Here is a 139,883-nt window from a genome sequence, read left to right as displayed (position 1 = left end):
CATTACTGTGTACTAATTTGGGTTAAAAATCTTTACAGGTAAGACTGGGGATTTGGCTCAAGTGGTACAACACTTGCCTAGCAAGTGCAAGGCCCTGAGTCTAATACCAAGTGCTACAAAAGAAAGAAGAAGAAAAAAGAAAGAAGATGGTGAGGAGGTGGAGGTAGAGTAGTAGGAGGATGATAGGATGGAGGAGGAGGAAGAGGAAGGAGTGATGATGAGTGGTAGGAAGGAAGAGGAAAGGGGAAAGAAAGAAAAAAGTCATCTGAGAAGGTAAACAATAAAGTGTTAGAAGGAAACCAACTGACCAGAGATCCCTAAAACATAACTTTGAGCCCAAGCAAATCATGATCCAGCAAAATGACAATAATTACCCCAATAAGAGCTCAATTTCTTGTGATTCCTCCAAAACTGAATTCTGACCTATGTCCATTTCCTCTCTAACCCTGACTCTGTTGCTAATGGACACATGTAGGTAGATGGATTTGCTGATAAGCAGGAGAGAAAATGCTACAGCTGTAGAGAAAAGAACACTGGCTTAGGATCTAGGAGAGCCAATATCTAGTTTATACCCTTCTGTTTATTTGCTGGGACCTAACATAAATCATTAGCCCTTTCTGGGCCTCAGTTTCCTCTTCTACCAAATGAGCATGTTGGACTTATGGTTTCTGGTTTCCTTTTATTTCTGCCATTCAGTGGCTTAGAAGAAAAAAACATCAGATTTTCTTGGCAAGTCCCTGGTAAACTAATGCAAGTGTGTGTTGTGGTGGTGGTGGTGGTTGTAAGGAGTAAAGCACAGTCTCTGGGGTATAGGAGTGAAAGATACAGAAGTAAAATTAAAGGATGATGTTATGCATGCTGGCTTTTCAGTCAAGCTCCCTTACTCATCCTTTGTTTATCCAGACAGATATAGAGAATAAGTAACAGTACTTTAGCCAAAGTGAAGCAAACATGGAACAGATCCCAGACCAGTCAAATATGGAAGAAGGAAATAACTGTATTTCCCCTCTTCTTTTACCAGAAGGTTCTATTGAAAATGTCTCAAAAACATTGATGAAAAGGGCAAGTGGTAAATCAATAAACACATTAGGAGTTCAGTTTTGTTTATACAAGTAATGGGAAGGAAATGTACCAGAATTAAAATAGTGATTGCATCAAAGTAAAAATTAAATTGATTAATTTTTTGATTGACATTTGTACATATTTATGAAGCACAATGTGATGTTTTGCTACATCTATATTAAGTATTGACCAACTCAGGATAATTATTATATCAATCTTCTTACCTTTTTATCATTTCTTTATTGTGAATGCATTCAACATCCTCTGTTCTATTTTGAGATATGCAATTCATTATCACTACTGTAGTCTCCCTGCTGTGACATAGAATGCCAGAGTTTATTCATCCTTACTGTAACATTATATCTTTTGACAAACCTGTTCCCAATCCCTCTCCCATATGCTGTCCTCAGTCTCTAGTAACCACTATTCTACTCTCAACTTCTATGAAACCATTGTTTTTTAGATTCCAAGTATGAGATTCATGTGTAACTTATTTTAGGGGGTCTGACTTATTTCACTTAACATATATTAATGTTAATATAGTCAGAGTCTCCATGATTTAGCGTCAGAGTAAGTTTAAGAATTTACTTCCTATCACCCTACCTTTCTGGCCTACTCTTTCATCTCTTTGAATCACTGAGGACTACTCCTGTTAGGAAAAATGCTGCTCACAAAGAAAGCTCACGAGAAAAGTCTCACGTCCATAGAGCAAAGTTTAATGGCAGGCCCAAACTGCCAGGCTGGCTGGGGAAAAGATGGCGCAGCCCAGAGTGTGGGCGAGTAGTGGCTTTTATAGAAGGGGGAGGTTAAGGAAGTTAGAGCATCTGCAGTAGTCTCTGGTAAAGGTGGGGCTGTCTTAGAGTGAGGGAATTTGTTTAAGGGCAGGGCTGCCATTTTGGCTGATTCACAAAATGGCGATATTATTGTTCTATCAACTCCCACCTGAAGGCCCTTGTGCTTTTTCTTCCTTTTGCCTGCCATGTTCTTTCTTTATGAAAATTTTCATGTGATTAATTCTCTATCATTATCATTTTCAGTTTCAAAGTAGGTTAAACACACAGGCTGTTCTTGATCCCTTAGTTTACAATAACCCTCACAAAACTCTGTACTCTCCCTACATACCATTTGCATAATTTTAAATTATAATAAATACAAATTTACTCTTTCCTCTATTACCCACTAATCTGTGAACTCAGGGGTAAGAACAATGTCTTTTTTGCTCACTACTATACCTCTAGTGTCTAGTACTATGTATGGAATATAGTAGATACTCAATGTTTGTTGAATAAATAACTGAATAAATGATTTAATTGATCACCATATATTATTTTGTAAAAAAGAAATGAGGTCACTAGTTTGGTGAGGATCCTATTTTACAGTATGCCCAGTGGTCTATGTTCTCAGTATAAATGACAAGAGTATGCAGTAACACCTTTTACTTTCTGATAAAATGAATGTATAAATTCTATGGGAAGGAACAAGGCTAAGGATTCTGTGACCTAGACTTGTTTTTTTTTTTCTGCTATGAAAAATTGCAGAGTTTGCAATGCCAGTGAGTTGGTTTAAGAAGAACCACAGAATCCTGCTATCTCTTTTCATTACTCTCTATACTCAAAAGCACACTTGAAATAAAAATGATTATTTGGATTCGATAAGAAAAATATTTCTCATGAAAACCTCTCTCTGAGGGACAATGTATCTTAATATTTATGCATTCAAAGGGTGGGAAATGTAATTTTAAGGGACTTAGAGTTAACATGGGTAAGATGAAAAAATCAATTGCCGGTGGATAAGATTAAGTTGACCCCTGCAAAGTACCTTTGCTTCTGTTAAAGACATTTTCCTTTCATAGGCTTTCCAAACAAGAAAGGCTTTGACAAACTGGAAAGGGTAGTGATTGTCTCAGCAAAATATCCTAGTAGATAATGTTTTTCTTTGAGAAGCACCCCCTTCTGACCCTGCAATTGAGGGATTTCCATTTCAATACAGATCAACACTCAGAGTTGTAAGGATAGTCATTTGAAGTATGAGTTATAGGAAAGGATAGATTTTTTTTAGGGGTGCAATGAAACTGTCTCATAGTCCTAAGGTCATGTTATTAATTTAATTTTATTGAGTACTTAATATAGAAACAAGTACACTTCTAGATATTTTACAAACTTAATCATGCTTTATCTTTGCAACAGGTTTTTTTTTTTAAGATAAGGAACTGGGGATTAGAAAGAGCAGATGACTTTCCTATTGTCATACAGAAAATAATACATCATGCAGTATGAAATCAAGGTTGGTGACTTAAAAACCTGTGTGTTTGACCATTAAAATTATTTTGCTAAAGGGGCTTCTCAGTGGCCCTTATGGAAGAGGAGAGCCCCATTTGAGTTTTCCTCCAGTGTGTTGCTATCTTCAAATGAAGAATATTCACCTGTTGTAGATAGAAGAAAAAAGGCATGTGAATGGGGCCTCTTCTATCTGTCTTCCACAGGAAAAAAATGAGTGGGAATGTGGACATTTTTATATAAGCGTGCCTGACAAATTGGTTCATTGGAAATACTGATTTTCACATTTCTCTTACATTCTGTGATTATTAATTATATGTGTTGTATCAATTTGACTGGGCCTAGAGAGGCCCAGATTTTAAAAAGTTATTTCTGGTTATGTCTGTAAGGGTGTCTCCAGATGAGAGTAGTACTTAACAAGCGAATTAAATTAGATATAAGTTTTCCAGTTGTGGTGGGCAAACTCTAATTCATTGAAGGTCTTAATAGAATAGAAGATGGAGGTAGGAGGAATTAGCCTCTTTTCCGTTGTACATATCTACTTGAGGTATGCCTCAAGTTTTCTCCTGCCCTTGGAAATTTAAACCATCAACTCTCTTAGTTCTCAGGCTTTCAGATTTGGACTGAACTCTGCCACTGGCTCTCCTGAGTCTCCAGCTTGCAGATGGCAGACTATGGAACATCTCAGTCTCCATATTCATGTGAACCATTTTCTCATAATAAAATTTACTTTCATGTGAATCTCTTTCTATTGGTTCTCTTTTACTAAAGAAATCTGAAAAGCATGTATTCTGTGATGAACTGTCACGTAAAGTATACAAAACAACTCTCCAGTGTTTGTCAGACCAGTTTGTTTGTTTACAAGTACTGAAGGAGTCCTTATACTCATAGTGTTTTAATTACAATATTAATTCAATAATATCAAGGAGCATATGTTTTAAAGTATTACGTGGTGTTTAACTCCCCTTACTGAAATTTTTGTATTGATGTAACACATCTCCATATAGAAAAAAATCCTGTGGTGGAGTTGATAAACAATTAGTTATAGGTCAGTTTTATAATCACCTATGGTTGTCAGCTAAAGATCCTTTTTTCCTCAACTCTGCTAGTCAAAGTGAGTTTTTTATTTTTTGATGGTGCTGGGGTTTGAACTCAGGGCCTCATGCTTGCTAGGCAGGTGCTCTATCACTTGAGCCACTCCACCAGTCCTCAACATGTTTCTTAACTCTGGATGTAGGTTTAGAATTATTTAGTAAAGTTTGTTTTAAAAATTAAGGCCTGAGGTCCCCAGTTCAGGTATTTGACTTATATAGCTTTGGGTGGAGTCCAAGAATAAATTTTTTTTAAATTGATGTAAAAATCTCATAATATACAGCTAACCATTTTAGCATGTATATTTCATTACAATTTAGTAGAGATGCTCTTTGACTTATTATGGGGTTACATCCCAATAAACCCATGGTAAGGTGAAAATATCATAGGTCAAAAATGCATTTATAGTATACCTAACCTACCAGATATCATAGCTTAGCAACACTTTACATTGTACAGTGTAGGTTGTTTACTCTTATGATTATATGATTGACATAATCTGTGTTGTGGTATATAATCCCATTTAATTCCTTTTATTGGTCAAAAATATGCCATTGTTTGACTATACCACAATTCATTTATCCATTCATCAAGTGATAGACAGTTGGGTTGTTTCTAGCTTTTGTCCATTGTAAAAGTTCTGTTATAATATATATGTCTAAGTTTTTTTTTTGTGGTACTGGAGTTTGAACTCAGGGTCTACATTTTGAGCCACTCCACCAGTCCTATTTGAAGGGTTTTTTCGAGATAGGGTCTTGTGAACTACTTGTCTGGGCTGGCTTTGAACCTCAATCCTCCTGATCTCTGCCTCTTGAGAAGTTAGGATTACAGGCATGAGCCCCCAGCGTCAGGCTTAGTTTTGAACACCTCTTTTCTGTTCTTTTGGTTATATATCTAAGAGTATAATTTCTAGGTTATATGAAAGTCTGTGTTAAACCATTTGCAGAACAGCCAATATTACCGTTGTGGAAAATATTCCACAATGGCTACACCATTTGATATTATTATCTGCATTCTATGAGGGCTTCAATTTCTCTACATCTCCAACACTTGTTATTTTCTCTTTAAAATTAGTCATCCTAGTGATTATGAGTTAGTTTCTTATTGTAGTTTTATTCCTGTTGGTGAATAAATTTGAACATTATTTCATGTGTTTGCTGATCATTTGTATATCTCCTTTTCTGAAATGTCTATTTGGATCCTTTAACCATTTTTCAGTTGGGTTAATTGTCTCTTTTTTAATTGAATTATAATTGTATTTTATATATTCTAGAGGGAAGTGCATTATAAAATATAATTTGAAAGTTCTTTATCCATTCTGTAGGTTATTTGTCAGGCTCTTTATATCGCTCTTTGATGCACAAAAGTTTCTTAAGTTTGAAATTCAATTTATCTGTTTTTATTTTATTACATGTATTTTTGGCATCTTATAAAGAAGGAATTGCTAAATCCAAAGTCATGGAAGTTTAATCTTATGTTTTCTTCTAGGAGGATTTAACCCATTTAGGTCTTTGTTCAATTTTGAGTTAATTTTTGTATATAGTTTAAGGTAAGGAACTAACTTCATTATTTCTCACATGAATATCAAGTTACCTAAGTATCACTTGAGGAGACCATGTTTTCTCCATCAAATTGTCATGGCATCATTATCAAAAATTAATTGACAATAGGCAAAAATATTTATTTTGGAACTCTCCATTCCACTCAATTGATCTATGTGTCTGTCCTTATTGCTAATATCATATGTTTTGATTACTATCAGCACAGCTAGATTTGTAGACAGATTTGAAAGCATGAAAACTTCAAATTTGTTCTTTTTAAAGATCATTTCATATATGTTTAGACTTTTCCAACTTCATATGAATTTTTATTTATTTTCTAAGTTGGGTCTTTTTTTATTGTTGTGCTTTGGGTACATTGTGGCATTTACAAAAGTTCTTATATCAAGTATATCATAATTGAATTCCCCCCTCCATCATTCTCCTTTATCCCCACCATTCTCCTTTATCCCCACCTTCATTCTTCAGGAAATAGTTTTAATAGGTCTCATTTTTTTCCATTTACATACATGTATACACAGTATTTGCACTGTATTCACCCTCCACTGGTACCAACCCCTCAGAAAAGATTTGTTCTGCCCCCCTGTTCTCAACTTTATAAAAGAAAAAATGACATTTTGTGTGTTCAAGGTAGTTACACAGGGACCTTCTTTGGGACATTTTCATGTGTATATGTATTATAACACAAGTTGGTTCATCTCCTTATATTTCTCCTTTCTACCTTAGTCCCCTTCTTATGGTGATCTTAGCAGGTTTAAAAATTCTATATTCATTCTTGTATAGGAAGGATATCAACCATATTCATATTCTTAACTTCTTTCTTTCTTCTTCTTTTTCTTTTTGGTGGTACTGGGTTTTGGACCATTGTTAGGCAGACACTCTACCACTTGATCCACTCTACCAGTCCTTTAATTTCCTTCTTTTACCCTCCCTCTCTCATATGTGACCTCCCCTTAGCATGACCTATTTTTCATAATATTTCTTGTATTTGTATTAGGTGTATATTCCACATATGAGAGAAAACATGCAGCTTTTGGCCTTCTGAAACTGGCTAACTTCACTTAGGATGATATTATTCAGTTCCATCCATTTAACTGCAAATGACAAAGTTTCATTCTTCTTTATGGCTGAATAAAATTCCATTGTATATAAATACCACACTTTCTTGATTCCTTCATCAAGAGTGGGGCATCTTGGCTGTCTCCATAGGTTAGAAATTGTGACTGATGCTGCAATAAACATAGGCGTGCAGGTACCTTTATTGTAATCTGACTTACATTCCTCTAGCTATAGCTCTAGGAGTAGTATTACTGGATCATATGGCAGTTCTATTTTTAGTTTTTGAGGAGCCTCCATACTGCTTTCCATAATGGTTATACTAATTTACATTCCCATCAACATTGTATGAGGGTTCATTTTTCCCCACATTCTTGCCAACATCTGTTGTTGTTTGTGTTGTTGATGATAACCATTGTAAAAGGAGTTAAGTGGAATATCAATGTAGCTTTTTTTATTGTTTTATCATTCATATGTGCATACAAGGTTTGGGTCTTTTTGCATTTCCTTTATGGCCAGGGATGTTGAGCATTTCTTCATGTGTTTTTTGGTCATTTGGACTTCTTCCTTTGAAAAGACTCTGTTCAATTCATTTATCCATTTCTTAATTGCATCATTGATATTTTGGGAGTTTAGTTTATTGAATTCCCTGTATATTCTGTTTATTAATCCCTTGTCAGATGTATAGCTGGCAAAGATTTTCTCCTATTTTGTGGGTAGCCTCTTTGATTTGGTGACCATTTCTTTTGTTGTGCAGAAACTTTTTAAGTTCATTCAGTCCCATTTGTCAATCCTTTCTCTTAGTTGTTCAGCCATTTGAGTTCTATTTTGGAAGTCATTGCCTATGCCTATTAATTCCAGTGTATTCCCTGCTCTTTCCTTCAGTAGCTTCAAAGTTTCAGGTCTTATGTTAATGTCTTTAATCCACTTTGAGTTAATACTTGTATAGGGCGAAAGACAGGGATCTAGTTTCAGTTTTCTGCATGCAGATATCCAGTTTTCCTAGCAACATTTGTTGAAGAGGTTGTCTTTTCTCCATTGTATGCTTTTGGTGCCTTTGTCAAAACTCAGGTGGGCATAGCTGTGTGGATTCATATCTGGGTCTTCTAATCTGTTCCACCGATCTTCATGTCTGTTTTTTTTTTTTGCCAGTACCATTCTATTTTTATTGCTATGGCTCTGTTGTATAGTTTGAAGTCAGGTATGTGATACTTCTGGTGTTGCTGTTTTTGTTCAGTGTTGTCTTGCTTATTCGTGGCCTTTTGTGTTTACAAATGAACTTTAGGATTGATTATTCAGTCTCTGTTTTAAATGTCATTGGGATTTTGATGGGAATTGCATTGAACATGTAGATTGCTTTTGATAATAAAGCCATTTTTACAATATTGATTCTTCCAATCCATGAGCATGGGAGATCTTCCATCTTCTATAGTCTTCTTTGATTTCTTTCATCAATGGTTTATAGTTTTCATTGTAGATGTCTTTCACATCCTTTGTTAAGTTTATTAGGTTTTTCTTTTGGCTCTTGTGAATGGAAGTGTTTTCTATATTATTTCTCAGTTTGTTCATTGCTGATGTATAGAAAGGCTACTGAGTTTTGTAAATTGATTTTGTATTCTTCTACGTTGCTGCAGCTGTTTATGATTGTTAGGAGTTTTTTGGTGGAGTTTTTCATGTCTTTTAGGTATAAGATCCTGTCACCTGCAAGTAGGGATATTTTGACTTCCTCCTTTCCTATTTCTATTCTTTTTATTTCTTCTTCCTGTCTTATCGCTCTGGCTAGGAATTCCAGGTCTATGTTGGATTTTCTTTTTTAATGCAGTTTGCCAACCCATGTCTTTTGATGGGGGAGTCAAGTGCATTAAGATTCAGTGTTAATATTGAGAGGAATATAGTGATTCCTGACATTTAGTTGTTTTTGTTGTGTAAGGGTTTGTGTGTGTGCAATTAATTCTATGCTACTCTCTAATTATTTGTCTGCTCTTCCCATGATATTTAACAATTCCCACCCTTTCATGGCTATGTTTTGTTTTCATCTTCTGCATGTAGGGTTCTTTTCAGCATGTTCTGCATGTAGGATTCTTTTCAGAATCTTCTGTTGTGGTGGTTTATTGGTCATGTATTATTTTAGTTTCTATTTATCGTGGAAGGTTTTTATTCCTCCTTCAAGTTTGAATAATAGCTTTGCTGAGTACAGTATCCTAGGATACTCTTGAAATATCTCATTCCATGCCCTTCTTGCTTTTAAGGTTTCTGTTGAGAAACCTGTTGTTATTTTGATGGGTTTACCTTTATATGTTATCTGATTTTTCTCTCTTACAGCCTTCAATATTCTTTCCTTGTTCTCTGTGCTAATTGTTTTAATGATACTATGCCATGGAGAGGTTCTATTTTGGTCCGTTTGGTATCCTGGGGGATTCCTGTACCTGGATGTGCATTTCTTTCTCAAGATTTGGAGCACTTTCTGCTATTATTTTGTTGAATATATTGATTACATCTTTGGCTTGATCTTTTTCTCATTCTTCAATGCCCATGATTCAGCATTGGTCTTTTGATGGAGTTGCAGAGTTCTTTCATACTCTTTTTCAGTTCTTGAGTCTTTTGTCTAAGAATTCTTCTATTTTTTTCTTTAATATTTATTTTTGTGTTAGAGCCCTGAAATTCTGTCTTTCACTTGTTTCAGTCTGCTCGAGTGGCTTTCAAATGTATTTTTTGTTTGGCTTAAGGGTTTCTTCTTTATTCTTTTTTTTTTTTGAGAATTTCCATATCTTTGCTAAGCTCCTCATTTGTATCTTGTACTCTTATTTATTTCATTTATCTCTTTTTTTGTAATCTCTTTAATTTTGTTTCAGAGTTTGTTAAAATCCTCTTTGAGTTCATTTAGTTGTTTCTGTGTCTTCTCAAGTTTTTTGTCAGTGTTTTCTTGGGATTCATTGAGTTGTTTTTGTATGTCCTCTTTAAGCTCTTTTTTAAGCTCATTGTACATTCTTACCATCATTCTTCTGATGTCATCAACTGAAGATTCATCCCCTTCACTTTCCACCAAATTCTCTATTGTGTGATTTTTAGCTTTTTGATGAGTCATATTCCCTTTCCTTTTTTTTCCCCCATGCTTCTGTTTTATGCTTTGCTAATGTGTTGTTGATTGGTTACTTGGGGGTTTTAATCGCTTGTTATCTTTCCCTTGACTTAATTTCTATGCTCCAACTAGTTTAGATGTTAGCTAAGTTGTTGTGATATTTCTGTTCACTGACCCAGAGGTATAACTTAGTGATAAAAAATTCATAGATTCAATGCCAAACGAGTTATTTATGTAATATATAAAACCCTTGGCTATATTATATATAAACAATGAGTATTATGTAAGTAAAAGTTTTTTGCATAGAGATTGATACTTAGGTAATTAAAATGATGATGTCAGAAGAAGGGGCAAAGAGTCAAGGATTGGGTGAAGGGAAGAGGTATGAGGTATGGGTGCTATGGGACAATAAGTACCTAATATTTGTAAAGTTGTAGTTCTGTCATTGTGGGGAATGGTGCTATTATCAGGAATTGCAAAGGAATAGGAAGGATGCAGGTAATGTGTAAAGTTGAAATGTTAGACTATTCAGTGAGTGGTTAGTGTGGAGAAGGTAGGGACAGTGGGGAGAAAGGGAAGGGGAGGAAAGAAGGTATGGAGAAGAAAAGAAGAGAGAAAAGAAGAAAAAATTGGGGGAGAGAAAGGAAAGTGGAACAATAGAAGGCTAAGCAAATTGAAATTTGGACACAATGGAAAAGGAGATAGGTAAAACAAATTTAAGAAAAGGAAAAAAGTAAAAGAAAAAAAATTTAAAAATACATATTTATTGTCCAAATTTTTTCCTTGTTATGGAGAAGAATGGGTTTCCTCTCAGTTCAATGAGTGCTCTGTGCTCTTTGCTTTGATTTCTAATTGAAGTGCTTACCCTTCTGGCAGGGGCTTTCTCTGTGTCCCTGGCCCTTCTAAAGGTTGATATGCTGGACTATGTGACAATGGCTAATACCCCTCTCTACAGGATAGCTTTGGGGGAGAAAATCCCCCAAAGGAAGAGCCCAGGCTTTTCTTGGGGGAATGGGCCTTCTGACTTAGGGCGTTTTTTTTTTTTTTTTTTTTGGAGGCAGGTTCTCTGAAATGGTCCTGTGAAGAGCTATGTAGGCAGTCACTAGCCCCTTCCACCCACAGGGCAAGGTTGTGAGCTAGAATTGTGCCTTTTAGTCTACTGCTTTTCTCTGGGAAGTCAGTTAGCACTTCAGCACCAATTTCTCCAAGGTGGTCAAATGTGCTGCTGTTTTCCCCAGACTGTGGCTGGCCCGCCCTGTCTCCACATAAGCGAGTCAGTTCAGCTCTTCACCCCACCCCCACCAGGTGGAGATGAAATTTTTCCTCCTTTTTTAGACCACCAGTTTTGTCCAGGAAGGGTGCATTCTGCACACAAGCTGCACTGAACTATGTGGTTCACTCCATAACAAATGATGTGGCGTGCTCAACAGGCTGGATTGTAGTTTCACTCAGTGTTATTAGGAGTCAACCAGGGTCAGTGCAGGCAGGCAGCAGGCAGAGTTTCTGTGTCCCTGAATTTTGGTGGGTCCAGGACGTCCCTGATGCTTGCAGAACTTGTTCTGCAGTTAGCTATGTTTTGTTTTTGCTTTTTGAAGAGAGGAGAAAAGAAGGAAAAAAATGGAAAGTTGGCTTTCCAGAGGGTGGGCCTGTGTGGCTACTGGCCTACAGCACCACTTCCAGGGCTGTTATTTTCTACAAAAAGTTAATTATAAGGTGGGTGGTTGTACATTTTTTTCCTCCTATGTATTGGCTTCATTTTATATGGCAAAAAAGCCAGGTTACTAGATCCTTGTTACCATGAATCTTAAGTCTTCTTTCAGACTAGTGAGCACTCAAGATTCCAGAGTAGGTTGGCTGTCTGCCATCCTGATCTCTCCTCATATGAATTTTAAATGAGATTTTCCATACCTCAAAAAAAAAAAGAACATTGGAGGACTGGCAGAGTGACACCTTAACAATCTTAAGTCTTCAAATTCATGAACATGGGATGTCTTTATATATATTTAGATCTTCTTTACTTTCTTCCAGCAATGTTTTCTTGTTTTCAATGTACAAGCCTTCCATATCCCTGCATAAATTTTATTCTTTTGATATTTTAAATTGTTTCCTTAATTTCATTTTCTAATTGTTCTTGCTGTTGTGTAGAAATGAAAGTGATTTTATATTTTTATCTTGCTGCACTCTGTAGTTTTCCTCAACTTTTAAAAATTATTTCTAGTCAGTTTCCCTATAGAATTTAAGATTTTTCTGCATATAAAATCATGTCACTTTGGGTTTGGTCATTATTTCTTCAAATTTTGGTTTTTTTTTTTCTGAGAATAGAGGCAATTTTACTCCTTGATTTTTAGATTGGATTTCCTGTCTTTTTTCTTGTTGATTTCTATGACTAAAACTTCAAATACAATGTTGTGAATAAAGTGGTGAAAGTAGATATCCTTTCCTTATTCTTTGTCTTGGTGTGTGTATGGGAAGGGGAGCTTTCAGACTTTCACCATTCAATATAATGTTAGCTGTGGATTTTTCATGAATGACCTTTCTCATATGGAGGGAATACCCTTCTAGCACTATTTTGTTTCATGTATTTGTCATGACAGTATATTGGATTTTCTCAGTTCCATTTTCTGTGTCATTTACGATCATATGTGCTTTCCTTTATTTATATTAACATGGTATTACATTAATTGGTTTTTACATGTTAAATTGATCATGCATACTTGGGATAAATTTCACTAATTTTGATATTTAATCCTCTTGATATAATGGTAGATTTGTTTGTTGGAATTTTGTTGGAGGTTTCTGCATTCATTGTAAAGAAAACAAGAGAGTATAGCCTATAATTTTCTTTCTCTGTGATTACTATATGAATTTTTTTATTGGCATAATGGTAGCCTCATATAATTGGTTAGGAAGTATTCTTTCCATTTCTGTTTTTTGAAAATGATTAATAAGAATAATATTAATTCTTTATAAAATGCTTGGCAGAATTCACTAGTGAAGCCATCTTTTATTTAATTTAATTTAATAATCTTTTATTTTTATTATTTCTATTTTTGCTATTTGGCTAGGGGGAAAGTTTTGATTAATTATTGTATTTGCTGTAAGTCTGTTCATATTTTGTCTTTTTCTTGACTCCATTTTGATAGTTTGTGTGTTTCTAAGAATTTGTCCATTTCATTTAGGTTGTTGTTGTTGGAGTACATTGCTCATAACATTTTTATAATCATTTTACTTCTGTAAGGTCTGTAGAAATGTCCTTACTTTCATTTATTATTTAGTGACTTGAGTTTTCTATCTTTTACCATTGGTCAATCAAGCTAAAGGTTTATATTTGTTTTTAAAGTAATTATTTTATATATTATCCTTAGGCTAATAATACATTACCATTTATATTTAAAGTAACTGCAGCTACTTATTCCCACTTTGCTATTTTTTAATGTGACATACAACTTTATTTATTTATTCATTTATTCACATGTGCATACATTGTTTGGCCCATTTCTCCCCCCACCCTCTGCCCCATCCGTCTTTCTCCACTCCCCCTCGCTTCCAGGCAGAATCTGTTCTGCCCTTATCTCTTTTTTTTTGTTGAAGAGAATGTATAAGCAATAATAAGAAAGACAAAGTGTTTTTGCTAGTTGAGATAAGGATAGCTATACAGAGAGATTCCATGTTTTATATAATTTTTGTTACACAATTTCTTCATTACTGCCTCCTTTGTGCTTAGTTGTTTTCAGTGTACTAATTGACTTCTGATTTTTTTCCTATTTTTGTTTTGTTCTGTTCTTAGTAACAACCCTGGAGATAACAATCTACATTTTAGCCTCATAAAACTAAAGTTTGAATTGATAACTTAATTTCAACAGTATGCATTATTCTGATACTTTACAGAACCATCTCCTTGTCGTTTGTATTGTTTTGGTACATATTAAATATTTACATACTTCCTTTAGCATAGTTTCATAGTTATTGCTTCATGAATTCAGTTTTTAAATTGCATAGAAAGAAGGAGAAAAGTTTCAAACCAATAATTCAGTAATAGTGGCTTTTCTATTTGCATATGTAAATTTAACTTTAGCATTGTTCTATATTTCTTGGTATGACTTTCTTTTACTCTGTAGCATCCTTTCATTTTAGCCTTAAGGACTCTGTTTAGAATCTATCGTTGGACAGATCTACTAGTGACAAATACCTTCAACTTCTTTTTTCATGGTACTAGGGCTTGATCTCAGGGTCTTGATCTTGCCAGGCATATGAGGCATATGCTCCTACACATAAGCCATGATCCTAGTTATTTTGCTTTTAGTGTTTTTTCAGCTAGGGTTTCACACTTTTTGTCTGGGATGGCCTTGGTCCATGATTCTTCTACCTTCCCTCCCCAAATATCTGGGATTATAGATGTGCACCACCACACCTGGGTGTCTTTGTCTTTTTAAAAATTATTTTATTATTCATTTATTCACATATGCGTACATTTTTTGGGTCATTTCTCCCTCCTGCCCCCCTTCCCCACCCTCTCCGCCTCTTCCTCCTCACTTCCAGGAAGAACCTGTTCTTCCCTTATCTCTGATTTTCTTGAAGAAAAGACATAGCTTAATAAGAAAAACAAAGCTCTTTTGCTAGTTGAGATAAGGATAGCTATACAGAGATATTCCTAGCATTGCTTTCATGTACAGATGTGTTACAACCCATATTGATTCATTTCTAGCTGATCTTTACACTGGTTTCTGATCCCCTTCTCATGTTGACCTCTGTCACTTTAAGGTTTCTGTATTAGCTCCTCTGGAGTGGGGATATCAAACGCTTTCATGTTTTGGGTTTTCTAACTATTCCCATATCTCTTGTATGTGCTCTCCCTTTGTCATGTGATCCAAGTCCAACCACATTGCTGTATTTGCCTAGATCTAAAGTCTGTATATGAGAGAGAACATATGATTTTTGGTCTTCTGAGCCTGGCTAACCTCGCTTAGAATGATGTTCTCTAGTTTCATCCATTTACCTGCAAATGATAAGATTTCATTATTCTTCATGGCTGAGTAAAATACCGTTGTATATAAATACCACATTTTCTTGATCCATTCGTCAGTGGTGGGGCATCTTGGCTGTTTCCATAACTTGGCTATTGTGAATAGCATTGCAATAAACATGGGTGTGCAGTTGCCTCTGGAGTAACCTGTGTTGCATTCCTTTGGGTATATCCCCAGGAGTGGGATTGCTGGATCATATGGCAGGTCTATGTCTTTGTCTTTTGTATATATGGAAATAAATGTCTTATTTTCTTCATTTTTGAACAATAGTTTTGCAGGATATACAATTCTTGATTGACAAACTTTTTTTTCTGTTTTTATGATGTGTCATCCAAGTCTCCCTGTCTTCTGTGCTTTAATTTTTTGAAGTGATATCAGCTGAGGATGTTTTTTAAGTGACACTTCACACTTTGCTTTTGAGATTCTCTTTGCCTGTCAACAATTTGACTACAATGTGTTTCAGTGCAGATCTTTGAGTTTATCAGATCAGAGAGTTTTGAGCTTTTACAATATGTAGATTCATGTATTTAATCAAATTTGGCAATTATCGCCTCAAATACTTGTCTTAACTCTGTTTAGCCATGGTTTTATAGAGAAACAGAAAAAAATAGAATATTTACAGGGATTCATTAGGGAATTGGCTGACGTGGTAACAGAGGTTGAAAAGGTCCCGGATTGAAAGGCAAAGGACATTCTCTGTTTAGCATGTACTTCCATCTATTCTCCTGAGCTTCCTTGCCTTGTTCTGTGTCCCCTGAAGGTTGACTCCTAAAGACTTTATTACTGGAACGTGTTTTTATCTGGCCAGTTAGAGGCACCAATAAGAGATTACATGTTTGATGGAGAGAAAAGAAGGTGTCACTTAAGAGATGGCAGATGAGCTGAGTCTTAAAAAATGATTAAGAATTTACCAAAGAAGACAGAGGAAAAACTAAGTCTCCTGGTCCCTTTAGCTCCAGAGGTAATAGTGATTTTTGGTAGTCTCTGAGAGCCTCGATATCCTTTGTTTTTCTGCTAACTCTATCCAATATTCCTCAAGGACTCACTTTATTAAAATACCTTTATTTGAACCACTTGAGTTAAATTTTGTTTCCTTCTGGGATTCTGATGCATTTAAACAAAATGTAGTAGGTTTTATTATTGCAGAAGTTTACAGAGACTGCAATATGCTAATTGATTTACTAGTATCCCAGTGAAGGCTATCAGATGTCTGCATTTTCAAAAGCATTTGTTGGCAGAGTACTTTTAGAAAAGCAATAATCATTATTTGTTTTTTCATTTACTCATAAGTACTAGCTCTTAGACTAGTCTTCACAGAAACTCACTTTTGGAAATGCTGCTTAATAATTATAACAAAACTGCCATTTATCAAATGTTATATGTAAGATACTACACTAAGTACTTTGTATGGCTTATCTCACATAATCTTCCTCAAAACCTTACAGTGTGAATTACATTATTATATTGATTCTAAAGTCTCTCTTGCAAACCTCTAAGGCCCTATCTCAGGTCATTTGAGACTCCTGAAGTCATGATTAGTTGATCTAGAATGAGTACCTAACACCTAAGAGGGCTTGAAAATAGAGATTTCAAGTTAGCAGATGAGCAGTTCAGTTGATGTGACCTGTTTGGCTTAGTATATTATTATATACTGCTTGGTAAATAATTTCCAGTCAATGTTGATGTCCCAAGTGAAAAATTTTGTAACCCAAGAGAATTATTGTAAAACTCTAGGGCTCAAACTTACTACCTAGGAATTTAGTTTTCATTCCATCTTTTTTCTTTTTCTTTTTCCACAGTACTAGGGCTTGAATTCAGGGCCTTCACCTTGAGCCACTCCACCAGCACAATTTTTTGTGATAGGGTTTTTTGAGATAGGGTCTCGAGAAATATTTACCTGGGCTGACTTCAAACTGTGATCCTCTGGATCTCTGCCTTCTGAGTAGCTAGGATTACAGGTATAAGTCACCAGCACCCAGCTTATTTTAGGTTATTTTTGAGATAGGGTCTCAGTTTTTGCCTTGGCTAGGCTGGGACTGCTATTTTTATACCTATGCCTCCTATGTAGCTGGGATTACAGAATGCATCACAATGCCTGGAGTATTTGTTGGGATGGGTTCTCACTAGCTTTTTTCTTGGACTTGCCTTGAACCACAATCCTCTTGTTCTCTGCTTCTCCCCTAACTTCTCACTCAGAATTTTTAACATCTCATTAAAGTTAAGATCACTTTTCATTAAAAGACCAGTTTGAAAACAGGGTCCACACCTTATTCTTCATTTTGAATTCTCAGTGTTCAGCAATGTAACTGTCATATGCTAAGCATTCAATAAATGCTGTCATTTATAATATTTGTTATACAACACTGTCCCTACAAAGTTCAATCAATATAGCAGATTTCCACAAGCCTCATCTTATCATTATTATATTACCTATCTTTCCCTTCTTTTTGTGCATGTACTGTTTATGAATTTTTAAATTTTTTTACTGACACATAATAATTATACATATCAGTCACAATGTAATTTTTTTTTGCGGTACTGGGTCTTGAACTCAGGGCCTACACCTCGAGCCACTCCACTAGCCCCTTTTTTGTTGATGGGTTTTTTTTTTGAGATAGGGTCATGTGAACTATTTGCCCAGGCTGGCTTCAAACTGCTATCCTCCTGATCTCTGCTATCTGAATAGTTAGGATTATAGGTGTGAGCCACAAGCACCAGGCAAGAATGTAATGTTTTGATTCTTATTACACACTGAGTAACAATCAACTCTGGGTAATTAGCATATCCATTACCTTAAACTTTTATCATTTCTTTATGGTGAGTATATTCAAATTCTTCTCTTCTACCTATGTTGATATATATATATATATATATATATATACATATATATATGTATATATATATATATATATATATATACACAGCATATTATTGGCAATACTGGGGTTTGAACTTAGAGCCTCATGTTTGCTAGGCTCTACCACTTGACCTCTGACCCCAGCCCTTATACAGTGTATTACTATTAATTGTGTTCACCCTGGTGTTACATAGAACACCAGAACTTATTCCTCCTTTTTAATTATTACATTGCATCTCTTTTGTATTTTTAATTTTTTTATTGTTTTGCTTGTTGGGGGTACGTTGTGGTATCCACAAAAGTTCTTATAATATTGCACATCTTTAACAACCCCTCTCATCCCTTCTCCTTCCTACTCTCCCGAGTCTCTGGTAATTACTTTCCTATTCTCAACTTCTATGAGATCAACTATCTTATATTCTACATATAAGTGATGTCTTACCATCTTCTTAATTTTTCCCACATCTGCTTACCAGGAGTTATGACTTGATTTTTTTCCTCTATATTATGCATGCCTTGTTATTTCTTAATAAAATTCATTTAAAATTTTTCTTATGGTACTCTGTAATAGTATAAAATATTACTACCTGCTATGGTTTGGATATGGATTGAGTGTGTACTCACAGGGTTCATGTGCTGGGAACCTAGTCTCCAGTGTGGTAGTGTTGGGATATGGCGGAACCTTTAAGTGATGGGTCTACAGGGAGATAACTACTTCATTGTGGCATCATCCTCATGAATGGAATAATTCTAGCTTGCAGGAGATCATATGAAAATTATGAGAGCAGGTGTTAAAAATATAAGATCACCCTACATGCCTGGGCCCTTCTGTATGCCAACAATTTCCTCTCTGTTTCTTTGCCATGTTGTGAGTTAGCCAAGGATCCTCACCTATATGTTAATGCCATAATGTTTGGACCCTTCGGTCACCAGAATTGTGAGTCAAATGAACCTCCTTATAAAACATTCAGACTCAAATATTTTGTTATGGAAATACAAAATGGACTACTGAAAATGGAAAATACAAAATGGACTACTGAAAATAGAAAATTAGTATAATTTACTACAAACTCAACGTAATATTAAATATAGTGAAAAGAAAATATTGAAATTAAAAATTCTTTCCAGACACTGGATACTCTTTTTATTAAAAAATATTGCTTTTTTTCCCCCAAAATGGCAGCTAGGGTAGGGAATCAGAAATCCTAAGCTCCATGACACCAAAACCCTCCTTGAGACATCAGAGCTGCACTTGGGTAATTCTGCTTGCTCCTAGCCAAAATAATAACTGCCATCACATTAGGTGCAGATGAAATTCAAAGACTGACCCTTAAATAAGCCTTTAATTGCACCTAACAGCCATGAAAATTTTGCATGGCACAGCCAGTAAGGTGTGTCTGGCCCTGGGGGAAAAAAAACCCTGGTTGTTTCTCTTTTCTTTTTTTTTTTTTCTCTCTTTCTTTTTTTCTCCCAACAAGCAGAAGACAGAGGATCAGTCAAAATCAAACTCTGTGACATCATGGACCTCTAGCTCATGGAAAGCCTCCTTATGCTGTGCCACAATAAAAAAGAAGCAGAGCCACTTCTCCCTGCCATCTGGTTCCAAAGCTGCTCGTGTAAAACTACAGAGTGAACAGGTGAGCATAATGCACCATACGTGACTCACCTACCCACCCACCGAGAAAATAATCCAGCAGCCCCTGGGGAGACTGAATCCCTACCTCAGCAAAAGTGAAAAACATAAACAGCGAACTGTAATCTAACAGACAGCAGAGGTGGAGTGGAATGCTGAACCAGCCCAGGAGAATGGAGATAGGGCAAAGAGCTGAACTCTCAGAACCAAACTAGTAGTGAACTAACACAGGTAAAGCAGCAAAGGCTGAGAGTAGGGGCAGAGCAGCAAGTCAACCTCCCAGAGGAGCCACTAGCACCCAGCAGAAGTTGGGAAAAGCACAAAGGTTGGGAATGGGAGTGGGGCAACAGGTCAACCTCCCAAAACAGGGCAGGTGGTGGATCCAGGAGCTGATCTTGGACAGAGGGCAGCATTCAAAACTGAATTACCCCCACCTTGATGGGAGAGGAGGTGACCAAACAGAGCTGCAGCTGAAGGGCAATGCCTGCAAACAACAGGTTTGACCACCCTGCATGAGCTGGCATGGCAGTCTTACCTCACCTCACAATTCCAACTAATCTTGTGGACAGAAGGACCAAATACTACTCACAAGCCAGTCACTTGGTGAGACAACATCAGAGCTTATACTTCTATGCCAATACCAGGATTGGACACCTAAGGAAAAAGTCCAGAACTTTTACCAAAAGATGGAACTTTTTGTGGTTCCTGAATCTGGTTTTTTTATTGTGTTTCTCTTTATTTATTCCTGTATTATTAACTTCACCAACATTATTCTCTTATCCCTATTCTTACACTCTTCACTTTCCTTCCTTCTACTGTGTTACAATCTATTGTTCTCCTTGCAACTACTCTTTCTGCCCCTTCTCATCCACTCTTTCCCCTGTCCTCACCTCCCCCTCCCATCGTCCCTCAACTTGTCACCACACTGTCCCTCTCTCTTACATACTCAACACCCATGGACAAATGGGACTACATGAAATTAATGTTTCTGCATAATGAAAGAAATGGTCTCTAAATTGAAGAGACCACCCACAGAGTGGGAGAAAATATTTGCTAGCTATACATCAGACAAAAGACTGATGACCAGAATATACAGGGAATTCAAAAAACTAAGCTCCCCAAAATTCAATGAACCAATAAAGAAGTGGGCAGCTGAACTAAACAGAACTTTTTCTAAGGAAGAAATCCAAATGGCAAAAAAACACACGAAAAAATGCTCACCATCCCTGGCCATAAAGGAAATGCAAATGAAAACCACACTAAGATTCTACCTCACTCCTGTTAGAATAGCTAGCATCAAAACACCACCAACAATAAATGTTGGCAAGGATGCAGGGGAAAAGGAACACTTATGCACTGCTGGTAAGAATGTAAGCTAGTACAACCACTTTGGATAACAATAGGGATGCTCTTTAAAAACTAAACATAGATCTGCCTTATAATCCAGCAATGCCATTCCTATGGATATACCTGAAGGAATGCGAGTCAGGTTACTACAAAGGCACTTGCACACCTTTATTGCAGCACTATTCACAATAGCCAAGTTATGGAAACAGCCAAGACGCCCCACTACCGAGGAATGGATTAAGAAAATGTGGTATTTTATACACAATGGAATTTTACTCAGCCACAAAGAAGAATGAAATCTTGTCATTCACAGGTAAATGGATGGTACTAGAGCACATCATCTTAAACTAAGTTAGGCAGGCTCAGAAGGCCAAAAATCACATGTTCTTTCTCATATGCAGAGTATAGTGTGTGTGTATCACACACTAAAGGGAGAATGAGCATGGGAAGAATAGGGAAAAGAAAGGAAATCCAACACCTAAATGTGGTTGATGTGCTCACTGTAGAGGGTGAATAAGGTAATCCTAAACTGGCAGAAACCACTATGGGGAGGGGACCAGGAAGTAGCGAAGAGGTCTGGCAGAGATGAGCCAGTGTGGGCTGCAATACAGAAGTGCATGGAAGCAACATTAGGAATCTCTCTGTATACCTATCTTTACCTCAAACTAGCAAAAATGCTATGCCTTTCTTACCATCTGTTGTGTTTCTTCTTCAACAAAATCTCAAAACAAGAGGGCAGAACAGGTTCTGCCCAGAAGCAGGGTTGGGGGGAGGATGGGAGAGGTGGCCCAAACAATGTATACACATGTAAGTAAATGTAAAAACAACAAAGTAAAAGAAAGATAAAAATAAAAATAGTAAAAAGCAAAAAAAGTTGCTTTCCTAGATTTTGGAACCAGATACATATGTCCATCTTTCAACTTCATCATTTTATGCTAAGATTTCCTGGCAAACTAATTTCTCTGAATTTAAATTTCTTTTCTTGTAAAATATTCCTTATTAAAGATTATTATAGGTTTGAAATGAAATTTTGTTCCTATATAATGGTAAGCAGGAATAAGTGTCAGTGGCTTTCCACTTTTCCTCTGATACACCTAGAAGACTCCTTGTGCGGTAAAACTGCTCAAATTCTATTCACCTGATTTTGAAATGTGCCTTGGTCTGAGTTCGATTATCTGGACATTTTGATGCTAGATGCTTAAATCTATAACCATACAAGTGAACACTTATTATGCTGTAGCCGAAATGTTTCTGATTTTGGGCCATGTGTTACCAGCTATGCTGTAAGCTACTAGAAGTGGATGGATAGCATTATGGTTAAAAGGGCAAAGGGCCTATAAAGCGAGATGCTGCTGACTTTGTGTGATCTTAAGCAAATCAGTTAATATGGTTTCAGTATCATTGCAAAAGTAGGAATGAGAACATAATGTCTCTCTCTATAAATGCAAATAAAGCAACAAGCATAGTGATCAAGGCATAACAAGTGTTCAAAAATGAATCCATTATTAGTATTAATGTAAAGTTCAGTTGGTAATAAAGATTTATTAATCAAACAGATATTAACAGCTTTGAAAGTTTTGAAGCAGAGACTTCTTATTTCTCTCTATTCTGGCTCCATTACCAGTGTAATTATTAATAATCACTGCCATTGCACCATTGTTAAGATACTTGTTAGACAATCTGTTCTTGAATAGTGGCAAACAATTTTCTTTTGTATTATTCTAAGTCTGTTGGTTTCAGGATGGTTTAGATTGTCACTCTTCATAATTAAATTAGTGGTACCATATGGAAGAAATTCTGAATCAATTATATTGCTTGTTTCAAGTTACAGACTCATTACTTGGCTGAGCAGTGAACTTTGGTTGCTATTCATAAACCACTGGCAAAATAACAGGATATAACATCATTTCCTTGGGTTTAAAACAAAAATCCCCTGAAAGAGTAACTAGTACAATAAAAGTGTATCTATGCAATCAGATGCATAAAGTCCATTAGCATTTAGCTGTCAATGAAGAAAAGTGTAGATTTAGGAATTTGCCAGACAATAAATTCATCATAAAGCCACAGCATCATTAAGAGATAATCTACATCACTTAACACCATTCTACTAGGCCAAACTAGCCTATTCAAAGTGACATATTCACTCTACTTTTGATTGAGTAGTTAAGTGAATAGGAAGGGCAAAGCACAGTACACACATCAAAGCTTACAACATGCAGGTTAGCCTTCAGATCACTGGGATTAACATATATCATGCCCTTTTAAGGCCTGTCATCCCATTTTTAGGGCCATATATTTTTCCCTTCATTAGTTAATAACCTTGTTCTAAATGACTATATTAAGGACCTTGTGGGTTCTCCACAAGCTTATTTACTAAAAACACAGCTAATAAGGATGAATAGTCCCAAGATTCAGTGGAAATTTGAAAGGGCCTTTGAAAGATAAATGACAATTATGACACGTATTTCCCTATTTCAGACAATTTTGGTGTTATTATTAGTATTATTTGGCCAATGTATTGAGTATACATTAGCTGTTTTATACTACCAAAATTTCTTCTCTTACCCTGTACCCACTCTATGAATCTAAAGAAATAATATTAGTGTATGAAAATTGTTACCTATTCAGTAATAAAATCTATGGACTAAATTCAACTTACATTGAAATATAACACACAAAAAAGTTAACAAAGAAACTGTGGCCACTTTCTTCATAGAATGAATTTAATTTGTGCTTTAATGCTTGATGTGGTATCCTTGAAAATATTCTCTGTAACACTCATCACCACCTGCATTTATATCACTCTTTTTCTCAAGCACAGCCAGGGCACTCCACTAAACAATCTTCAACCTTGGCAGACAGCTTAAATGTAGAAACAATCCTCTCTTTAATTTTAAAATTAGCAATAGATTGAGTACTCAGAGAGACTTGATTGCCATTTGAGAAGCTGTAGTGCTTCAAACTCTCTTTCCCAAAGGTTCAAGCCTGCAATTAGAGAACTCTGTGCAATCAACCAACTGAGGTCTCTAAAAGAGAATATGAGAGATCAGGCCAGAAAAGGAAACCCAATAAATGCCTTAAATATTAGCTTTAAAACCTTAAAATTTTAAGTACAATATCTCAAAGGGAAATTTTATGTCTGGGTAATAATGTAAAACAAAGTAAATTCCATGATAATGGATATTTTGCAAATTCCTGAAAATTAAGTTTTTGAAATCCAAGAAAAATTATCTTAATGGCTGACAGAAATTCAGTTTCCCTAAGTGAATCATCATGGGACTGGAAGGAAATTTTAAGGAAAACAATCAAGGTCTTTTTTGTGAGCTCCACTCTTCCATATATACTCAAAAATACAACCAAGAAAATAAACATTTACATCACTTCTACTTTCACCTGGGTGCACAAAAGCTAACATTTTAGGCATCCTACCTTCTCAGTCACTAGAAGCCTAATTTTAGAAAGCTATATGCATGTCTTTGTTTTGGTCAGTCACAGAGAAGCTCTGCACAAATATGTTTTTCCTCGATTTTTAGCTTTTTGTCCCTTCTCCCCTCCTTCATTGAGCTTATCTCATCTCTTGTCTTTTCCATAAGAATCTGATGACTAAGAACAGGTTGTCTAACAGTATCCTGTCATTTCAACAAACTCAATAAATCTATATTTAACATGTGGATTGGAGGAGTGGCTCAAGTGGTAGAGCACCTACCTAGCAAGTGTGAGGCCCTGAGTTCAAACCCCAGTACCACAAAAAAGAAAAGAAAAGCAGTATATTTAACATGTATTATATGTAAGCTTTCTTGCTTTGTTTGGCTGAAATGCAGATTTTAAAGAAAGGCATAGAAGTATCCATACTGTGTGTTCATGCACATACAAATACATACACACAGAATGTTTTATATGAGAATATTTAAAGGAAGGAAGGCAGTTAAATGAGGTTGACTCTGCTTATAAATTGTGTGGCTACTCCAGGTGAAAGAATTTCTCTCTCCACCACCACAGTTTTTGATGGCCAGAATGAGCTATACTATTTTACATAAGCAATAGGGGTTAAGACTAAGACAGTCCCTTTGCAATATTTTAACAATGACAACAATCCATTTTATCACCATTGACAGACATGTTGAAATCATTTGCAGAATCATATGAAGAATGTAATACTGAATGCTTTTCTAATTATATTTGTATCATGAACTTTGATGTGTATCCACACAAGCATCCGCAACTATTCTATGAAGTGAGTGGATCAGGTCTTGTCATCTATTTGACAAATGAGAAAAAACCCAGATAATGTCATATATTTATTCAACTTCAAATATTAAAAAAGTGGCATGCCTAGGGCCATTACTCATAGCTCAGTGGCTTATTTCTTTGCACACTACCTTAAATGAGGCTTGTATTAGAACTATCTGTATACATATTTTACAGTTTTTATCTTCTATGGTTTATGGTTCAATGGACAAGACTCCCCTAATCATGCTTTACTTTAAAGGAATGCTTCTTGCATAGTTGAAGGAGGAAGGTGCTGATCTAGAGGTGTGTGTGGGGCTTTTGTTTCCCAAAGCATGTAAATTCTTCATTGGAACAGAAGGGTCTATGGATAAAGTGGATCAAAGGAGCGGTTCACAGCTGTGGGAGAAATGTGAGGTTATGCATTAACCTTGGAATTTTGCTGCTCTAGGGCCAAATATGCAGATGCTGTAGCCCAAAGTGGGTGATGGGAGTGGAGCATGGGGAGTGTATGCCTTGGGCTCTATGTGCTGCTGGAAAAAATCTTTCTCGGGTAGGGAGCCCTTCCAAACAAAATTAACCCAGAGGATGCAGCTAGAATGAAACCCACAAATGCTTAGTAGACTTCAGAAATTTGTAGAGTTGGAAGTGACCTCAGAAATAATCTAATCTAACACCTTCTTTTTATAGAGGAAGAAACAGACCTGTGTGACTGGAAGTAGGAGTAAATAGATTACATACTGAATTAGAAGGAGGGCAGGGACAAGAGCCCAGGCCAGAACTCCTTTTTTGCAATTCTTTTCATTTCACCCTTAGTTAAAGACTGCTGTAGATTTGTAGCAAGAAAATAGTAGTCTGAGCATAAGGACTGTTCAGTTAAAGAAAAACTCCATTAGAAAACACCACAGTGATTTCATTTCAAATGCTGTGCCCAGGGAGCCTGAAAAAAAATGATTAAGTGTGCCTGTGTGCAGAGGAGATTTAACCATAGACATTGTGCAAATATCTATGAGGAGGACAAATGGTCTTTCCATAACAAGGAAAGCAGCAGTGCACAGCTGTGGGATTACAGAAGAGTTGGAAAACATGTTTGGAATTTCACAACATTGGGGCCATGTTTGCAAAAACTGTATCCCATCCTGGGAATAGTGATCTGAGTATGAGAAACACGTACCCTTGAGTACCTTCATCTCCAAGGTGGAGAGGTCTAGGGATTTGGGAGGGGAATAATTTCCCAAAGCAAACAAACTTCTGCTTTTGTAGTGTTTGATACTTTAACAGCCAGATGATTAGAAACATGTTTTTTCTTATAAATTACTTCAAGGTAGGGAGCATAATGTTAAAAATATGTAAGTCAATAAGCAAGTGTGAGTAAAACTTCATCAAGGGAAACTGGGTACCAGTACCTTTAAACACCCTCTTAGTACCTCAGTGAATCCTCTCTTTCATCACTACTTTGACAGTTTATGTCTTCATCTTGCTCTTTCACTAGTCCAAGTGCCCTTCACCAGTCCCCTAACTTAAGTCTCTTCCCCTCTTAAAATCTCTAATGTCCATAGATACTTTCCAGATAATAATTACTAGACTGAAAATCAGAATTTTTATTGCCTTGGAGCCGCTAATCAAACTTATAATATACTTTGGATTAGTAGTTGATCCAATCATACTCCCACAGTTCTAGGAGGTGTTTTTACATCTTTGTTGGTGATACTGGGGTTTGAACTCCAGGCCAAGCAAGCACACTACCACTTGAGTCGTGCCCCCAGACCTTTTGCTTTTTAATTTGTTTTTAGATAGGGTCTAACACTAACTTTGCTTTTGCTAGCCTCAGGCCATAATCCTTCTACTTCTGCCTCCTGAGTACCTGAGATGTTAGGTGTGCACTACCACATCTGGCCCTGCATCTTTTTAAAAAAACAGCATTTGTAGAGCACCTGCCTAGCAAGCACGAGGACTTGAATTCAAATCCCAGTACTGTCAAAAATATTATTTATGTTTATTTTTGCTTCATATTTGTTCAAATGATATGAAATAACTCATGAAGAAAGTAGATTAACTAAAGGACATACCTATTTAAGTTAGGAACTGGTGTTTTCTTCTTCTCTCAGAGTATGATAATAAATATTTTTGGTTTTGAAGTCTGTATGGTCTCTACTGCAGCTATTCAACTATGTAATTGAGTACAAAAGAAGCCATAGGTAATATTTTCATGAATTTTTATAGCTTTATTACAATAAAACATTACTTGTAAATCAGGCAAGTAGTTTAACAAATCCTTTCTCCAGAGAAATAAATATTTATTTGGAAAAAATGAAGAAAGTAACCATTGAAAATTTCTGAAAATTGATCTATATAGTACACAGGAAATGGTGCTACATTTATCCAAGAAGTTATACTGAATATTGGCAATACGTTAGAGTCAACGATATTTGAGCTGTGAACTATACCCATTCCTGCCTTCCCCAGCTTTGTATTATGCAGGAACCTTAGTTTGGTTGCTTTATGAGAAGGTGTGATCAAGAAAATGGAACCCTCCTTTCTTTCCAGCTCTCCAGCTACAGTTTCACCTTGGGATGATTAGGCCATATGCTTATGTCATGCAATTGTGGAGGACAATGTTACTCAAGCTCTATACCCAGAAAAGAAATTATTTCTTTCTGCTCAACTCCCACTTATAAGGCTAGAACATAGACTTGGCAGTGACAGAGAATACCAGAGCCTTATAAGTTCCATCTTCATTTTTTCATAGGACAGAGGTCCAATGTTAGGAGAGGCAAGATGAGAAAATCAGGAGCTATTTTCTTCTCCATTTAGAACCCACTGGTACAGTGGGTTGTTATTCCTGAAGAAATATGCTGCTGTCTTTACCCCAGTGCAATGAGATAGAGCATATTCCCATTGAAAGAGTCAGGTCATAAAGACAACTCTTCCTAAGGGGAATGATTTTTTTGGTTACAGACCTTGTTAAAATGTTGAGATATTGGTGAAGACCAATTAAGAGGAAGCTCGTAGTTCTGATATAAGCACAAGACCAGACAATCCAGAAATTTAATAGGGGTAACTAGGGAAAAAAGACAGCCAAGAAAAGCTCTCTTAGACTGTAGTAAATTCTGGGAGTTAAGAAAGATGTGTGTATGTACTACTCATGAGCAATCAGAGCAAGACATTAATGGATTTGAATACCTTTGCCAGGCCACACACAGATCAATCAGTAAAACATGAAAGTTCATGGGACTTAAGCATAGCCTATGACCAAACACTGACCAAGTAATAAATTATTCTGATCTCATGGTGACTAGTAACAAATTAGACATAAAAATAAAATCACACTCAACCTTAGTAATCTGGAAGACTGCACAAGACCAAAGTTGTGGTCACAGAGGGAATTTCTCTTGAGGGTTTCCATTGAGGGACGTTCTGAGCCACTCATCCCAATAAGAAAGTAAAGCTAATCTCCCTGAACTGTGGAAACAATCTCCAAACCACATCCACATAGCCAAAGAAAAAGAGTACAATCTTTGAACATTGAATAGTTTGTGCTGAACTGGGGAAATCAGATTAAATGATGTAAAAGGGTGCAGCAAGAATCTGAGGTGGGACATCAGACACTGCAAAATGCAAGAGAAAGACTATAGAAGTAGTCTACTCAAGTCACTGAAAAAGTGAATGAATTACCAAATAACAAAAGCAACAATTCCCACAAATGGAAGAGGCTTAGAACCAGAGTTGCTATAAAATATTATTCATCCAGTTTTCAACAACAAAATCAAGATATCTAGACATATAAGAAAATGTGACCAATGCACAAGAAATGTGGCCCATTCAAAGGAAATGATGCAAACATTAAAAAGCTATTTGAGAACACCCAGCTTTTGAACTTTGCAGACAAATCCATAAAAGCAGTTATTATAAATATGTACAAAAAACTTAAGTAAACAATGTTTAATGAGTTAAGTGATGGTAGGAAAGTTATATATCATCAAATAAATAATATCAATAAAAATAGGGACAAAATAAAATGGAAATTATGGAGATGACAAGTTAAAGAAACAAAGCAAAACATTCACTAGAGAGGCTCATGAGTATATTTAATTTTCAGATTAAATGATTAGCAAACATAAAGAATGGTCAATACAGGCTATGTCATAAGAATGTAAACAAAAAAGAATGAAAAAATGAGCAGAGCCTCAGAGAAAAATGGGACATGATGACACTATACATAGGTACAGCAGAAACACTAGAAGGAGAGTAAATGGATAATGGGACCAAAATTCTTAAAGAAATGATGCCTCTAAGTTACAACAGTTCAGTGAAAATCATTGATATTCAAACAAAAAAGAATTCAGTGATCACCAACAGGATAAACAGAACGAATTCCATGACTAGTGACATCATAGTAAAAATGTTAAAACTCGAAATACAGAGAAAATAATGAAAGCAAAAATAAGAAAGGAATTAATGATTTAACAATTTGATGAGCAATGGAGTTCACATTAGAACAAAAATCAAGTATCAACCAACAATTCTGTTCCCAATAACAATACCCTTTAACATTAAAGAAGTGCAGATTTTTCCAGGTAAGCTAGAGCATATTTTCTTGCTGAAAGACATGTTTTGCAAGAAATACTAAATGACGTTCTTCAATTTAAATGCACATCAGAAACTCAAGAGCTCAAATAAAGATATTTATGTAGTAAGGACACGCACAGGAAATTAATGTGAGTCAACTCCCTATATAGCTATCCCTATCTCAACTAGGAAGAACCCTTGTTCCTTCCTATTATTGCTTGTACTCTCTCTTCAACAAAATTAGAGATAAGGGCGAAAGAGTTTCTGCTGGGTATTGAGGGGGTTGGGGAAAGAGGGAAGGCGCAGAGTGGTGGCAAGGGAGGGAGTGGGGGCAGGGGGGAGAAAGGACCCAAGCCTTGTATGCACATATGAATAATAAAACAATAAAAAAAGAGAAAAAGACAAGTGAGAGTTAGTGTAAAGTATGAACCAATGAAGATATGATGAGTGATTGTATTGTAAAAAAAAAACCCACATAATTGCATATATATTTCCTTTCATTGTCTGAACTAATTTAAAAATCAAGAGGATAAAACAATATGCATAGATTGGTGTTGTACAGACTATAATATAATTACATAACAGTTTGACAGTATACTAATATTGTTAGAAAATTATGTTAGGTCATAATTTAAGTCTACAATAAGCAATGAAGTGAACAAGAAATTATTTTTAAAAGGTTAATAGTTTATTCAAAAGAACACAAAAGAAAAGATTATACTACCAAACTTCAAAACATACTACAGAGCTGTAGTAACTGAAACAGCATGATATTGGAATTAAAATACAAATATACACCAGTGAAAGAAAATGAAAAGCCTTGACAAAGGTAACACACCTAAAATGAATTGATTTTTGTCAAAAATGATAAAAACATACAGTGGAGACAGAACAGTTTTTCTCAATAAATAAAAAACAGTACAATAAATAGTATAAATAGATAATAAATAGTGCCAATTTGCAGAAGAATGAAACTAGTTCCTTATTTCTCACCAATTACAAGCACCTATTCAAGCTGGATTAAAGACCTAAATTTAAGACTTCAAAATATGAAAACAAAGAATGGCTATTCACAAAAAGACTAAAAATGTGAATTGCTGGAGAGGATATGGAGAAAACAAAACCCTTAAACAGTGTTGGTGGTAATGTAAATTAGTAGAACCTTTATGCAGAATAATAGAAAATTAATCATATATTACAAATAAAGCTACCATGTGATCCAACAATCCCACTCCTAGGTACATCCCAAAAGGAAATGAAATCAGTATGTCAAATAGACTTTGCCATGTTCGTTCACATGCAATATTCACAACAGCCAAGAAATGGGAATAACCTAACTACCAACCAATAAAGGGATAAGGAAAATGTGGAATATATATGCAATTGAAATACTATTTATCTACATAAAACACTATTCATCTACCTAAAAAGAATGAAACCCTGTCATTTGTGACAATATGAATAGAACTGGATATCATTATTTTATGTGAAATAAGCCAGGCATAGAAAGAAAAGTACTGCTTCTTGTTGTTCATATGTGGAGTGGAATAAAAGCTGGTCTAATATAAGTTGAGAGTAGAATGTAGTGAACAGAGGATGAAGAGAGTTGGGGGGAGAGATGGGGAAAAGTTAATGGATATTATGTTACAGTTAGATAGGAGCAAGAAATTTTGGTGTGCTACTGCAGAGTAGGATGACTACAGATAGCAATTACATACGTATTTCAAAAGATATGAGATAGAATTTTGAATGCTTTCACCTTAAGGAAATAATAAATTTTTGAGAAGATAGGTATGTTTAACCTGATTTAGACATTACACAATATAAATAAGCATTGGAACATTATATGGTACTCTACTAATATGTATACATTTTATGATTTCATGAGTCAATTTAAAAATAAATTTAATTTAGGTAAAAGTTGATATTGAATTCTTGAAATTAAAAAATGCAGGGTAAACCAACAGGCTGAATTTTCAGAATTTCTGTAGTGCAACTCTGAATCAGAAATCCTTTTGGTTTGGAATGCCTGCATTTGCTGTAAGATCTGAACTGATTGTGTGATGCCCACTTACACTATGGAGTATAATGCATTTTAATTGTTGATTGTAAATATTGATCATATCTAAACATGCTTTCACAGGAGAAACATTTCAATTAAAAAGCTGGGTGACACCACCAGTAGTCCTGGTGTCTTAGCTATTTTTTGAGAATTATCTTTGCCATGAGAAAATCTGTGACTAGGATTATAGGCATGAATCATCAACAACTGGCTTAAGTTAATTTTTAATCTGAAAAATTTATGATGAATTAAGAAAAGAGGAAAGATCTATAATTTATAATGACTCAAAAATTTGTATAATATATCAAATATATCTGCACCATATCAACCCTGTTATACCTTTTCCCTACCTCCTCCTCCTCTTCCACTGGTACCAGCACCCCAGGCAGGACTTGTTCTGCCCTCCTTTTCTCTGATTTTGTAAATGAAAAAAAAAGAAATTTAATAATAAACATTTGAACCGAAACCAAACTCTATACATATATTTGTGTTTTCCGTTTTTCCTAAATTCTTTAGGATAAATAAAGTTACATATGGCAAAAGTTATAACAAGGTATTTGTTAATTTGGTACATAAGTAGATGATACACATATATACATATATATATATATATATATAGAGAGAGAGAGAGAGAGAGAGAGAGAGCAAATGGAGTTATGTAGGAATAATGTTCTTATCTTTTTTTGTATGTGGGACTGGGGCATGAACTCAAAGCTTTACACCCGAAAGCAAGTGCTCTAATGCTTGAAGTGCACTTCCAGTCCATTTTTCTCTGGTTATTTTGGAGATGGGGGTCACTTGAAATATTTGCCTGGCTGGTCTCCAACCATGATCCTTCTGATCTCATCCTCCCAAGTAGCTAGGATTATAGGTGTGAGCCACTGGTATACAGCACATTCCCATATCTTACTGAAATTAAACTGGCACATATCTGATGCTGTTTCAGATAATTTAAAGTAAATATTGTAACTCCTATTTTTCTTATGAAAGTAGCTAACAGGATATAGTTTAAAATCCTTAAAGGAAGTAGAATGACACAATGAGAAATAGCCACTTGATACAAAAGACACAAGATAACAGAGGATGAAACAAACACCAGAAATAGAAGACAAAGAGAACAGAAGTAAAAGCAGATAAGTATCCAAAAATATCAACAATAACATTAAATCTATGGTTAAGCAAACTAATGTAAGAGAACAACTCACAGATTGAACTGAATAGAAAGACTAACCAACTATATGTTGTCTACAAGAGATACACTTTAGATTCAAAGCTACAAATACTAATAAAGAAAAGGAGAAAAGAGATCCATGCTTAACATCACTGGCTACTAAAGAAATGTAAATCTAGACCTCAATGAAATACTAGTTCTTTCTCCTTAGGATGACTATAATCAAAAGCCCAACAATAATAAGTAATGGGAATGGTATGGAGCAATTGGGGCCCTTACATATTACTGTTGAGATTATGAAATTGTGTTGTTACTTTGGAAAACCCTCTGTTGGCTCCTCAAAAGGTTAAATGCAGAGTTTAGCAAAGAAGCTCCAGCAATTCCACCCAAAGAGAAATGAAAACTCACAACCTTATAAAAAACTTCTATACAGATGGCCATACCAGCATTATTCATAACAGTTCAAAAGTGGAAACAACTCAGATCTGCATAAGCTGATGGATAAATGAAAAATGTGATATTTTCATGTAATGGAATATTATTTGGAAATAAAATTATTGAAGTACTGATACACACTACAATATGGATGAACCTTGGAGCATTATGAAAATGAAAAATCCAGTTTTATGTTTTTTAAGAATCCAGGTTTTAAAAGGCCACATATACTATGATCCCATTAATATGGACTGTTCAGAATACACAAATCTATAAACATGGAAAGTGTATTAGTGGTTGTAGCCAAAGATGCAATCAGAAGGTATGCCAGGTGGGTCTGGCAACAGACTCAATATTGGCTGGAAGATTAGACCACACCTCCCATAAGCCTTAGATCTAGTGTAGGAATTTGGTGAGACAGTGTTTGTTCTGATGTAAGGTTAGCCTCGGTGAGGAAAAATATTCTGTTACTCTCATCTCTGCAGGCTATCCCAAGATGCCATCATAAGAGACAGCCTATTGTTTAAGAGTGATCTACTTTGGGGATTTGAAAGCAGGAATAATCATGGCTCAGGGGGTCCTGCCACATTGTCTGGGTAGGAGATGGCCATAAGAAGTGCTTGTAGAGAGGGAGAGGATCTGACATAGTCCAGTAAAGAAGCAGAAACAGTGGGGAGCTGTCACAGTGAAGGATGTGGTGATCAGAGGCTCCACCCTCCTTGGCAAGTCCCATCACCTGAAGATCGTGCAAACAGTAGACTGAGCCTGTGGCTGGTATTGTATTAAGCTTCCAGGGCCTACATTCTGGCTGCATGGATGGCTGTTAAGTGGGTCAGAGGGCTCTTAGTCCAGACTGTGAATTATGTGATATTCACAGTCTACTCCCTCACACAGGGAGATGAACTTCTGGGCAGAGCCTGAAAACACTGAGACTACCTCCAGGAACTGCATCCAAGTCTAGGTTAGCTGCCAGGCTAGTCTAAGGGCCCTAAGCCCAGGCCCTCCGAATCACATAGCTTTGACAACAGCTGGATGGGGCTTAAAAACACTGAGACTGGACTCTGGGAACTCCATCCTACTGTGTGTTGGATCTCAGAAGAACTAAAGATCTCTGTATCCAGACTCTCTGAAACACAAGACTTCTACAGCCTCCTCCTACCCACAGGGAGGTGAACTGTTGGATGGGGTCTATATGCATGCAGAACAGCAGGCAGAACAGCTAGGCCCCTCAGTTCTTTCAGTCAGTCCAGAGCTCAGTATTATGTTTGCTTCCCCCCCTCTCTGATGCATTGTTGGGGGAGGTCACACTAAGGCTTGGCTGCTTGTTGCCCTGGAGGAAACAAGATAGGAGGCTTGTGCAGCAAGTAGAAGCCTGCTCAGCCCATAGGCCATAAAGCTTCCTGCAGCCAGGAGTGGCTCCCAGTACACAAAGAAGTGAAGTTTATATATGAAAGGAGTCCAGAAGCAGACAACCAACTCTTCTACAAGAGACTCAAGCTAGTTTACCTCAATCTGAGCAGGGATGGGGATCAGGTCTGGTGTCCTGAGCACGTGGGTGAATGCTTGGCTACTGAGCCACATTCCCAGTACCATGGTGAGAAATGTCACCTCAAACTGGGCACTATAGATTTGAACATTTAGAATATTTCAATGCAAAGACTACAGGTGATTAAAATGTTGAACCAATGACTTGGCCTTAGATGCACCAATCCCAATGCAGAAACACAAGAAATTTGAAAAATAAGGCAACATGACTACTCCAAATCGCAACAACTCCACAGTAACAAACACTAATAAAAGTGAACTGGTTGAAATCTTGACAAAAATAAATTTAAAATGGTAAGAATGATTAATGAAATTAAAGAGGACTCAAATAAATGCCTAAATGAATTCCAAAATGCTCAAAAAGCTGAACAAAATGAAGAGGATGATGCAGGGCATGAAAGAAGTCAATAAGATATTGATAGAGGAAAAATTAAATAGAAATTCTGGACACAAAAATTAAAACATGAAATAAAATCTCAGTTGAAAATCTCTCCAGGAAACTATGTCAACTTGAAGATAGACTACTAGGGCCTGAAGATAAGATAGATGTGTAAGAACATGCAGATGAAGACAGAAAAAAAGTGAATAAGTATGAATGCAAGATACAAGACCTCTGTGACACCAATAAAAGACCATACATCAAAACATGGACATAAAAGGAAAATAGGCACAAATTAAAGACAAAATAAATTCAATAAAATAATAGCAGAAAACTTTCCAAATCTTGAGAAAGAGATCAGGTACAACAGGATTTTAAGACTCCAAAGAAAGAAGATAAGAGCCTCCCCATATCATGTTATAGATTAAACATTAAGCATATCCCATATTATGTTATAGATTAAACATTAAGCATATCCATCTAGGAAAGAATATTGAAAACTGCAAGAGAGAAGAGCCAAGTCACCTATAAAGACAAACCCATCAGAATAACAAGAGTGTATGGAATGATATATTTTAAGCCCTGAAAAAAAAGCTACCAACCTAGATTAAGCTATCCTTCATAACTGAAGGAGAAATAAAAATATTCCATGATAAGCAAAATCTAAAGCAGTTCAGTACCACTACAATAAAGCTGCAGGAGGTACTTAAAGGAATCTTCCACATAGAAGATGAAGATAAACACATCATGAAAACAGAGAAATGAATAAATCTCACTAGATGAGTAAATAAGGAAATGAGGAGTAATGAAGAAGCAAACACTAAAAAACAAATAAAATGGCAAGAATTACTACATAGGAATGCTGAATATTAATGGCCTCAACTCTCCAATCAAAAGACACAGACTGGAGGATATTACTAAAAAACAAGGCCTGACCATTTGTTGCCTTCAACAAACACAATTCACTAGCAAAAACAAACATAGGCTTAAAGTAAAAGGATGGGAAACTATTTTACAAGCATATGGAGCCCAAAAGCAAGCATGAGAAGTTGTAACTGACAAAACAGATTTCCAACTAAAACTATCAAAGAGAAAAAGATTACTTCCTATTGATAAAGGGAAAAATCCAGCAGCAAGAGATAACAAATGTACACATATATGGACTGAATGTCAGCAGGCTCAATTTCATAACTTCAGAATGCAAACACTACCAGACATTAAAACATAGACTCCACCACAATAATAGTGGGTGACTTAATTTTATTTTTTTCCATTTTTATTATCATATATTCATTGTACAGAAGGGGATTTGTTGTGACAATTCTAAATAGCCTTACATTGTACATTGGCTGTATTGTTCCTTCCATTTCCACCCCTATCCCACTTAAAGCAATTACAAGAGGTTTCATCATTCTATTTCCTTTATATATATATAAAGCCCATTAACCCTATTCCTTCATCTTTATCTCCTTTATTCACCCCACCTTCTGACAAGTAAATGCCTACACTGTACCTGTTTTACAGTCTTGTCTTTCATTACTAATTTCAAAGTCAATATTCAAAGGGGTTTCTCAGTGTATCCCAGCTGTGAATATGGTTTACTTTGATCAGTTCAATTCACTCTGTTACTCTCCCTTGCCCTTCTTTCCTACCCCCTATTATTATAGATGTGAAGTATTTTGATATTGTTGACTATCATTCTCTTTTCTTTTCTAACAGGTGACTTTAATGCCTCAGTCTCACCAATAGACAGGTCACACAGACAAAAGCATCAACAAAGAGACTTTAGAATTAAATGTCACTGTAGATCTGATGGATGTAATAGACATCTACAGAATATTTTACTCAGTAAATAAAGAATATGCACTCTCAGCAGCTCATAGAACTTTCTCCAAAATATATCATGTCATAGGACATAAAGCAAGTCTTACAAACACAGAAAACTGAAATAATATCTGTTACTTTATCAGACCACAATGGATTTAAACTAGAAACCAATAATAAGAAAAACTATAGAAAATACCCACACACATAGAGACTGAGTATGTGAATATTCTATTGAAAATTGTTTCTTTGATTCATGTGCCCATTTCTTCATTGGATGGTTTTGATTCTTTGGGAGTTTAGGGTTTTGAGTTCCCTATAAATTCTAGTTATTAGTCCCTTATCGGATGAATAGCCAGCAAAGATTTTCTCCCATTCTCTAGGCTATGTCTTAAATCTAGTGACTTTCCTTTGCTATGCCAAAACCTTTAAATTTGATCCAGTCCCATTTGTCAATGCTTTCTCTTAATTTCTGAGGTCTTTGGGTTCTATTCAGGAAGTCACTGTCTATGCCTATATGTTCCAGAGTTCCCCTATTCATTCCTGTAGTAGTTTCAAAGTTTCAGATCATATATTAAGGTCTTTGATCCACTTTGAATTGTTATTAATACAAGGTAGAAGGCAGGAAAAATCAATCTTAAAGTTCATATGGAGTTACTAATCAAAAAAATTCCTTCCCAGGCTTGAGTCCTGTCCTTGTGAGAAGAAAGATGATAAGATTGCTATTTATGGTAGGAGAGATTATGCCAGTGTGGGACACCTGAAGAATGAGAAATTTGTAGCCATGCTCTGAGAGTGAATTGGAATCTCTAGCAAGGTATTATGGAAGATTTTTGTTAAATAATGTTAATAATATCTAATATATATTGAAAGTTTTTTAAGTGCTTTTTATACCTCATAACACACTTTTGTAATAGGTTCTATTATTATTCACATTTTACAAGTAAGGAAATTGAAGTAGTGAGGTGCTAAATTTCCTGTGCAAGTTTAAAGTCTTGGTGAATAGCTGAGCCAAGTTTAGAATCAAGGTATAAATCTGAAAATCTTATTTTAGCCATTGTGCTATGTAGATGCATTTTCACAAGTTTGGAAAGAATCAGAAGATTAATGAGTTCAATAATTTTCCTCAAATATTCACAAAGCATTCAAATATTTTATTCAAACTATATTTTACATGGAGATTGTCTACATACAACATTTTAAACACAGAACTCTTTAAATTGTCAACCTATAGTCTTGCCTTTGCAGATTCCCTAGGACTTTTTTCAAATTAAAAATCTTCGATGTAGGATAATTTTATTCCTTTTCTTAAATCTCTTCTACAATGTCTTCATCTTATTGTTTTTGAGCTGCTATAGCCAAACACCATAGATTTGATGGCTAGAACAATAGACATTTATTTTCTCATAGTTCTAGAAGATGGAAAAATTAGGAACCCAACTTTATGACCTCATTTCATATTTTATTACCTTCTCTTAGGCCCCACCCCCAAATCCAGTCACATTGGGAGTTAGAGTATCAATTGTGTGAATTTAATGAGTGCAGGACATGGTCAGTCAATAGCAATTCCAATCATGAATTCTGTAGTTTCTATTTTCATAGACAGTGAACTCATTTGCTTGCTTAGGCTGCCTTTTTAAATTTTGACAATTGTTGGAATGGTCTTTCTTACACTTGACAAGCGTATTTCTCTTGGGAGTTTGTATCCACTGCTTCTAGCTCTTCACTTTAGAATTTGTTGATCAACCTGTTTATATGAAGGACTTAACTTTGTAGCTGGTAACTACAAAGTAGAATATAACTATGATCTTTATTCATCTATACAGTTTATTTCCATTAATGCTATCTGAGACAGCATCTACTTAAAATATTTGCCCTCGGAGGTGGCAATTTACTGTTTTTCACTGAGCCTAAGCTAATAGTTAGATTAAATTTCTCAATACTTTCTCTGTGTGTTGCTCTTATCTTCATATATTCTGTTCTCTAAGAGATTAATTTTATTTTTGGATATAAGAGTAAAGCAAGGCATGTTTTCCTATTTAAAATCCATTTTACTAGACCTAGTCCTTGTTAAGATACTATTGATCTACAGCGCTAAGCCTTCCCAAAATTTCAACCATCCCAGTTTCAAATTTATTAGTAGGTAACTTATGCAGCAAAGAGAAATCCTGAGGCAAAAAGTGAGAGGCACATTGTGTAACTGAGGCATAGTGCTATCATGTTATACCTTCTCATAGCTGGTTCTTCCAGAAATATTTGAACACAATAGAGTTCTGAAAGAATATGAGATGCCTGATAAAGTCACTTACCTAATCACTTATATTATCTTGAGCAATTCTTTCAAGTATTTGAAAGGATGCCCTGTGATTCATTTTCCTTATGTATAAGGAGAGTATATTAATCTGCTTTACTTGTCCTGCAAGACTATTGAGAGTATAGTTTATCACTATTTGTTTTGGAAAGTCTACCTAAAATTGAAGCCAAGTCAGGAGAAATAAGAGAAAAGATACAAGAAACATTTCTGCTTCCATTTTTGAGTACCTAGATCCAAAGATGCTTGAAGTCTTAAATTTTCAATAACATGAACCAATACTTTTTTCCTGAAACCAATTTGAATTGGGCTTTAGACACCTACATATGAAAATCCTGTCAAAAACATCTTGGTTGGAGTATCAGATGAATGGGTTAATATGATGATAATCCCTGAGAATTAGACTGTCTAGCCTTCCTTCCCTCACCCAACCCAATCAAGAAAGGAACAATAATGAGACATAAGAGGAACATATACAAAGTGGAAATCTGCTTGAAACTCCTACTGGGTAATTGATTGCTTATTTGAGAAGGAAATGACCTTTTAGGATTGGAGACCAGAGACTTGACTACTCTGTACATTGGGGAAAAGGGAAAATTGGTCACTACTATGTCAGTTACACCTTGCTGGGTTACTTGAGAAGAACTGAGTTGGTATTGTACCTATTAATAATTCAGTTAAAGCTTATGATAAGCTGGAGACATGACTTCTTTCATAGGTAATGGCAAGCAAAAGTAAAGAGGTAATTGCTGATAAATGCTTTTGAACAGCTTTGACCTCATACAATTTTAAGAAGTAACTCAACATCACACATAACATTTACTACTGCAAATAATTTCCAAAGCAAAGCAACTGGAAAAATGGGCTCAAAACATGTAGGCGTATTCCAGGTTTCAAAGACAAACATAGGCATTATTACACATGAAACCTGCACACCCTGATTAAAATAAAATACAAAAAGCTAATTTAGGTTTAAGTACTCTGCTCTGATTATTTCAAATTAATTTACTGTTCCCCAACCAAAAGAGCTTCAGCAAACCCTTAAGATTAGAAGGCAACAATGGTACCAATTTAGCCCAGTTTTCTAAGCCAAGGAAAAATTGTTCTCTATTGATCTTGAGTTTCTATTCATATGAGTAACAGAAGTTATACCTATATATAAATTTCTTCCTTTCCATGTCTCAGGAAAGGAAACTTCCTCATAATTTATTGACCTCTGCCTTTTTAGGTCAAAGCTGAGGTACAGGGCAGAAAAATCAACATATGGTAGCCTATAGCCATCCCTACTTTCTCAGGCCCCCAAGAATATGTTTCCTTTCAGAGTTCTGCATAGATACAGAGAATGTTACCTATGAAAATGAGAGCATTTTCACTCTGTCTGAGATCTTTGCTCTATATCCACTGTTAAATCATCTTTTCTTCTTCCTTTTTCCTCTGCTAACAACCTGTTTATATTCCCTTTACATGAAGCACTCAACTATCTATCCTCATTTCATTTTCCCTACTAAGTACTTTGTGGTCTCACCTGCTCTTAAACCACTACCAGGCATTCATGAGCTGGTAGGGTCCCATCTTTTAGTTCTTGATATACTCAATTCTCTATGGGTCATACAGAAGCAGAGACCATTCTTAAAACAGCAGGCATTCCAATTTGAGGACTATAGACATGGTTTTATGGTATTTTAACTTTTTGAATATTGATCTTCTTAGTTTTGTTTGATGTAAGTTAAAATTACAAAATTTTGTATCAGACCAATTTGCTATGAAGGTAGCTGTGTTAGGAGTGTCCTAAGGGATTTCAATGTGTTAAATTTCATTTTAAGTTGTTCCTTGAATGATTATCTTGCTCTCTTACCAATCCCAGCCCCCTTCACATGTTAAAGTGTAAAAGAGTTGGGAAATCTTAGATCCCGTGGAAAATATTCTATATTGGTTTCCATAACACCTACTTGAACCCCTTTGTAATTTGGCTGCTGGTACTGTTAAGTCAGAGAATCTAAAATCCACATTACATACATATACATAGAGTTATGCATATGTATTTTTATTCATTTGTTACTTATTGAAGTAATGTATGAGTATGTAACCTAGGTTTGGTCAAGTAGGTAAATTTTTAATTAATTAATTAACTAATTAATTTTATTATCATATTATGTACTAGGAGTACATTGTGATGTTTACAAAAGAGCTTACAATATACCTAGGTTAAATTCACCACCTCCATCATTATTTTTTCTTCCCCTCCCCCATTCTTAGAATAGTTTCAGCACGTCTTATTTTTCCATTTTCATACATGACTACATAACATTTCCACCATGTTCACCTCCTACACCGTTTCCATCATGATACTGGAAGTGAAAGAAAGCAATATGAAGTTGGAGCCACATAGAAGGGTTGGATCTTCTGGAAATGGTTATGCCCAAGGCATCTAATTCTTTTACAGAATCTTTACAAAGTGTCACATACAGTCTCCAATAAGTATTGAGTGGGTGATGGTAGCCATACTAGTGTTTCTGCTAGTGTGCTCTCATTATACAATTGCACTTTGCGATTGTCTCTGTATAGCATCTAAGCCTGGTTCTTTGTCTGTCCTGGAGACTTATCTAACAATCTTTAATTAATCTCTATCTGTTTAAGGTAAGTATTGTCACTTTTAGAGTATCTCTAAAAGTTTGATTTATAACTTAAACCCTTTACCTTGGTCACAGTGGCTAGGGTAATATGAAAACATATTAGCTGAATGATTTAGAGTTCAGAAGACTCACAATAATATACAAATCCCTTTCTGTACTTATTCTACAGTGTCTCTTGTCTTGGTTACATTTGATCAGAACTTTTCCACAAGTATTAAATAGGGAAAATATAAAAACACACTTATTTAGAGAAAAAAGTTTGTTGAGGAAAAGACTGCTTAGGGCAATACAAGTAATACTGAATTAAAACTGAGAGGTTTGGTTCTAGTTTTGACTTTTCCATTTCCTAGCTAAGAGAACATGAGCTACTCCCTTTTCCAGTCTGAGCTTTAGTTTCATTAACTGAAAAATGAAGTCAGTGATTTCTAGTCCTTTTTTTGGCTCATGGAACTTTTTCCAGTAAAATACACACAAAGAATCACAGACATGAGCACAAAAAATTTGGACAATTTTGGAAATTTTTAAGCTAAAGAACATTTGCTTTAAAATAACATCAAATATCATTGCTGCAGTCCAGTGGTCAATATGTTCTTTCCATTTTTATGACTCCTTCATTCCCAGATAGGAAAAAACACCATAAGCCAGTTTCCAGCATATTGAACACCTTCTTTACAAGACAGTGAATGAAACATCCAGGAAAATAAATAGGATAAGAGAGATTGTCTTTCAAAATAATTTATACTGAGGTCACCATGATTAACTATGCCACATTGGGCAAGACTTTTAGCTCTTCAGACTTATATTTCATCACCCGTAAATGAGGAAATCAGACAGACCAGCCATTTGTAACTATTTAGTGGATTACTATCTGAAAACCTTCTCTGCTGGGCCATTCCTGCCAGGTTGTACTTCCTGATAGCAGACAGTCTAAGGTAGCAATGCTTATTAGTCTAGTACTTCTTAATATTTTTGACCTAAACCCCATTACAAATCCAATTGAAACTATGAAACTTCTCCCAAGAAAAAGGCACAAATGAATGTGCACAGAAAATTCCATAAATTCTTTCAGGGATTCAAGGACTTTCTGATGTCCATTCATGGTCCAGTTGTAAAAACTCACACCCAGGAAGATGGCTAAGAATCCTTTACTTCCAGCATGCCAGAGTTTTAAATGTGGTCAATGAAAATGGCCTAAAGCAAAATTTTAGGGTGAATTTTGGGAATTTTAGGGAATGGAACAAGTGAATACTTTCCTACAACTTGTCCCATTCCTCTCCAGCATTCCTTCCCTAGTAATTGTCCTGAAACTTACATTATCTCTATTGGGAGTAGATTTACCTGATAAACTTTCACTAAGTAAGAAATCCGAAGTTATGCATCTACTCTTCAGAGTTTACTTGTATAAAAAGGACACACAGAAAAGTCAAATAGATGACACCTGAAATATTGGCTTTTCACACTGGTGGCAGGTATGTGTATTAACTGTGGGTGGGGGGATTCACAACACTTGTGTTTAGTATTGTACTGTGTAGGATAAATTACCTTATAATGTGTCTATGGATAAGAGTGTTTCTCTGTAGGGCCTTGTCCATATGTGCATATATGATTATAGGCTGTATGAAGTGACTTTTGTTAAGTTTTAGTTGAATCTTCTATTACCAAGAGTCTAATATAGTAATTTTCGTACTTACTGCTTATTGCTAATTGTAAGTGCTTAAAATTAATTACAACATGACCAATCATGACTTTGCTTCTGATCTGAGCATGTAGATCCAAACAGTACCACCTTTCTATATTTCTTTGAGTACTATTTTTTAATCTTTTTTAAAATTTTATTTTTTAATTATTAATTTATTCACATGTGCATACATTGTTTGGATCATTTCTACCCTCTGCCCTCCTCCCCCACCTTCTCCCCTCCTCCCCCTCAGTTCCAGGTAGGCCCTGTTCTGCACTTATCACTAATTTTGTTGAAGAAAAGACACAAGTATAAGGAAGACAAACCGTTTTTGCTAGTTGAGTTAGGGATAGCTGTACAGAAATATTCCTAGCATTGCTTTCATGTACACGTGTTATGACCCATGTTGATTCATCTCTAACTGATCATGACAACTAACTGATCATGACAACCTCTGTCACTTTAAGGTTTCTGTATTAGTTCCTATGGAGTGGGGACATCAAATGCTGTCATGTTTTGGGTTTTCTACCTATTCCTATATCGCCCATATGTGCTCTCCCCATGTCATGTGATCCAAATGAGTACTATTTTTGATTGGACAACCTAATTCTCATTTGTACTTGAATTGTGATTTTTTTAGCATAATCCTCTCTGGACACTTTTCTAGTAATGAATTATTTCCTTTCAGGCCCCAAACTTACCCTAACACATGATGGCTTATTATTTCTCATTTTGGATCCTGTTTTGAACTATTTATCTTTTCCTTTGTTTTCTGAATAAAGAATGAAAATTCAATTAAATGTTACTACATTGGATTTACAAATGAATCCGGTCTTGAATAAACTACATTTTGCATTTGGCCACTAGTCCATTTGTCTGAGATAGAAACAATTGTACATTTTCTTTCTGGATTTAGCAAAGTTCTGTTTTCTAACCATCTTCTATAATCAACTCAGGGATACTCTACCAAGACAAATGAAGCATACAGGTATGAGAGAGAACTGCAAATTTTGTCAAGGAAGGAAAGAGTTGAACAGGTGATCTATTCTGTAACTGCTTGAAACTGTGAAATGAGAGATATTTTGCAGTCTACTTAGGACTATGTGGGAGTTCCCTAATGCCACCATAACTTCATCATCCCAATAACTAGAGATTTCTCGCTCAGCCATATGAACCTCCTGAATTTATATTTATAGGGTCTTCTTTTATTGTCTGGCCTATTTATAATAATTAGTAGAATTCAGGTGTAATATTACAGTTTACTAATAGGGACCATTAAACTTTAGGATCAGAAGTGATATTCTGTGGTTTGAAATCTCCTTAATTTCAAAATTCCAAATCAATACTCAGTGTTTTGTGACTATGAAAGCTGTGTGATTTGGAGAATATTACTTAATGTTTGTGAACCCTTTTCTTCTTTATCCTTTTGTTTTATTGTTTTTGCATTTACTAACATGTGTACACACTGTTTGTGCCACCTCCCCCTCACACCCCTACCTCCTCCAATCCCCTGCTTCCAGGCAGAACTTGTTCCACCTTCTTCTCCAATTTTGTTGAAGAGAAAACATAAGAGATAGTAAGAAAGACATATAGTTTTTGCTACTTTGTGATAAAGATAGCTATACATAGAGATTCCTAGCCTTGCTTCCATGCACTTGTGTATTGCAACCCACATTGGTTCATTTCTACCAGACCTCTTCGCTACTTCTTGGTCCCCTTCCCATGGTGGCCTCTGCTAATTTGATTACTTTATTTGCTCCTCAAATAAAGGGAGCATATCAACCACATTCAAGTTTTAGGTTTCCTTTCCTTTCCCTATTTCTCCTGTGCATGTTCTTCCCTTAGTGTGTGATCCATGTCCAATAATATTACTGCATTTGATTTGGGTCTATAATCCACATATGAGGGAGAACATGTGATTTTCGGCCTTCTGAGCATGGCTAACTTCGTTTAAGATGATGTGCTCCAGTTCCATCCATTTACTTGCGAATGACAAAATTTCATTTTTCTTTGTGGCTGAGTAAAATTCCATTGTGTATAAATACCACATTTTCTTAATCCATTCATTGGTAGTGGGGCATGTTGGCTGTTTCCATAGATTAGCTATTGTAAATAGTGCTGCAATAAACATGGGTGTGCAGGTGCTTTTGTTGTAACTTCAGTAACATTCCTTCGGGTATATCCACTAGGAGTAGTATTACTGGGTCATATGGCAGATCTATGTTTAGTTTTTTAAGAAGCCTCTATATTGTTTTCCAGAGTGGTTGTACTAGCTTTTATTCCCACCAGCAGTGTATGTGGGTTCCTTTTTCCCCTGCATCCTTGCCAACATTTGTTGTTGTTGGTGTTTTTGATGATAGCCATTCTAACTGGGGTGAGGTGGAATCTTAGTGTGGTTTTGATTTGCATTCTGAACCCTCTTTTAAGCTATAAAGTAGAGCCCCAAAAGTACCTAAAACACAGATTGTTTTAGTGAATAAATAAGACAATGATTGTAAAGCATCTACCACAGTGCCTGGCATTCTCTGGGTACAAAAATATTTTATTTAAACAGAGAATAAGGATGACTAGTTGTTAACTGGTAACTCCCCCTAAAATAATTTGAAAAACTGATTTCAAATGTATTTCAGTCTGCTAATTACAGTGCTCTGATATTTAACTGATGATGTACTAATTCTGTGCACTTGCACAGCAAGATATAAAACACTTTGCCAATTACAGAGTGTTAAACAAATGCTAGTCATGATTAAGTCATAAGCAAAAACATTTAAAATATTGAAAATTCTTGTAATGGGAGAATTCTTGTGTCCTTTAAAATTATAGGTTTCAATCAATATGTTTAGAAAACTAAATTAATCATAATCTACACTGTACCATGTAATGTTCTGGGTGGTACATGACAAAGAAGCTAAATTGAAATAGTAGTTTTAGAATCAAGAGGTAAACATTAGGTGATAATGAAACATTTATTAAAAAGAACATTCTCTCTTCAAACCAAAAATGAAAGCTCAAACATGTCCTTTATTTCCACTTTATTTTTTATTTCAGAATTATGCTATAGAGAAATGATAGAAGAGAATGATCTGTACCTGTGCACTTTTTCTTTTGAAAGTAGACCTAAGTGAGTTAAAATGTTTTCACCTTTTATATATAAAGGCAGAGTTACAGAGCTCAAGTTTGAATCTATTTTATATTTTACCTTTTCTCTGCAACCAAACAAAACAACAGCTTGCCATAGATAATATAACTATAATTAAATTGCCTGCTTCATAGATGGCATGAAACATTGGCCAGATAGAATTGACTTCAGTGAAGATATTCCCATAAGAGTCAAGAAACCCAAGTTCTTGTCTCAGCTTTACTACTAGTTCACTGTGAGACTTGAACTGTGCTCCTTTTCACTTTCTTCATATGTAAAATGAAAACTTAGAGTACATCATAACGTTACTCTTATATGCTTCTATTTGACCAATTTGGAGTGAAATTTAAGAGGTTCCTGTAGGGCCATTCCTTGGTTCAACTGAGGCTAAAGTTCCCTAACCTAAATAGAGAAGATAAGTGTAATCTTGTTCAGGAAATTTCACCACTGGGTGTTTTATTTCAAAATACTTGAATATTGGCTTCTGTGAGTTGTCGCTGAGGCAACAGGAGAAAATTCAGAACACATAGTCTATATAAGGAGACTGATATGCCTGCATTCAAAGATTATTTGGTTATAGCAGACAAGAGGAAAACGAGGATATGACAAGATAAACCAATTCAAAGTAATAAGATTTATGAATTTTAAGAAATCCAAATAGAATCTTCATATTCTTACTAAAATGCTGCCATTCTTAATAGGCTAACCCAAGCACTCTTCCTACTGGAAGACTTGCCTGACTTCCATACTGAAATTCCATCTCTTACTCTAGCCCTCTGGGATCCTTGACTTCCTCTTTGAAATCTTACAGCACTAGATATGACATTCTTAGGTCCTTATCACTTATATGTTACTTTATATTTGAGAAAATTACATAATATCTTATCTGCTTAAATGTATTCTAAAAAGCTGCTGGGAGTTGGCACCCTTTTCTTTACCATCAGTGCCCTCCTATTTGTTGATGTTTACTCTCCCCTCTCAAGCTTTATTTGATCCACTGCTCTGCATTTATTAGGTATTCAATAGATGTTTCCTGAATGGAGGTCAGACTGTATGAGGGGAGAGAGTATCACACTGACTACAAACACACCAAAAGGAAAGTGGAAAATTACTTTAAACAAACAAGCAAAGTGCTATCCCTATGGTCTGTCAGGCTTCAGAGTCTAGTATAAAAAGAAGAAGTAAGAGTAATATATTTCTGTTGTCAGCATACCTGACTTATTATAAATTTAGTTTAATTTACAATGTTTCATTTTATACTTTTCATCACTTATGAAGATCATTCTCACTATGACTACTTTGGAACAAAAATCATTAAATATTGCTTTTGGCAGTTTAGGTTTTCCATTCTGGGAACTGTCCAGTTTTCCTTTATATCCCATTCCCACTATCTACTCTTACCTTTCTAGTTCTGATAAATATTCACACCAAGATTTTTGAGTAGGGGTACAAGGATATTAAAGTCAAGATTTAAGAAATGCTTAACTTCTAGGGAAATGGTCTTCAGACATAGTGGAGGATGTATTTTGAGGCAGAGGGCCCACCCAGGTACTCTTCATAATATACCATACAGCTAGGTTGTAATATTAGGCTGGACCTGCACTAGCATATTTCCTTTTCCCATGGCCTATGTGAAAAGTACCCTTCTCCTGGTCTGAAGGTATACTCAAGTCTTGCACAATTCCTCCTGTTTATTCCCTTAAGTGTAGTAAGGGTGGAGAGTATTAGGTGCCTAATACACTGTTGTACTGGGCACTTGAACTCCTGGCCTCAAGGATTCCTTGAAATACCATGTTCAAGAGCTTGAAGATATGGGTTTGGGCTACAGGAAACCAGTCTCTTTTCACTCAAAGTTCCCCTAAGCCTTGGGAGGAAATGGGGGCTTATTTGCACTTCCTGATCACAGGGACATTAAGGGTAACAGAGAGTGGGTGGAAAAGAAGTGGAAGGTAGGTTATAGTTGCAAATTCTTCTTAAGGAGTGGAATGTTCATTTCAATGTCAAAATTTCAGGTTTGTGTATTCAAGAATGCTCCAGGCAGAGGTCATCCCCTTGCTGATTTCTACTGTGACCCAATTAGGTAACATCCTTAGAGAAATGATCCCTTTAGTACTAGAACACAACTGAGGAGCTGTGAGAAAGGATCATATTGAAGACTTTAGTGGTCCACTAAATATGGAAGGGGCCAGAGGACACCTAGTTTCTGCAGAGGGCTCCATAAACAGTCTCTGTGTTATTACAAATTCAAAACTGAGTACAACCACAGAATTGGAAGACAATGAGCTATAAATAGAAAGGAGGGTTTCTTCTGCTAATTGTGAAGCTTTTGCACGCTTTATGTACAGCCCGTAGCATAGCCCTGCATCATTAATCAAAGAGAGAGAGAGAGAGAGACAGAGAGAGAGAGCAAACACGCTGCCCCCTGGAAAACGGAAATGTTCAGTTTGTACAGAGTAGCTTGCATATTTCACTCTGACATCTCACTACCATGTTTTTCAACATGGTAGTGGTTAGGTAATGCTGAGAATTTAATTTTTTCTTTTATCTTCATTGTTTCTCTTTTAGTTTTATTTTAAACTATTTTTCCTACCTTCCTCCCTTTCTTCCTCCCTTCTTTTCTCCCTTCCTCCCTCCCTTTCTTTTTTTCTTTCTTTCCTTTCTTTTTTCCTTTTCTTCCTTTTATTGGTAGTAAAGAATTGGATAGGTTATTCTCAGAACACGGAGCCAGAATTGATGCACAGATCAGTACTGTCCTTTTTGGAGTGGCTGTCACATGAATTCTTTGGAGACCACTGAAGAAAACAGAAAGAAACTGAAATGGTAGGCTCCAATTTTTTAAATGCATTATTAGCTTATCTGTGTCATTCACCCTTGATGTCTAGAATTGAACTCTTCATACCAAATTCTGAATAACCTGTCGGATCTAAGGGTACTTACGGATATAATGAACCTGGGCAACCCTCAGATCTCATTTCTTTGGTATTGGCATGAACAAAAATAATCATCAACTTTGAATTGGGGAAAATGTAAATTTTATGTGGAGACGTTTTTCATTATGTGTATTGATATTGGAAAAAAATAGCTCTGTGAGCATTTGTAATCTAACCTATTTTGTATTAAGTTACTTGTATGAATGTGCAGGGTGATTTTTATCTACTCTTTTTTACAACTCTTTGAGGATAATATTTTTATCTGATGAATGATTAAAATAGTTAACTTTTAGTCCTTTTCAAAATGAGCTATGATTTTAAAAATGAGAGCTGTAATATTTCAAGACCATTACCAATATGAACACATTCTTCTCTCAGTTTTTATGTTACATATTTTCAGTATAAAAATGAATTATTGAAATTAATAGTAAATGTAGAGATTCTGCTTTTAAGAGAGCAATATGGAAGAAAAACATGTTTGTAATGACAGAGAGGGGAAATAAGAAATACAACAGTCACAGTTGCTCTGTTTTTCGTAGATAAGCTGTATTTATCAGAGTAAGTAATCAGTACATTAAAAAATAAACAGTGGATAAAATGACTTTGGATAAATTTATATTTCAAATACTGATAATTGACAACTTATTTTTTGAAAAAATGTAATTGGAATTGTTTTCTGGTTTGTATGCTTTTTCTTTTGGGACCAAATAAGGAAATATTTAGAAAATTTCTTTTAACTTTAAAACAGATATGGGGCTATCGATGGCATGTAACTGCTAGGAGCTATAGTCAAAGATAAAAAGAACAGAAAAAATGGATTTCCATTTGAGATAAGGGCAGGAATGAAGAGGGATGTGGTACAACATGGCCAAGGATTAAATCTCAAATAACTTTTTTTGCTCCTTTGCTGTCAATATTGATGCGAATGGATTTCATTTTATACTGGCCTAATCTTTCCAGGGAAGAAAAGTTCTGATTTTATTGAATAAGAACAAGTAACTATTTTAGATCATTTGAGTCATTCAGTAAAGAATGTTGCTTTCCATTAGCTGTTTTAAATCACAAGTATGGAGGCAATGATATCAATCTTTTAGGTGGGTTTTGAGTTCTTTAGCTCAGGCAAAGATTCTGCCAGCCACACTGGCAAATATTTGGATCATATAAAAGCTATTTCCCAGAAAGTCTGTGTCCAAGAGGAGATATATTTTAATTGCAGAAAACTGTTTTGCACTTGTGAACACATGCATTGATCTGCCCTGTTAGATGTTATAGTAATATTTCTGTGAAAAATACATCTAATGTATCTATTCTGTTGAGATAAGTGTAATATGGTGCCAGAGATCATAGATCAATCATGGGACACTGATTGTTCCAAAAAGTTCATTGAGCTTCACCTGTAGACCCTTAGAAATGAATGAACTTGAGTATTGCCCTTTGTACTAGGTAGCTGGAAAAGGAGAGGAGAAAGAAGCATTCAATCTGTCATCCTCTCATGGACACTTTTAGCACCAATTAGATACCCAGATCCAGAAAGGGAATTTAACTCCTTTTTCTGACCCCTATCTAATCATGAGAGGAGGGGCCCCATTCCCTTGTTCCCCCCAAAAATGGTTTTTCTAAATCCTTCCTCCTAAGGCTGCTCTCTCAGGAATCAGTTTCTAGGTCCCTAGAAACCTACCAAGAACTTTCTTTTACTGGAGAAATGGCCAACATCTGAGACTCTTTTATGATTTGGGAAGTGAAATAGGTTGAAAGTACATTTTATGATTAGAAAAACTGAGGCTCAGGGGGTTGAAGTGACTGGGTCAAATACTTCTGTGAGTCTTTGACAGAAAAAATAGTTTAGGATTTAGGTTTCTTGATGCCTTGTCAGTTGCTTGGTTCTGTTGCCTAATGAGGCTTGTAGATTAAGAGTCATGCATTATTCATTGGAAAATGTTAAAAAGATGTCATTTTGAAATCAAGAATCTCTCAATGCCAGGACATACTTCAGGCTTCTCTGAAGGGCTCCAATATTGCAGCAGACCTTGATTTGCTGGCCTTTACCACTGTTTCCTTGTAAGAAGATGGAAGAACTTTTCTCATTGTGGCTTACATAAAATAGCTTCAAAATAGAAATTAATACTAAGTACTCTAATATAGCATTAGCACAGACCTGGCCATGTGCTGTATGCTTATGTGCTATATCTAGTGCCATGGAAACAATTTATTCAACATAAGAAGGCAAGGAAGAATGTTCAGGAAGTCCTGAGGTATAGGAGATTTGAGATTTGAGAAGGGAGTCAAGATTTCAGGGTATCTGTCTGGCAAGAGTGTGAAGGAACAAACAATTACAGTAATTGGTGGAGTGTGAATCCCAAAAAGGATGTGCTAGTTAGTGGCTTGACTATTACTAACATTTATTGTGTATTCAGGTGCTGTCTGGGATTAAAGTTGGTTTTCTTGGTAGGCTTCAAAAGTGGGAGGGGAGAGCATGTTTCAAAGACAATAATGGCAATAACTGCATTTCCATCAGCCAGGAATAAAGTTGCTGATTTCCTGAAAAACAGAAGTGCAAAATATTTATCAAAATCAAATATGTACAAACTCTGGAAACTTGATTATGAATTAAGAACTTCACTAATTTTAATTATATAGTGAGGAAACCAAAGCTTAATTTATTGCAATGATCAGTTATATGGATTATGTAGAAGCATGACTTATGATCAGAGAAGGGATCTGGGCTGCTAGTTCAGGCTTAGATGCATCTTGGACAGTATAATCATTATTTTACTGTGGAAATAAAACATGTGCAAATGTCTGCGTCAAGTCAAAAGCACCTCAACTCCTTTTTTACTTCTTGACAATATATTTATTTCTTCCAAAAATTTTTGCTCAATGTCACACTACTATGGCAAATAATAACAAGACTTTCATTACTTAGTTAAAATTCTTTTAAGCTTTATTTGACAATCAGATTCAAGTATTTCTTACAAGCTTACCACGTGTTACCAGAGATTTCTTATCAGGAAATTACTTATTTTTATGCAACAAAATAATTCCTGCAGCTTAAGTATATAATAACAGTAATGATAATGATTTACTATTCAGTCTCTTTGATATTTTGGTAATATTATATAACTTACAAGTTTATGGTTTAAAATGAAATGTGTATTATCTTGAATGTCTAGTCTATTTGAAGGGTTAGACCATGTAGTGTGCTGAAAAATGGACATATTTAGGATAGACTGATTTATTATTTATCATATGTGGTTTTTCAATTAAATATTGTCATCAAATTTGATTGTTAGAATAAAAAGCTTACAGAAGGAAAAAGCATAAAAAACCTATACTACATTTTAATCTATGTTTTTCTGGTCCCTATTAATTCTTATATAAAAGCTCTTATTCATTTAATTTTCTAAAGATACATTTTTCTAAATACATATTTGTTTGACTTTTCTCTACACATTCCCATGATAATAGCATCCTGATTCTATATTTTGGGGACTAGTTTTGATTAGAATCTGTTTTTAACATTTTTCCTCTTAATCCTAACATATTCTTATTCTTAAGGTACTATAGATTTTTCTTTCTTCTAAGGAACCTAGAGTTAAAACTAGGTGGTACTGATTTCTTTAAACTTTATGAAACTAATTAAGTCTAAGGAAGGAAATTTCAGTCACTTGACCTATCATTAATGTGTCTTTGATGAACTACTACAGAAATGTCTGGTTTTGTTATCAAAAGCAGTCACAATCCATATCAAGACATCTAACGCAGTGATGCTTTTCCCTGTGAACATCTATGACCTCATTATGACAGACTAGTTTGTAAAGCAGCTAGTCTAGATAACCAATCTTTGTTAATTGGGGAAAGTAGATTTGAAGATCAAATTATCCTGAGTGACTGATCATACATTGGATTTGGGGTACTCTGCTTTGCTCTGGTCACCTTGCTGAAAGGCCCTTTTGGTCACGGAGGATAGAGTTTACATCCCTCAGTTTTAGACCATGAAATTTGATTAAGCAAAACACAATGAAGACACTCTGGAATCTGCAGAGAGAACAAGTCTGTTTCTCAGAATACTGAGTTTGACCTGGATCATATTAGATGTAAAATTATTTCTTAATAACCATCTTGGTTCTAAGTTACAGTTGTAAGAGTTTCACACTGAGAAATATCATCTGTGAATATGGGCATGACGATTAATCTTGCTGACTCCTCTCCAAATGCTATGTTACCTCCATTATATGCGTTCCTTAGGTACACTGGATAGAAATTTAATCTTTTGTCACCCTTTTCATTTAGTGATAGACACACCTGGAAACCTGGAAGTATTTTGGAAACATATAAAATGAAATTAGATGGTCAATCATCCTAGTACACTCTCCTCTAAAAACTGTATGATGTTGCTTTGAAAAACTTAAGTCTGATCTAGTACTATTAGTATATATTACTCACTTGCTATTTTGAGCCGTAGAATATGAAACACTTCAAAGAAGTGGCACTAAAATCAGTACCTTTTTTGGAAAAAAATAATACTTTAATTTGAAAAAGAGAATTAATTTTTTTAAAAATCTAAAAATTTGCTTTCAAAGTAAAATTGTAATTTCACATAGACCTCTTTTGCATAGTTATAGTAATGTCTTATAAACTGGAAATTTACAATCAGCATATTTTTGTATACTTATCTCCTACACACACAAGAGGTATTATGTCAGAGGATGGATGTATAATTTACATGATGGTAATAATTACTTCAATATATATATGTATTTCAAAACTGTATTTTATAGCCTGAATATACACAGAAAAAAGTTACAAAACAAAACAAATCTAAGCAATAAAACATTATAATATTCACCATAGAATCATCACAATTTAAATTTGTAATGAATGTCTTTTGGAAATGCTAACACATTTAATTTTGTACACTTGACTGTAAAGTTTCTTAAAGCTAAAGTTACTCTTTGAAAATTATAATCAAATTTTAGCAGAATTCTCCTGTAAAATTAAACGTATTCAACTTTAAATGATATGCAAAAGTATATGTTTAAGGCAAAAACACAAACAAAATATATAAATATGTTAAAACCAAAATGAAATATTTATAATGTCCATGGTTCAAATGCACAAGTAGAAAAATTTTTATGTGTATGATGATTTATATCAAATAGCCCTCTTGTGGGTGTGGAATTATGTTTAGTTTTAAATTTTCATTTCAGAATATAAATTAGGTTTGAATTTTTCAGTCTCATTCCTAAGCATGCTGATTTCAGTTTCTTTGTGGCAAATTCTGAGTCTTTGGATTTATTCTATTCTTACCTCTCTAGAGTTCAGTCTGGTTTCTTAAACAAAGGGAAAATGATCAGAGTTTTCCAGTGTGATTTAGGCTTGTGGGAGTACATTTATGAATTTCCAGAGCTCCTCACAGTTCTAGATGTGAGCTTCAAAGTAGGATCAAAGTCTCACTATCAATTATAGGTCAACATTGGATTCAGGTTTTTGGAGCCTATCTACTACTGGCACTAACTTTGATCTTAGGTGCTCAATCATAAAAAATATTTACAATTATTCATTTTATACTTGTGATATAGTAAGCATTGCTCACGATGTCTTACATTTCGGCAGTGCTATTATTTCCCCATTTTACAGATGGAGAAACTGATGTTAAATAAAATAAATGACTTGCTCATAGTTATGATACTGCCTTGGTTCTGTCTCCTTTTCTTTAAAACTACTTTATTTAAATATGATTTACATACAAAATGCTGTATATAGTTCATTGAGTTTCAAACCAAGTTCTGTTAGTTGTCAAGACTTTTTGCATTATGCTATGCTGCCTCTGTATGAAAAAGCCACAACTCACTATCTTGTTTGACCTTTTCTACTTGAGGGTCAAAAGAATTTGTAGCAGAGAGAGCCAAAATATACTGATTCCAAAATGACTACTCTTTTATTAGATTTAGACTAGGTAAATTTGGAAGGGGTGGATAAAATATATAAAATAGGGAATAAAATGAATAAAATGGGTATTATAAAAAACATAGCCAAAACATTTCAATTCTCTTCAACCAATCTTTATGATATATTTTCACAGTATAATATGGGTAGCAATAGGAGGCATGTAAGATATAAAGCTTTCCCTAGTGGAGGTTAAATACTTGGGGAAGATAAGCTACCCCACATTCAAAATAGGATTTAGGTAGGAGGAATGTACCTTTATGACTTTCTTAAAAAAAATCTTAAACAGAGAGTCACTGCCCTACAGATACTTAAGCTGATGTGATGTGAAAAGGAGATCATATTAGAGTTTTTCAAAAATGTTTCCTTTCTTATCCCTAATCTTATCTATAAGATGGTAGGGTTTAAGAGCAAAGGGCCTGAATTGCAGATATAAGTCTCTGCTAGAGATTAGAACAAAATATGTGGTTTTAGATGCAAGTTAAAATTAACACAAGCAAAGGGTTCAGAAAAATTGTACATGAAGTCTCTACTAAAACAGGTCTGAAGGAATAGAGTTATGTGTGTATTTATTTGTTCGTCCCATAGTGCATGCTATGTGAGCTATGGGTCATTTGAATTGGAGGAGAAAACATGGGACTCTCCATATACACAGGCAGTGCTACACAGCAACCATCAGAAGAGAAAATAGAAAAGTTTTTATAAGCTTTTTTATTAGCATCGATGATCTGGAGTTAAAGCATGTCTGTCCCAGGTTCATAGCACAATTGATGACTACATTTCAGCAAGAATTAACTGGAATCCTACTCACATATTTAAATTTAGGAGCTTAGTGCTATAACCATCTCATCTAGTCAGATCAGAAAAAACTATGAGTTAAACAGAAAAAAAACCAAAGCCCAGTAACAAGGTTTTAGGGCAGTCTGACTCTTGATAAGGTAGGTTATTCCTAATTTCATGCTATTCTTTTGCAAATATTTAACTCCACGGTTATGCTTCCTACCCAAGAGGAAATAGAGGAAGAGCTTTGAGATGTTCATTTCTGAACATGGTTAAAATTTTTCTTTTAACAAACATCAATCATAAGCATGAGTTTTAAGTCACTTGCCTTTGTGCCTGACTAGATGTATAAACCTGAACAAAAAAACTAAACTTCCTCATTTTTCAGTTTCTCAATCTGTGAAAATAATGTGATGGAGGACAATTCTTTTTCAAGAGTAGGGATTGCCATGTTGATATTGAGCAAGTACTTTGTACAACATTGGTCAGAGCTCCTCTTTACAATTTGCAAAAAGCTTTTGCTTCAGTGTGTTGAAATTACATTGAGAAAACTGAGTTTTACCTACCTTTCACTTGACAGATTTCCTTTAGCACATGGAAGTATTATGCTTATTCAAGCTTGTAAATTGAAATGCTTATGAGAAGCAAAATAATTATAAGTTTTGAGCCTGAACAAATGAGAAAGAGAAGCATGAGTTTTATGGATCATTGAAATCATTTGGAAATGTCATATACAATAGTGCAATAACCTTAAGGTCTATAGCAGATTTATACTCTAAATACATGAAAACTTTCTATAGGACTTGGAACTAAAACTGCTCAATAGATTTTAAATGTTTGTTTTTTAAATTTTTCTCTTGTTTTGTCTGTTGGATCACTGCTGACAGTCTACAAGTTTCAGGGGGGAAAAAGTCTATGTCTTTTTTTATCTCATGACAATCTAGCATGGGGATTTGACTTATAGAAAGGTATTACTCCTATCATCACTCCATTCTTTCATCCTAGTTTGATAGTTTAGCAAACTGTAATAGCAGCAAAGGAATCAAAGAAGATAAAGTATATCTGTCCCATTTTAGTTATTTTCTTCCTTACAATCTTGAATGCCAGTGGAAACAGATGAACTCAATGCAAAGTGTGTTTCTGCATCAGGTGAGGTGGAGTTAAGGAGATAAACAGGAGAAAAAAATAGATTGTGGTTTCTTCTGTATATAGTAATGAATATTAATGTCCATGACATTGCAGAAAGAAAACAAGAAGGATCTTGGTTTCTGGTGGTTTATACACTGCTGTCTAATTTAAAAAATTGACAGCTCTTAACAGCAGAAAGCTTACATTCAAATAGTTTGACTATATGAGGGAAAGGGAAATATCCACATATATATTAGAGAATGTATAGTGGGGAGGAGATGTGATGTGGATAAAGGAACATAAGACTTTTGAATTAAAACTGAGGTTCTCATCCTGGCTCTGCCCTTAACTTGTTATGTAACTCAGGATCAGTCCTTTATCTGTGCTTCAGTTATCTTGTCTGTAAAAGTGAAAGTATCTACAGACATTTATATATCATCAGCAAAGATTTGTGTTCCTTATGTAAAATACTCCATTAACTGTGATAGCAAATGAGAAATTATAAACCTCCCTGAATCATTATCCACATCGCCATCAGGCTTATCAATGACAACAACATGTTATCCGAAGTGCTAAGTACATATAAGCTAACTGAACTTGAATTATTCCATGTATAGACAGCTGAGGAGGCTTCAGTTTATGATATGAGAGTTTCTAGTTGCCTGTGATCTCTACTCTATTCACCTTTCATGGTAATGTGCTCTTTTGTGCCTGGACCTGCACTGGTTCTCCTGAGTTGTTTAAAGAATGTTGATGGGAAAATGCTTGAATGCTTGAATGTGAAGATCCTGGGTACTATCTTGTAATTCTGTCATTAATGCATTAGTTTAAATGCTCTTATCAAATTGCAATAGTTTTGAGGTTAAAAGTAAATACATTGGGCTTGAGGGTTGTTTTGATGGAGAGCGGTGCATGACAGGCGTAAGTCTGTGCCAATTAGGAAAGGCTGTCTAAAACTATGAGTCTTGGATTGGATATGTGGTCCAGGCAGTAAAGGTTATGGTATGAGTGGTCTCAGTCAGGCCTGTGGTGGTGAAGCACTGAGAATGAAGGACAGTTTTTTTTCCTACCTCTTCCTAATTTTATCTAGAATTAGGTCCATGTGTCAAAGCAAACTATCACTCTCCCTACTCAGCTTAGACTCTCAGAGTTCAAAGTAACTTTAGGAATAATCTCGTCAAACTCCCTTGTGTTACACATAAAAAGCTGAAAGTCATACCACTGAATGGTGATAAAGCCAACACTACAAGCCGGGCATCCTATAATTCTGACTGGTGCTCTTTCTCCTAAACCCTTTTCTCTCAGCCTCATTCATCTGTCTCAGAACATGGAGAAGATAGCAAATAGCCTTAGGTTATATGACTGCTGTAGAAAAAGTTGAAATGATCTGCCAAACCAGAATCACTTTTTATATCTGCCTGAATTCATGTTCAATAAATATAAAAATAAAATGAAATGATTAAAAACAAAAGTACTAAGAATACTTACCATTTCTATAGAATTCGCTTCTTGCCAAGCAGATCTGTCAAGTGTTCATGACTAATCTATGACAGTGCTCAATCACTGAACTCTGTGCCTATGGACTATTCTAATTTGTCTTCACAAATCTGCTCCACTGACATAGTACTTGGGCAGTTCTGGTTCTGCCTTCACAGGGAACAAACTATCATCAGGAATCAGAACTTTCGTTACTTTGTAATTTATTGCCTGGGCTTGCTTTCCTAACCCTTATGGCAGACCACTGGATTCAGAGGTCTCTGGGAATGCCTTTTGGTTACTCATTCTCTTCTTGGGTCTATTTTTTCAGATTTTTTTACCATGTTCCAAACATTTTTTGTTTTGTTTTTGGTCTCACTGTATAGCCCAAACTATCCTTAAACTCATGATATTCTTGCCTCCACCTCCCAAGTACTGGGATTATACATATATGCCAACACACATAGTCCAACAAGATACTTTGAAAAGAACTGTTTTATTCTCACCACGTTTTATTTTGCTTCCTCAGGTCTTTCAGTAGTATTTATTTATTTATAAAGTGCCATAAGCAAGAAAGATAAATAATATATATTGAGCACCTATTTATGTGCTAAACTGTGAGTTGCTGAATTTTACTTGAGCTATCTCATATATTCTTAATCTTGCACCCCAAGAGGCATCATTTCTTTATTGATGTTGTAAGAAGAGGAGTGATGTCAGATGGGGCAGTGGAGAAGAGAAAGAGAGAGTGAGAATGAGACAGAGAGAGAGAGAGAGAGAAAACAACTGGTCCTAGATTTATTCCCCCAGATGAAGCTGACATTCTAACTCAAGACTCTTTGAAAGAAAGAACTTGGATCTAAATGAGAAGTATCTTGTGAAATGTACTAATTTGAATTCCTCTGTGTAGGTAGAAGCATTATACTGTTTGCCTTACTTCTCATTTTCATTCCCCTCCTCTTGTATGACCCCTTTTTTTATACTTATGATGTAATCTGATAGCTTCTCAGGTAATCCAACTATATGCCCCACCTAAAACTGTTGTCTGTTCCTTTACTTCCTTCTTTCTACTAAGTAAAATGTATCTCTGTTTATATTTTATCCCCTTGATTTTCTAAAGTGAAATCTGCCTCATGTAATTAATTGAAGTTAATAAGATAATGTCTAGCCATTCCTTGTAGCATTTTAATTTTATTAAGAGATTCCTAGAGCACAGTATCTTTAGGACTGAATTTGTAAAGGGATATTTCAGACCCAGGGGTAAACCTCAGAAGGAGATTATTATATATAGTGGAGAAGAAAAGAGTTAAGTGTAGTTTTTGGTGCCTATAAATCATTGCACATAGGAAGCCACTTACAAGCATCACAAGGGAACATGCAAGGGATCTTTGTGTATAAGTTAATTTGTCTTCTAGCAATGGATATGACAGTTTTCATGAGAACTCCTCAGAAAAGATTGCTGACTAAGAAAATAAAGCTTTTACCCCCCAACTGTGTTGTAAGTTTTAATGCAGGCTGTGGGATTTTTTAAGGGTAGCTCATCTTAGTTAAGAGCTCCTTGTGAGTAGGTAGTGACTTTTGAAAACTGCCACTAACATTCCTACCTTCTCTCACCCTTCCCCAAAGCTGTCAGATCAAAAAGAGATGTCAAATGGTAAAAGAATTGTCACTCACTCTACTTTGATAGCACTAAGGGCTAAGTATAACTCTCTCCATATTCTCCTTTGCCCATGGTAACACATTCTGGGGTCTCAGTATAATCCTGGTAAGATTTCCTAGCTCTCTGACAGCAGCTTCTCCATGTTGCACTTGATCACTATTTTTCTATGTTTTTTCAGGCACAAATGAATTAATCCCGGCAGATTCTCATCACCTCCTCAGGAGACCCTTGATCTGATTAAGGAGTTCCATCAGCACTGGAGTAAACAGTAGGTACTCAAATATCATCTTTTACTTCTGTTTTGGCATCCTTCCTGAAAGAAAAGTCGTTCACTCTCTGATCCCTAGATAGATACTGAAAGTCCCCATTAGCCACTTATTGCATATTTAATTGTCTACCTGTTAGATTACCAGGTAATGGCCAAGTTCTAGTAGTCAAGATATGTGACTGCTAGATATGAAAGGCTATGATTTCTGGAGTATTTGGTAAAATGTGGCATTTTAATGGTGTCATACTATTGGCGCCTGAGGAAAAAAGAAAAACCAGTTGTACCCATCTCCTATTTATTTACTATTTTGATATTGAGTTCATCAAGGATATTTACATTTATTTGGCTTTTGTAAAAATATTGTATTTTAATATTATTTATCTTTATTTCTGATCATTTTGGCAGCACCTTAAATTTTGTGTCTAAGGACATTGCCTCACTCATCTCATGCTAGTCCTGACCTTATTTTTATGAAGCCTTTTTATTTCTTAGGCTTCAAAATTGAACTAGAAAATCAGGGTACTCAGCTTTATTCCCATTTTGAAAGTAAGTGTATGTACAAATTACATAAATGTTTTCAGTGTTAAATACACAGGATATATATATCTCACTCAGCACATAATGGCCAGTCTGTATATATGCTATAGAGTAATATATACATGTTGAGGAAGGGTATGCCATTTGCTGAGAAGGAAAATTATAGTAAATGTAAGCAAATCACAAGAATGTTAGGGAAGTATTTGTTGATTGATTAGTAAGTCTCATATTAGAAGATGCAGATTTCGGCTTGGGAAGTGTTTGTAATATTTGTTTTAACTTCTTGTTCTGGATGCCTGTTCTTTCAAGGGTGTTATCCAAGCATCAGCCTAGATATGTAATCTGCTAAGGGACATATATAGTACTTAAGCCTAGTTTTAAAAATCATAAGCAAAATGACTGCACAGACCACTTAAATAACGCGAAGTGGGGAGGGATGACCTTAACATGGTATTATTAGGTTAGGGAAGTTAGGGTTTTAAAAACCAATGCAATTCCTGAAATTCACATATCCTCTGCATGTGAATGTGTGCATGTTCAACCTAAGTATTTAATATAGGAGCTTATGGGCATCTGGAAGCCAGTCAGTCCTTTCTTTGTAGTTGCTTTTTCTAATAAAAGAGGAAAGACCACTTGAGACTTATCCCCTGATGTAATCAAGATGAGAAGATTTGAGAATTCAATGAGACAGGGAGAAAAAAATTAAGCTCCTGTCTGCAACATATTAAGTTAACACTCATATATTGGGGATTCATGCTAGGTTGAGTAGTCTACATAGCCAGCAGCATACTTCAATTTTCAACAGTAATTACAATGCTGGGTGGTATTTGCATTCCTGTTGTGATATGAAATTCAAATTAACTGAAGGTGATTCAAATGTATTTTCATGTTTTAATAGCCATTAAGGACCCTAATTAAAGTACAGTCTCTGGCTTGAGAGACAGGGAATACTCAGTTATTGCTACTAGCACACAAACAACAAACAAAGCAAAACAGAAAACCTATTTTAATAGATTTGTAAAGTTATTGCTGATAATTTGTAAATTTTCTCCTGAAGACATTAGACAACATTCAGTCTTTGCCCCCAGCATTCATTTTTGTATACAGTTATTTTATAGTGCTTAAAATGCTAAGAATTTGTTCATTTTATTTAATATATTTCATGACACTTACTATACAGCCTTATAAATATTAGATCATTAAATATTCATAGAGTTAGTGACTAGATCATGTCACTTACGACATGAGATGGATTCACGTGGAGCCTTGAATCCAAGAAGATTCAGAGTCTATGCTCATACCTACTATAAATGGAGTCTTATTATTTGCTATATTTGTAATAATTACAATTAAATACATATGAATGCATATGTTTCCCATGAAATAGCAAGGCTATTTAAAACTCAGAAGTAAAATGGCAAAAGTGCCCTTAAAAAGTTATCTGATTTAGTTTGTTCATTTCAAAGAAGACATGGAGGCCAGAAAAATTAAGTGACTTCTTTAGAGTCACAGGAACATTCAATATCAGAGGTGGAACAAGAACTCAAAACTTCTCACTGTCAATCTAGGGATCTTCACTGTGCAAAGCTGCCTTTGTTGTGACTAACTTAAATAAAATATATAACAAATAGTTAATTTGTAAAGCTATATGCTCACCATAATGATGCTGTGTTTCAGCAAATATTTTCATAATCTTTCTTTTAAATTGTGTTTGCAACTGGTTTGAGCCAATCAAGAAAAATGAGTCTTACAACAGTGTGATCATAACTTGCTTTGGACCAAAGTGACATTTTTTTTTGCTTGATCTCTAACTTCATTTTTCAGACTTGGCTCTGAATTGTTTTTGATTGTTTCCAAAAATTCAATTACTCTTAAAAGAACTTTGTCACTCCAAGGATTATTATAAAGAATGTGATGCAAGCTTTGGATGTTATTCTAAAGGAGAATTCCCAAAATTTCCTAAGCAGTAGACATATGACTAGAATAAGCATGTAGCCTTTCAAAGCAACAATTTAGGAGAGACAGAGTAATATAAATTCTTTTTTTGATTATTTAAAGAAAATATCAATGTAAAGAATTCCATGTTTTTTATAAGTTCCAAATTATTGATGCAATACGCATGGTTTTGCGCGTGTGTGTGTGTGTTTACGTGCACGTGCACATGAGTGCATTCATATGAGTGTGTTTTGTTTCTTGGGTGACTTTTCCAGACATAGAAGTTCTTTTTATTTATTTATTTATTTATTTATTTATTATTCATTTATTCACATGTGTGTACACTGTTTGGGTTATTTCTCCCCCTTGCCCCCCTCCCCTCCCCTTTCTCCCCTGACATAGAAGTTCTGTATAGAAAAAACTACTTATCCTTCCAGGTAAATGATATTTCTTGGAGATGGATATCTTGTTGTGGTATGTAGCATATATTAATGGCATAGTTTGGAGATGTTGTGAGAGTTTACAAAGTCAAGTATGTAGAGCTGAGGATAAGGCAAAATAAGGTAGATCAGAAAAAGTTTGAGGATGGTCAGATGTACCCAGTAATAGTGGAGAAAAATTAAATATTTTAAAGTTGAAACACTGATCTCTTAATGCTATCACAGATTCTTCTACTGATAAGAATAATGAGGAAAGCCAGGCACCAGTGGCTCATGTCTGTAATCCTACTACTCAGGAGGCAGAGGTCAAGGGTATCACGGTTCAAAGCCAGCTCAGCAAATAGTTCACGAGACATCATCTCGAAAAAACCCAGCTGTTTTTTTTTCCCAGTAAGGCAACAACAACAACAACAAAATAATAATAATAACAAGGAAGAGAAGGTTCTCAGTTTTAAATAAATTTACTCTTAGGAAATTGCTAGCTATTTGCTTTAACCGTCCTCTGATCCCATCTGTGAATGTTTGTCTAAACGACCAATCTCCAGATAGGTGCATATGTAGGTAAATACATTAGGGACCAATCACAGAACAAATGATAAAAGTGCATATCCATTTGTTGGTCATCTTAAAATAAAAATAAGCACACTTCTCACATTTGTAATTCCACTGCCACTTATATAACCAACGAAACAAATAATTGGCACTTCAAACTGTCAGATTTATGTTTCCAATCTTCTTTTATCTGATATATATTTAAGCCGGTAAGTATAATGGTAGATCTGAATTCAAGCTGTTTGCCATGGCATAGAAGTAAATGTCCTTACTTTAACACTTGTTAAACTTTACAAAGAAAACAGGTGGAAAATTAAGTGAACTTCATCTAAATAAATCTTAAGACGTGGCTAGTCACTCAGTTTCCATTTCAATGAACTGGTGATCAAAAACTAACCAAATATTGCAAATAATGCCATTTACTTTTATTGTCATTAGTTTTGGTTTAGAAACACCTTCTTTCTTTTGCTGTTTATAATGTGCATTTAAGGGAAGAGAATTAGAAATAAATAAACCGAAAGGCAATGCCTACATTACTTATAAACTCACCCTAATCCAGAATAATTCCATAGGTTCACTGGTATTCTGGAGGTCCAGACTTACATTCTGAGTGGATAATGATGTAGAGGTAAGTAATTAACCTATAGCAGAAATAAAAGTAAGAAAACTAGCGGTAAGTTTAATAGTAAAATACATTATCTTTTCTCAATTGCATGGCTTGGGAACCATTGCCTGTTTAACATATTTTGGATATGTGGTGAGTCCTCTGGCTATGATTGGGGTGGGACTTGTCATTTGCTGTCATATGAAGGCAGCAGTCTATGATAGAGAAGTAAAAATACAACTACATTGCCTCAAAGAAGCAATATGCTCTATTCCATTTTGGTGGATAGGAGGTAAAGCTTTTTAAATCTGATTTGCTTTCATTTTTGCTTTCTTTGATCATATTACAAAGTGGCTAATTAAATGTATATTCTAAAAAGTTGAGTTATTTTTTTAAAAAAGAAAGTATGCTTTGAGTTGCCTATTCTGAATCAGATCATGGCTTGCATAAAACACAATAGATCTCTAAACAGATGATTTTTTAAAGGATACATGAATATGGACCTTCAGGGGCCACTGTCTGAAGGAGGTGTTTTCTTTTTGTTTGTTACTGAAGCTTTTTTTGGTATACTTCCCAAACATTTAAGTGAACACATTGTGATTATTTTTAGGAAACCATGTCGGAAATCCTAGTCAGCTCAGTAAGATAGTGCCCAGAGCATTTAATTTTGTCTACTGGCAGGTGAACAATAAGGAAGAGCATACTTTCCTGTTGGGGGCAAGTGGGAGGGATACAAGTCTGTAAAGAAAAGAATTCAACTATGATATACTGTAAGAGCTTTTGTAAATGTCACAATGTACCCCCAGTACAACAATAACATGATAATTAAAGAAAAACCAAGTTCCTCCTTAGATCTTATTTTTACTTTAAATCTGCTAGAAGAAACAGCAAATCAAAATTTGTTTCACGCAGGAGTTAATACCACTGGCTCAGCAAATATAAGTTAGTTTGCTTTAGGCAGAAGACTTTTTGTAATGGAAGAAATGCATTACACAGTAAGCTAGAATTTTCCTTAGTGCAGGAGGCCCTTTATTATTTCTGCAGAAAACAAAAGCCTGGCTGAGTTGATGTTTTCCATTCCTGTTTATCAAAATCTATATGACATGATGCTTGTTGCTGGGATTTTGTACCCTTAAACATTGTCAAGCTGTGAAAGAAAATGACTGGAGGTATGCTTTGTGTGAAAGGTAAGCAATAAACTATCTATGTTTGAAAAAAGAAGCACACATAAAAATGAATAAAAAAAAGAAAATATCTAAAGACATTTCTCAGTAAATAAAAGAGGAAATTTCTCAAGAAGGTGGCTTTCTTGACCCCCAAAAGCTTTCTAGTGGTCAATACCAATAATTAAAGTGAAAGATTTTACCCCAGCTTTTTTTGGGGGGAAGGGACTGGGGTTTGAACTCAGGGCTTCATGCTTGCAAAGCAGGTGCTCTACCACTTGAACCACACTTTCAGTCTAAGTGATAGGCTTTAGAGGACATGTTGTAGAGATTATTCAGAACTGGATAATTTAAAGGAATGATTCCAAGAATATGTAGCAATTTTTACATTGTCCACTTAACAGACATTTCCTAAAGTTCTACTAATGAACGTTCCTAAAAGTCTATTTTACGTGTTGTGGGAGATAACACAGGTGAATTAGAGTCTTAACTCTCAAAGATCTTACAATCTAGTGGCTGCATAGACAGCTATGCCATCAAATAGGATGAAACATATTAGGCTGTAACAGGAGTACAGGCAAGGTTCTGCAGGAATTCAGGAAAGAAGGGCTAATCCATTTTAGATACTAAGGTAATTCTGGAGGAGGAAATGAGATTGTCAAAATACTCCTTTCTAGAATTTTCTCACCACTCAAGCTGAGAAAGTGGAGGTGGGAAAGCCTAAGTCATTTGAAAGCACTAGAAAGAGAGAATAGGACTTAGAATGTTAGGCTTTTAAGCCTTTGTAGTGTGGACACTTGAAGGGTTTTGCACAACTATGTGAGATGCTTTAACTTGAATCTGATAAAGACAACTGCAGAAAAATGTGAGTCTAAAATAAGAAAGTCATGCTATTTAACATAATAAAAGGGAAGTAAGGTTATTGCTCATGTCAAATGTTGTAAACAGATATAAAACAGAGATGAAATATTGCTGGGTGTTGCTGATATTATGCTGAAAAGTATAAAATGTTTACATTTGCAAATTTAAGGATTCCATATTTTCTTACCTCTTAGTTTTAGGTAGATGATACCACTCAGATATTTGAATTAACCCAGAAAAAAATCTCATGGTCTTTGTCTAAAAACATCTGCAAAACATTAAGAAGAAAGAAGTTTCTAGGTTTTTTAGATACTTTTTAATTCAAATTGCAGACTTCAAGAAGAAAATGGATGACAGATTTGCTTTTAAACCCAAACGATAGTAGCATACAACATTGGCCTGGTACTCCTGCTTCATTAGATCCCAATCTCAAGTTGTATTGCTTTTCACTCTAATGTCACTAAAAGGAAAAATTATTTAGTAATAGAATAATATTCAGAGAACACAAATATGCAAAATTTTAGTCACATATTGCCTATGCAATAAGCTTTAGGGCCTGGCCAGATCCCAAATTAGATATGGGATAAGGTCTGTGATCCTTTATGAAACTTTCTCACTGTCCTGGAGAAGAGGAAAAAAAACCCCTCATATCTTTATGAATTTAGTAGCTAAAAGATTGTTGTGGGACAAGGAGAGAAGCCATATGAAAAGGACCCATCTGACTCAAATTTCTTTACCTCATTTCAATCAATCATTTGATGCCATCTTAAACAAATATGGTAACAGTTCTGATGAGGACCTATAGTATTATTTAATGTTTGATGTTTCATATCCGGAGCATACTTATTCCAGATTTAGGGCAGAATGATGTCTAAGTGAGTAATCCTGTGTTCTAGGATCATGGGGTACAATAGATTTGCCATGAGTCTTTGTTTTGAAGTTATCCAAGGATTCCCCCCACCTCAATCCTGTACACTCTTTTGGAGGTGAATTTAGGGTAATGGACACCTTCCCCTCTAGCACTTTATAGCTCTATTCTTAAATGTAGTGGCTTAGAAAGAAGGAACAGGTTGAGCAGAAGATATGTTTGCAATAGTGTGCCCTCTCTGTTTCTTCCTAAACCTGGGGGCCACATCCCAAATATAGAATTGCTATTACTAGTGGAAGATCAATGAAGGAGTCCAGTTATCTTCATTTTTAGTGACATACCAGTGTCAGGGATCAGAAACATGTCTGAGGGGATCAGAAAGATGTGTGAGAGAATCAAAAGCTGCTGAAACACTTGGTTTGCCTTTAATAATCAGAAAAGAAGGAAAAATGCAGGATAACATTACACTGGTTTCTGGCATATCTTTACTGCTTAAGGATTTTAGAAGCTGTTCTGAAATGAGGTACATAGCAAATTTTCCAGAGTCTTGTTGAATTGATGGGATCCACTCTCAAATAATAGAAAACATGATAGAAAATATAGAAATAACTAACTAGAATCTTGGTCAGTTGGAGTATCAGAGGTGTCATGTCACCAAGATCCAGAAAATTAAAACAGATGTAGGAAAAAACCAACCAAACAAACAAAGCTGTGCCACCAGAGCAGGCTTATATTCAATCATCTGTGATGACAGCATACAGTGTCTTTTACTTCCTTCCCTTACTTCCCTCACAGTCAGTCTAATCTGGTGACAAAAGTATTATCTGTCATTTAAAATACAAGAATGACATCTGCATATTTTAGATTAATTGCCTTGCTCTTGGGATATAAAGTTTTCCACAGTTATTTTTAAGGGTAAATACAGAGGACTTCATGTATACTTTTAGAGAAACTACTAAGAAATAATTCATTGTTGTCATTTGTATCGCAGTATTTAAAATCTTAAATTTTAAATTATTATCCATAAAGTTTCTGAAAACCTCAGTGCTTGCTTAGGGGTTCTATATTACCCATTTGCTCTTTATAAGGAAATTGTAGAGAATGTGGTCCCAAAATATAAATAAAACACAAGTAACTGTGGAGGGAAAAAGCTATAATGCATGAAAACCAGTAAAAGCTGATACAGTAAAAGAGTTTAAAAACAGAAAAGGACACAGAAACTCTGAGATCTATTACACATGTTCCAGAAATTCTAAGTTTGTGTGGGGTACTGACATTCTCTGGGAAAGGTTGCCAGGTTTGAGTTCCTGGTCCTGATCTTTAAAGTTGAGAGTCTGACATTCTCAGTCTAAACACTCTCTATAGGGCCAAAATTTTATCCTTAAGAAAAAGAATGGGCCCCAGCAAACAAGTAGGAAAGAAATTCTTTCATTTTTGCTTAAAGGAAGGCTTTTTGGTCCCTGAAAAAACATACCACATCAGGTAGCCACCTACACTAAAATCGTGGCCAGCCCTGGGGTAAGGCTCTGGAGACTGGTTTTATTTTCCACTCCATCCTTGCTCTTTCTACTAGATCCATAAGGTTAGTTTTCTCCCCCACTTTCACAGGCTATTAATCCTATGAAACAGTGGATAGGGCACACTATCAAAGAGAAATTACAAGGACTGCAAATAAGTGAAAAGGGCCAGAGCGATCTGATTATCTTGGACCTTAGTTTTAAGCTTGGAAGTGCATAAATTTCCTTTTAAAAAATCCCCTTCTTGTCCAAATGCTCATGTCTGGTCTGAGACACAAGGTGAATATTCAGAAATGCTGAGGAAAATCCCCACAACCCTGTCAGCACTGAGAACAGGAAATACATACAGTTTTCCCACTGTAATATAACTTGTGATCCTCTCATCACTTTTACAAAGTGAAAATACCTGAAATTTAATGTGTAAAATAGAACTTTGTGAAACAGTGACTTGTTTTCTAAAAAGAGAGTTGGGACACACACACCCAGAGTGGTTAAGTTAGGATACACTAATAAGCAGATTCTTGCTGCATGCAATTCTAAACTGTCTGCTCAGTGTTTTATAGTACATATCTGAAGTAATTTAATACTTTCACCAGTGTTTTAACCATGTACAAATAATGAAGATTTGAGATCCACTATGATTCACAAGTTAAGCAATAGTCAAAAAAATGAATGTTTATTTAAATTGTTTGCAAAAGAACATAGCACGTTGGAGACATAAAGAGGTCTTCCCATTTTATTAAGCTGAGTCCTAGAGCCTAAATAAATTTAATTAAATCTAATTCAGTTCCTGATACACAAAAAGTAGCTGAGCATTTTAGAGGTGAAGGAGTATAAAGGTCACTAAAATAATGTCTTTGCTGGTAAGGAGTTCACAATTTTGTGGAATGGATTAGGAAGGAACATATTTCTGACATAAATAAAATGCTATGGTAGTTCACAAGTGAGTGTGATTATAACCAGGAAGCAAATAATGAAAGCTTTCATGGAGGAGGTAACATTTTTTTACAGTGGTCTTGAAGTATAGGCAGGATTTTAATAGATGTAGATAGTATAAAACAATTTAAGCTGAGGAATAAAACATAACATTGGCAATGGAGATAGGAAAACAGTGAGTGCCCACAAGGATTTTAATTTGGCTTTTGAGCCAATGGTTTTGTGCTTTTTCACACAAGGAAGATTCTCAAATTTTAAAGCTCATTAATTTGATTCTTCATGAAGCTTTTAAAAATGTAAATCCTTTGGTTCCAACTAACTCTTGGCAATTATAACATAGTCCATCCAAAAATATGTATTTTTAACAAGTACTGCAGTTAGCCTAGGGACCAGATTTTGAGAGACTTGGCTTAAGAAAACAGGAAATAGTAAAAATAGGCAACTATAAATCATATAGCTGAGAGCAAGACCCTGGAAAGTGGAAGCTGACTGAGAACAAACAATCTAATGTTTTCTTCTGGATGGTATGGACAGGGAAGTGGGTAGTGGCTGCAGTAGTATAAGTGTTCAGTACAGGTTTGAAAAATCTTTGGGGTCATTCATCCCCAATGCCAATTGGTATACACGGTTGTCCAGAATATAAAGTAATTGCAAACTGGGATATGTAAGGAAAGGCAATGTAACTGGGGTCTATTCACTAGTGATATGAGGCTGAGTGATGGGTTCTTGCTGTCTCCAAGTAATTAAAAGATTAGTTGTAGAGCAAAGGAACAAGATGCACTGTCTGCTGAAGAGGAAATGGGTTTCAAATCTCAGCAGAGACATTTAGACTCAGCTAAGTGAAAGAATTTCATGGCAAAATGGCAAGGTTCACAGTAGTTGCATTCTCTGCCTGTATATATGTGTTTTCATCTCTATGAGGTTAAACTATAGGGGACTCATGGAAGGTATTGAAGCTAAAATGAGTTGGGAGCCTGTTTGGAGAAGATATCCAAGAACACCTCTCTTTAATAAAAATAACCTGGTGGAAGATCCAGTAAGCAGAACTGGTGAATTCCATAGGAAAATTAACCCGGCAAACACTTTTAAAAGTATGTTCTTATTTCCATGTAGTTAGCTCTGACTATATGCACTTGCTAGACATGTTTCCCAGAAAGATTGTAAGCTATACGCTTTCGAAGATTTTCAAAAATGAAAAGGAAGGCTTGAGAGTTGCCATGTGTACTGACTAGAATCAGAAAAGAAATTGTTCTGCTTTCTTCTGACATTTGAGAATACTTACTTGTCATAATGTTACAATTGCCTCCTCCATACATACACACCTGTTCAGTTCCACATCATTTGCTGTCACTTGTGGTCTACTTTTTCTTGGTTTACTAAAGTGTGCACCTAACCAGAACTCTAAAGCAAAGTTGGTTTTTAAACAAGTGGTTGCCTATAACCTGGAATTAGATGGTTTCTGGGAAGGACTCCACTCCCCAAAATATCATCTCTATTTGCCACTAGTATGTCTCAAAGACCATAATTAGGAATTAGGAAATTTGACGATCAAGTATTTTCATCTTCCACTTTACTTTATTAAAACATAGATATACATTTTAATGGAGGCAAGTCTGATGGTATTATCAGCTAAAATCTTAATAAGTAATTTCAGCTTGCTCAGAGTCTCACCAAAATGATACAAGCTCTCCCTGATATTCAGTACTACCAGATTTCACCAGGATAAGCAATGTAATCTGATATAGCTGGAACATACTATTCAAACATAAGTTAAATTTAGTGGAGCTTCAGGTTTGTATGAACAGATGTATCTTCACAAATGAATATAATAACTTCCTACAAGAACTCCATATGAAATAGTTTCTGACCTATAGATCATTGGAAACTTAACATGTTGTATTCAGGCTCTGGTTATTTTTATCTTTTCTTTATTCCTCTTCCTAAGTAACTACAAATTGAGGAAGGACAGTTTCCTGAAGTAGGAAAAAATGCTTAAAAAGTCTGGTAAGCTACTTCAAATCTTTTACTTAAAATTGGAGTATGATCTAGTGCCTGTTACAATATAGATTTCTCTTATAAAAGGATAATTTCAAAGAACATGGTATGCTTTGCAAAAATGGCCCCTTCTTTTTTTGACCCATGACTCTTAGATAAATGAATATCTATACTGATTATAGCACAGTTGACCTTGAGTTTTCCCATGGTTGAAAGTCTCCTTGGTCAAATTTTCTACTAGAAAATAATGTTACTTAAATTAAGGCAAGACATCATTAGCTATCTCAGGAGGAATCCAGAGTTTTAGTGGAGATGCTCTATTCCAGAACATTTTAAGGCTACAGGCTAAAAATATAAAGACAAAAATTCATTAGATCAAAGAACCTTATATAAATGTATGAAAATGTTACAATAAAGCTATTTTGTATAATTAACATACACTAATAAACATTAAAAATTATGGCCACTGACAGAATGACCAACAGGAGTAGCACAGGCTTTATAATCCTTTATATAGGTTAGTCTTGAGTTTCAGTTCAGTTCACTTCAGCAAATGTGTTCTAAATAGTTTACATGGCTCTTCTCTTATGGGCTTATAGAATACACTGTACTTAGGATAATGTTTGTTCACACTGTATGGCAATTCTCTTTCACTAAATCATAAAGTCAAAGACAGAGGTCATGTGCCTTTTTCTTTTGTCTGTAGTTCCACTATCAAGTATGGTACCTGGAAAATTGCACGGTCTGAATATATACCTGCTGAGTAAAGATTTGATGAAACTGCCATGTTCCAAGACATGTTCTAGGTACCCCAGGAGATACGGAGGTATACAAATTGATACATTGTAAAAACCTTTGTAAGTGCCACAGTGTACCCCCAGCCAACAACAATAAAGTAAAAACAAAACAAAACCCACCCCATAACTTAAGGAGTTTCTGGACTTGCAGGGGGAGGGTGTAGTGGGCAGGAGGACAATGGCATAATTAAGACAAAAGACACAAATTACCATAGCAAAAGAAGAGGAAGTTAGGTACTATAACAGAGTGACAAATGGGCTTCAAAGAAAGGGGCTAGCATAAGAGTGTTTAGTTAACCACAAAAGTTTCATGAAGAGTAGGAAACTTGAGAAAGGGCTTTACAAACAGGTGGGATTGATAGGCTAAAAAAATGTTCCAGGTTAAGGTAACAGAATGATAAAATGCTGTTTATGAAAAAGAAAAAAGACAGTTTGAAGAGTAGGTGTATAATTGTGCTGGATTGCTGGGTATGTTGGTGGGGTAGTAGAAGATAAGGTTCTAAAGTCACGTAGCAATGTATTAAGGAAACCATTTACTGTCAAACTATGTACATGGTGATTTGTGGGAAGCAGGGGGGCAGGAATGCTTTTTCAACTGTTTGTCTTAGAAACAAATTCATGACAGTCTTATGAAGAATGGAGGGAGAAAATGAGGGATACAGAAATTAAGTAATAAATAAAGACTTGAAATAGAGTAGAAATGCCATTTTAAAAACGAATGGATTAAGAAAATGTGGTATCTATACACAATGGAATTTTATGCAGCCATGAAGAAGAACGAAATGTTATCATTCGCTGGTAAATGGATGGAATTGGAGAACATCATTCTGAGTGAGGTTAGCCTAGCTCAAAAGACCAAAAATCGTATGTTCTCCCTCATATGTGGACATTAGATCAAGGGCAAACACAACAAGGGGATTGGACTATGAGCACATGATAAAAGCGAGAGCACACAAGGGAGGGGTGAGGATAGGTAAGACACCTAAAAAACTAGCTAGCATTTGTTGCCCTTAACGCAGAGAAACTAAAGCAGATACCTTAAAGCAACTGAGGCCAATAGGAAAAGGGGACCAGGAACTAGAGAAAAGGTTAGATCAAAAAGAATTAACCTAGAAGGTAACACCCACACACAGGAAATCAATGTGAGTCAATGCCCTGTATAGCTATCCTTATCTCAACCAGCAAAACCCCTTGTTCCTTCCTATTATTGCTTATACTCTCTCTACAACAAAATTAGAGATAAGGGCAAAATAGTTTCTGCTGGGTATTGAGGGGGGGAGCGGGAGGGGGTGGAGTGGGTGGTAAAGGAGGGGGTGGGGGCAGGGGGGAGAAATGAACCAAGCCTTGTATGCACATATGAATAATAAAAGAAAAATGAAAAAAAAAAAATAAAGGAAAAGTATTTCCAAAAAAAAAAAAAAAATGAGATGATTATACAATATTCTACTTGCAGAACATAATAATTATAGTCATCATAATTAATGTTTATTGGATACTTAATGTGTACCTGTCAATATGCTAAATGTATTACATACATTCTCTCAGTTATTTCTCATACTGACTCTGCAGGTTTGATACTATGATTATTCTAATTTTACTGAGAAGAAAATTAAAAACCACAGAGTTTAGTAAGGTACTGAAGGACTCACAGTTATTAACTTAAGGAGCAAGAATTTAAATCCAGATCTAACTCTTAAACAGATATTTTTTCTCTCATGGCATGGTCTCCTTAGGAACATATTTAAAAGTAGGGAACAAGTGAGAAAGAGTCAATGTCTCCAAAACTTTGAGACAGGCTACATGGGGAAATACTGGTAAAGTTTGTAACAGTCATGAAATCTGGAGTAGAATCTTGTTTGAGTTGGTTAGATGCTGGGTTTTTTTGTTTGAGATATGTTTATTTTTATGATCAATTAATATATATTTACTAAAATTATTTAATTTAATAAATATTGAGCACTTAATTTGTGTTTTATGCAGTTCTTGACTCTTATATACAACAAGTAAATGAAACACACAAGAATCATTTCCTTATGAATTTTATGTTCTAGTAAGGAAAGATATATAAAACAAAGTAAATAAATAAAAAGAATATAGCATGTTGTTCATGGTGAATATACAATAAATAAAGAAGAGAGTTGGGTAGGTAGTACTGGCAAAGTTCAATTTTAAATAGGAAGAACAAGGAAAATCACATGAAAAGGTAACATTGGATCATGTGTGTGTAAAGAGTGAGTGTGGATGTGTAGGGAGAGGTGCATGGTGAGGTCAATTAAATTTTGCTCTCATCAAATTTTAAGTAAACAATGTAATATTAACTATTGTCATCAAGCTGTGTATTAAATACTCAGAACTTGCTTATTTTACAAATGAAAATTTATATACTTTGGTCAACATATTATATCCCTATTTTCCACTCTATCCCTAGCTCCTGGCAACCACCTTTCTACTTCCTGCTTCTATGAGTTTGACTTTTATAAATTCTAAATATATGATCGATTGTATTATGTGGTATTTGTCTTTCTGAGCCTGACTAATAAGTGAAATATCACCTAACATGATGTCCTCCATGTTTGTCTATGTTGTTCTGAATGACAGAATTTCCTTCTTTTTAAAGGCCGAATAGTATTCCTTTGGGTATATATACCAAGTTTTTCTTTATGTGTTCATCTGATTGTTGCTTAGCTTGATTCCATATCTTGTGTTTTGGGAATAATGCTGAAACGAATACAAAAGGCAGATGTCTTTTCAACAGACTGATTTCATTTCCTTTATGTACATAAACAGTGGGATTGCCAGGTCATAGAGTACTTGCATTTTTATTTTTTTTTTTTTTGAGGAACTAAGATGCTATTTGGTACAGTGGCTATACCAATTTACATTTCTACAAAAATGTAAAAGTATTCCCTTTTAGACACAGCCTCAGCAGCATTTGCAATCTTTCTTTATTATCAAAAGAAAGATTTTTTTTTCTTTTTAAAAATTTTATTAGCATATAATAGTTGTATAGGAGGATACATTGTGATATTTACATATGTGCTTGCAATATATATTAGATTTACCCCCTCTATAATTCTCCCTCCTCATCCCCTCCTTAGAATAATTTCAACAGGTTTCATTCTTTTATTTTCATATATGAATACAAAATAATATCTACCATATTCACCCACATTCACCTTTTCCTTATGCCCAAAAAACTAAAAATAGAACTACCATATGATCCAGTGATACCACTCCTGGGTATATATCCAAAGGAATGTGCTCCAGGATATGATAGAGCTTCTTGCACACCGATGTTTATTGAATCACTATTTATGATAATAGATATTCTTAATGGAGAGAGATGGTATTTAATAGTGGTTTTGATTTGCATTTCTCTTACTGATTAGTGATGTTGAACATCTTTTCATACACCTGTTGTTTGTCATCTAATTTTCTCTGTCACCTCAATGAAATTACTACCTTGGATAATATTTCAAAGATAAGAGGGGAATAATCTTTGACTGCAACAGCTCTTTCAATTATCAATGTTATCCTTGTGAGTTGTGCTTGTTTTATAACACCATATTTCTACATCTTCTTTATCTAAGAAATCTCAAGCGTTAAACCTTTTCATCCTGAATGCATAGTTTATGTTATCTATCAAGATTTTTAAAGAAAGTGAATACCATATACTTAAATAAAATATGCTATTTTACTTACCGAGCAATTTACTTATTATAACAATAACAATTCCTTTAGGAGCTGAATCATGTATACTTCAAACTACATGGATTTGATAATCCAAAGCAGGATGTTTCATAATTTCTGTTTCATTTTTGTTCTTCCCACATATCTTTAAAGTCTGTTAAGTCCTCCCACCTTTCAGCAGCCTTAAGGCAACTATCCAAGCCCCTAAACAAAAATTTGTTTACCTCAGGACAAGGGTCATTGACCCAGATGAGTCAACTTTCTGGGCATTTTGTTTCTCTTTTCTGGTGCTATGGTCTGCTGTCTTGGATAATTAAGAGGTGACTAAATGATCCATGTAAATGGAAGTATTTAAAGAGAGACTAGCTGCCCACTTATTTTTAAACATCTGGGAAGGATTTGGATAGATAAAATCAATGGCCCCCAAATCATGGTTCAAGGACAAATGCTGGGCTGACTATATCAAAATCATATGGGAAGGTTTAAAAAATTTAAATTCTGGGCCCTACCCCAAACATACTGAATCAGAATCTCTTCAGAAAACTAGTGCTTAAAAGACTTTCCGAGATGAGTCTGAAGATCTGTGAAGTTTGTGAACCACTGGTCTAGATAAGTTTCACAAATGTTAATATATAGAATGATCACCAGAAAGGAATTATTAAAATGCATATTCTGATTCTACAAGTCTAGTGCTGGTCTGAGAATCTTTTGAATTTCTCAAAAGTTTCCATATGATATTGGTTCATAGATTTGGAGAAACAAAGAGATAGATTTTATTTCTCAAGTTCCTTCTATCTATACTTTCTTGATTATAAAGTGCCTTGTAGAACCTGTAGTATATTATCCTTACTCACATCAAGACTTTCTATTCAAACTCATGTATTCTCTTATACATAGGACTTATCTTATTTTCAAAAATGTGCAAGATATCAGCTTGTTTTCTTTCACTTACAGTTTGTCTTTCTTTCTTACTTTTTAGCTTTCAACACTTATCTGAAAAGGTCTCAGAAAACTGATCCATCCAAGATAATTATCCCAGAAGAGTGGCAGACTCACTGTCTACTAAAGCAAACCTTTCTTTTATGTGAGGAAGAAGAAGAGGAAGAAAAAGAAAGGAGAAGAAGAAGAAGAAGAAGAAGAAGAAGAAGAAGAAGAAGAAGAAGAAGAAGAAGAAGAAGAAGAAAAAGAAGAAGCTACCAAACATTTCTAAAGAGATGTCTATCATCACATGGAGTTTGAGGAGCTGCTGTATGGCACATTTGTGATCCAAATGGGGGAGAACCAAATGTTGTGATGTCCTGGAAGGCCTTACAATATAATAAAGGAGAGGAGAAAATTACATCAACTTCTCATTTTCACATTTACTTGTATGTAGTTACTGTAGACAAATTCAAAAAAATGTACAGTTAACCCTTTGAAAAGTCCCCAAATCATTCTAGAGACTAATTGATGTGGCAAAAAGAAGATTGTTCTATACTCAGTCTCTCTAAACCATTGACCATACATCTTGTAGAATGAGAGGCTGTTAAATGTGAATTTAGGTTTTTGAATTACCATTAGGCAAAAACAATTTCTCTAGAAAGAGTCATGCTTGCTAATGATACATGTAACAGAACAGATGGAGACAATACAGATTTTCGGTACTTTATTTATGCAGTGACATACACTGTCATTCTCATGCCTGGTCTCATAGGGAACATATTAGCCTTGTGGGTATTTTATGGCTATATGAAAGAAACCAAACGAGCTGTGATATTTATGATAAACTTAGCTATTGCAGACCTATTACAAGTTCTGTCCCTGCCACTGAGGATCTTTTATTACTTGAACCACGACTGGCCATTTGGACCCGGTCTCTGCATGTTCTGTTTCTACCTGAAGTATGTTAACATGTACGCAAGCATCTACTTCTTAGTCTGCATCAGTGTGCGAAGATTTTGGTTTCTCATGTATCCTTTTCGCTTCAATGACTGCAAACAAAAATATGACTTGTACATTAGCATTGCTGGATGGATGATTATCTGCCTTGCCTGTCTTCTCTTCCCTCTTCTCAGAACTAATGGTGACACACCAGGCAACAGAACCAAATGCTTTGTGGATCTACCTACCAGAAACGTTAGTCTGGCTCAGTCTGTTGCCATGATGACTGTTGGTGAGTCAATTGGATTTGTGACTCCTCTTCTGATTGTCCTGTACTGTACCTGGAAGACAGTTTTATCACTCAAAGATAAATATCCTGTTGCTCAAGACCTTGGAGAGAAAAAGAAAGCCTTGAAGATGATCTTAACCTGTACAGGGGTATTCCTAATTTGCTTTGCACCTTACCACTTCAGTTTTCCTTTAGATTTTCTAGTCAAGTCCAATGAAATTAAAAGCTGCCTAGCCAGAAGAGTGATTCTAATATTTCATTCTGTGGCCCTATGTCTTGCTAGTCTGAATTCCTGCCTTGACCCAGTCATATACTATTTCACCACTAATGAGTTCAGAAGACGTCTTTCAAGACAAGACCTGCATGATAGCATCCAACTCCATACAAGATCATTTGTGAATAGCCATACCCCTTCTGACATGGCAACTGAATTATGTTAAATAAAGCCAAACTGAATGTGGCCTGAAACACAAGTATAGCAGAACACATTCACAATACTCCAAGCAACAGGGAAGGAAATACTCACAGAAAGCCTTCACAACTTTTCAGTTAAGTTCTATCTTGCCTGTATGGGGGATGTACATCTTTATAAAAGGACCTGTTTGGAGCATTATGTTCCACCATCATTGATGTTGATATGTCCTGTAGTAATTTGTCATCTAGTCTTCAAGACTTAAACTATAAAATTTCAATGACTTTCTATACAAGCATTTTTGCTCAACTGGAGTCCACAGTTTTGTGAACCTAAGTCACAAAGAGGTGATTAGCTTGGGGCCACAGTAAGCACTTAATTTTGTTTCTACAGATAGAGTCTTGATTTTCAGAAGTATAATTGTCTATTTATTGTAGCAATGACAGTTTACATTCCAACTTCATATTTTGGTTGTATTTTAAGTAGTATAGACAATATATTGCTCTGTGTAAACAAAATGTTATAATCACAAGATCATTTTTATTTCTATTGTGTGATTTATACTCTGGGGTTTGAAGACTCGAAAAGCTGTTTTCTTCATTCAATGTCAACATGAAGCATGATCTATCACACCTAGTTATTGAATGAAATTTTGAACTCAGGTCTCTGGTATGTTTAAACTAAAAACAATTCACAGATTCATGTACTATAATCCTCTGTGAATGTATAAAATGTCACATTGAATCCGTCTAGGGCAGGTAGTTTTCATGAGCTTACCCGAGATGACGCTAAGACCTCTAGACTCAGGGGAAAGCAGATAGGTGACAATCACAGTTGTGGCTCTCTTCAACTATTTCCAAAGAACAGCTCTGGAGATATATGAACCTGCCTAGTAGAGGAATTTTTCATCATGTTTCCAGAGTGACATTAAAGTCACTCTGACAGGTTACTGTACTTACTGAGCCTCTGGAAGAAATAGTGCACTAATTAATCACTAAGCTTAAGACAGAATAAAAAGATAAGGCAAAGTCAAACTCATCTCTTAAAATCGTCACCACACTGTATTTCTTGAATTATGCTGGGTGATGGTTTTCAAACCATCTCCACAAACCAGAGAAGGGTTTGGAGGCATTCAGTCATGTGGTCCTTTTAGCCTGCATTGAATTCTTTTTCCAGTCCAGCTTTGCCCAAGCCATACCATTCTGAAGCCTGCACAGCCTACCTCCCAAAAACTGGAGAGGGCAATTCTTTCACATTTTGAGAAAAGTACAGAAGAACATTTTGGCAGTCTTGGGTACCCCTTAAAATGCCTTGCCTGCTACCTGTTTGATACTTTTATGCAAGAGAAACCTGGGGTATGAGTAATAATTCAACCTCAGGTTGTATATATTAGAATATGCTGAGCCATGGTTCAGCAAAAATCTCCAACTTTTAAAAAATGCTTTACTTAAAATCTGTGGGATATGTAATAAAGACACATTTTACTTTTCATCCATAATGAATGCAGAAACAAGCAAGGTTTTTATATATTTAGAGGAAGGGGAGGTTTTAGGCACACAGTTATGATACTAATATGTTTGGGGGAGGAGAAATTGGTGAAATCAAAATGAACTCTAATACATCAGATTAATGGAAAGTTTTCTCTGGATAAGTGTTGATTTTGCTTCTACCTTGGTATTAAAATAATACCGTATTAAAAAAAAACTTTGTGCTGCTAGCAATAATGTATCTATGTATCTTCTAATTATTCATTTTAAGGTACATGTTTTGATGTATTAAATTAGTTTTAAGTGAGTGTTAATTTTTGTTTTAAAAAAAGTTAAGTATAACTGTGCCTGGTCTGTTTGCTTTACAGTGATTTGTGTTTGACTATAATTTAGTGTTGTAATAGGGTTGCAAGTAATCATTTTGTGAAATTGTGAAACAACTGTGGGTAATTATAATGGGAGACTCATGTCTATACTCTTCATGCTTGCTAGGTTCTACATTAAGTAAGAAACTACATTAGCACGAAGTACACTTCTTAAAGTCCCTTTGGTAGACCACTGATTTAATTTTGTTAACATTTATTTCACTTTTAGCATCTCTTTTTTTTTAAAGTGGAGAGGAAATATTTCTACATATAATTTATCCTTGTAGAAGAGTGGTTGAGGTTACAGCCCATTTGTTAGGCAGGCCATTGACACCATTCATGGAGAAGATATGTATCCAATGTTTTTATGCTACTCCTTATACTCAGGCCTGCCCATCCAGGTTTAGGTTTTTAACTCCACACTGCATCAGTATGTTTGGTTTTCTCCTCTATCCCCTTGTTCTTCTAAGCAGTAATTTGGTACATTAAGGTGCTAATGACATAGCTTAATATTAATTAACCCAGACAGATCTGAATCTCAAACTTTAGGATTAGGCATTAACACAAAGTGGTGACTTTCAGTGGAGGGATGACAGACACTGAAGAAGATATACTGGAAGTGAAAATATCTTTTTTTTTTGGTGGCATTGGGGTTTGATCTTAGGGCCTCATGCTTGAGAGGCAGGCACCCTGGCGAATTGAGCCACTCAACCAGACCTTTTTGTGATGGTTTTTTTTTTCGATAGGGTTTCCCAAACTGTTTGCTTGGGGTTGGCTTCGAACCGCCATCCTCCTGACCTCTATCTTCTGAATAGCTAGGATTACAGGCATGAGACATCGGTGCCTGGCTGGTAGGGAAAATATTTTGAACAAAGTGGGTCTTACAACAGTGTCTTTCAGGTTAGGTATACTAAGTACCAACTATTTTGCTTACTATTATGGAGACACTAAATTCTAAGAAATATAGCCCAAAGCATGGCTATCCACTTCCAAGATCTTTGTTTTTTTTTAAATTTCTTTTGATCTCTCTCCCTTCTAACTCTGGCCTTAATTTCCAGGAAAAAATCTAAACTAAGAATTAGTGTTGCAGCTACTATCCAGAGAGCTGCCTCCTTTTTGAGATTCCCGCTTCCTTGGTAAATCTTCTCTTTAGAGCTCTCATCTATCGCTCTTGGAGTTCTATGAAATTAAGGTACAAAGAGAAAATACCTTCAATTATGGTAATATATAATTAAAGATAAAAACTTCATAATTCCTTTATAAAGTTGTTTAAATTTTGATTTCAAAATGCAAACGTAATTATCCCAATAAGAGAAAAATTAAATATGGAGTGGTGTTCATGTTATTATTATTGTCTTTACTGTAATTATTATTGTTATTAATTTCAAATGGTTTATGTTTTCATCGTCACCCAATTAGTCAGCAAATTGTGTTAATTGGTAATTCCATGAAGAGGAACCATTTGCCCCAGGAACAAAAGACCAAGCTGCATTGATCTGCAAGAGTACATCAGTGGAACTCTTGTGCAACTTAATTTTTATGTCACCTTTTTTGTTTTAACTTCCAAGATACTGTGAAATGTTGCACTTGGAATTTATTTACAACTATAATTTATAGTATGCATTTTAATAATAAAGATTGCCTGTAATTACATAGAAATTCTCTGCCTCCCAAAGTCAATGCACATTTAATTACTTGTTAGGGCAAACTGATAGATTTGAGGATTTTGTTAGTGTTCTTATACACATGGACAAAAGTCCCTGAGGCTCTACTCTCCCTTCCTATTCACTGGAGAAGTGCATTCAACTCAGAGAATCACTTCACCCCACCCTACTCTTGTCCCCCTTTCCTATCATAGACAGACATTTTATTATTCATACCTTCCCGAAAACTATTCCCTCACTCTCAGTATGGACAAAGTCCTATATTTGTGATGAGGGGGCAGAGGGAATGTTTTCTTCTTAGTCTTAAGGATTGTTAAAATATGCCAGTGTGATTTTTTTTGGTGAAATGGGCAAGGGAGAAAATTATCTCCCACTGCCTGCCCTGTCCCCCACTGTTCTCAAAACAGAATTACTTAAATAGCAAAAGAATATTAAGTCAAGAAGATTGTCTTTGGTCCTCCTCTCAGCCTAATTTTCTTTTTCCTGCTTTAGTGATTTCTAACCCAACTCATCCATATCCCCAGGGCTTACAGGAAGTCCTGTTGTCTTCTATAATAACAAAGTTGTTAGGAATTATACATTTTGGCTGCCACCGAAAGACTTTACTAAAAAGTGGTAAAGGGTTTCCAAAAGAGGAATTTTTGGTGCTTGGTAGACTTGAAGAAAATAATGAGATTATAAATACATGAGCTGCCCCATGCTTCAGATACTCTCAAGTCATATAGAGACCTCTCTATGTTCCCTCTGAAACCAGCCCAGAAGTAACTTCATTGACTTTATTACCATATTTTGTTGCAGTGTGGAAGTGGGGGGGGGAGTAAGAGAGGAAAGTCTAAAGTAAATGTAACTGTTTTAACTTAACTTATTCTTCAGTTTTTAAAGGATGTGGTCTGTGTTTGGAGGGTGGGGAGGAGAACAAGTTGTAACTTTCTTGAACTTTATAGTGCATTTCCTCAGCAGAACTTCTTCAGCCTTAACCACTACTCGATTTTGCCAAGACCACATTTCTTCTTTTATTGTTGACTAAATTCTCTTCGTTTTGCTCCTTACTGCACATCTTCTGACTCATCTGTAGGCCTAACACTTATATTTGCCTTCTTGTAACTTTTCAAAGAATAATGGAGCAACTGCTACATGGGGATTACTGTCATTAGGGTTGGCTCTTTGATCCTAGAGTTTTCCTTTTTCTTTCAGGAGCTCTTCAAGTTTGATACTGGCCCATAATGATGCAAGTTTTCAGACTTTTCTAAACAATATTGAATATTCAAAACTTGCAAGAAGACTGGTAGAATTCATACATTTTAAATGTTAATCAAGGGGCTGGGATGTAGCTCGATGGTACAGTGCTTGCCTAGCATGCGTGAGGCCCTGGGTTTGATCTCAGCACCAAAAAAAAAAAAAAAGAAAAGACATAAATGTTAATCAAATAGGAGGACAAAAGTAAAAACTGAAGAAGAGATGGTTCAAATTATGGACTCAGTGGTGAGAAGTATAAAAGTAGTCATACTATAAACTCTCCATACCATCTTTGCATGTAGTAAAACATCTACTATTGTGTTAGAATGGTCTTAAATTGCATTAGTCTTCTATATCATTCACCAAGTTTAACTTTTACTATGATGCATAAAGTGTATAAGAAGAGTAATTGGTATAATGAATCCTTATTTTTCAGCTCAACCAATATGAACACATGACCAATCTTCTTTCATGCCTGTATTGATATCCCTACCTCAGATATATTAAAATACACGTCAAACATTAAGTAATTTAATCTGTAAATGTTTAAGTCATAATACTATGCAAATTAACTGTTCAATATATGGTCATAAGGTAATGAGGAATAAAAACTGATTTTAGATATTTTTAGTAATGGTGTTAAAAGAAAATTCCAACAAGTAAAATTCTTTTTTTTTCTTTTGGTTAATCTGAAAAAGTTCTAGCTCGGATAAAAATATTTATTATACTGATTCTGTTTCATTTAGATGAATCTTCTGCTGCAGAAGTATGATGGACATTAAGGTTTAACTCAATTCAGTGAGTCCTTAGTCTAATCTTACAGCTTTCATAGGAAAGAGTTCAATACTTTTAATTCCCCCAAATATAAAAATGTCATTGCCAACAGACTACATTTCTACGTTTTGGTCAAAATTACCCATCAAACAATATTTGTATAATAATATTAAAATGCATCTATGTAAATTATAGCCTGTAATTTTTCTGAAACCTATTCCAAAGTTATGTGAGCTCTATGAATACTGCTCATAGTTAGGTGGCTAGACTTCTCTAAAGCTTCCCTCAGGCATTCCACATTTTCTATTTTTGAATCTATCCTGATAAGTCTATGGTTCATTTGTTGTTGATGGAGTTGTGACCTAAAATACATAGGAACATATATCTTTTTCAAGTAAAAAATATCCACTGTGGCTGGAGCCTATTTTTCTTTTCTTTCTTTTTTTGCAAGATATTTGGGGATTCAGACCTTTATCTTAGAACATCAACATTTTTTGAGTGCTTCCTTAACCTGAGTAATACAAAACATTGCTTTTAAAAGTTTAATTCTCAGGCTGTTAAGCTGAGATGTCCTGTGCAAGCAAATTGAAGCCCAATGTAAATAGCAAAGTGAAGCTTAAACTTAACCAATCATAAAATGCCAAATAACTTCCAACAAGGGACTTCTACCCAAATAGGTAAATGCCTTAGCTATAGCCAATCAAGTATTTTTTTTACTTTGTTTCTGCATTAAACTTATAAAACTCTGCTGCTCACACTGCTTAGCAGTGTTCTCTGAACCTCTTCTGTTTCTGAGTGTTGCCCATTTCATGATTCATTGCTCAAATAAACCCTTAAATTTAATTTTTCTAAAGTTTTTCTTTTAATAGTATCTTATTGCAGTCACACTATAGGTAGTAGGATAGGGATCCTCTTGCCCTGTGGATGACTGGAAATTCTGAATATCTTCCCACTTGCAACTCACTGGCTTGAAACCAGTGACATGGTCCTGCCAAACTTCAGGGGAAGCTACAAATTATACTCATTATTATGAGTGAACGTGTAGTAAATTAAACATTATTTTATTATGGAAGAATTGGAAGCATAAAGGAGGGAATAATGTGTATTCTGTCATTGTAGGGATATTAAAACTACTAGAGATATTATCTGCTCTGAAGATATCTGGTCTAAAGCACAAACCCCAACTGTCCCTTGTCCTCATTCCATTTTCTAAAACTACCATTTATCTCTAATGGAGCAGCACCATCTTTTTCTCCTTAGGATTATTCAAATCATCCAATGGCACCATTACTTACAACAAAAGGAACAGCATCCTCTAGAAATTTAAAATTTTGTTGGCAGTTCCAAACAGAGTAGACAAGATCTAATGTCAGCAACATGAGAATTTAAAAGGTGGGCATCGGGAGTGACTGCACTGATCAGGGTTCCACCTATATTTTCTTTACCCTGTTTTTAAAAAAGAAGTAACACTCCCTTTTCTGGCTTCCAATCAGTGAGTTAGTTCAAGTGCAGAGCTTAGCATTGCTCTCAAACTAAACAGTTGAAAGAATTAAAATCATTCCAAAAGTTCTTTACAGTATTTGTTCCTTCTGCCTAGAATGTTCTTCACAACAAACTGTCTTGCTTTTTCTGTCAGTTTTCAAAGTCTTGGGGTTCTCAAAGTTGACCATGCTAATTGAAGTATTCTCCACCTCCTATAAGTAAATTTCTAATATATCATCTTAAATTTTTCCCTTATGGCTTCTTATAATTTGCAATCATTTTGTATACTATATTTTACCTTCAATTAAACACCTTCTTTTTTCACGTTTGTGCCTAGCCACAGCCTGAAACATAGTAAGTACTCAAAAAATGTATGTAGAGTGGATGAATATGCAATAGGTATAAATAAGTTGAATTCTGTTATCCAGCATTTTCTGAATGGAATGCTATATCAGTTGATGACTTGTGGTTTATAGTGAACAACAAATGTTCATATTGGTGGTGTTAACCTAGGCCTTACTGTTGCAGGAATCTTAAGCTGAGATATTGGACACTGAGGCAGTTTAGCAGGAAGCAACCTTTTTATTGCGCCAGTACAGACTCAGCAGACTTGTGTCCAAAAACTGAGCCCTGAGAACAAAGAGATCTCCCCTTATATACCCTTGCAAGCAGGTTACAGAAGCAAAAAGCAAAACTCAATCCATATATGGCTGCATGTGACTTCATTGGTTATTTCATTCTCCAAGTGCTATGTGACCTTCTTCATGTTTCAGTTCTTTAAGTTTTATCTCTCTGCTTTGTCATCCCTTCCCCCTGTCTCATTATCAGAACACAGCCTGTCTGTTTTCTGGTCCTCTCTCTGCTACATCATTCCCCTCTTTGATGCTCAGACCCACCTAAAGTCAAAGAGTATCATCTTGATCTAGGGGTTTGTATTTCCATAACATCATTACATGTGTGGCCATTTTTGTTTTCATACTGGCCTCCATAATGGTCCTGATAGATCACAATACCAGGGGGACCAGGCAGGGTAATATTAAGCATGCTTCTAGGATTAGACCCATCACCTCACTTTTTATGACAAATGTAGTCTAAAAAAAATGTTTTCTTTACTCTGGGACTTTTAGTATCACTTACCAGAAGCCTTGTAACCTGGGAGTATATGAGCTGATTTAATATCTGACCTGTTGGTGGGTAAATAATACAAAGTATGGCTGTGCAGAGGTCCCCAAAATACCTCTCTTATAACAATTAGTATATGGGGAAAACCTTGTAAGGGCCAACCCAAAAGGTAAGAGTCCAAGAGTGTAGAAGAGAGCAGGAGTGCATGCCATGTTTGAGCTTCCTCTGTGTGTAGACTAGTCAGCTTTTGGAGTGACTAGAGCAGGGTTGTCGTCCCATTGTTTGTGGTCCCCTGTTGTCTCTTGGGAAGCGGAGTTCTGCTGAGGAAGGGAGCAGATGTTCTGGAGGGTGATCTTGGATGGTGAAGCTGAGTTAGGGATACATTCCCACTTGAGAGAGGCTGGCTTTATTCTGGTGTGGCGCATCCAGGGAGCAATTTTTGTTACTTTAACTGTAGTGGAGATAGACAAGACAACAACAAAAGGGCCCTTCTAATAGGGTTTTAGTGGTTGGACATTTTATTTTTTTATCCAGACAGTATTTTTTTTTTACTGAGTAGAACTACTATGGCAACAACATATTATCAGTATATATGTCTACGAAAACTTGTTGTTTAAAAAAGTTAAAACTACCATCTTTAAGTATCAAAGGACATGTTTAGAAAAATGTTTAGAGCCAGTAAAAATAGTCACTTTGTCTTTATTTAAGTAGAAGACCCTGTCTAAAAATATGAGTTTGTGTCTGGAAGGGCTTTAATGCCAGATGGCTACACGTGTATAAGAACCAGTTTTTTAATCCTCCTGGCCTTGGTTATTTTTGAGAGGTCTGGCATAAGTGACTCCACTTGAGCTTTGATTGCATTCCCCTTGTCTCCAAACTGTTTGTCTCTGAGCAGTCTCATTTAAAGATCTGTCTGCCATCCAACTACTAATCAGGCCTGACCCTGCTTAGCTCCTGAGACCAGAGAAGATTGGGCATGTTTAGGGTGGTATGGTATAAACTGAAAATCTTTCTTGATTGGTCATTTTCTTTCTTCATTGTGAGGATTTGCACTTTCCTGGATTTTGTTTGTTTGTTTGGTTTTGGTCCCACATTGGGGAGGGGGGGGAATAATGAGCAGATCAGGTGGGAGTCAGTGGCAACTAGACCCTTTTGGCCAAATTTAAGAGACAAAGAGGCTTACAAGGAGTGGCTATTAGGCAGCAGGCTTCTAGACAAGGACAATACTAAACAAAATCCAACAAAAGCAGATGTCTAAAAACCTAATCTTGTTGACACATAAGCACTTATTAGAGTTAATTTTATGGACTTGATTGTAAATGCCCCAGAAGGATCAGAACTGTAATGACAAAAACTTAAAAGAGCCATGGGTAAAATTTTGATGGACAATTTAGCAACTAACAGAATAGTATATCAGTACCACTAACTTTTTGTTACCATGTTTATCTAAATTTTGTATTTTAGAAGGCTTGATATACTTGAAAAACATAAATATTTAGTATAAGGAACCAGCAACAACATCACAGCTCTATGAGGTTATATATACATATTAATTTAGTTGTTCTTGAAGTAAAACCTTAGATTTTTTTATCAGTTGTAGGGAGAAAGAACAGTTTTAGTAAACCCAAATAGCCCAGTCACAGACACATATAGTGTACCGACTGTGTTAGAATCACCCAAGACAACAGTTGTTTAACTATGAGGTCATCTAGAAAATTTTACATAAACTGTTAGAAAATAAGAGGCATGGAAGAGGCAGAGAGACACCTCAAACACTAGCACAGGGTTTATTGTTCAGACAGGAGCCCTGTGGAGGGGGATCCCAGTAAGAGAGCTAGAGCCAACTGCCATATACAGGCTTGGGCTAGATAAAGGAGGCTAGTGGAGAAGTACCAGGAAGGTCACTAAGGGATACTGCTGCTGGGCAACCAAGAAAGATAAGTTGTAGTTAGGTCATTGTCTGCTCAACTGTCCTTGGCATCCATCCAGGGAGATAAAGGTTAACAATTGTCCCTCTGTCAGTCTTTGGGGTTGGGTGGGGAGTTTCTAGAAAGCCATCTGCAAAGGGAAAATGAGTTCTAGTTCTAACATGGCTGTCCTCACTGTTAACCCTAACATAAACCAGCCCTAACATAAACCAACTGATAAATGAACATGACTCTGTTACCTTAGTAGTTAAAACCCTGACAAAAAGCACCAGAGAACACAGGTAAATATTTATGGGGACTAAGTGTGGAGTTAGGAAACACAGTGGCCAAGAATCATGGCTCAGATGTTGATAAGGGGTCACATTCCAGACTGTTGACATTAACACATTGTTCATGATATGCAGCAGGATCCCACCAACCTGTAGTCAATGGAGTCCCCCTAAAATAACAGGCCCAATCTGGCCATCCCTGGGCAAAAATTCCCTCCACTTGCCATATGGAAGGAGTAGGACTAATATCTCCACTCTGTTGAGTCCAATAAAAACTGGAGTTTTATTTCTTTATCCTATCTGGAGGGTGTACTTTGGCTTTGTTTTTTTTACTTTGCTTTACATAAGTAAATTTGTCTCAACCCTCATATCAGTGCAGCCGTACTCCCTATGCTCAGCTGTCTTCTGCCTCTCTGTGTTTTAATAAACTCTTGTTTTGATAAATTCGTGGATTAACCTGTAGCACCAAAAATTTCTAACAGTTATGTTGACAAAACAAAATCCATTTTAAGACAGTTTTTGTAAATGTTATAAAGAACAATATTTTTCAGATAGTCTTATTGTTATGAGCTTAGAGAATTAAGTTTTAGTTTAACATCAGTACATTAAATTTTGATCTTACAAAATCTTTAACGTGACTGGATTTTAGTCAACTCAATCACTTATATAAACATCTGTAAGCTCCATAGTTTTATGACAACTTACTCTGTACCTTTATGACAACTTATTTTGTATCCCTTGGAGGAGCTTGTCTCTATCCTTTTTTTATTTAAAAGTATTTTTTAACCTTTTATTTAAAAAAAACCATTATCATTTATACCATATATATGTGTGTGTGTGTATATATATATATGTGTGTGTATATATATATATATGTGTGTGTATATATATATGTGTGTATATATGTATATATATATGTGTGTATATATGTATATATATACACACATATATATATAGTCATTTGTTGAAAATACCTCACAAAGCCTTTTAACTTAGAACCTTATATTTGTATGGAAAAAGCCAGGAAGAAAGCAATCTTAAAATGTTTTTGTATAAAAACAATTTATAGAGAGCCCATTTGTTAGTAGACCCATGTATTATAAGAGAGAATTAAATCCCAGATTTTATTTATGACAGAATGAAACAGGCTAAAGTCATTTTTAACTACTCAAATTTTAAGATTCCTGTTGCAGGCTGTAGCCCTCTTTTTTTTCTTTTTTTCCCCCTCCTCTTGTCTAAGCCAGAAGTTAACCACCGAATGCCTGCATCCTAATGAGACCTGATTGAAATAAATTTGAAAACCTGTTTTCTTAAAAGTAGCAGTAGAACAGAGTAATAATTTTTTACATTTACTTTATAATAAGAGCAGTCCTCAAGATGTTTACATATTAGTATGTAAAAAGTTTAAGCAGTTTGTAAAAGAGATAGTTAAAACAAACACCCTGGGTTTTTTTGTTACCTTGAATATCACATTAACCTTCTAACAGCAGTTTAAGAACCATATTGAAGATGCTTACACATACACACATATACACAAACACATAAAAGTCTTATAAATTAAGTATGCCAGGAAAAAATGTTAACTTAAGTGTGCATAAAATGAGCTGGCATTCTAGGAGCAAATTACATACATGCACACACACACACACACACACACACACAATTAGAGTGCACTCTCAAAAAAAGAAAAAAAAATTTAATTATACCCAGAGGGCTATCCAGTGGAATGGTGAATGATGCATCTGTTCTCTTGGGGGTCTCCCTCTTTGGAACTGAATTTTTTGTTATCACTCCCTTAACCTCAGTTGTAGCTATTTCCCAGGAAAAGCTCAACCTCCCTAACTCTTGGGGGTGTCTGACACACTTTCACATAGCACAGCACTTCCGCCCCACTCCCTGAACCCTAGAGACACAGCTTCACCCCAAAAGGCAGTTACAAGCTGTCTCTGGGAGTTGATCAAGGGAGGTGACAAATCACCATCTCCACAATCCCGGCAACGAGCCCCAAGAAATGTTGCAGGAATCTAAAGCTAAGATACAGGACACTGAAGCAGTTTAGCAGGAAGCAATGTTTTATTGTGCTGGCACAGACTCAGCAGATTCGTTTTCAAAGCTGAGCCCCGAGAACAAAGAGGTCTCCCCTTATATACCCATACCCTTGCAAGCAGGTTACAGAAGCAAAAAGCAAAGCTCAACCCACATATGGCAGCACTGTGACTTCATTGGCTATTTCATTCCCCCAGTGCTATTTGACATTCTTCGTGTTTCAGTTTTTTAAGTTTTATCTCTCTGCTTTGTCATCCCTTCCCCCTGTCTTATTATCAGAACACAGCCTGTCTGTTTCTCTTCTGGTTCTCCTCCCTGCTAGATTACCAGATTATCAAGGGCCATCAAAACCATCTAAGAGGAAACATATTCAGTTATCTCTTTGTGTTGTATTAGTGTGACACAAAATAAACCATATATCTGGCCCTTTCTCTTTGGTTCCTTGCAAAGAACTGAAAAAATGCTTCAGTGACAGAAATACATATTTAAAAGGTTATTCGAAGTATGGGAGGATAAATAGCTTCAAGACAGAAGATGGTCACTAGATAGACCAACCAACAGATTATGTGATTGAGCATCAGTTGGACCTCCTGAGAGGACAAAGAGGATGGAGATGGAGTTCAATCACATGACCAAAGATATAATCAGTCATGGTTATATAATGAGGTATGGATAAAAACCTTGAACATTGAGGCTCGAGAAACTTTCTGCATGGTGAACATATCCTTACACTGGGAAGTTGGCACATCTTAACTCCACTGGAGTAGAAGTTCCTGAATTCAGGACTCTGCCAGACCTTGCTGTATATATATCTTCATATGGATGTTCATTTGTATCATTTATAAGAAAATAGTAACAATAAACAGCACTTTTGTGAGTTCTGTGAGTCATTCTAGTGAATTATTTAACCTGAGGAGATTGTGAGAAGACAGTTAGGCAGAAGTGCAAGTGGCTTATGCATGTCTGAAAGTTACAGCTAGTATCTGAAGTGGTGGCACTCTTGTAAAGGACTTTCCCTTATGGGGTCTATATTAATTCTTGGAAGTTAGTGTCAGAATTCAATTGAATTATAGTTACACTCAGTTGATGTCAGATATTTGATGTCAGAGCAGTATTGGAAATCTCAATATTAATGTATTTTTATTTTCAGTCAAATAGGACTTTAGAATTACAGGAACATCCCCATTAACTTGTGCTTGAAAACTACCAGAGAGCTTGTTGTAGACTGACTACTATATTCTTTCATAGATAAATAGTTCTTCTAATGACGGAGCAAAAATTGAAAGGCTTAATTGATTTGGTCATTGTCATTTCCAATAGATTAATAAAGTCAATGAATGCAATAAATAACATATAATAAAGTCAGGATTTTAAACAGTAGCCACTAATTTAACTAAAAATCTACCAGTTGATCCAGTGGTATCTAAGACTCCAAATTTTGTTTCTTGCAATAGGCATAGCTCTGGGTAAGAATATTATTCTTTCAAAAGAAGGTTATACATGACTTTTGTGTACTTTAAATACTTAATATCCCCTCAGTGAAAAAGAGTCCTTTACTTGGTTTTAAGCTGTCATATTTGGCTATACTTCAAACCTATGTGGGCATGGTTTCATTAAAGTCCACACCTAATCCAAAATGTGCTCTGGAGAATCAGGCCAGGAAGAGCATCATGATTATATCTACCAATATTAAAAAGAAACCCAAGCAGTAAGAAAAAATTGGGCTTTCTTAAATATATTTCCCAGGACAGAAATTCACTAGTTTCTTGTCAATTCATTACTCCCATGAAACCTAGTCAGAGGCCTCTAAAAACCACTAAAATTCAGTTAACTCTTAACTTAATGTGGGAATCAAGGAACACTTTAGGTTTTTCTTTACCAAGCATAATTTCAAACCATTATATTTCAATGGGTGCAAAATACTCCACAGCGTTTCACTTTCTTTCTACTATCATAAGCATGTTTCGTTCTGGGTTTGAAGCTGGAGCCTGACTCTGCCATGGTAGAGGGATGGAAATTCTCATTACTACTTCTTCCATTGCTCAATTTAGGCTGAGTTGGATGAGTCAATCATTTACCAATGCATAATTTGATGACATAGCTTAGCCCAAATCAATACCCTATATACAATAGTCCTGGAAATAAAATGTGGATTTTCCTCGCAAATATGATGAGAGTTGAAACCGAAAGACAGGTTTTGAAAGTTAATATAGTTAGAGTAGGATGAGCCTGAGGCTTAAACCTTTTTTAATTTTCTTGTACGCTGGTTAACCTTGTAATGACCCAGGTGACTGGCTGTATTTTAGATTTTCATTTGAAAGGACCTTTGGGTCCTTTAGATTTAGATTCCTTTAAAATGGCTGTCATAAAGAGATAAGAAAAGAAATGCATTTTTCAGAAGCTGGCATGGAGGTGAGGCTTAGTAGAAGTGCTAGAGAAGAATAAACATTTTAAAAATAGTTATTTTTAAATTTAGAAAAGAATTTAGAAAATATTGGGGCGGCATGTATTTTTAGAAAATAATATGCTTACTTTAAATCATTTGTAAAGCTGTTTTTTCTACTGATTGTGAAAGTAAAACAAATCATGGACTTCATATTTAAGGTGATCTACATTGTGCTCTATCTTTAAGATTTGCAAGGAAAGAAAAATTTGTAGAAATTTACTAATCTTAACAGTTACATTAATTAATTAGTTAAATATTGAATGAATACCGTGCAATGTGCTTTGTGTTAGGCTCTAGGAGTAGAAGGATACTAACTATAGAGTTAGCTTTATCAGGCTATCTACACTTTTTTTTACCTCCCATTTACTTCTCAATTCAGCTTACTCTAGTTTTGCTGTTACTATTTCATTTATTATTTACTCATTCATGAATATGTGCTTTTGAGGACAAATGAGTATAGGGTTTTAGCAAAGCACTAGGAATTTGCCACCTAGATAACATAGTCAAAATGAACTGTATTTGTATTTACATGTGAATTTTATTTTCAATTTAATTAAAAACATTTTATTAGTATATGATAGGTATAGTTATAGAAGGGGTGTCACTGTAACATTTCCACATATGCATAAATTTCACCCTTGTTTGGTTCAACTCTTCCATTACTCTCCCTCCTCTCCCACTACCCTTCTGGAAATGATTTTGACAGGTTTCAGTGTTCCATATTCATACATGGTAGTTTTCTATAAAACTACCTCAACCATACTCACTCTCCTTTACCGTCTTCATTTTCGCTCCCCCTCCTGCTATTACCCTCTCCTTAACATGACATATTTTACATTCCTGTCCTTTACTGTGTGTCTGTTAACTGTTCAGTGGGGGTTTTACCTGTAAATATATTGTACTTTAATCAGTCAACCCCCCTCTAATTGCTCTTCCTTATACTTTTCCCCCTATCCTTATAGTTCAACAGTTTTTAGTGTGTTTCATTGTGTCTTATTCCTACACAGATGTGGTATATCTCAATATTTTCAGTCCCTATCATTCTTTTCTTCTTTTCCTTCTTCCTTAGTCTCTTCTAATAGTCCCATTTTGGGATCTTGAGAGAGAGAGAGAGAGAGAAACAGTCACTAGACTGAAAAGGCAGCCTACTTTTGTATTTGTATTTGTATTTTGGTATATCTTCCACATATGAGAGAAAACATGCAACCTTTATCCTTCTGAATCTGACTTCACTTAATATTATGTTCTCCAATTTCATCCATTTACCTAACAATGACAAATTTTTCTTTATAGCTGAATAATACTACATTGTGTGTGTGTGTGTGTCTGTGTGTGTGCGCATGTGTGTGTATGTGTATCATGTCTTCTTAAGCCATTCATCAATTGCAGGGCATGTGGGCTGTTTCCATAGCTTGGCTATGGTGAATAATGCTGCAGTAAACATGGGTATGTAGGTGTCTTTATTATAACCTGACTTACATTCCTTTGGATATATGCCTAGGAGTGCTATTGCTGGATCATATGGTAGTTCTATTTTTAGTTTTTTGAGGAGTCTCCATACTACTTTCTATGGTGGTTGTACTAACTTACAATCCTACCAACAACATATAAGGGTTCCTTTTTCTTCTGCATCCTTGCCAACATTTGTTGTTGGAGGTGTTCTTGATGATAGCCATTCTAATAGGAGTGCGATTGAATCTTAATGTTGTTTTGATTTGCATTTCCTTTATGGTCAGGGATGTTGAGCACTTCTTCATGTGTTTTTTGGCCATTTGCATTTCTTCTTTGGAAAAATTTCTGTTCAGCTCATTTTTCCATTTCTTCATTGGGTCACTGATTCTTTGGGTGTTTAGTTTTTTGAGCTCCCTGTAAATTCTGGTTATTAACCCCTTGCCAGATATATAGCTGGCAAAGGTTTACTCCCATTCTGTAGGCTGCCTTTTCAGTTTCCTTTTCTGTGCAGAAGCTTTTTAGCTTTATTTCATCCCATTGTAAATCCTTTCTCTTAATTGCTTAGCCATTGAAGTTCTGTTTAGGAAGATATTGCCTATGCCTATATGGTCGAGTATATTCCTACTCTTTCCTGCAGTAGTTTCAAAGTTTCAGGCCTTATATTCAGGCTTTTAATCTATTTTAAATTTATACTTGTACGGGCTGATACACATGGATTTAATTACAATCTTCTACATGCAGAAACCACTTTTACTAGCAAACTTTTGTTGAAGAGACTGTTTTTTTTCTATCATATGTTTTGGGCACTTTTGTCAAAATTCAGGAGACTGTGGCTGTGTGGATTTATGTCTGGGTCTTTTGTTCTGTTCCACTGGTCTGTTTGTACTAGCACTATGCTGTTTTTACTGCTATAGCTCTGTAGTATAGTTTGAAGTCAGTTATTGTGATACCTCCAGCATTGCTCTTTTTTCTCAGTATTGCCTTGTCTAGTTACAGTCTTTTGTGCTTCTGTGTGAACTTTAGGGTTGATTTTTCAATCTCTGTGATAAATGTCATTGGAATATTAATGGATATTACATTGATCATATAGATTGCTTTTGGTAGTATAGTCATTTTCATGGTATTAATTCTGCTGATCCACGAGCATGGGAGATCTTTCCATCTTCTGATGTCTTCTTCAATTTCTTTCTTTAGAGATTTATAGTTTTTGTTGTAGAGGCCTTTCAAGTTAACATATTTTTTTCTTAACTTTCTATTCTTTGACTCAATTCTCTTTATATTTTATCAGTTTTTAAAGCTTAAATAACATTAAAGAAGGGTATGAGATTGCTTTTTTTGCTTACTAAAGGGGGCATACAATCAAATGAAGTCAAGAAAGATATCACTAAAGTAGGTTAGTGACTCTTTCATCCTGAAGTATAAGTTTTCTTAGAAGCCAAAACACATTTTATCTATTCTTGTAGGCCTGTTTCTAGGACGGAATGGAGATTTGCATTAGTTTTCTGAATAATTATGCTATCAAACTATCTTATCTGAACAAATTAGGTAAAAGTACTTCTTTTTAAAAATGTCTTTCACAGGGAAGCAATCTGAAATTTAACAAATTTTTTATATATTTTGTAAAAATATGAAATATGAATATGAAACTGTCTTATCAGAACAAATTAGGTAAAAGTACTTCTTTTAAAAATATCTTTCACAGGGAAGCAATCTGAAATTTAACAAATTGTTTATATATTTTGCAAAAATATTGCATATTTTACATAGTTTGTACATATTTGTTATAATATTTTTGTCTCAAGATAAATAAATTAACCTTTCTAAATTGATATTATCACAAATACCATCTTTATTAGTTCACCCAGAAAATCCAAATGTCTGCCTTTTGGGACTTCCACTTATTCCTGAGTAAATTCAGTTTACAAGATTATTATTTCTGAGGACCATTTCAATATTAAAGGTTTGTTGTTTCATAAAATTTTCTGCATCACCTTTATGATAAAAAATGTTACTGAAGGTCTTTTCTACACTGTAATGTTTGAGAGTAAAAATATTACTAACCACTGAATTATTCTAGATAGTAAAACACCAGTGCAGAGTTGGGCATTGTCATCAAAACTCACAAGGCAAGCATTTCAGAGGTTAGTGTATTGCATCACGATTGGTACCTTAATGTGCAATGTGTAACCATCTCTAACAGTTTAGGGAGAGGAAATACATGTTTGCCTCCGATTTCCTTCTCAGTTAAGAGTTCTTGTGTCCCTAGAATATATTTGCAAATTAGAATAGATCATCAGAGCAAGAGCACCTCAAACTTGAATTTCACATTCTAGAAATCATTCTATAAAGAAGTAGTAGCTGACGTAAGGTTGTATTTTGCAAAGTACATTTAAACAAATCACCAAATAATTACATCAACACTCACCATTATTTTATTTTTTAAGGACATTTTCATGTTCCAACATCCCCTAAAAAAAACTGTGAACATTTTTAATGAAAAGTTGTTTAAATGGAATACATTCAGCCTTCTAGAAGAATTCTATGTATTTTTATATTCTTTTCATTTTTGTTAATTTTGTTGTGGATTGGTAGTTAGGAATCTTTGTTCCACAGATTTTAAAGAACTTTTCTAGTTTCAATCAGAATAGGTATTTGTATTCATGGCTGACAATTATGAGGCCCCAACCCTAGGCTCAGTGCCCCAAAGAAAAATTTACCCCAGGGAGATTTGAACACAGATTGAAAATAACATATTGTATGTAAAAGAGCAATAATTTTGGAGTAAGACTGGACTAGGTTTGAATCTTATCTCTGGCACTTATTAGCAGTCTTCAAGGTCAGTGTTACATTTACCACCAGTATTCACAAAGGCTCAGTGAGCTTAATGCTACCCAACCTTAAATTTACACCCACCTTCTTTCATCTCTGTGTTACTTCTAGATGCAATCTCGCTCATGTCTCCCATCAATTTCCAAATTCTAACAAAAGCTTTCCTCTCAAACCTCTTCTTCTTGGGTATCCATCCTTGCCTTCCTTCCTTCCACCTTTTTCTTTCCTTTTGTCTCCTCTCCACACACACCCAAACCATTATCTGATGCAAAAAGTATTTTAAATTAGGTGAGTTTCTTTGACAAAGAATAAACTGACTCAACATCTATACAAAGAATAATTTAAGAATATTCAAAACTATTAACAACATTTACTCTGTTTTCCATTAAGATATTAGTGGATATTTGTCTAAATAAGAACTAGACTTTCTTGGCCTAGTTAACTCATTGAAGGTACTTTTCCTCTCTGATATGGACAAATGATCTGAATAGATACACCTCAAAAGAAGAAATGCAACTGTTCAACAAATATATGAAAAAGGGCTCAATATCATTATCCATCAGGGAAATGCAAATCAAAACCATAATGAGGTACCATCTCACCAAGGTAGAATGGCTGTTATAAAAAATAACAAATGACAGTGAAGATATGGAGAAAAAGGATCCCTTGCACACTGTCAGTGGAAATGCAAATTAGTACAGCCATTATGGAGAACTGTGTAGAGGCTCCTCAAACAACTAAGAATAGATATACTATATAACTCAACTATATCACTTCTGAATATACAAAGGAGATGAAGACAACACACCCATGCTTATTGCAACTTTGTTTGCAATAACTAAGATACCAAATCAGCCTACGTGCCCATCAACAGATGAATGGATAAAGAAAATGCAGATGTCTTAAACAAACAAAATAACTTTTTTCAAAAACAGAGACCATGAAGGTAAAACAGGTCGTTTCTGGGGCATGGGACCAGTGGGGAGGATGGATATAAGGAAAGGGTGTAGGAAGCTGAATGTGGTGGAAATATTATGTACTTGTGTATGAAAATGGAAAAATGAGACATGTTGAAACTATTCTAGGAATGGGGGTGGGGGGATAAAGAAGAATGACGGAGAGGGTGAATTCAACTATGATATATTATAGAACTTTTGTAAATGACACAGTGTACCCCAAATACAACAATAATATAATAAAAAAGAAAATGTGGCATAAATACACATTGGAATATTATTCAATCATAAAGAAAAAATGAAACCTTGTCATTTGCAATAAAATATATGGAACTGGAGGACATTGTATTAAGTGAAATAAGCCAGACATGGAAAGACATATACCACCTTACCTAGCCTGATTTTACTCATATGCAGAAGTTTAAAAAGTTTACCTAATGTAGATTAGTGACTGTTAGAGATGGGAAAAGGGCAGAGAGTAGAAAAAGGGATACTAGATTTAATCAGTGCATTTTCTTTGGGTGTATCACAATATCACATGGAACTCCATTAATACAAAAATTAATAGAAATTAAAATAATTTTTAAAATCTTTTAAAAATCTTTCAATAAGTCTTATTGCTCTTCGAACTAGATTAAGAATATCTTCTTACAAAATATCTTAAATTTTGGTTCCCTAAAATCTCTGTCCTTAATTCATACTCTGTCTTTATTGTCTGTGTCACATGCATACACTTTTTAGGTTTTTTTTGGAGGAGAATATCAAATGAGCTAGTTTAGAAACAACTTTTCATAATTGTCTAATTCAAGGAGGGGTTGATGGAGAAAAGTCTTAATAAATGAATTTTATTACAAATCATTCCTTCCCATTTTTACTTATCTTTCATTTTTTTAGATGTTCCTTCCTTTTTATAACCCTGCTCTTGCCATCTGTATGGTTGAGCTTCTTCATTATCCCTTGCAGATCTTTCAGGTTTATTTAATCTGATGGAATAATCCATGCTGATGGCTATTAATAGGTCAATGGTAGCACTGGAGTGTAAAATGAAGACAGTGCTCCATAGAAATGTTTGAAATCCTGAGATTTTTTTGGTAGAGTATGTCTCGAAGTGTGTGCAAAAGCCTATTACCACCACAATCACCTGAGAATACTTATTTCAAATTCATTTTATTCTAGGGATATAGGTCAGTGGTAAAGCTGTTGTCCTGGGTTTCATTCACAGTCTTTCAGTCTATTTTTCTATCTATCATCTTTCTATTATTACTATATATAATTACATATAGATCTTTACATGTGAATACATAATTTCACTACATAATTATATATATATAATCTATTTCAGTTTCCCTTACCCATAATCTCCTGAGTTGGGCCAAGAAATCCATGCATTGTATTAAGTACCCCAAATGATTCTGATGTAAATTAGTGTCATTTACTCAAACTCCACTATTTTTCAGTTAAAATCTTAAGGTCTATAGAGAGAAATTACTTGCCAAAACTGAGAGTTAGTGGTAGAATCTGAGTTGGAATCCAAATTGCATACTTATACCACTTACCATTCATACTCAATGAAATGTATACAGATATCAGTTTAAGTTTCTTCTTTTATTACTTTTGAGTACATACCCAGATACATACTTGCTGGATTATATATTAATTCTATTTTTAATTGTTGCGGGACCACCATACAGTGACTCCACCACTTACATTTTCATTAGCAGAGTTCAACTGTTCCAAATTCTCCACAACCTCACCAACACTTGTTACTTTCCTGATTTTTTGGATAGTCTCCATCCTAATGGTATGAAGTGATGTATCATTATGGTTTTAATCTACATTTCCCTAAATATTAATGATTCAGGACATCTTTTATGTGTTTATAGACCATTTCTATATTTTCTTCAGAAAAAAATCTGTTCAAGTCTTTCCTTCTCTTTTAGTTGTTTGTTTTGCTCTACAGTTGTAGGAGTTCTTTATATAACCTTAACAGATATTTAGTATGTAAATATATTTATTTCCCTCTGTAAACTGTCTTTTCATTTTGTTGAAAGTGTCCTTAGGTGCATAAAAGTTTAAAATTGCCTAAGTTTTTAGTGTCATTTCAAAGGAACTACTGCCAAACTCAATATTAGGAACTTTTATCCCTATGTTTCGTTAAGGCTTTTGATCCATTTTAAGCTAATTTTTGGATATGGTTTAAGGTAAAATTCCAAATTTGTTCCTCTATATGTGGGTATCCAGTGTTCTCAGCAACATTTGTTGAAAAACCTCCTCTTACCCCACTGAGTGGTCATGGTACCTTTGTTAAAGATTATTTGACTATATATTAGAGGATTCATTTCTAGGCTCTGTATTTTATTTCATTGATCAAATGTCTATTTTTATCCTCAATGCTACACTCTTTTGATTACTGTAGCCTCTGAGAGGAAAACCTTTCAGCCTTTCACTACAAATTGTTTGCTGTGGGTTTTTCATATATGGCCTTTATTATGTTGAGGGTGTATTTTCAGTACAGAAGAATGTTCAATATTGCCAAATACTATTTTTCTGCATCAGTTATGGTTATCATGTTATGTTTTTTTGATTAGATTGATGTGGTATATGACAATAATTGATTTTTAAAATTGTGATTGAAACCACATAATATAATCAGACCCCAAGCTCTAAAGTTGATACAGGAAAGAGTAGGAAATACTTTGGAAGTAATAGGTATAGGCAAGGACTTCTTCAGTGAAACCTCAGCAGCTCAGTAACTAAGAGAAAGCATAGACAAATGGGACCTTATAAAACTAAAAAGCTTCTGTTCATCAAAAGAAATGGTCTCTAAACTGAAGAGAACACCCACAGAGTGGGAGAAAACATTTGCCAGCTACACATCAGACAAAGGACTGATAACCAGAATATACAGGGAACTCAAAAAACCAAACTCTCCCAAAATTAATGAACCAATAAAAAAATGGGCAAGGGAACTAAACAGAACTTTCTCAAATGAAGAAATTCAAATGGCCAAAAACACATGAAAAAATGCTCACCATCTCTGGCATAAAGGAAATGCAAATCAAAACTACACTAAGATTCCACTTCACCCCTGTTAGAATACCCATCATTAGAAACACCAACAACAACAGGTGTTGGTGAGAATGTGGAGAAAAAGGAACCCTTATACACTGCTGATGGGAATGCAAACTAGTACAACCACTCTGGAAAAGAATTTGGAGGCTTCTTAAAAATCTAAACATAGACCTGCCATATGATCAAACAATCCCACTCTTGGGGATATACCCAAAGGAATGGGACACAGGTTACCCCAGAAGTCCATGTATACCCATGTTTATTGTAGCACTATTCACAATAGCCAAGTTATGGAAACAGCCAAGATGCCCCACTACTGACTAATGGATTAAGAAAATGTGGTATTTATACACAATGGAATTTTACTCAGTCATGAAGAAGAATGAAATCTTATCATTCCCAAGTAAATGGATGGAACTGAAGAACATCATCCTGAGTGAGGTTAGCCAGGCCCAGAAGACCAAAAATCATATGTTCTTCCTCATATGCGGACTTTAGATCAAGGGCAAACACAACAAGGGGATTGGACTTCTATTGCATATGGCGAGTGCACACAAGGGAGGTATGAGGATAGGTAGGTAACCCCACCCCCCAAAAAAGATAGCATTTGATGTGTTCAATGCAATGGAAATAATGCAGAAACTTTAAAGCAACAGAGGCCAATAGGAGAAGGGGACTAGGAACTGGAGAAAAGGTTAGTTCGAGAAGAATCAATTTAGAAAGTAACACATATGTACATGGAAGCAATAGTAGGAATCTCCCTATATAGCTATCCTTACCTCAATTAGCAAAAACTCCTTGTCCTCCTTATCAATGTTTATACTCTCTCTTCAACAAAATTAGAGATAAGGGCAAAATAGTTTCTGGCTGGAAGCAAAGGAGTGAGGGGGAAAAGGGAGGGGGTGGGGGAGAAAGGGAGAAGGTGGGGGGGGAAGGGTGGAGCAATGACCTAATCATTGTATGCACATATGAATAAAGGAAATAAAAAACACATAATATGGAATTTACCATTTTTATTATTTTTGACTGTACAGATCACTAGTGGTAAGTACATTCACATTGATAGATAAAATTTTCCATTTCAAAAACCAAAACTGTATCCACTGAAAATAACTCCCAATTTTTCCCTTTCCACATTCTTTGGTAGCCACAAATCTACTTTCCATTTCTTTGAATTTGATTAATTTAGATGACTCACTTAAATAAAATCATGTAGTATTTGTCATGTTGAATAATGACAAATTGTATTGTATATAATAAATATTGTATTATTTCACTTAGCATAACATCCTCAGTGTTCACCCACATTTTACCATTGGAATAGATTTTCTTACATTTGAAAGCTGACATAATTTTGATATCACATTTTATTTATCCATTTACCATCAATGTGCATTTGGGTTGCTTCTACTTCTTGGCTATTGTGAATAAAGCTGTTTTGAATATGGATGTGAAAATTTCTCCGGGAGACCCTTCTTTCAATTCTTTTGATAAATACCTCAAGGTGGAATTGCTAGTTATTATGACAACTTATGAAATTGTGTGGGAGCTCTCAAGGTGCTTTCTATACTGGTTGCACTATTTTACAAGACAATCAACAGTGCACAAAGGTTACAATTTCTCCACATCATCATCACTGCTTGCTATTTTCTGCTTTGTTGACAGTGATGATTCTAGTGGGTGAGAGATGGCATCTCATTGTGGTTTAATTTGTGTTTATGAGCATTCTGTTATCTTCATTTGTGTACATTTTTCTTTTTTCACAGTGTCACAAATACTGTATCTTTGTAATATGTTTTGAAATCAGGAAGTATGAGACTTCCAATTTTGTTCTTTTAAAAAGATTTCTGAGGCTATTTGTAGTTCCTTCTGATATATAAATTTTAGGATATATTTATATTATTTATGCAAAAATATTATTGAAATTTTGATAAAGATTACATTGACCTTGTACCTCACTTTGGATTGAATGGTTGAATTTTGTTGGCTGTACTGTCCTTTATAAATACTAGGAATAAATTCCACTTAGTCACGGTGCATAATCTTTTTAATATGCTATAGAATGTATTTTGGCAGCATTTTGTTGAGAAGTAGTTAGTAGTATTACTAACTTTCAGTTTTTAATTTTCAATGGCTTAATTTTGAGGCGTTGCTTGATTACTATTTCAGCATCCTTAATAGTTATAGTTCTATTCATATTATCGATTTCTTCATGGTTCATGCTTGGTATACTGTATATTTATAGGAATTTATACATTTTACCAAGGTTATTCATTTTGTTGGCTTTCATAGTGTTTTCTTACAATTTATTTTATTTCACTATATTGGTAACAGTGTTGTTACCATTTTCATTTCTTTTCTTTCTTTCTTTTTTTTTTTCATGTACCAGGGTTTGAACTCAGGGTCTATACCTTGAGCCAATCCAACAGCCTTTTTTCTCAATGGGTTTTGTCCAGATAGGGTCTCCCAGACTATTTGTTGGGGCTGGCTGTGAACCATGATCCTTCTGATCTTTGCCTCCTGAGTAGCGTGAGCCACTGGGGCCGGCTACCATTTCCATTTCTGATTTTATTTCTGTAATTGCTCTTTTTAAAATTAGTTGGTACATCTATAGGCTGGTTCAATTTGATCTTTTTGAATGAACAAGTTTTGTTGTCATAAATTTTCTTTGTTGATTTTCTATTTCGAATTTTATTTATCTTAGCTTTTTATCGTTTCCTTCTTTAGCATTAGGTTTGATTTACTCGCTCAGTTCTACTTCCTTAATATGTAAAGTAAGATTACTGTTTAATAATTTCCTTCTTTTAAATTATACATTTATAGTAATAAATTCCCTCTTAGCATTGTTTTCTCTGCATCTCACTTATTTTGAGTTTTCCAATTTCCTACATGGTTCTTCTTTGCCTCATTAATTTAGAGTATGTTCTTTAATCTTCATGATTTTGAATTGCTTTCTTCCTTCTGCTATTGATTAGTGGATTTATTCTATTTTAATCAGAGAAAATACTTTGTGTGCTTTAATTTAATTTGCTAAAACTTATCTTGTGTCCTAACATATAATCAGGCCTGTTCTGGAAAACATTCCATGTGCACTGTTATGAGATGAAGTGTCCTGAAAATATCTGTTAGGTTTAGTTGATTTAGCTTATTTATACTACTATTCAAGTTCTCTACTTACTGGTCTGGTTATTCTATCCATCACTGAAAGTGTGACATTCAAGTCTCAAGGCATTATTGCATAGATTATAATTATCCCTTCAGTTGTACCAGTTTGATTCATATATATTTAACTCTAGGGTTTAGACATGTACTTATAATTGAAACTTCTTTGTAAACTAACCTGACCCTTTTATCAATGTATAATGTCCTCCTTGTATCTTTTATTTTTGATTTAATGTCTACTTTGTCTGACATTAATACAGCAATGTAGGCTCACTTTTGCCTTACTCTTTGAATGGAATATCTTTTTCCATCATTTTCCTATGAACTTACTGTGTCCACATCTAAAGTGACTCTCTTATATGTAGTATGTAATTTAATAATGTTTATATTTGCTTTTAATACAATCTATGCCTTTTGGTTGGAGAATTAAGTCTATTTGCATTTCGATAATTTACCCACAAGGAAGGAGTTATGGTTTCCATTTTGTTCTTTTTCTTTCCTGTGTTCGTCATTGTTTCAGCTCCTGATTTCCTTCTTATTTACTTTCATTTTTTGCAGTAACATATTTTGATTCTTTATTTCCATTTGTGTGTATTTTATAAATATTTTCTTAGTGATTATTATGGAGGTTATTCTTAACCTCTTACAATCATAACAATTGTTTAAATTGGTAGAAATTTAATTTTAACTGTACAATAAAACACTACTCTTTACACCCCTGCCCCTACACTTTATATTATTGATGTTAAAGATGTACTTTTTTGTACTATGTATCCAGTAGCACAGATTTAAAACTAATTAAGAATTTGTCTTATAAATTATGTATAAAAAAGTGGGGTTGCTAAGCAAGTTTACATTAATACTAGTTTTTATCTTTTCCCATTGATTGATCTTTACTGAAGATCTTCATATTTTTGTATGGCTTCAGGTCATTTTCTACCATTCTTTTATTTTTGAATGTTGATAGGTTGAAAGACTCTCTTTAGCCTTTTGCATAGGATAAGTCAAACAATAATGAACTCCCTCCTCCTACCCTTTGTTTTTTAATGTTGGAGTATCTTAATTTCTTCCTCAGTTTTGATGGACATTTTTATCTGATATAGAATTATAGGTTTAATATTTAGCTTTCCTCTTCAGCATTTTAATTATATTATCTAACTGCCTGTTGGTCTCCAGTGTTTCTGTTTAGAAACATTTGTTAATCTTGTTAAGGAATCTTTGCACATATCAACTTGCTTTTCTGCTGTCAATTTCAAGATTATTTGGGTTGGTCGTGGAAGTTTTCTCTTCTTTTCTTTTTTTTGCACTCCTAGGATTTGAACTCAGGAATTCACACTTGCTAGGCAGGTGATCTACTGCTTGAGCCATGCTTACAGGCCTTTTTGTTATTATTTGGTGATAGGGTTTCACTTTTTGCCCAGGCCAATCTTGACCACAATCCTATTTTACCTTTCCCACTCTCTCTGGGTGGCACACAACCACAACCAGATTTTTTTTCAGTTGAAATGGGATCTTGCAAACTATTTGCTTCAGTTGACATCAACTCATGATCCTCCCTGTCTCAGCCTCCCATTTAGCTAGGAATGCAAGTGTGAGCCACCAGCTCTCAGCAGTTTTTGGCACTTTGACTTTGATATGTCTATTGTGGGTCTCTGGGTTTTCCTAATTTTGATATCATTGTTTTTCTTAGATTTGTGACTTTCCTCAAATTTGTGAAATTTTCAGTCATTATGTCTTAAAATTCTCTCTCTTTACCTTTCTCCCTCCCTCCCTCCCTTCTCTCTCTCTCTCTGTCTCTCTCTCTCTCTCTTTCTCTCTGTCTCCCTTCCTCTTTTGTTTCTGAAAGTCTCATAATGCATACATTGGTCTGATGGATGATGCCTGATAAGTGATTTTGGCTCTGTTTGCCATCCTTTATTCTTTGCTCTTTCTGGTCTTCTGACACGATAATTTTGAAGTGTCCTATGTTAAACTTTTTGAAAAAACTTTCTTTTCCTGCTTACATCTGCTGTGAACACCTGTACTAAAATTTTCTGTTCAGCTTTAGTACTTTTAAGCTTCAGAATTCCTGTTTATAGTTTCTCTTTGTTAGTATTTGCTCAGACATTCTTTTCTTAATTTCTTTAGTTCTTTGTGTTTTGCTTTGGTTCTTTTAAGGATATTTAAAGCAGTTGTTTCCATATGCTTTTATAGTCGGTACAATCCCTGTGCTCTTTCAGGATGGATGCTATCATTTTATTTTCTTCCTTTGAGGGGCTCATGTCTTCCTGTTCCTTTGCATGCTTTGTGGTATTTTTGTTAGTATGTTAAACATTTGAAAAAGTTTTCAGTCTTTTAAAGAATATTTGTGTACTTAGAAATCTTTGATTATTTAGTTGACTATGTTGTAAGCCTTGGTATCACCCAAAGGGAAAAACATAAGTCTTCTCAAGTATTTTCTGAACATTTGCTTTATAGTTTTCCTGAACCTCTATGTAGTATTTCTTTTTCTGCATACACAGCTTCTGGCAAATTTTCTAGCTTCCACAAATAGTGTCAACTCAAACTGTCCTCCATGCCTTAGATGGTATGTTGTATGTCTCCACCTTTAATGTCTCACTATAGACATATGTAGGTTTGTAGGTTCCCTAAGCTTTTCTGAGAAGCCATCTTTCTCCACACCTGAAATTGAAGTAAATCAAAACAAAGATCAGGGTTTAGACAGCTCCCAGACAAGTGAGAATTTTCAAATAAGGTCTTCTTTGTCCTTTTTGTTCAAAGGAAAGAATTATGAATTGGACTGGCACCTTCTTGCAAGAACGCATTTACTGTACTGGAATGGGGAGTGGGGGCTAAGGTAAGGGTGAGCAAAAATGCCAAAACATTTCCTACACTTTTGAAGATGAGTCATTGTTAACTATGCATTCTCTTAATTTCTGTAGACTTTTGATTTACTTTCAGAGTTCTTATAAGGTTTCTTTAGTCAGTTCTTTCTTTCACATTTTTTTTGCTGTTTTTTAGACTTTATTTTTATTTTTGTTGTACTGGGGCTACATTTACAAAATTTCTTACAATATATCATACTTGAATTCGTCCCCTTCATCATTCTCCTTTTTCCTCCCTCTCCTCATTCCTGGAATAGTTTCAACAGGTCTCATTTTCCATTTACATATATGTGTACATAATATTTCCACCATATTCACCCTCTTATACCCATCCCTTATATCCTCTCCCTCTCACTGGTATCCAACTCCCAGACAGGACCTGTTTTGCCTTACTGCTCTGTTTTCATAAGAAATGGCATTTTTATTCATTTAAGATAGCTATACAGGGTGTTTCATTGTAACAATTCTATATGTATGTACATATACATATATATACATACATATTATAACTGGATTTGGTTCATTCCCTCTATTTTTCTCCTTTCTATCTTAGTCCCCTTCTTATTTTGTTTTTGGTGTGTCCCTGAGGAAATAAGAGCTTGGAGATTCTTATTCTTCCATTGTGATGACATTACTGCATGTATACTGATTGTTAGCAGGAGGCAATGCCTCCAAAAGTGAAAGATCAAAAGTTTCATCTCTCATGTTATTGTAACAACCCATGTATGATCATGATCATGATTATCATAATCATCGTCATAGTAATAATAGTGGAATATAGTAATTATTATACATTTGGCACTCATACTTCCAAGTTAATAGCATGTGATAACTTATTTCTCATGAACACTTATTGTATGTAAAAGAGACACTTAAGCAGAGTGTGATAATAGAAGGAACTGGCCATGTAAGGGTCTATAGGATGAGCATTCTGACAGAGAAACATAAACATAATTCTTAAATATATTTTTCCATAAGTTTTTAAAATTTTTTGACTAACTCATCCTATCTTATAGGAAATTGGGAAGGCATAAACATTAGGAATCCCCAAGTTAATTTTTCCACCCTCTCCTTCACCTCAGCTTTATCCATTTACAAATTTTGCTTAGAGATCCTGAACTTTGTTCTATTAAAATTGAAATCAGAAAACCCATTATTTTCTGTACCTCAAATATTTAAGAGTCTCAATCTTCTCATTAAACCTTGCAGAATCTCAGTATCCTCACCCCCAAAATTAAAAGAATCCTATTTTTTTCTGTGTTTCTCTTCCAGTATTGTTACACTTATTAAATGTAAGAATATTGGTCAATGCATTTAATAAACTGTAAAGTGATATACTACACAAGAGGGGATGTTTTATTATGGCTAGTTATTTTCACTAGACATTCTTGGTGGCTCAGTACTATGAGAATTTATCAGGACGTCAGGTGAAAGTCGTCAAATTCAAATTCATCATTCTTTTGCAAGTAAAAATTGGATTCTCTATTCATGACTTTTAATTTTGGGAACCATCAAGCATACAAGAGTCAATATATTATATATTTAAGTTAAGTTTAAGATTTCATTTTTACTAGAAAGCCATCAGACAGAGGGCTATCATAGGCAAATACTCTGGCAATTTCACTATCAAGAGGGTTTTGGAAGGTTTTTTTATCATTTGTTTTGGCAATCATGAAGACAACTATTAGAAAACTCAGCTTCCTTTTACTGTGCCAAAGCAACTCAAATCTGTCATATAATGATGCCCAAGAGCTCAATATGAGTCTTATAGAGAAGAATTGACCATGTCTCATAACTAGACTCTCCCAAGGCTTAGGTGATGAAAGAGAAAACACTTATCCTTCACTGATCTTTGTTGAAATCTTCCCAGTTTAGTCTGAATAGACCACTTAAGCCTGCCTCAATGGGAAGAATGCAGCATGTTTTCTTTTTTTATTAGTGTATTTCAATTGTAAAAAGTAATAAGTTTCTTTATGACATTTTCATACATGCATATATTGTGCTTTGATCATATTCACCCCACATTACCTTCTCTTCTCCTCTTTCTTCCCTTCTGTTGGTCCAAAATCAATTCAAACTGGGTCAAAAACCTTAATGTAAGACCTGAATCGTTTTTAACAACTAAAGGGAAATACAGAGAAAACACTTCAAGATGTAAGCATAGCCAATAACTTCATGAATAGGACTCTAGTACTCAGGAAGTATTAGCAAAAACTGACAAATGGGACTGCCTCAAATTATGTTAATGTATCATTTTATTTATTAATCCTACATTGATGAGAATTTGTATACTTTCCTATTTGTAACTATTATGAACAACAGTGTCTTGACCATTACTTTACATATTTTTGATAATGTATTTCCACCTGTTAGTGGAAATATTTGTTTACAAATGCATTTAACATTAATAGATTCTGCAGGCCTTCCAGAGGAAAGCAAGCTGTATATGAGGTTTCCTATTCCACTTCCTCATCAACAATTGATCTTGTCAGTCTTTTCATCTTAGTTACTCTAATGAGATTTTTCCGTTATAACTGTTTGCCTATATTAATGAGAATGACTATATAAAATAGCAGGAATAGTTCATGTTTTATGTCTATGAAAATTCTATTTATTCTTCAAAACTTGGTTCAAAGGATAACTGATATATGAAATTTTTTTCAAGTCTTCAGTCAGATTTACACCTCTTCACACTCATACACTGTCTGCATTTGTTATGACACTTATCAACAATCATATATGTACATAATATTAGTCTCTATCCATCACTCCTCTTTCATGCTCATACTTCGTGAAGTCAGAATGACTGTATTTCCCCATAGTGCTGAGAGAATTCACATGGTGAGCCAGAGTTGGGATATACACAGCATACTTATTAATCACAACTTTCTTCAAAATCTGGAAACAGCCAAAGAACAGGTCCATCATATGCTGTTCTATATGTAACCATAATTGTAAAAGACAACATTTTAATTATTTATCAAAACAAGTACCATCTTGGAATATAAGATGTTTGAATCTTATATTCTTTTAATTTACATGACAATTATATGAGGTAGATATCATTATTGTGCTCAGTTTGTAAGCACAATGTGGAAACATTTTGTCACATTATATTAAGATGTGAAGACAGGATTTGAACATGTATTTGTCTGAATCCAAGAAACCACACTATTTACCACTCTTCTGTTTAATCCTTCCAAAATTGAGTGCAATATATTTGTAATATATCCTTGTTGAATGGAGAGAGAGAAGAGGGAAGAAGTTGTGGAAGGAAAGAGGAAGGAAGGAAAGAAAGTAAGAAGTAAAACAACCATCGATTGTATGTTTTATACTAGCGCACACAATGTCTTTTTACATTCTCGGGTAGTCATAATACATAAATGTGTATAAATTGCAGAGATTCATAATTAGAGTATTCTGAGATTAGAGTACTTTGAGATACAATTGCATTTACCAAAGTCTTAGAATTCCGAAAATGTTCTAAGAATCTACTGCATGCTAATCACTGCTGAAAACTGTGGACAAGTCAGCTCTGCATTGTGGTGCCCACATGCAAACCCAGATCTATGGAGGCTGAAGCAAGAGAATCACAGTTCCATGTCAGCCTAGGCTGCACAGAGAGTTTCAGATAAGACTGATAACAACTAAATAGATGGAACTGGAGAACATCATTCTGAGTGAGGTTAGCTAGGCTCAGAAGACCAAAAATCATATGTTCTCCCTCATCTGCGGACTTTAGATCTAGAGCAAATACAGCAATGTGGTTGGACTTGGGGCACATGATAAAGGGAGAGCACACATGGGAGGTATGGGAGTAGGTAAGAAACAAAACATGATAGTATTTGATGCCCCCACTGCAGAGGAACTAATACAGAAACTTTATAGCGACAGGAGTCAATATGAGAAGGGGATCAGGAACTAGAAAAAAAGGACTGTTAGAGATGAATCTACTTCGAATGTAACACATTTGTACGTGGAAGCAATGCTCGAACCTCGCTGTATAGCTACCCTTACCTCAACTAGCAAAAACGCTTTGTCTTCCTTATTATTGTTTATACTCTCTCTTCAACAAAATTAGAGATAAGGGCAGAATAGAGTCTGCCTGGAAATGAGGGCAGTGGGGGAGAGATGGAGGGAGTGGGGGTTGGGGGGAGAAATGGCTCAAACAATGTATGCACACATGAATAAACAAATAAAAACAAAAGACTAGGTTACAAAGGGAGACCCTGTCTGAAAAAAAGCAAGTTACAGCCTTTTCTTTTCCTTCTTTCCTTCCTCTCTCTCTCCCTCCTTGCTTGTTTCTCCTCCTCCTCCTTCTTTTTCTTCTTCTTCTTCTTCTTCTTCTTCTTCTTCTTCTTCTTCTTCTTCTTCTTCTTCTTCTTCTTCTTCTTCTCTCTCTCTCTCTCTCTCTCTCTCTCTCTCTCTCTCTCTCTCTCTCTCTCTCTCTCTCTCTCTCTCTCTCTCTCCCCCTCTCTCTCTCTCTGCCAGTATCTCTCTCTTTCTGCCAGTGTCACTCTATGTAGCCCAGATAGGCCTTGAGCTTGCAATCCTCCTGCTTCCACCTTCTGCTTGTTGGGATTACAGGTGTTTCCACCATGTCCAGACAGACTATTTTCTCTTAAAAAACATTATTAGTTAATTGGTAGGTGAATACTTCCTAAAAAACATCCATATCTTCATTTCTAGCACTTGTGAATGTGTTTCTGTACATAGTAAAGGAACTTTGCAGATGTGATGAGGGGTTGTGACATATGAGATATTTTTAGGCCCAAAGAAATAAACACAGGAGTCTTTATAAGATTCAGGCAAGAGAATTAAAGTCAGAGGGGTAAGATTAAAGAGACCATGTATATATGGAAACAGGTCAAAGAGGAGAGAAGATGCTGTACTGTTGGCTTTGAAGCTGGGGAGGAAAAGACTGTAAGCATAGGAAAACAGGTGGCCTCTAGAAACTGGAAAAGTACAAGGAAATAGATTCTTCTCTAGAGCCTCTGGATAGAATGCAGTCCTTCTGATGCCTTATTTTTAGCTCAGTGGTATTCCTGGCCCTGGAATTAGTAGAATAAGAACTTTTTGTTACTTTTAGCCACTAAGTTTGTTGTGACTTTTTAGTAATTGGACATACATATAGGTGACTGAAGTTTTCTTAGACAGTAACAAATATTTAATAGTAATTCATATAAATATTTCTTTGGAAGTTTTTTGTTTTGTATCTTTGTTTTCTGAAACAGTTTCACTATATAGGCCTTGTTGGTCTCAAATTTGGGATCTTCTTGCTTCAGGCTCCTTACAGCTGGGATTTACAGGTGTGTGTTGTTGGCATATATTTCTTGCTTAGTTTTGTTAATCTACTAGGTAAGGTTCTATGAGTAATGCATAAGGAAGGACCTGAATTGCCTTTTTTATGGAGGAAAAGAAGCATGAACTGAACTGCTTTGTGTTAAAGCTAAGAAAAAAGGTATTAACACTCTTAAGGATATTTGCATTTTAAGAGAATTTCAGAGAGGGTTAATGCTTAAAACATAATTAAAAGTAACTAATGGCAACATTTCAGGTAGCAATAAGAGAAACTGCTAATTAGCAGAGGTTGGGAGAATCACAGTACTCTTCAAATCTCACAAGTGTAGACAAAGCAGCCCTTGCTTAGTGTCACTCAAATTGCATTGTACAGGCCTGGGGGCATGGCTCAAGTAGTAAAGCACTTGTCTAGCAATTGCAAGGCCCCGAGTTCAAACCACAGTATCAACACAAAAGAAAAAATGAAAAACACACTATGATAAAGGTAACCTGTGCTACCCATGTGCAGTTCTAATCAGTATGCTTTATCTTAGATATTTATTAAGAAAGAAACATAAGTACTTTTATGCTAAAGAATACATTATTCCTACATATTGAGGCAACACTCAAAATTAAGGATCTGGAAGAGCTAAAGGACTGTCTTAATTCATTTGGTAGTTTAAATTTTCAGCTCTGAAATTCAGCATGATGTCCTACTCCCACTGATTTGTAACTATCCTTTTCCTTAGTTAGGTAAATGTGCCAGCAACATGTAACAATATTATTAGTTATTTATTTATAATCTGTTTAGTTTCTAAAGGGATGAAAGAAATTTAAAAGAAAATGGACAACATAAAACAGGCTGCTACAAAAATCACTAGTCAAAAGACAACAGTTCACTGTGTATGTGTTTGACAGGAGTGAGTGAGTGACTTATGTAGGAGCATAAAAGAAAGATAAAAACCAGAAAACTTAGGTTACTGATGGTTAAATAGCACAGAAGTTTGTACTCAGCTTCCTGGAAGGCAAGGAAAAAGGCAAAATGAAGTTCGTGCTATTAATTCTTTCTGATAAAAAGAAGCAAATCAGATGTCATCAGCATTTATTAAATCCCCACCATCACTGCTTTCTTTATGTAAGAGTACTCTGGGTTTTTTTTGAGAAGCATCCCTCCCACTCTTATTTTTTTTGTGTTTTGAGTGAGACTGCCAGCCTTTCTTCTGTCTTCAGATGTGGGCCCAAATCCAATTTTGATCAGTCAGTTTTTCTATCCCTAGGCTACATTGTTTAGTTCAGGGATAGTTACATTAACAAGCAATATTGAAACTGCTGTGGAAACTTTCTTCTGAATTTACAGCTAGACAAATAGGAATCTGGAACTCATGAGGGTAACAATAGCAACTACAGTTGTGTAATGGCAAAATTATGGGAATAGAACTGAGAAATTCAAGTCAGACTGCAGGTTTCATAATTCTTATTTTATCTAGACATAACAATTTGAGATATGTAAAGGAATGAATTTTTAGTGTGGTCTTTAAATCAGAGATCTGCCATAATCCTGCTGGCATTTATTAAAGAAAAACAGCTAAATCTCAAAACAACGAGCTTTGTGGTCTTGTGTGTATCCATTCTAACCCTGTGTTACTTATGAAGGCCAACAGCCTGCAGTCCCAGGGAAAATCAGTATCCTGATAAGTCCAATAACTCTGAAGGTGTGAAAAAATATGTTTCTTCTCCAGTTGACAAATATTGCAAAGAGACTTCTGGGCATGTACAAGAGGTAACGCAAAAGAAATGGCTCCCTAAAGTGCATTTCAGGCATTAATGAGTGAGATGTTTAGAAGTTGCCAAGTGATTTTTGAGGAGCTAAAAGGTCTTTTCTTTTGTTCTTCTTTGTTTAATAAAAGAAAAAAATTTGTCACTTTCATTATTATTTTATATTTTCATGACAAATTTCTGATTCTTAAATACTTAGAAATGCATGGAACAATTAAACTTTTAGTTTCTTCTATTGTGAAGTATTAATAACCTACAAAAAGAATTTTTGAGACTGACCATATCAATTGAGAAAATATAAATATCCTAGACTGACACATGGAAGTAACACTGCTGGGATTTAATTTATTGATCACTTTCAAAAGATGTCTTCACAGATATGCCCTTCATATCTTTAGAGCACTTTAACAAAGGAGAGAAGAGTCATAGTGTGGTGTGAAGTAAGTTTAGAAAGTCACTTTCTAGGATAGTCCAAATCAAGAGTCTCTAAAAATTTTTGGTCACATATCTGAAATTATTGATAACACATAATATTGTCCATTACTATGTTAAATATAAGTAAAAGTTATGTTCTTTCTTATTTATAGATAAAGATATTTTCTTTCTACATAAAAATAATCATACCATGTTTTCCCTTTTGGTGCAAATGAGTTTTGTATGTCACATTTTAGGATAGACTTAGATAAATTCAAGCATTCAGGCAAAAGTGATGACCATAGTAAAAGTCTAAAAATGTATGGCTAATAAAGAATATATGATGAAAGTAAAGACAAATATCCTGGGGTAATGAAAACTTTGATCCTGAAAAAGGTAAGAGAAGAGTATGCTTACTATACTCACATATAAAAATGACTCTCATGTGTAACCATAGAATCTATTGCTTTTTGAATAAAGACGTATGATCAATAAATGCAAATTAGGTGGAGATACACTTCAATTTATAATATGGAACTTATAGTTATTAACAATCAAAAAGACTGGTTATTGAAAGTAGAAATTCCTCATCACTGAAAAGGATTTGCTTCATGAAATATAAGATACTGTGAAGAAGGTTTCCTGCTATGCAAAACAATTACACGTATAAGAGGTGTTAAGTCTGGGAGGAATTTAGGTAAATAGGATAGCCTATGACCAAGTTGAAATATGTGTCTAAGTACTAGAAAGACAACTCTGAGACCATAACTATTGGCTTTCTAACCCTTCAAAGAATACACCATTTTTTCTTTTCTGTATTTTTTTTGTATTAACTTTCTCTCCTCCTTCCCTCTATCTGTCTGTCCCCCCTCTTTATTTTTCTCTAGTCCATGGATTAAGTCATCAGGGACTTGCATTTCCATATGAAACCATTGCTAAAGAAAGCACTGGGACTTGAAATTGAGAATATTATCATCCTAACTGACCTATTTCCTTTTCATTAACTACTGGTTGTATGACCTTAAGCAATTTTCTAGACTAGTTTGTGTTACAGTTTCTTCTCCCTTTGTAAAATAATCTGTGTTTTACTCTTTTTCCTTTTTGTTGAGAGTTGTGTGTGCATGTGTGTTTATGAAAGGCATCAAAATCAGCATGTGAGGATATATTAACCAGTTTGGCCTACTATAACAAAATGCCATATACTTGATGGCCTAAACAAGAAACATTTATTTCTTACAGTTCTGGAGGTAAGGAATTCAAGATCAAGGTGTAGCAGATTTGATGTCTAGTGTGGCCCTTCTTGGTTTTTACATGACTGTCTTGCAGTAACCTCACATAGTAGAGAAAGAACAAGCCCTGGTTGTTTTCTTTACATATAAAAGCATAAGGCAGAGAGATTCCTGGTTTGTTTTGCCTTTATAAGGGTACTAATCTATTCACTGGGGGCACAATTTTTTTATTTCATTTAAGCCAAATTACTTCTCAAAAACCCCCATGTCTATCACACTGGATGTTAGAGCTTTCATAAATTTATGAATTTTGCTAGAACACAAACATACAGTGCATAGCAAATAATGAGTTTATTCCCTGATATGAATATAAGTTTTGGCAGTTGAAAAGCAAGCAGATAAGAAATCCTCCTAAGTTGTATGTATGTGCATGTAGGGAGTAAGAAATTGAATTTATACCATTCATTATTCTCCCCAACATTTTAGAAATATCTCCATTACAAATGTAATTTTGTTTTTCCTAGAACCAGAAATACTCTCAAAAGGCAAAGTAAGTATCATGTTGGGGGACTGGAGAATAATCCTACCCTCAAAAAAGATTGCCAAAATGTCTTATTAGCAGCTCTGGAATATGTGGATAGGCTTTCTGTCAAGTAACTCCTGTAAATGGGAATACTTGCAGTGACCTCCAAGAGAATATTACATGGACATGATACAGTGACAAATTCATTAAATGGAAACAAACAAACTATCAACAATAACAAACTTCATCATGTACCTTGAGTTGTTTGAAAGACTATAGAATATAGCAATTGGCCCCCTCTTCTGGCAAGCTGCAAAGGGTTGGATAAGAAGAAATTATACCCACCCATAGAGTTTTTGACAGTAAATAATCATGTAATGTTCTGTGAGCAATCAAGAGAATGATAGGTGGCACTTTTCAGAAGTTTTAAGCAACTGAAAAATCCCCTTAAGTTAGACACTGTAACAACCCTACACACAGCTAGCTCACTCTAGATAAGAAAAATGTGTATTGCAAACAAACAAAGGAAGAAGCAAAATATGAAAGTCTTCAAACCTGACTTCATAACATGTAGAAAGTTATATGATATTAGAGATAAATTTCAGATCCATTGAAGTTGTCACCGGTGAAGAAATGCCTACAGAGAAAAACTAAAATTGTATTAACAGGATAAACAAGAAGAAATCACAAATTTTCTAACACCTTAGAGAATTCACAGAAAATTTGAAGCCTTAACTAATCAAAGAATGTGAAGAACAATCCATCATAGAATCCATCACAGAATTTATCATGCCCAACCAAAAATCTCTGTTGAGTGAGTCCTGCATGCTCAGGAAAATTCTGATACTTGGAGGGTATCACTATTTCTGAAATCTAGTGAGTAGGTTCACAAGTACTGGGATGAATTTCCTCAGAAACAGTTGGGAAGTAAGTGCTTGTATTTTTGCTTTTAGATTTGAATTTACTGTAGGAAAGGGAAATGTATTCACTTGCTAGCTTCTGTAATTTGGTAATTGTAAATAAGCAATTATTATCACCCATTAATTCATATGGAACTTTGGAAACTACCAAGTTTGTTTGGAATTAGTAATTTTTTTTGGTTTTTCTCAATATAAGATTATCAATTTATAGATAAGTCTAAAAAGGAGAAGCAAGATTATTTGTTTTTTTCCTGGAAAGTAATCTGGATAAGATGATGATGGTGATGGTGGTGGTGGTGGTGATGATGATGATGGTTATAGCAGTGGGAATGTATAAGATTTATTAACATCATAGTATCTTACCTTGAACCAGGTATATATGTTATTTCATTAAATTCTCACCTGACCCTGTAAAGTAGAGGAGCTGTTATTATAACCATTTTAAAGATGAAAATATTGAGATACTATGGATGTGAAGTAACTTGTTTAACATGTTATTTATTTTTCTACATAACTACTAGTTTTCAGAACTGAGATTAAGATCCCAGGCAGTCTCCTCTCAGTCTGAGATAGCTTGTTAGTTACTATTACTGACTGGTTGAGCCAGGACCTGATAACAAGTTCTTAACTGCATTCTTTCCGCTCTATTTTATTTATTTATTTGTCTTTTTTTCTTTTTTTGGTGCTGGGATTGAACCCAGGGCCTCGCGCATGCTAGGCAAGCGCTGTACCACCGAGCTACATCCCAGCCCCTACACTCTATTTTATGACCACTACAGAAGTCTCCTTACACCATCAAACTTTAGAAGCTATGCTTATAAAGGGTAATTAAAGAGATTGTGTTTTTGTGAGATAGATTGCTGGAGTCTGCAGAAAAAAATCTTCTTATAGCCCTGAATACTCAGAGCCAGAATAATCAAGAGAAAGACAGTAGCCCAACAGGTGAATTTGTTGAAGGAAAATGTGAAGGTGTCCCTTCTGTTCCAAATTGTCATTTAATAGGCTCAAAGAGTTATCACTTTTCACTGTTGGAGGAGGCTGGAGTTAGAACGCCTCCTTTACAAGTTGGTTTCTCTATGTCTCATCTCATAATCACTCGAGCGGCTGTTTCCATAGACACCCACACTTCAGTTTCCCAGCTTAACCACATTTGAACAAGAATGCAGGTCTTACTTGTAGCAGCTGTGAACTGTTTTACCATGTGTTTGAAAGGCATGGCTTATCTGCCTTCCTCTATGTATGAGACAGGATGGGGGAGTTAAAAAAACCAGAATGGGACATTATCTGGCAGACCCTTAGTTTCAAAGCTAAAGAAACACAACATGAGCCAAGTGAACCAAGGCAAAACCAGAAAAGAAAGAAGAAAGAGCAACTTTTTTCTGTCCTTGGTTGCCAGGGGTGGGGGTGGAGCAATAGTGACTAGTGCTCGACTCTTTCACAAGTGCAAAATGAAAGTATAAGCCTTTCTTCTCTGTCTGAAACAGAGCTGCGGATCCCCGGGGACCCACACAGGAAGGTAATGGTGTGTTGGAGTCTGTGTAGGCACTGAAGGAAGTTTTAAAAATAAGTTAATGACATTCACAGCCACTAGACTGTGTTTAATTTTGAACATGTAACTAACAATAAAGAAAATAATTGAATTAAATTAGGTCTAAACTCACTTAACTGCTGAGAGTCTGTGAAAAGGTTAATGTAGTGGAAGTCTGAACAGAGAGTAAAACTGACAACAATCATCTAAAAATTTAGTTTTTGTGAAACCATACATCACAAGCACACAACTAGTCATAAGAAGCTTCTGAATACACCCAGAACAGAAAATATGCTTATTTGTATATATCCCTTTGAACACAACAGATATGCAAATGTGATTCACATAAAGGATTGGCTGGAAGTTCAATGTAACCCAAAAAACAAATATTGTAAGCCTAGATGAAATCTGGTCACAAAGAGTACATGATGAGGGATTCTGTGCCTTAAAATGATAAACACTTATTTCGACTCCTACAATCATTGCAATTACCTTATGAACTTACCAGTTCTATTATTGCATTTTGAAGATAAGGAAACTGAGGTATGGAGATTTTGATTGACTTGACAAAAATCACACTGATAATAAGAGATTGATATAGATTTTAACACCAGACAGCTTGGTACCAAAGTCAGTACTTTTAACTATTATAATTAGCAAATGGAAAGAATGGTTCAAGTCCAGTAGGAAAAAGTGGGTGCTGACCCACCTTAACTATTTCCCTGTCCTAAGTGTCTAGATGTTTTGTGAGTTGCTGTTTCTTATCAGTGGGTAGGTGGATAGGATGTATGGTTTGAAAAGTAATCACTATTTAATGACAGAATGAAGTCTTCCTAATGAACTCAGCAGACTCTTCCTCTTGCTTCAGCCCTTAAGTCTTAAAACAGTGTATGATTTAGATCTTACCTTAGATTGTATTTCCTTAAGCAGATAAAAGAGATGTTCCGGGTGCTTTTTGGATAACACTATTCCAACCAAATCTAATTCCAACCAGGAATTAGTTCTCCTGGCCATTATTTCCTTGTCTATGGGAAGAAATTGGTCATACAGTATTTTCTGTTTTAATTTTCTAGGATTAAGTTTTAACTATATATTTGTATTCACAGGTGGGCTAGTTAGTGATTACCATTTTATGTAGTCAAAATAATGCCTTCTGAATATAATCCAATTTTTTATTATTCTGTTATTGTCAATGAAACTTTCCCTAGCTAGTTGAATCTCTACAAGTGCACCTATTTTTGTTTCTTTTTTTGTTGTTGTTGGGACTAGGGCTTGAACTGAGAGCTTCATGTTTTCAAAGCAGGCACTCTGCTGCTGGGGCCACTCTGCTACTCTCAGTGGACAAATCTTTCTGTTTGAAAGTACAACATTTTACAAAGAAGACTTTGTCACTTTTTATCAGATTCCTCTTTCAGAGAGGTTTAATATTGTCACTCTTACTGAGTAGACCTTGAACATTGGGAATATGTGAACTAAGCACAATGACGTTTTCTTTTGAATACTCATCTATAAAAACACAGTACAATAAAGAGATTAAATGAACTAGTACACTCTAAAGATAGGCAATTCTGCTAACCACCCTCATCTCAATTACAGTTGCAAGACACAAAGTAGTTAGGTAAGTTGGCCTTATTTAACGGCAACTTCATTATTATTATTTATCATTCCTTGTTTATGCTGTCTTATTTGATTGCAAGGTAAAAGATAACTGAGAAATAACTAATCATTAATAGATCATTTCTTATGATCTATTAATGACATTAGGATGGAAAACTAAGAGAGGTGTAAGCAGGGGCATTTTGAAGGTGGTATGATCTAAATCTTGGTTATACCTAAAAGACTGATAATAGGCACACTCAAGTCAATGGAGTAAGGTCATAGTTGTAGTATAGGGGCCAAAGGAACATCTCTGATCCCAAAGCCAAGGAGTCCTCCATTATTTCTTCTGGGTGTAGTCCTGGGCCTACTTATAGACAATGAGAACCTAGTAAGTGAGTTATGTTTCTGGTTAAGCAAATTTAAAAACGTGATGGTCATCAAGAGTTTTTGCTTCCAAAATAAGTAAAATGTGAAAGTGAATATAAAGGTGCTTATTCAGCAATTTTTAATTTGCATATAAAGGGTAATATATTTAAAATATTTCCTACACTAGAGTGTGACCACATCTCCTGATGTGGCACCATGAGATCTTTGAATGCCAGAGTGACATAATAATATGGGGGATATGTCAATATGAAATTTATCTTAATCCCAATATCACCATTTAAAATATATCACCAAATATCTAGATACGTTACAGAATTATTGAAAATATTAAAATTTAGGATCAGTGGGCTGTTTGAAAGTTTGAGAATTATGTAAAAATATTGAGCTGTTTGAATAGCAAATGATTTTCAACAAATAGGTGCCAATAAATTGCATCTGGGGATTATTAGTTATGTGAAATACATATACAGTTTTAATGAAGAAAAGCTACGAAATCTATTGAGGATCCACTTACAAAACTCAAAGCTAAAATGAAGTCATGCTCCTCATGAATGCCTCACATTCTCGGACACTATACACTGTAGCCAATGAAATATGACCTGATCAACTGCCCCGACCATGAAGATGTTTCAGTCCAGGTTGAGGGATTCTATGTATTCATATTTCAATCACACTTTGGAGAGGAATAGAAACTGGCAGACATTGAAAGACTATGATTCAGCTTAGGGATTAAGCCTAAAAAAGAGCTCAGGGGACTACAAGGAGGAGAAAGAGGAAGGTGTGAGGTGGGAGGGAAACTTAAGAACTTGCCAACAGTGTTAATCAGACTTTCCCTAGGTCCTCATATAACCATTCATGGTTACATATCCTATGACAGTAGAGAATCTCTACCTTAGCTTGTAAAACAAACATGTAGCCCAAAAGTCTAGGCCACCATTTGAGGCTTACCTTTACCATCAACTGAAAATGGCATTTTAGATTAACATTGATGGTGAAATGAGTACCTTGGTTTGTCTCTCTTTCTATTCTGACACCTTTTGAAAAACTGCATGTTTGTAGATGTGTTGCTGTAATTTCCGAAAGAGTAGTGTAACCATGTGGTAAGGCAGCCTCCCGTCTGGGAGGCAAGTTGCTCTTGCTAAAGATGACTGAAGCAGAACCGGTGCTTTTGGAACAAATAAGCACCCAGTAGACTAAAATACGTGGCACTCAGTGAAGGGAGGAGAATAGAGTTGGAGAGAAAATGACTTCATGATTCAGTTCTTTTTAGTGACTATTGATAAAAATCACAAAATCTAAGCCTTGATGGAAATCTTGAGGTTATCTGGTTTTGTGTTTTCCAAATTCCAATCTTTCTTCTACCTCTTGCATGTTTTTTTCATATCTGTTTATCACTATTTAATACGTGTTCATACTTTTCTTTAGTCTACTCAAATTTTATTTAAGGTTATTTAACTTCTTTTAAAAGGAAACATTATATTACCATGTGTTTGGATTACTAGTAACATCTGATGTAAAGAATTAGACCTTGTAAAAGTTTAACATAATTATATTATAAATAATAATAAGGTAATTATCAAAATAAAATATTTGTGTAAATATGTCCTAGAATAATCTCATATGCCAATTGTGGTAAATGGATAGAGGTCTAAATCTTCTTTGTGTCCCTGGAGTACATAAGAAAGAATTTCTCTTCTCTAGGAAGGTAGGCTCCTATTTGAGGTCACATAGCAAAGTTGCAATAAAAATGAGATTGATTTGGTCATAGGAGTATTTTACTCTCTGGGAATCATGACTTCTTTTCCTTATACCTCATAGAAACAAGTTCCACATTAAGAGACCCTATTAAAGAAGAGCTATTGCTTGAGGCTTAGTAGATTGGTACATACTTTTTCTTCCTAAATTTGCTGACATATTTCTGCGAGGTGTTGGTATAACAAAGAGTTAAAGACGGAACTGAAATATGGGACAAGACTTCAATAGAGCTTGACCAGGAAAACATTGATACAGACAGGCAAAATCTCAATCCCTACAGACAAAAGGGAAATCTAGACCCTGATCATATCTGTAACAGCTGATTAAATCTCAGGGGCCCATGAAAGAGGCTACAAAGCAGCCAACTAAGACAGGAACACAAGGTTTAACTGTAAACCTTAATGACCTAGGAGGAGTTTGGAGCATAAAAGAAAAAGGAGCTAATTCCAGACATTTGTCTAAATCAGCCACTTCCAGGATATGTTTTCCTGGATTTAGTAAACAGTCATCCTAATCCCCAATACTTTCTCCTTGTTTAGCTTCCACTGGACCTAGCTCAGCATCATGCTTCCAAACCAAGCATAATTCATTTAGCAATTTAGCATCAAGATAATTAGAAATGATAGAATACTTTAACTAAATTAGTATTAATTTATTATCCTGATTAGTCTTATTATTTGCTATTAGCTATAAATGAATGTTAGTCAAAACCTAGAAAATTCTGAGTAAATCACTCCACATGACTTTAAACTAGAGTTGCAGTATTATAAAGTACCTTAAAAGCCATTTAGTGTAGTCACCTTAAATGATCAGATGAAGAAACTAAGACCCAGTGTAACACAGCAAATTAACATCAGAACTATGGTTAGAACCCAGGTCTCCCAACTGCCAATCTAATCCTATTTCTAAATACCATATTCTGGTATCTTTTTTTCTCATCTTTCTCTCATTTTGCACACCCATCCTTTGCTTTAGAACACTTGTACTTTTGATCCTACATGGTATTAAGTCAATGTCTGTCCTTTTAAAACTAAAAAAAATGTTGTTCCACTTAAGAAGTTAAGGCAAATTTTTATTCAAAATAAATCTCAGTTGCCAAATTCATCAATCTTATTTTGACTTCTGTCCAGTCAAGACTTCATATTTTGCCCCATTCCCTTATACCAACTCCATTCTAAAACTGGCTCTCATATGGGCAACTCAGTTCTAACTCAGATCTGATATCAGTGTCTCTTTTCATGCACCTGGCTTCATTTATCTTTGTACTTTTCAACATGCTTACACTTCTCACACAGCTAGGTTTTCTAAAATCACCCTATTCCTTATGACCCTTACTTATGTATATTTGGATTTTTTTTCTTAAAATGTTTTCAAAGCATCAGTTGTTGAACCAGAAACTTCCTTCAATGAGAGATTACAAGCCTTTTATAGGAAGAACTATTGTTTGTCAATGCTCAGTATACAACTGAGCTAGTGCCTTTTTTGTCAAATTTCCCCTTATGTCTTGAGAAACACAAAAATAAATTCATAAAATAAGAAAATTGAAAAACATTCAGGGTAAAGTAATAGAAACCCAATTTCCTCTGGAGGAAAAAAAAAACAGTGCCAGTGTGTTTGACTGTCAGTATAATCAGGCCAAATTACTTATTTATCTTAGATTTGAAATGAAAATTGTATTGCACTTATGAGGTTGAAGCAAGGTTTTGGTCACTTTCTTATCTGGTTTCTTGGAGCACAAAAATCACAGAAATACAGTTCAAAAAAAGATTCAAACATATTATTCAAATAATATTTTATGACTTCTAGATTTTAGTTTTAAGAGATTATTTTACTTAATTCTTTTTTTTGAGAGAGAGTTTTCTGTATGTTAAGTTATATGCTTGCTATGTATCTTGCTAGTGGTCATTTCTATTATGTAACAAGAGTTAGAGTCAATTTTGCTTCCTTGGACCCATTTCGCTGGTACTCCCCTGGTTATGACTGATGATCCATTAGCATTCTGGGTCTGGGTAGGTAGACATTACGAGTGCTGATAAATATATTGCTTTTTTTATTCATTAGTTCTCCATGAAAAGAAAAAGTTTGATTCACACATGACCAAATTGTTTTAGAAATACACTTCCAGTTAGGGTTTGGGGACATATGCCTGTAATGTTAGCTATGAGGTAGGAGGATCACAATCTGAAGCTGGCCCTGGGCAAAAAGTGTGAGACTATATCTGAAAAATAAACTAAAAGTAAAAGGTCCTGGGGGTGTGGTTCAAGTGGCAGCATGTTTGCCTAGCAAGTAAGAGCCCCTGAATTAAAAAACCAGTACCTAAAAAATAACAAAAAAGGAAATACACTTTCAAAATAATTGGACAATCAAATTTTATTGAGAAGTATCTCACCTGATCATGATAGCCATAAACATACATACCCCATGCTAGATTTATTAGTTGTGGTAGATAAAATTGAAGGAATCAACTGATGCAATATTATGAGAACTTAATCATGTTTCTCTTACAAGCAAAAGACTTTGTGTTAGTACATGAAAGTGTGCAGTATTGTAGATAGGAACAATCTTTTTAGCAGGTGTCTATTTGTATAACTTTTATTGGTATTACGAGACATTTTATGAAAATTCTTGATTGTGGTCACAATCATGTATCTTTAAAATCTGTAAATTATACATAATTTCTAAATAATGGCTCAATTTCTGATTACTTAGCCTTCTCCCAACACACATTACTTCAAAAATATTCTTTATTAAAGAAATATTTGAACATAAGCAAAAATGGAATGTTGCAATGAATCCTAATGTATCCAGAACCTGGTTTTAGTAATTAACAACATGTTGTAAATCTTAACATCTTCCTGCCCTTCCTTTCAACTTTTACTGAATTATTTTAAAACAATTCCCAGATAAAAATTTTATCCATAAGTACTTTAGTAAGAATATCTGACGAGAACAACTCCTTATTACATTACTCCTATTCCTATAAATTGTTTCTGGACCTGGGATTTGTTATATTATAGAGTGTAGCACAAACAATTAGGAATCTTAGAATCTCACCCAATTTTACCAACATCTGATCATCTGACTCCTCAGAGTCCCAGCTTTCTCTTTTTGTCAAATGAGTGCATTAAATATAATCTCTAAAGCACAATTAGTCTCTGAGATTTTGAATTTAAATATCAAAAAAGGTTAAGTTTGTGAATCTATCTTTTGTTATTCCTCTATTAACTAGGTACAAGTAAAATATTAAAGCCTGGCATATTTAAATACTAAGTGCACTGAGAATTTGAGTTAAAAGTGAAACTTAAAAGTTAATGAAATAAATTTTGAGCATGATTATTTCTATCTTCTGAGGAAATGTTTCCTGTAACTGCCTACACAGGAACACCCAATAATTATTTTAAAACAATAATAATGTGGTTTCATCATTCTGACTACCTTCCTACTTAAAGGGCTAGCACCAGCTTAACAGAAATGCTCCTAAAGCCTGTGGCGCCCTCTTCTGAACTCTTTCTCAACACAGTAAGTCATGTTTTTATTTTCTGAACTGCCCTTGGGCTTTAGGCTTTCTCTTTGCCTCATCTGTTATAACTTAGTCTTGAAATATCATGCAAAAATTCATATGAGCCCGTGGAAGACAAAGATATTATGAAAAAATATGGTTGCAGATCCATGGAGAATATATTTTCTTCTGTTTCCATTTTGAAATTTGAGAATTGTTCTGCAGAAGAAGTAACTTTGAAAATTGAAAGGTCATAATAAAAGTCTCACTCAAGCAAGAAGCAAGTCTGTATAGGAAAATCTTATGAAAATAGAAAATGATAATTTTCTGCTAAATTAGATAGGAAGGAATAGTACAAATTCATGTATTAACTGTATGCCCTATAGCTGGGAAACAAGATAGGCTGTCCTACCCAACATATACTCTGCACTTTAAAATCACTCTAAAATTCTGTTTCATTACTCTATCGCCCACTCTGGCTAGTTTCCTTCCTGCCCTTCACAAATATTTTTCAAAGGGGCATGAAACCTCTTCCTTTCACCTTGCAATTCATATATGATACTGTCACTTCCATTATTTTCAAGCCTATCACAATTTTTATTTGGTCAAAGAATCCTTTCTTGAATATTTCATGTCCTCTCAGTCTCTACATCTGCAATCACACTACTAAGAACTTCATTATACTGCAGTGTAATGAGAATGATTCTACTAACTATGGTCCCCAAATTTTGAAACTCATTTTAATATTCACTCTACTCTTGCTGTTCTCTGATTATTACCATGTTTGAATTCTTTTTAAATTTTTTATTAGGATACATTCATTGTACAGGGGGGATTCATTGTGATAGTTCCAAATAGGCTTACATTGTACATTGGTTAGATCACCCCCACTGTCTCTCCCCATCAACCTCCTCCCTGACCCACTTCAAGCAATTGTAAGAGGTTTCATTGTTCTATTTCACATAGGTATATGAAGTGCATCAACCGTATTCCCTCACATTAATCTCCTTCATTCACCTTCCCCCTCCCACAAGTACCCCCACACCCTATACCAATTTTATGGTCTTGTTTTGCCTTATTAATTTCTAAGCCAATGTTCAAAGGGGTTTCTCACTGTATTCCCACTGAGATTCTTATTTCTTTTTCATTGGGACTTTAAGCTTCAGAATACAGAAGCATATCTGACCTGTTTCAAAGTTTTCTGTGAGAAATTTTCTCAAATGATATAGATTTCACTCCTAGAAGAACTAACACCAACAGAACTTTGGACTCAGGGATAATAGTGTATGAACCTTGTCCAGTGAGAAACACAGAACACTCATATTAACCAAAGTAAGTAGTTCCTGGCCATCTTTATTAGATTGTTCTCATTTCCATGCCCAGTATTCTTTGCTGGTTGGTTTTAAATTCACAATAGAATAACTGGAACTTTTTACTACATATTTACTTTATATAAAAACTTTCCATAAAAGCAAGCATTAATGTTACCATAGAAGGGTAGTGTTCATTTCTTGAAAGCTGTTTGTATTTGCTGAAAGAGCCACATTCTGGCTATATTTTCACTGGAGCCAATAGAATCACTCATTAAAGGTTTGGCAAGATTAACCAGGACTTCTAGGGGAGCTTCAAACAGAGAGTACAAAGCAAAAAATTAAAAATTGATGCTATAATATTTATTTACAATGGCATCTAATGTATGATGAAACTGAGTAGTGCCCTGCTATCCCTCTGCCCTACTTGTTGCAAATTGACCCTTCTCATCCTGGCTATGATTCTGCCCGTTGCTCTTAAAATGGTATAAAAAGTGTTCAGAGACTGAATAGTTTTATGTATGTTGGGGACTACAACACAAGTAGAAAATTTTCTCAATTGAGAAGGGATAAATATGTACATAACTTACTTTAAATTGATCACTGAAAACTATTAAGAATGAAAAGTTTGGAATGTTGACATTTTTATGTTAGATTATGAGGCTTAGGTAACCTATTTGGCAGGCATCCCTTCCCTTTCTTATAATGACTCTTCCATTTAGTTTACTCCTGGGGCAATACTGCCTCAGTGCCATGCACTTACCTTTTTTTCTGTTCTGTAACATGGCTTTTGAGAAATCATGCCTTCCAGTCATCTAACTTGATGACTGTTCCTTTTTCTTGGATGATCTGTTTAATTTCAACTTGATATTTTCTTTAGTACCTCTATTCATCACTTCAAGAACAAATGGACTTCTTAAAGTTCAGTGATCAGAACTTACCTGTAGCCTGCTCTTCCACTTTCTTTCCAGGACTTCTCTAATGTAACAGAAAAAAATAAAACCCTGATAAACAAACAAATTGTTACTAAGAAGTAATAATTTACTAATATATTTGGAGTGTGATGTTTCCTTAGCACAAGATTGCCTAAGATACATGGAACATATGTAGTAGATTAAGTTGACATCTATAAAAATCATTAGTCAAGAGGCTAGGGCTGTTTTTATTTTTAAAAATAATTCTATTATTTATTATTGAGACATATTTTTTAAGCATCTACTATGAGCTAAATTGTGTCCTGAGAAATGATGATACAGTAGTGACCAAGTTATTAGCATAGTTCTCATGGACCTATAATCTGTTGGCAAAATACAGCAATTAAAAGAAACTAAAAATGAGTAATTAAGTTAGAAATTGTGGTAAGTAGCTAAAAAACATGTCTTTCTAAGCAATAACTGATGAGACAGGTGCTCATGGACTGGGTCCTCTCTGAACAAATGAAATTTAAAATCTGAAAAATGATAAAAATCTAGGTACATTATGGAAGTAGAGTTGAAAAATACAAATATCACAAAATAGAATAAAGGATTCAAAGGCACTAAGATTGTAAGAAATTTGGCCACAGTGAAAGCAAGAGGGGCATGATTCAAAGTCATGATGGTATGAAATATATTGCCTATTCATTCATTTATACAAAATTATTGAGAACCTACTAAATACTAGGATCTAGAGACACAATCACATATATTACATAATTTCAGTGTCTTTTTCTTTTTTTTGTAATACTGGATTTGAACACAGGGCCTTGCACTTGCTAAGCATATGCTCTATGAATTGAACCACACTCCAGCTTCCCATCCCTCATTTTTTGCTTTAGTTATTTTTCAGATAGAGCCTTGTGTTATTGCCTGTGGTAGTCTGTAAATGTTATCTTCATGCTTAATACCTCCCACATAGTGGGGATTATAGTCATGTGTTACCACACAGTTTATTTGTTAAGATGGTATCTCCCTAACTTTTTACCCAGGCTGTCCTTGAACCACAACTCTCCTAGTCTCTGCCTCTTGAATATCAGGCATTACAGGGATGAACCACTGTGCATGTGCTCTCAGTCCCTTCAAACAGTTGTGAGTCTAGTGAGAAGATAAAAGTAAAACCAGGTAACTTGAATGTAATATGAAATAAATAAAAATACAACAATCTACAAGATAACATTTGATAAAGTATGTTTTTGCAAACATTCCACTGTGAAAGTGTGAAGAATTATTTGGAAGAAGGAAAGATTAGAGGCAGAAAGACCAATTAGAAAGTCATTGAAATAGTTTAGCTAAGAAATGAGATATTCCAGAATTCAGATAATTTTGTGGAGCCAGATTAAGGGTTATTTTTGATGTAGAATTCACAATATTTTTTATAGATTGAATTTTGGTGGTGAATAAGTTCATGAATAGAAAAGGAGTAAGACTGTGGATCTGTGGTGAGAATGACAAATGTCTCAAGACCTCAATTTCTAACATGTAGAACAGACAAACCTGATATCTTATAGATTAATGTAAATGTGTGTGTGTGTGTGAAGATGAAGTCAAAACTGGAGAACAAACTGGAGAGTCATGGTTGAAAATATTAGTGAATAAGGCTACTTTTCCATTAACAAAATAGAGGTCAAGTTTAGAAAAAAAATGACAGCTTTTGGTAATTTGGATCTAAGGAAACTATCACTTTGGCCATTGCTAATTATCCTTCTAATTATTAGCCAGCATTGACACTAACTAGCATTTCTACAAGAGAGCAACCATGTATAAGAAGAAAAAGGTACCTCTATAGGACACCAAAGTTCTATTTAATGAATAAAAAAGTTAATTGTCTGAATTTTTCTAAACACATAGAAGTCAAGTAAGCAAAACATACGGGTGATAGAGTAGTAGAAGAAATTATAGGTTAATATTTATCTGGCCTTGACATTGAGAAGTACTTTCTTATATAAAATCAGTGTGTTGTTGGGAGTAGTAGGGAGAAGTGGTAGAGACAAAGAGCTAAAACAGGTTTAATAACAATATAATTTAAATGACCATATGTCAAAATGCAGTGTAAAATTTCAAAGCAAACAACCTGCTGGTAATGTATGTGCAATGCATCCTGCACACAAATGGTTAATATATTAATGCATAAACAGCTCTTACAAATGTCCATGGAGCAAATAATATTAAGGACAGCAACTGAAAGCAGGAATTTTCATCTTGAAAACTTGCAATTATTCACGTGAGAACTAGTAAGTCCCTGAATCTAGATAGCAACAGAAATGGAAAGTTAACATGATTTGTCATTTAAGAGGTAGAGAAATATTGAATTATAGGTGTTCACTATTTATCTTTAAACTTACCGAAATCTAAGGATAGTATTTTCAAATGTACTGTTAAGGTTCTTAAGAAATAGAAATGCAAGAGCAGAAAGAATTGTGTGAAGCACACCTAAATCACTGTTGAAAGATAAATAACTTCTTCACAAGCGACTTCTTTAGTATGCATACCTAGCTAGTTTAGACATAGACTTCTTAGTCAACACGTATGACCTTTTCTTTAGGTCCATTTCTGATCTTTCCTCTGAACCAATTGGCACCAGTTCAGGTTTTCCACCTTGCATTTTCAGACATTATTATCTTGTCTCCTACAGCTCCACCAAATTGGAAATCAGCAAGTTTTTTTTCCCCAGCATAACTGGTACCATACGGCCTACTTCAATGTATATATTTCAGTACCATGCACATAGTATGGAAAAATCTTATGTGCATTTTTTACCTTCTCACCACTATTTCACTATTTTGATTGTGTTTCTATTGAAAACTGTCTTGCTCACTTTATGTAACCAGTTTTTGCCAGTAGATAACAGTTTTGTAATGAAAAGCAGTTAAATTTATGCAAAATGCCCATTCAAGATTTAATTACTATTAGGAATGCTATATCCCCATTTGATTGTTAATATTAATTGGCTCAATATCTTTATTGACTTAGAGGTTGGGTCATAAGATATTACTGAGTAATGAAATAATATTAGAAAATTATGGGACATATTAATGAATTTCTGTTTCTGCACACAAACATTCCAAAGTCTAGAAAATAAAATGGCAAAAAGTAAGATCAGCTTATAGAAGATACTATGGATTCTTCTTTCTGCTCTTCCTCCTCTTCTTCCTTCTTCCTCTTCTTTCCTATTCCTTTCTTCTTATAATCATTTATAAGACTTCTACAACCTCTTGGAAAAATTATTTTTTATACTATTTTACCAGTATTATACTAGTACATGAACCTCACCACACACTTGTTAATAATAGTCATTTGATTGTAATGTTTTTCAGATTTTTTATCCATGACTATCAAGTACTTTTAAAACTTTTTTATTAGTCATTAGTTTTGTAATTCACATTTTCCCAGGAATTATCGATTTCATTAATATTTTAAGTTTCATTGACATAGTTCTGTACATATGATTTCTTAATAATTTGTCCAGTCTCCCCATTTTTTTGATTATGTCCATTTCTCATTATTTTTTTGTGAATTTGTTCTCTTTCCATCACTCTTATTTCCTACCTTTTGCTTGTATTGTGATTTGATTCACCAAATCTGTTTATTGGGGTTTTCAGAGAATCACATTTTGAAATTACTTATGTAAATTCTTTTATTTTATGTCTTCTTAATCTTTTATTTCTGATCTATCTTTATTATTTTCATCTTCCTACATTCCTTAGGATCACTTTTTGTTTTGTTTATAACTCTTCAAGTTTTCATTTTTATGTCATGCTAATAATAAAATGTTATTTATAAAAAGAATAAGAGGTCTCAAGTTGTTGCTTATTATGTTTTTGCTTTTTCCTTTAGTTTTAAATACAAAATAGTGTTCTTGTTTAAATAACGATTATTATTTTGATGTTTTTCTTTGATCTAATAACAACTCAGGATTTCTTAATTAGTTTTGCTCCTATTTGCAATGCAGTTTGACTGAAACCTACAAATTTTTCCATTTTGGAATCAATTGAGAGTATTTTTGGGATCTTATTTATACTGATCATTCTATGTAAATGCTCAATTTATGCTTGAAAAACACTATCTTATCTTTTGTTTTGGAGATACCCAAATCACAGTGAAATAAATATGGAATTGATAAATTTATATAAAAAATTCATGAATTATGTACAAAGTACATAATTCAATTCCTAAGTTTCAATATTTGAAGATACTCTAGCCTATTTAATTTTACCTACTTAACAAAAAATTAAAGATATATTTAAAATACCACACACAAAAACGTATATTTTCTTATTAAGTAATAACATGGAAGGTACAATTTCTACTGAGATGTCAAGGTTAAATAAAATAATTATCTCACTTTTGTTTTTCCTTTGCACATATCATGGCCAATTTCTGGCTTTATTTAGGTCCATAGGGTAAAGTAGGATATAGGCCCATGATTATTACTGTTAAATATTATTTTTCACATTTATCTTCTTTAGTTTAAAAATATTTTAACATTTGTCATGTATTTTATAACCATATTTTCCCCATTTTATAACTTTGCTTCAATGTTCATTGTCAGTTACTGTGTATTATCTTATATCTTATGCCATAACCTAAGGATTTTTTATGCATTTACTTCACCAGATGGTATTCATTTTTGAGTAAGTTTTTCTTATTCATTTGTTCATTATTGTTTCTTGTTTATTTGTATTAGAACCAGTAAGACAACTTACCTACTTTCAAAGAAAGGAAAGACAAGGGAGCAGAGCAGACTATGTGACTGCCTTAATCTCTCTGAGGGATACATGCAAGATTCATGCAAGGCACTCATTTTTCTTTCTCCTAACTTGGAACTCGGTGGAAAATAAGCAGATGCTGTTTGTAAAGGCTGCAAGACAACTACAGACTCACAAAAGCCTAGAACAAGAGATTGTAGATGAAAAGAGTATATTAACTAATGCCTGGAAGAAAAGTTAGGGTGAAAATATTTGATAAATTAGAACTTTCTAAGATAACTATGTGCACAAGGGAATTTAGAAAGTCATACACACATGCCCAGGCAAGATACATTCTCATTCAGACAGAACCTTACAAGAACTTACCCTTTCACATTAGGTTGACTGCAACACTCAGAGCAAATCTAGATAAGTGTTTCAGAAGTGTCAAAGGACAGAGACAATCCTCATATTTAGAGAGCTCTTGGTGTTCCAGACTATCTTGTCAAAATATTAGCTGAAAGCTAAGAGAACAGAGACTTTGGTGATCACACATGAGAAGAAATATGATTTTTGAAAATTATTTAGGTAGTGCAATACAGATGGTCTACTATAATCTTTAATAATAGTAAAAAATAAAACTCTGGGAAAGGAGAAATTGTATTTCAATAGTTCCCATAATTTTTTTGGCAGTACTGGGATTTGAACTCAGGCCTTCACACTTACTAGGCAAACACTCTACCACTTGAACCACCACACCATCTCTGTTTTATATTGGGTATTTTCAAGATAGGGTCTTGTGAACTATTTGCCTGGACTGGCTTCGAAAAGCGATCCTCCTGATTTCCACCTCCAGAGTAGCTAGGATGATAGGTGTGAGCCAGGTGCCTGGCAGTTGCTATATTATAATATTTCAAATCCAATTTTCAAGGAAATATCACTATGCATATGAAGAAACAGGAAAGCATGTCACAAAGAAAGAAATTCACAAGCACCAACCCAAAGGAAGCATAGTCATGTAACTTACTGGTAACAGACTTTAAAATAGTTGTCTTGGCCAGGATATAGTGTCTCATGCTTGTAATTCCAGATACTCTTGAGGCAAAGACAGAGAGGATCATGGTTTGAGGCCAGCCTGGGCAAAAAAGTTAGTGACCTTCTCTTCTCAACAAACAAGTTGGTCATAGTGGTGCACATCTGTATTCCCACCTATGCATGAAGCATAGCTTGGAGGATCATGGTCTGATGCCAATCCACAAAAAATGTGGGAGACCCCATCTGAAAAATAACCTAAAGTGGAAAGGGCTAAGAGTATAGCTCAAGTAGTAGAACATTTGCCGAGAAGCTCAAGACCATGAGTTCAAACCCCAGTACTACCAGAAACCAAAAAATAGCTGTTTTAAGTATACTTAAAAACTAAAGAAATACGTACTCAAAAAACTAAAAAAAAAAAAACAGTGTTTAAACATGATGAGATTACCAACAAAAGACAGAAAGCTTTTAAAGGAATGTAAGAAAAATTTTAGAGCTGAGAAACAATTATCTGGCTAGAAAAAGTTCACTAGAAGGGATCATCAAAGTTGAGAAGACAAAAAGAGAGAATTAGGAAGTTAGAAGATAAAACAACTAAAATTATCACATCTGGTGAACAAAAGGAAAAACTAAGAAGAACGTGAATAAAATCTAAGCAACTTCTGAGCCACTATAAAGGACAAGAATGCATTGTGAAAGTTGTAGAAAGAGAAGAGAAAGGGGACAGAAAGATTAAAGGGAAAAAGGAATGACCAACATCTCCCCAAATTTGATGAAAAAAATGAATTTATTAATTCAGTAAGGCCAACAAACACAAAATAGGACATATATGCTGAGACACATTTTACTCAGACAGTCAAATGCAAAGGCAGAGTAATAATATTAAATGTAACAAACTAGAAGTGACTCATCATCTAAAATATAATCTTCTAATCTCTTATCAGAAGTCTTAGAAGCCAGAAGGCAATAGGATAATGTACTTAATGTGCTTAAAGACAAAACCAAACTTTCATATAACAATTGTAAAACTGTCCTCCACAAATTAAGATATTCACAGATAAACAAAAGCTGAAAGAATCTACTACCAGTAAACTTGCCCTCAATGGAATGCTAAATTGAGATCTTCAGGTTGAAATTAAAAGGATTTTAGACAGTAATGTGGAGGAAGAAATAAAGATCTTGGGGTAAGGGTAAATACATGGGAAAATTTAACAATACAGCATGATTGTAATTTTACTATGTGACTCCAGTTTTTATCTTGAACATAAAAACAAACATATAATGTAGTTATTAGTCTATTCTATTGTTTACATAAATACATGAAGATATAATTTGGGACATCAAAAATAAAAGGGAACACAAAGATATACAGGAATAAAGTTTTTGTGTAAGATTAAAGTTAACTTGGTATCATTCAAATTAGGTTGCTATAACTTTAAGTTGTCATATGTAGTTCCATGCCAACCACAAAGAAAATATCATATATATATGTGTATATATATATATATATATGTATACATATATATAAAACAAAATGAGAAGCACTCATCTCCTTCTCCATAAAGAAGATCCAAAGTAACAGGTGTATAGCTGCATTTTGAGATTTGTGATCATGGGAGAAGACTAGAAATCAGTGAGACAGACTAGAATCTCATAAAATTAGATAGTAGCATAATAACACAAACAAAATACTTTGACGTCTGCCACCCTGTATCCACAGCCAGGGGAGGAGTAGTCTCCCCATCTCATGGGTAAGAGTCGATGACAGTGACAGCCTCAGCAAATTCTATCAGGACAGATAGTGGCAATCTTTGCTACTGGACAATTTCATAATCTGCACACGCTTTCAATTCTTAGATAAGTAATCTGAAGTCTGGACAGTAATCTTACTTTGCACAAAGATCTCACAGCATCTCTCAGGGAACATGTCATATTCTGAAGCTAGAGTCATTTTGAGAAGTGAGTATTGTCTGATTTGTAGGAATCAGAAATCCCTGCTTATTCTCATCTTTGGGACTCTACAGACATTCCATTGCACCAGCTTGTGGGGTAAGTGCCTTGTAAACCCAAGTTGGCCCAGCAGAGTGACTATGACCTATGTCTAATTGGTGCCCTACATTGTAGAAGATGGGTGTTGCAATAAGAAGGAAACCAAAAGTGCCAACTTTGATAACCAAGAAATGAGGGTGATTCACCACTGAGACCAAGGTTAGTTACCTGTGGACTTGCAGCAGTGCAAGAATGAAGGCAGTCACCCCTCCCTTCCTGTACTGTGCTTAGGCACCTGTTACTGACATGGTGGGGAGGGAATGCCACAGTCTCTGGTACTCCCCCACCAACAAGGCAGGCCACAGGGGAGGGTGGATTGAGTTATACGATTCCAGCTGTTGCAAGACCCTGGGTGCATATGACTAGAGAAAAACAAATACATATTTGCCAGGCTCCAGCTGAGGTCTGTTTCTGTGTGGGAACTACCACCAAAACAGTAGAGATGAACAACAATATCTTTTGATGCCATTAGAGCTATGCAGTTCTCACCAGCCCTCCCCTCTGAGTCACACCAAGGTGCTGAAAGGGTAGCGAAGAAACCCTCCTGTGCCCTGCTTCCCTTCCCACAAGAGTCAGTGGATGGATCCTTGAGCAAATACTTAGCTCTGGTTATTGCTCCACTCCCAAGTGCATGCTACAGCTGAAAGATTTAGAACTCCTCTAGAGGGTCAGGAGGGAAGAAAAGCTTGGTTCATTTGTGCACTCCTTGGTGCACCTGGCTAGAGTGCCAAGAGGAACTTTGGCTGGTGCCAGTCACAGTCCTTCACCTGGTCAGGCACTGTCACTGACAGAAGGAAAAAACCATGGTCTCTGCTACCTCCCTGTCTATACAGGTCCTGCTACTTCTTGCCCACACCTTGTCTGACCATGTGAAGGATATTGTAGTTCCCACCACTACCTCTTCCCATGCATCATTTGGGCCCACAACACTAACTGGTAGGAGCATAAGTGCTTCAAGTCTCTCACCACTGCTGGGATTGCCAGTGCCAAAGTCCCTTGCCAATAGCAGAACTAGCATCAACAATGCCTGAGAAAAATCCTATTACCCTGATAGGGACCACTACTCAAATTATAGGACAAACCATACAGTGAGCACTTCAAACCACTGCTGTCTACACCACACCTACCTGAAATACTAGAGTGTCCTCACTATTGTATATCCGGTACATTCAGTGAATGTCTCCAAGTCTGTCACAGCATACACTGTGGCCAAAGTAATTAATCACAACCAAAGAAGCTATAAAGAGATTTACCCTATGGGGCCCAGCTAGAAATAAAGCCAACATTTCACAACAAACCAACACTCCAAGACACATCTTCAGGACAAAACTATTTACTAAGAGGCCACCCCATAAAAGTGGTAAAGATACTTGACCCATCAGATGCATAAACCTTAATGCAAGAGCACAATTTATATGTAAAAAAATAACTGTAATATGATGTATTCAAATGAACACAATAACTCTCTAGCAGCAGATCCCAAAGTAATGTTTATAGACGAAATGGCTGCTAAAAATACAGATAGTTTGAAAGACCATGCAGAATATGAATGATACAAATTTGGCAAAAAGATAGAGATTTTTGAAAAAGTAATTTAAAAATATTGGAAATGAAGAGCTCAATAACGCAGATAAAAAGTAAAGGTGAAAGCCTCAAACAACAGACTAGATGAAATGGAAGGAAGACTATTTGAACTCAAATAAAGATCTTTTGAAGTATATCAGTTAGACAAAAATAAAAATGAATAAGAATGAAGACACTAATCAAGACCTTTGGGCACTAAAAAACAAGCAAACATCTGGGTTTTAGAAGGCACAAAGGTGTGGAAAAAGGTTAGTGATACAGAAAACTTAATCACATAGCAGAAAACTTCCCTAGTCTTGAGAAAAATATGGACATTCATGTACAGGAGGCTTATAGGACCTTAACTGGACATAATCAGAAAAGATCTTCACCATAGCATATTATAGCCAAAATGTCCAAAGTACAAGACAAAGGAAATTTTAATATACACAAGAGAAAATTATCAAGTCAAATTAACAGCAGATTTCTCAGCAGAAACCCTATAGGCAAGGAGAAAATGGAGTGATGCATACCAACTCCTGAAACAAAATAACTGCCAATTTTCAGAAGAATATCATTTGGAAATGAAAGAGAAATAAAG

At 35.0% G+C, this 139,883-nt stretch overlaps 1 protein-coding gene across 4 annotated transcripts; it reads left to right on the top strand.

Annotated features, from left to right (window-relative positions):
* Nucleotides 1-49,308: 49,308 nt before the first annotated feature.
* LOC109678628 (probable G-protein coupled receptor 174) lies at nt 49,309-83,357 on the top strand. 4 transcript variants are annotated; one of them, XM_074062750.1, is made up of 4 exons: nt 49,309-49,778; nt 61,057-61,146; nt 65,183-65,238; nt 78,021-83,357. In XM_074062750.1, the coding sequence occupies exon 4, from the start codon at nt 78,629-78,631 to the stop codon at nt 79,628-79,630; it is 1,002 nt and encodes a 333-aa protein (XP_073918851.1). In that variant the 5' UTR covers nt 49,309-49,778; nt 61,057-61,146; nt 65,183-65,238; nt 78,021-78,628; the 3' UTR covers nt 79,631-83,357. The 4 variants fall into 4 exon arrangements, with proteins under 4 accessions (XP_073918851.1, XP_073918853.1, XP_073918852.1 ...); XM_074062752.1 differs by having other exon boundaries at nt 61,057-61,150; XM_074062751.1 differs by lacking the exon at nt 65,183-65,238.
* The last annotated feature ends 56,526 nt before the right edge of the window (nt 83,358-139,883 follow it).

The sequence above is a fragment of the Castor canadensis genome, chromosome X (assembly GCF_047511655.1).
Source record: "Castor canadensis chromosome X, mCasCan1.hap1v2, whole genome shotgun sequence".
NCBI lineage: Eukaryota > Metazoa > Chordata > Mammalia > Rodentia > Castoridae > Castor > Castor canadensis.
Note: the sequence above shows the minus strand (reverse complement) of the source record. Positions and strands in the feature narration are given on the sequence as shown.

Bases quoted from the DNA above. Each gene is read 5' to 3' on its own strand.
- LOC109678628 (XM_074062751.1), top strand. From the start codon at position 78,629: ATGCTTGCTAATGATACATGTAACAGAACAGATGGAGACAATACAGAT.